A 102,239-nucleotide genomic window follows, 5' to 3' on the forward strand; every position below is an offset into this window, starting at 1 on the left:
TTCCCATCTGGTAAAGAACGTCTAAGATCTAATAATTATAAGTGAACTAGAGACAGCGGTCAGATTCTAACCTGGGTGCGAAAGGCGATTATTTAATAGTGAATGGGACTGAAGTATCAACCACACGGCCTTTGTAATTGGATAATCCGGAAAAAAAATTGGAAAGCTGAGTTAAATGTTCCGTTAAAAGACTGTCACAGCGTATAACGTGCGTCATTACTCTGATTCTTAACCAGTAGGGGTGATTTTGGATAAAACAAATCTATTCTAAAATATCAGAAATTATTTTTTATGTATTGCCAACGTAACATGTTACTGACTTAAAATAGAATTTGATTTTTATTAGGCCTACTTTTAACTAATATTTTAATATTTTCCGTCAAATCACAATTTTTAATAAGATAATAAAATATAAAATATTTAAAATATCATTTCACTTTCCGCATCGAATGATCGATTTACAAAATTTTTAAATATTTTATATCTTATTAAAATTGTGATTTGACGGAAAATATTAAAATATTAACCTAATTTACAATATGACGCAAATATACTACCCTACTTTTAACTGTTACTTTTTAAAATTAGCGTATTTTTATTAGGCTAAGTTTGCAACAAGTTTCCTCTTTAGCCTTTAGTTTAAAAAGTATTGTGTTGGGGTCTATACGTTTATAATCGTAGATTGGTTGGTTTTTTGCTTGACTGATGATTGTTTGCTGTTCAGGGATAATATGTATTATTGACGGGAAGTTTACTAGATTTTTATATTTTATAGTCTATAAGGTAGTATATTTGCGTCATATTGTGAATTAGGTTAATATTTTAATATTTTCCGTCAAATCACAATTTTAATAAGATAATAAAACATAAAATATTTAAAATATTATTGTAATTCGAGTTTTAAATTTACCAATCTAATTTATACCTGAGGACGGTTAAATATAACCGAAACATGTCGTAAGAGACGTTCCAAATTTGTAAATCGATCATTCGATGCGGAACGTGAAATGATATTTTAAATATTTTATATTTTATTATCTTATTAAAATTGTGATTTGACGGAAAAATATTAAAATATTTATAGTCTATGTTTTGTAGAGTTAATGTTTTATGTATTACGTAACTCTAAATTGAAGTAATCCATATCAAATTAGGCATTGTGGTTATTTAAGAAAATGAAATACAAAATTCATGCATCAGAGTCTTTTAATAGGAAATTTTCAGTTGTAAAGCCAATCAATATGTTTCCTCCTTTCAGGGTACCAGAATGTTCGTTACCCTGTTCACAAGAACTCGCCAGTTTATGCTATACAGAGCCAGTTGAATCGAATCCATACCTTAAATAAATAAACAATTAAGTCTAATAATAACTTCGTAATAAAACCATTTATAAAATAGCATTTTCTGAGTAAGTAAAAGTATGTGAAAATGTTAGTATATCAGAAGTTTTCTGCTAGCGGGTTATTGTAACCTAATAATAACCGAGATTACATAAAAGCCGAGGGATTTACTGACAAACTGAGCTACTGCCAGCTTCTACAAGAAGGAATCTACTCCATAGTCAGAAATAGGGGCACAATACATAAAAACGAACAAATGCGTGGCTTCAGTCAAAAGTTTCACAGGCCACGACACATCTTCCGAGACCCTCAATCAATTGCTATTACAAAAAATCCAAAAAAGACAAGCGCATTGCTATATAACTACAATATTATAGACGAGTCCCCAAGGCGTGTAATCATAGCGACTTCAATAATTCTCGGCCCAGCCGGTAGGCGGCAGCACCTGGTGACGGGGAACTTAATGATACTACGCGGTAATATAATACACTAAGTGCTCCTGTAGTTTTTGAATACCGCCTTCTAATATGAAAGCCGTACTCTCGCCAGATCGACTGTCTTGAATTAATAGGTGGCCTCCGAAACAACTTCAGTTCGCAAATGCAGGTTCTGCTAGAAGAGAATGGTACTCCTTTACAGAGCATTCGAGCACAATTACTTTGAACAGAATAGAAAACAGATGATCACAGTAGCACGACGGATTTTGGCCGCTGTAATAATGTGATCGTTGGTTTGAATCCCACTCTGTGTCTTTGTGTGTACTGTTGTGCTGTTTAGGTAGAGGTTTCGCAAGGGGCTTATCAGCTGTCGAATGAGTTCGACCAAATGCCTCAACACTTTCATAGTTTCACAAGAAATGAATTAAAATAATGAAGATACTTCAGAATCACGGCTGATAGATACTGTGGAGTTTAGTCTGCTAGACGTTACCGACGTTTCAGAGGTGTTTATTGCCTCCGCCATCAGAGCGTAGATAATTAACAAACACACCTACAAATATTCTGTACAAAAATATTTGTTACGCGTTAACATTATAAACATGGAGACGATGCGATACTTTATCAAATCTAAAACTTCTTGACGATGGTGAAGAGTCAATTGAATAAAAATTTTCTTGGATATTATCCATCGTCTAGTAAATATAAAACGTAAAAACGACGTTTTGGAGATGGGACTCTATCTCCGTCTTCAGGTTCCTACACAGTTGGGCCCACTAGATAGAGCTAATCCCTATCTCCGGAAGACGGAGATAGAGTCCCATCTCCGAAACGTCGTTTTTACGTTTTATATTTACTAGACGATGGATAATATCCAAGGAAATTTTTATTCAATGCGATACTTTGTTGATGATATTTGCAAATTTAACGTAGTCAGAATCTGTACTTGTGGAAATTACACTCAGAAGTAGATGAGTAGATTATATAATTACCATTAACTTTTTTTATCTTCTTTTTTCACGAGATGTTTTTCCTTTGTTCATTTGCTCTAAGAGCTAATCTTATCTGAGTGCTTACCTCTCCTAAGCGTTGCGAAGAGCCCATTTAAATGGCATTATACATCAGGGAGACATTTGCGTAAACATGCAGAAGCCTTCATCATAACCATTCGCTACAGCAGCGCTCACTGCGGAGGAACTGACTTTGCTTCAGTCACAACTCCAACACAAACTTCGACCCCAAGGTCCAAGTCTTACAACTGGAAGCGATCTTAAGATAATTTTCATGCGCCCTGCCCCAGCTTTACAATCTACCTGCTTTCCTAAGATATATACTCTCATCTCCTTCTGTGTCTTCCAAGTGGCGTTTACCAAGAGATTTCCTCGACAATATTCTGTTTGAATTCGTTGCGTCTTTACGAGTTTCAGAATGCAGAATAAGGAAATATACGTAAAATAAATCCTACTTTTCTTAGACAAAAATTATTTTGATCGAATAACTAGTTTTTGCTCACCTGTAATATTCCAAAGCCCCTACGTAACGAGTCTCACAGTTAAGAAAGGGACTTCATTGTACGTACTGAAGGAATCAGATATTGTTCAGCGTGGATTCAGAAACATTACCGTTCTAAACATCGCACTTGAATGTCTTCATAAAACTTAAAGCAGACTTTTTACTTCGTATCACTAAATCAAGAACATTCATTTTGAGAAGGTATATGAACCAAAAACACAGTGCTCAGTGTACATTTCTGTATTAATCTGTACACCTGGTAATAATAGCTACCACACATTATTATTTGGTACTTACTAATTTGTATAAAAACGGTTTCCTAATGTATTTTTTGTTGTGAAAGTATTGAAACATTCAACTCTGTGTTTATTGTGTGATGTACAATCTCAGCAGTTCTCCGTAAAACGTAATTCTGAATCCTATCTATAATACTAGGATTCTACTCTTCGGATTAATTTTAATGTCACAAGATTAGCAGAAATTTTGGGGCTCACAATGTGTTTTATTTTAAAAACCTTTCAGCAGCTTAGAATATATGACGTCAAATGATGAAATGATTATTGAATAATGACGCAGAAAGGATGTGGAAGGAAGCGGTCATAGTCTATTTTAAACGTTTTATCGCGAAATTTGCTCTGGAGGGACAAAATCCTCAGTTAGGAAAACCAGTCTCCGAATCAAAAACAGAGACCGGGAACTCCCGATTACGAAGCAGAGTGCTAACCACTCGGCCATGATCTTTGATGAAATAATCGGCTGAACATCATTTAGTTCGCTGATTGGTTGATTGATTCACAGACAAGCTATTTTGCTAGTCATGTGACATACTATTCAAGACATAATACCTTAAAAATTAAACTTTAAACTTTAAAATTGTAGTACATTTGCTGTCTGTTCCTAAGCCAGCGGTGCTGAGTCACAGGACTGATGCTTGGTCTTTATGAAGTGAAATAATGTATTTCTAACACCACAGCTGGTTCAGGAAAGATGCATAAGGTTTATCAGAACCACTGAAATGCTACACGGTTAGTACAATAATATTTATGGTTGGATTTTTTTATTTTTACCAGTGTATGGTTAGGAGGAAACGTGTTAAGTCTCAACTTATATCTTAATTGCATCATGCTTGTGTTTCAATACAATACTTTTATTTTCCGTCGTTTACACAAGCTTATTGTTAAAATCATATAAAATTTCACATAAAATTGTTACATTTTAAAATTGACGACATGTTTCGATATACAATCTTATCATCGTCAGGTCTATCAAAATTAAAATTAAAATCTGGTGTATCTGTTGCTCTGCTTATATTGCTTATACAGTCCATTGACCCAACCCCCTAAACAACTTTCACCCAATATATATAGCCATACACGATATTCACAACTCAGTTACTGTCTGCCATTCAATAACAACGGACACGCACCTCATACACAACCCGATATAGGCACCCAGGCGCGTCTCCAAAAATAAAATCGAAGAAGCCTGGAGATGTAATAAAAACGAGTAAAAACAAAAGCAATATAAGCAGAGCAACAGATACACCAGATTTTAATTTTAATTTTGATAGACCTGACGATGATAAGATTGTATATCGAAACATGTCGTCAATTTTAAAATGTAACAATTTTATGTGAAATTTTATATGATTTTAACAATAAGCTTGTGTAAACGACGGAAAATAAAAGTATTGTGTTAAGTCTCTTTGATATGGAGAAAATCAGTTCATAAATCGTCATATTAATGCACATGAGTTAAATAAGACGCTTAGAATACTGTCTGGGACACGTAGGTGCCTTGTTAAAGCTCTCTGATCACTGTTCGTCCTTTTTCCGACATGTCGCTGTCTCCCAGTTAAATACACTAACAAGATGGCTGTGGAATAAAATTGACATCGATAGGAGGTTTGGTGGTAGAAAGAGGAGCCCAGGGATGACAAAATAGGGGATACGAGAGAGAGAGGTTATTCACATTACCGTGTATTGTTCAGATAAAAGCCGTGTCTCCACATGTTTTACACAAAAATACATTATGTGGAGGTTATATCCAGGGAGTAAGTTTATAACTGTATTGGGACACGACAGAGTCGCCTAATTGAATTGCTTTCCAATTTTCCCCCCTTTCTCTTCTCTCTCCCCCCCCCCCCCCCCAATATACATACCCTCACCAGCATTGACCAGAATCCCTTGGGACCATGGTTGGATCATCACTCTTTGTGCCTATGTGAAATACAGTCTGTTACGGACGCAGGACTGACAAAAACAAAAAACTGTATCACGAATATTTAGAACCGACATTTTAATTTTCAAAAATGAAATATTAGACAGAGATTAGCCGAATTATCTTTTCATCTACAAACAGGCATACGAAGCTTATCTTTAATTTATCTCCCGTTTTAACTTTTCAGTACACAATACTCAAATCCTGAGCTGGGATTCCATTTCTTAATTTCCGGGTAAATGGTATGCTTACACGTATGCTTCTCCGTGGCATTCACACACAGAAGAAGGCAATGGCAAACCACTTCTGGATCATCTGCCAAGAACGTATATGAACAGGTCCCAGTCCGAGAAAAGGATGGAAGGATCCTGTTCATATGGACCTGTCGTCAGACAGAACACTAAATAAATAATAATAACCTATTATTGTTAGGACAATTCAGCCACGATAAATACACGAAACAGAATTGAACGTTGACTCGGAAACTTTGGGGGGAGGGGGGGGGGAATATATGGAAGGATTGTATTAAAATGAATATTCTAGAAGAAGGTTGTGAAAGTGTGGAGAGAGGATTTAAGAAAGACTCTGGAGCTCTACAGTTTGCCATTTGAAACTAAATTAATACTACACGAATAGGCCTACAACCCACTAGGAAGACCTAGACGTAGATGGGAGGATAATATCAAGCGGGATCTGTGGAGGGCTTTGGTTACTTCGGTGATGAACCTCCACGTTCCCTAAGCCAGCTAGTTAGTTATAAGCCTACAAAAAGAAGTGTTCTTTCGTTTCTGACACAATAGTATTACACAGTGACGAAGACGATTAAAGCAATTTAAAATTCTTGTCACTTCCAAATATCTGTTCCTTAATGAATTACTACGAGAGTGTGAAGAGTTTAAAAGTTATACGATGGAAAATGATGAATTCTTTTTGGGTGTAATGTGTTACATAAACTTCGATGTCTTTTCCGATTAGAAACTTTAGTGCGCCCTTTTGCCACTAGATGGCAGCACAAGGCGGACACCGTTCTCAACACGACATCTTCCTGCGGCTTCTTGAATTATATGACATTATGTTTATTTACGTTGTCTTCGCTACGTACGTGCTGCCAAGGTTGTCTAAGAAGAGTCTGGATCTTAGGTTATTTAACGTTGCACTATCATTACCTAAACTGTTTGGCGTTGATGAGATCAGATTACACTAAAGCGTGATAAAATTAGTTTGAATGGGTGGCTTAGAATATAATAGAATAGGATTTTACATTCCATAGACCTTTTACTGGCCCTAGTCAAGGATGTAGAATGTCTTAGCACAGTATTTGCTTCTGATACAAATATAAATTACATAGTTACGACAGTTAACTGCAGTAGTACTACAAAAATAATTACACACGAAAGCATACATTTATGTATATTTCCTGAGAAGTTATAGCTGAGGTAAATTTTATATGGAGTGATGTAAGTTTCAGTGCTGGATTTGAACTTTATAAAGTTGTTTAGTCGTTTTATGGTGGGGGGATGATTACTGAATAGCTTTATTCCATTATAATGAACTTTTTGTTTGTTTGTTGAGGTTAGTTTTTGGTACATGAAAGTTATATCTGTATTTATATTGTGGATATCTGAATTTGTTTGAAATTTTACTGTCGTCCACTACATATGATAATAATGAGAGCAAGAATTCGCTGGCTTGTGGAAGATTATTAAATTTCTTAAACAATTTCGTGTATGAAGCTCTCACTTTAGTGCCTGCCATTTATTCTAATGAGTTTGTTTTGAATGTGAAATACATTTTTGCTGTCTTTTGAGTTTATCCAGAAAATAATCCCATATGACATGATTGAAAGGTAGTAAACAAAGTTTTAGAAGTTTTTATTTTCATTAGTGATGTGACAGTTCATAGCAGAGCTTGTGCTTGTTTTGGGGATAATATATTGATCGTGTGTTTTCAAATTAAATTCTTGTTGGTTTGTAGGCCAAGAAATTTACTTGTATCTTCTTCTTTAGTTGTTTTATTCTCATACTCTATACCTAACTTAATATAATTTTATGAAAGTATTTTGTCAGCATTTAATATGAGTTTATTGGCCTTAATCCATTTGTTGAAGCTAGCAAAAAAAATAATTCATGCAGATTTCTTGATAAGAAATATTATTATTAGTATTATCTGCAAATGTATGGGTTTAGACTGAGAGTTAGGTTAGGTTTGGTGGTAAATCATTTTGTTACATATATAGAGATAAGTTGCGGATCATTTGACATTTGAGTACTCTGTCAGTAGATGCTGTACAGATAATTAAAACACTCATAAAATGTTACAGGTGTGGAGTTATCAAAGAAGCTGGATCTTCTGCAGTCACATACTAAGGTTCTGAAAGAGTCGACGATGCGTGAGATTGGAGAAGCTGTACATTCCAAGAAATTAAATGCTGATGTACAAAAGCAGAATTTGGAACCTTTAATGCGGTAAGCCATTTTTATTAATTGTGCTTCTTTGAAATTAATGTAACTGTATTTATTAAATTCTGAGGAAGTAGCAAAAGTGTCTTCTGTTCCTCAGATATGATGAATTTTTCTGCAAGACATTTGTAGATTTCTAGTGGGGCATGTTCCACGTCTTATATATTGAGGGCTGGAGCATTTGCACTCTCGTAATTCTTTAAGCATAATGAAAGTAAGAGACTAGAAACACCTTTTCAGATTCCTCAGCATTAAAATGCCGCAGTTTGTTCCCGGAGTTGCCGTTTTGTGAAATGAGTGTCTACTGCACAGTGTGTGCACTGAAAAGTTTAGCGTTTGTTTATTTTATGATGCTCAAATGAATAGAATTGAACAGAAAGATGATTAGTGAATCGTAAATTTGTTATTGACCTAATTTAAGGTACTCTTCCAGCTTTTGGCTGGAGGGACTGAGAAAACCATAAAAACCTGTGACGATGGCTGATTTCTGAGTCGGTAGATTCGATGGTAATCTACTCGACTCGGACCACGTATCACGACTTATTATTGGATTTATGTTTAATGTCGATCCTTCCAAGTAAATTAGTAGACGCTGAGTATGATTTGAGGTGAGCCTGAAGATTTCTGTCTTCTGGGTTGTTGCGCCATGTAGTATGGTAGATTTTAACCATACTACATGGCGCGACAACCCAGAAGACAGTGATCTTAGTAGATGCCGGTTTAAAATGTGTCACAGCACGTCCGTCCCAAATCGCCTTTGATCTTGTGCTGTGCTCTTTAGTTTACAAAATGTCACTTTAGATTAGTAATTTGTAACAGTAGACTTTATTTAATTTCTTCACTATTTTTTTACATTTTATGTTATAATGACAGTATCGCTGGGCTCGTAATACTGGGGTCCCAGGTGCTCACATTTACAACTTGTGTTGGGCAAGGCCGTGGTCCGGGCATCACGGAGTTTTCCTCGAACCCGAGACCCCAGGATTACAAGGCCAGCGTTCTAACCGCTAGACCATCGTGGCAGTAGAAATACATAAATAGAGATAAATGTGCAGATTACAATATAATACAGAACTGTGTTTTTATTTGGGTCCCACATAACCTGCAATTCAGTTTATACTGCACTTAGTTCAGTGTTATCATTGGACAAGACTATAACAGGTCTGGACTATATGCGTGCTCAGTTTAGGCATGTGCTGTTTTAGTTAATTAACACTTTAAAGCCCAATCGTAATTATATATCCTACCTGCTTTAACAATTTTTGTTCTTACGTGGCTCTACGACCCGGTGTGGGTGTTGGCCGCCTCTAGGGAGGTTTGTAAGTCTTTGAAGCGTGCATTTATGAGTAGTGAGTGACCAGCCCACGGACTCTGTGCAATTCCTACTCCATCCTGATTTGACTGCCAGAGCCATCTAGCAAGCAATCAGGAAACTATTTGCGCGGAGGAATGGCCGCTGACTTCTGCTCCGTGAAATTTATTATCGATTATAGTGAACGTAAATTGCGTACATGAAACAGGTCAGGTGAATAGGCAACTTAGGACTTGAAACGTGTACCCGATAACTCAAACTTTTCTTTTGAAGATTATCTGACCTGTAGTTAAGTGCAATTCTTCAACCTCACGGACCAAGTCAGCATGCAGACGACAGCTAATCGAACTCAACATTTATTCTTGGTTTAGAATCAATTTAAAGACAACATTTCGGTTTATGAGATCGAATGAAAGCGGCCATTTGGAAAACCAAGAAGGATTTTGGAGGAAAGACTGTTTTAAAGTTAGTTTTGAATTTAATATTTTACCGATACGGCCAAAGACTACTGTCTGTCCGTCTATCAAATCGATTCAACTCGAGAACCACTGGAAGGATTTTGATGAAATTTGGTGTAGAGATTGTGCTATTTTGCACGTACGATATAGACATGTTGAGTCTTCTCGGTAATCATACGAGTATTGGTTCGTATTATGTTTTATAATTCTGTTTCAGCTGTGTAAGTTATATAACGTCGAATTGACGGATGAGAGGGGTAAATATACTTTAAAGGATATGATTGTGAAATATTTGAGCAATGATTGTAAAGGAATTTGCCCGGAGAGACTGAGGAAAACCGTGGGAAAACTCCTGGTTACCTCCCGAATATAAGTTCAGGTCGTTATTAGGTGAAATAGGCTACTTATAGCCTTCATGTAAAGGCGTATAAACTGGGAAAATCGTGAGATTTATTCCGAAAATAGAGCTTCAATTTGAGTTTACACCTGAGAATTCACCTTAGTCGCCTGTAAGTTACAGATTTTGATGTTCATCGTTATGCATTTTTCTACATCTATATTTCTAAGTATTTTACCAGTTAAATTTTAAAGGGTAATGATATAACCTAAAAATTTAGTGATACCAATTGTTTTATCTGTTGATTAAGTCGTCTTAATTAAACATTTAGGCGATGGTGAAGACTTAAAGAGAAATACAAACATTATGTCCCACAATGATCGGAAAATTTTATTCCGAATGTAAATGGACTCACAGGTTGGACACAATATTGGCACGAAATAGTTTCACTGTTAGTTAATTTTACATTAACTTAATCATAGGTTGAATTTGCTACAGATTACAGATGCCAGGCCTCAAAAACGGCTAGTATATTAAATTGTATTTTGTATACGTATTAGGCATACTTTGCAAAACACGAACGCTTCTAAAAGTATTTTTTCATTGTTTTTTTGCAAATAAAATTGTTTGTTTTTCAGTCAGATTCGAACACGGAAACAACAAATTACGAAAAAATAAAATGAATAGTGTTATATGCTAGTGATTTGCCTACGAGAGAATATGCCTGACACCCCAAATTACTACGTACAGATCTGTTTTCGTGAGAGTTCGTTCCGCAATTTGTAAAAGTCGTCGACATTAATTTGCATTTTTACTTCAAACTAGGCAGACATATTTGTGTGCTTGCCGAAAAGACAATTGACGTAAATTATTGTAGGAAAGCCACAGGAGATCGCGAATGATTGGAATTATGACGTCATCTGTATGCGCACGTCATTTCCGGTTTGGGACAGAAAGTTTCGAGTGCTTGGTTTTTTGTTGGGCTGAGTGTGCAGTTGGACGGGGGACTCCTCTAATTCTTTCCGACGAGTTGGGACACGGTTTCTTTGGTGTGCTCTGCCCCTTAACCCCTTGAAGCCGAAGATCGTCTGAATATTATGAATTCAGTCCGTACCGCGAAGAAAACACTACACCTCACCATTACGAAAATCAGCTGGTTAACCCTTTGAAGCCGAAGCTCGTCTTCATAATATTTACGAATCCAGACCGTACCGCGAAGAAAACACTACACCTCACCATTACGAAAATCAGCTGGTTAACCCTTTGAAGCCGAAGCTCGTCTTCATAATATTTACGAATCCAGACCGTACCGCGAAGAAAACACTTCACTTAACCATTAGAAGTCGAATCAGGCGGTACCACATAAGATTTAACAAAAGAACATCCCGATCAAAGCCTTAACTGACTACACGTGTGCGAGATGCATCTTCAAGTTGCCTTCTCATCCGTCTACAGCTCTTTTCTTAGAATGACGGACAGAACAACAGGTAAATTGTTTTCAGTAACAGATGGTCGCTTTGTGTCTGTCTACTTCACCGCCTTTAAGGACTCGCTCCGAGTTTCTACCGCCTACTTTTATTTATTGTTTAGTTTTGAGATTGATGTTGATCGTTGTATTATTTTTTTAAGGTTTTGAGGCTACGTAAGTCTTTTGTGAGTTTCAAACGTGGACAAACGTGCTAGTTCATGATGACTTTTGCCACACAAATGTTTTCATCTCTATACGTATGACAAATGATTTTGTCCAAGTCACTATTGAATGGAACTTGCTGTACATCTGGGTCAGTTCTTTCTGTAACATAAATAATTGCGTGTTCCATCATCCGTTACTTTGTTGTCTCCGGTCCAGTGGTTGCGATCCACAGACTCCTTGTAGTCCGAAGAACATCTTCTTTATACCACGTCGAAGAAGATGGTTAAAAAGGCATATTTACTCTTTGTAGCACGTCACCACCATAATTAACGTTAATATAACCCTGGTCGAACATCCACATCGATTTGTCGTGTAAGCTTCAAGTTTAACATTTTAGTTATTTTTGTTTCATGGAAAATATAAATTTCCGTTCTCGCCTTTACAAGAACCGCTTTAATATTATGCGTCCGTCTACACCTAGGTCTCTATAGGTCTTCCTACAAAATGTTTGATAATTTTTTTTATCTTTCTGATACGTGGAAAATTGTATACGAGAACTTTTATAATTTATAATGTTCATCTGGTATGGTTATAATAACTAAAGCACGATTTACAGTAACAAGAAATATACACAAATTTTGTTGTGGTAAACAATCCAAAGAAACCCCATTAAAGAAATAGAAGTAGATGGATAGATTGCTAATATTGAAACCAGATTTAAGTAAATCTGTTTTGAAGATGAGAATTCGATTAAATTCCTTAGGTACGTGATCACGTGGAGGGATTTTGAAATAAAGACGTTGGAACTTCGGGTTCTACAGTAAAAGGAAATTTCTTGATTTGGTGAAAACTGTCAGCTGTTTTAGTAGGACTGTAGATTATTTTAATTCTGTTATTGAAGATTAATTTTTTTGTTAGCTTTTGTTGCCAATTCCTGTTGGGCTCTTGGCCTAGATAGGCGTCGTTTCTGTTATCCAATTTTCCACTGTGAAAGTTTAATGTGATGCATGAATTATATTACATGCGAGTATTTTATGAAAAGCACAATTATGACGCAGCATTTGTAAGAAATAGCTAAACAATACTGAATCAGAGCTGACAGCACAGAACTTAACGTAGTGGTCTCATTAATGTATTGGACTCAACACCGTTCTACTTAACATAGCCAATTATTTTTAACGTGGAGGCGAGCTTAAAGTTTCTGCTTTATTTTATGATTATATACAGAACGGTAACATTTGTTGTTTTGTTATGATCTTACTTAGAAATTACGTGTTTACAAATTAATATTGGCTGAGGGACAAATGTAATCTCTTACCTCATTAATTGTCACAGATTGCTGAAGATGAGTTATGTATAGCTGTGATTGATTTAGATCGTTATTTTTAGTACAAACAGCAGTATTGTTAAGAACCGAAAACAGCATCCGATATTCTACATAGCGTCATATTTTTTTTAAAAAAAACAGTTATATTACTTCACCGATGCATTGAATTTAGGTAAATATACACCATATACAGAAATTCCAATTAAAACTTGTATATATTATTGGAATACTAACTTATATTTTATGTCTTCTAACAATTTATATTACGATTAGCAATTTTCTAAGAAATTTTATAAACTTTACAAAATTCGATTGTCCATTCTCTGAATTATATTTGACTAAAATCCTTCTATTCCCCCCCCCCCCCCCCTTACTTCCTTAATTTTCTGCTCTATGATTGTCTGTAGGTATATTTCATGAAAAAATACATTTATAACAAGCGATGTTTCGTCACAAGCCAGCATTATGCTATAAATACATAAAGGGGATTGTACAGTGACGTTTCGGGAGTTGACTGTGTTCCCATCTTTATTCAACACGTTATTGTTACACTGCTGAACGGAAAAGCTACTTGTTTACATCACGATTGGCACAAATATCGGGAATAAGGAATTAAAGCCATCGTATCCCACAGACAGTGGGAAATGCCATGCAATGTAATAACCGGATCATTGTCACAAAGTGTTGGAGAATTAATAATGCTATTAACAAAAGATCCAGAGGGATCACAGTAGATAAAGTTTATAAATTATAACAATATAAATTATTAACTTAATATGACTCTTCGCTGTCTCAGTTAACTCAGACTCCGTGACACGTTAATTCTATGAAGGAATTTATTAACGACTGTGCCATAATTTGCGTCTTAACCCGTCGAACCTGCTTGGACACTGATCGTTTGTCAAGACGTTTCTAAACAGAGAAATTTGAGCGTTACGATACTTAACAGATAATTTAACTCACTTTTAAAATGTTATTGTCCGTGTAAATAAAGAATAAATTAAAATTCAACATTTTGTTATATGCCTGTGTCCCCTGAGCTTAGCTGTTCACCTTCAAAAACTTAAGTTCTTGAAGAGAATGTCTTCGCCCGTGGTTCTTCATTGAGTTTGTCACAGAACTGTCCAGCACTCGTAACAACTTAATCAGTTTCTTGCCTCGTACCCACTAATGTTCAAGTCTTCAACTCTGAAAAATAAAAAAAATAAATCAAAGAACTCAGCTCAAGAATTAATTGCCGTGACAGAACACAAAAGATAGTAACACATTATGAAGGCGTATTTTGTACGTACACAGACAGAAAGAATCGCGCGCATTCTATATCGCGGCTCCAGATGTAGGTTATTCGTCAGCTTCGCGTTCCGGCGACTTTACCCGCAAAAAAACAGGCCCTCGTTACATATATGGTACGAAGATAAATCTCTGCACATGTCAGGAATCGAACCATGGGAGTCCAGTATGAATCCAGTCACGTTAGTGACAGAGGCGTTTTGAACACTGTTCAATAAAGTAAATAATGCATTTTAAATCTTAGTACTAGATGGGATTAAGTTGACTCCAGAACTTGCCATGACGTGACGAAGGTAAAAATTCTTTTTATTTTGGGAACCGACACATATGAGGGGGTGGGAGGGGGTTTACACTATGTTTCAGTCCGAAAACCTGCAAGGATTACCGAAGTGTGGAATTGGGGGTAATTTTAGAAGGGGTCTTAAAGCAGTGGAGTATGAGAATGTGGACTGTATTTCTGTAGCTCACAACAACAGGATGCTGTGAACACGACATTGAATTTTCGGGTACCTTAAAAGCCTTGGAAATTCTTGACTTCCTGGCGGTATATCCCCTTCCGAAGGACTCTTCATCGTGGAATTACAGAATGGAAAAGGTTTTGACATCAGTATCTTCAAAAGAAAATATTAAACTAATATAACTGTTATTGGAGAGCCACGGTGATCTAGCGGTTAGAACGCTGGCCTTGTAATCCTGGGGGTCTCGGGTTCGATTCCCGGCGGTGCCCGAATTTATAACTTGTGTTGGGCAAGGCCGTGGTCTAGGCAACACGGAGTTTTCCTCCGGGGGCTTCCCCGGTTTCTCCGTGGCATCCCAACAATTACTCCATTCACACACAGAAGAAGGCAATGGCAAACCACTTCTGGATCATCTGCCAAGAACGTATATGAACAGGTCCCAGTCCGAGAAAAGGATGGAAGGATCCTGTTCATATGGACCTGTCGTCACACAGAACACTAACTAATAATATAAAACTGTTATTAAATATTTTTGAAGAAAGATAAATTGATCATTAAAGAGGCGACCTGACGACCTGGTGCATTCACCATGAAATTACGTGTATAAATTATTTACAGTTGAACTTTATGTGACTGTTAGAAGAGATGAAGACATATACTACAGTTATAATTTATTGATAGTTTACGTTGTAGTTACGTGTATTATGAGGTTAGCAACCGATTCATTGCGTTCTATAAATTAAACTATCCAGTTACGTACGTGTTCTGCTTGGCAAACCAAGCTGGCTCTCCGATTGCGGGAACGAAACATGAAAACTGCGATATTGTGTCACGGTGCCCCATTAGTAAGCTACAGTTACCGTAAATATAACAACGTTTTGTGTTTTACTGTCATATATTTATAACAGAAATGAATGCGGTACGTAGCTAGGAGTACACGCATTTCCAAAATGCATTCTTTGCGAGTCTGCATACATCATTGGCCATGATGTTTATTTCAGACTAGCGAAAATACATATCCTTAAACCAAGGTTCTTAAAAATAAACTCTAATAAAATAATTCAGTTACTTGTGTCTAATGTCACACAACTTCAATAAAAATACGTCTGTCTTCTGGGTTGTAACGCCGTGCAGTCTGGTAGAAATTTAAGTCCTTGCTGCCTTAATCAGGGCGATGATGGAGGCAGCAAGGACTTCTGAAACGTTCATAAATCTCTACCAGACTGCACGGCGTTACAACCCAGAAGATATCTTTGTACTCACCGCCGTGGGAGCTTCAAATCTTACATATTTAATGAACTTTTATTTAATTATTGTTAGTGTTTACAGACCTAGTCTGGTACATGTACCTATAATTTCGTAAGAGACACCGTAACGGATACTTTAATGGTAGTTTACTCCCACAAATACTGATTTGTTTTTCTGTTTAGTAAGTTTTGTCGTAAAAGTGATGCGATAAATATATTTTCATTTATTCAGTGCTCTGTCCCAGGCTGGTGATAATTCTTGTAAATACCAAACTGATTTATGAATTAAACCGCGTATGGTTTCTTAACAGCGGAACAGCTGATAACTTTGTGCGTTATATAGGCATGCATTGCGTGGTCTACTAGCAGCTGGAGCGAGTGGAGAGCACTCGTGGGTCTGTAGGATTTTATATTACAGATACAACAAATGTATTGTTGCAAAGCTTATAGGGTTGTAGTCCTGGGTGATAATGTGCAGAGCCAGAAATTACTTTGTGAGATTTTAGGTTGTCACGGTGGCGATAATCGCCCTGGACACGACAAGCACTTCTGAAACGTCCGTAAACTTCTACCAGGCTATACGGCGCAACGACCCAGAAGATAGAAAACTTCAGAAAATGTTTTCTGCGAATTTAGTTTAAATATCCAAAAATGGCTCGAGTTAAAAATCGTATAAGCGTATCTTTATAAGATCTGTATTTTATGTTACTCAAAAACTTTTGGACGTTTTAACACAGATAAGAATGTGCATAAACTTCTAATTCAGTTTCATATGAAGAAGTTAATTTTGGACCGACATGAATTCCTCATTATATGTTAATCGTATTAATGTGTGCATAAGTAACTCGTAAAACATCGAAGGACGAAGATGACTCAAACCTCTGTGAATACAAGGAATTCTCAAAGAGATGGAAGAAATCAATTTTTAAGGATTCTGGACTGTTGGGAACTTACGTAACAAAAGAGTTAAGAGCATATGAACATGGGGGAAACAGTAAGAAAGTGAGATGTCAGATTCTCAGGGTGACGAGTATGAAGTTGGCTGTCCTGTGGGATGTTACGACATATATGGTAGTTATTGACCGACTTTCAAAGGAGTTTACTGCTAGCATCTACCAGACTACACGGCGCAACATCCCATCTACAGACAGCGATAATTCTCAGAGATTGTCCTAAATGCGTTTTATTCATACCTGCATCTCTATGTTATACGCCGGTGTGCTCCTCGTTAGTTCTATGATATCCTCGATAAGCCACAGACTGGGGGTCCCACCTGCCAGTTCTGCGACCGTGATATTCTCCGTGGTACGGGCCTGGGTGGCCATAGCCCGAGCTGAATTCGGAGGAGACATCTGGTCCAGAACTCCAACCGGAGTGGCTGTGTCCCTGATGGGGCTTGCAGAGTTTCAGGAGACTAAGTAAACTTGGAAGCAAGATGGCAGCCAGGATCAGCAGTTTCTTGATGAAGAGGACACCAAGTAGGATTGGGATGAGCAGCGCCTTCAGCTTCACGAAGAACAGCAGGGGTAGCCACAAAGCCAATTTCTTCTTCTTTCCACGGCCCTCTGCAACAGAACGTAAACCGTGATCCGGTGCAGTTCAACACTCGTAAAGCACGGGGCGTGCTTCACAGTTTGTGTTTGTCATAATTAGAATAATTATCGTTAAAAAAAACCAGAGGAAAAACTCTTGTGTTTTAAATACTAAACCATGGTAAACAGTTTACTGTATTGTCGACTGTGAGCTGTGATGCGGTATGATCTTGTAGGTTGTTTCGGAGGTACGTATCGCCTCCATCTTCAGGGTAAGGAATTCAAACTAAAGGCAAGCACAACCCAGAAGACCGAGGTCAACATTTTGACCGCTTAACCTCAATACGCCACGGTGGTCTAGCGGTTAGAACGCTGGCCTTGTAATCCTGGGGGTCTCGGGTTCGATTCCCGGCGGTGCCCGAATTTATAACTTGTGTTGGGCAAGGCCGTGGTCTAGGCAACACGGAGTTTTCCTCCGTGGCATCCCAACAATTACTCCATTCACACACAGAAGAAGGCAATGGCAAACCACTTCTGGATCATCTGCCAAGAACGTATATGAACAGGTCCCAGTCCGAGAAAAGGATGGAAGGATCCTGTTCATATGGACCTGTCGCCAGACAGAACACTAAATAAAAAAAATAGCTTGTGAAGAAAGCTACTAAATTTTGCTGAAAAATAATTGTTTTAATCCGAATTACAGTCGATCTTAGTGACCGCGTGGTTAGGACATGGGTCTTGGACGTTCGGATTCTGGGATTGCGTGTTCCAATCCTGCTCAAAAGGATGAAAGTTTGTCCTCGTATTTCAGCGCTGTGCAGATCTATGTAGGCGTCGGGCTAACCACCCCTCCAACGCGTAAGGATTCCTACCGAATGTATAAAATCGGATTCATTATTTATGAAGCAGTTCTGAATTTCAAGAGGCCACAAGGCCTAGTCCCTAAGGATTGGTGATGATGAATGATGAAAAGCAGCTTCAGTTAATTTCATTTAGTTTTGTTAATTTTGTACGTACAAAAACTAGGCACATTACCAGATATATAACTTAGATCAGTAAAATGTCTATATATCTTATTTGAAAACATTAAGATAACTTTGTGGAGCAAAACCGTTCTTGAGAAACTGATAGTCGCTCATCTGGTTTTCTTGAACCGTGTTCACAATAGCCTGACACCTAGTGGGAGGCCGCGCTTAACACTTTGTAACATGCTGTCTTTTACGGCCAGGGGGGTGTTAGTCTTGCCGCCCAACCCCCAACCTGGAGGACCACTCCTTGTCATCTATCCCAGACTGTTTATTCAGTACATTCAGAGCTACACTCTATATATCGGGGCCTTCTCGACCCGGTAACTGAGGATGTACCATGCTGTGGTTAACTGACTAAAATATAGAAGGTACAGTTTCCTTTTTATATTTCTTGCTCTAGTATACAAGCAGAAAATGTGATGAAAATCTTAAAACAACGATATGACATCAAAAAGAGTACAACCTACTCCAATAGCGCAGACCTTAGGTACAATTTGCGGACCCCCGGTTGAGAAACACTCTTCAGTTCAATCTGTCATCTATCCTCGTGACGATAGACTTGTATCTGCATTAATGCTTTGTGAACGGATGTGTGTTTGTGGAGTAGCAAAGCGTGAAATTCATAAATCGTTTCAGGCCCACTTCTTTGCTTAAGACCTGAGCAATAACCCTTCAACATCACGCACGTCAAAGATTCTCTTCATGTAGACAGTCGGAAGCGATACGTATCGACCAAACAACATATAATTTTTCCATGAAATTTTCTCGGGCGGCCAGCCGTGTACGTATGAAATCTACCCTGATGACGGAGGTTAAGACAACCTTTGAAACGTTGGATTGTAACTCAATGCTTATACAGCTGATCGTCATAATATTCAGCCCCATGAAAGTTTCAATTGTAACATCTTGAAGTCTGTTCCTGCCTAAGACGTGATCTTTAAATTGAATCTGGTGACACGCGAAATATGTATTTAAAAATCTGGCTCCGGAAATGGAGGTGGGTTGGATTAGGTAGGCTGTCCTAATGGTCCTCGACCAGTGCTCATCGGCTTCCTTTATAATCGATTGGTTCTTCCCCTTACTGACTGGACAGCACTGGGGGTTTTCTTACATTTTAAATTAGCTATTTCTGATGCCCTCATAATGAATGTCCAGTGAAGGTGTGATAATGTCGCTTTGATTTAACATCATATAAAGACGTCGCTTTTACGAATATAAATAATAAGCACATTTAGGGATGGTAGCAATGATATATCTGTTGTTCTATGTGACCGTGGTTCGATACTTGGCATAAGCACCAGCTGAGGGACCTACCCAAAGGCATTTGGAGTGTGCTCTGGTGCTTAATTTACGAATACGTGAAGCTTTAACTCCTATCCTCCATATGACCCATGGTGTGCTGGTTAAGAGTAGAGACAAATGTACGTTTACGAAAACGTCATGCCTACCTGTTAAGGTGTTATCGTCTTGTAGGTCCTTCTGCGGATTGTCTTCGTCCACAATCCTAGGACCCTCCGCTGCATCCATGCCCCTGTTTGTAGCTGATTCTGTGGGTATCCTCAGGGCCAGAGCGTGGGTCCTCACAAATCTTTCCGCCTGGCGTAACGTAAACTTATAGAGTCGCTCCAATTCGGAATCTGAAGATCTGGGTTGTGAATCAGGGAAGAGTGTTTTGACATATTCCTCGGAGGCTGCCATGCTTTCTGGAATGCCGACTAAGTGTATCATGCCTCCAGCCATTCTCAGTTCTTCCGAATCAGACGCCAGAGTATTTTCAACCGAAGGCGAAGCTAATTTATGCAGATAACGAAGTGCTTTGTATTTGAAACACGAAAAAACTCTTTTTGTGTTTAAACACGAAGTTTGAGCTTCGTCTAAGTAGTTATCTCCGGAATAGGCCCTTCCATATCTGCTGCTGGAATTTACGAGTTCTGTTAATGTAAATTTTTCGATCACTTTGTCTGCTGAGATATCGTGATGCCTCGGGGTTATCTCTAAAGCACCAGTGAACACGAAAAGCACTGTCAAGTACCCTACCAATGATACGTTCTTCATAGTTACTGTAATGATATTCACCGCACTTGCCTGAGGTCGAACGCACTAGAAGACACTTGAACGAATGTGAAACTATGACAACTCCATCTTTATATGAGAACATTCAGAAGAAGGTCAACTTCGAGATTATTAAGGGCATCCCTTAAAGTAAACCTCTGTCTTGGAGGGATACTGATCAAGGGGATAGGAGTGTGGAGTTATCTCAGCGGTAGGGAGGAAAATATCTCAGGGCGCTAAGTTTGAATGAACGCTTCTGCTTTGCGGAACAGAGAGATGAGAGAAGTGTTTGTGTCTTCTTCACGTGAGGAGATGATGCTGACCAATAGCAGCGCCTCGTCTCGCTGATGATTCTACCAATCAAAAGGGTTGTTGTCACTGCGAAGCTCTGACCATGTCCTGACGGTTAAGTATCCGGGTCGCTACGCCAAAGTTTACATGAAATGTTGACACCTTGAAGTACTTTCAGTTAAGTCTCTACATATCTATATTAAGGAGACCACTGTTGAGTAGTTTTATCACGGACCTATTTGGTTTTGAATGACCTTGAATACATGCACGACTGGACAAAATACGTGCTAAGTCTTTGCGAGTTTTTCAAAAAGTTTGCAATTTCAAAATATATACATAAAATAGTGTATTCATCCATATCTTAGTTCTTACGCGTAGTAACACTCGGATTGGTAAAGAAGTTGATTCTAGCGTTGGACACGACTGTAAAAACAAGTTGGAAGTCTGAACTTCATACGAACGACTGTAATTTACAAATACTACATTTTATATTTTTAACTTAAGATAGAACAGATTGCATACCAAGTTCTGCCTAAATGTTTAACTTGCTACCTAACGAAAGAGGCTTTATGCCTTTCTAGAGAATTTGATTCTTAGTTGCTTAAGAAACTTTTCACCTTTTAGGGGACCAGAAGGTTCATGACAGTGTCAGCAAAAGCTTTAAATTTATTTCTGTCCTGAGTCACCTTAATTCAGCCCACATTCTCACACACTATTTCTCTACTATCCAAATTACGCCTGCATTTCGCAGATGGTGTCATCTCAAATTTTGGTACTAAATGCACGTATTTCTTATTTCTTTATACTTTTCGCCATATTCATTTTGTCCTTTAGTTTTTACACCATAACAATATTTTATGAAGGGCACAAATTATGAATTTTATCAGTGTGTATTTTCTTTTTCGTTATGTTGTTAAGTCCTCTTTCCTACGTTCATATATTCTTCTCAACACACTGAAGATGTCCAACAGCTACGCTCTGGTCTAGTGGTACCTGACTCGAATATCGGTCAACTTACCGACTGTTTTTGTCCTCAGCTTTTCCAGGCTCAAATTGCGATAGTACTTTGAAGAACACCACAGTCGCTCACTTCTCAGTTCTTAATAAACATGATTATCTTACCATTAATAACGTATGAAGAACTGTCATTCTACTCGGTCTTCAAAGTCTCATCTTCCCAGAACAAATTTTCACAAGAATTCTGCATGCCATTACGTAAACTGTCTTGTTACCCCCACCGTAGTTAGACTCTGCATCACATCTTCCTTGATTTGACTATCCTGTCTATAGACGTGTTGCATAACGTATGGAATTTCACTTTATACACAGTTTTCATCTATAGACATTATATCGTATTATGGAAATATAAACTAATGAAGGCAATTACTGTTAGGATATTCTATTGAAAATAAGGCAGAACTCTCGTGGTAACAGAAGCAGCATGTTTCATCTGTCAGTGTTGGTATTCAGGGTCGTAACGCTGTGTGAACTTGTAGTAGACACCAACGTTCCGGATGAAAATACTATCGCCATCTTCAGGGCTGAAAATATGCTTCTCCAAAACGTCGGTATCTACGAGTAAGTCCGCTCAGTCTCACAACCCAGAGGATCGACTGCTGACTTCTAGGCATCCGACTGTCAGCAGGCATGCAAAAGGTTGTACAATGTTCTTCTGGCAGAGTAGATGAAATTATTAATCGTCAGTAACAGTGGACCTGAACGATAGTAAAACGCTGTATGAAGATTTGTCTTTGGAAAATTGTCATTGGTTATAGAAACTGCACTGATATGGCTCAGAACACTGTCGAATGGCAAGTCTTTCTTAACTTAGTGTCAACATGTGAGTCTCATCAGCCGAAGGAACATCTGTACTTGTAATGGCAACTCTGTGTAATAAAGTTAATTTGTTATCTGTTATTCGGTGAGTCAGTCGAGTAATTAGTTACTATTTATTTCATTTTGTAGCTTAAATGCGTCATGTTTGTGTTGACTAAATATATATTTATTTTCACAGTCTATACACAAACGTTGTAATTAAATGATGTTGTTAAAATTATATAATATTAAAACATTATGTAGTATAAAATATTATATTTTGTAAAATCGTATTTACGATAAAAAGCGCCAAAATATAATATTTTATACTACATAATGTTTTAATATTATATAATTTTAACATCATTTAATTACAACGTTTGTGTATAGACTGTGAAAATAAATATATACTATTTATTTCGTTTATTTTATTATTTATGTAGCGAATTAGAACAACCCAAGGATAAAAGCAAAAAAAAAAAGACAGTTTAAACCAGCTCTTAATTTAAACATTTCTACTGACCACTTTTGCATGCGACCCTGCGTTGTTTAAAATTCTCCCTGAAGTAGACGGAATTTATAAATGAGTTTACCGTTTGCTTTCCTATGCGATTTTCGACGAAGAAAGTTTCCGCAACCAAGGACATACACCATCTCCCCTCGTTATGCACTTCGTGCTTAAAAATTCAGAAATGCAAACGCAAAAACTTATTTTTTTAGCGTAATTAAATTAAAATTAAATTATTTGGTTATTCCGTCAAATCACAATGTATTTAAAATAAGATAATTAAAATAATTAAAATATCATTGTGTTCCATATCGAATAATTGATTTACAATTCGATATGGAACACAGAATGATATTTTAATTATTTTAATTATCTTATTTTAAATACATTGTGATTTGACGGAATAACCAAATAATTTAATTTTAATTTAATAAATCACAATATGACGCAACTACACTATCTTAGCGTAATTAAGTATGCAGCTAAAAATGTGTCTGGTGTCACCAGACAGTATTAATGGCTGGATCGACCCATTATGAACTTATCAGTCCCGGTCTTTGAACTGGGTCGTAGATTTCTCTTTCCCTGGGCGTTTAAGATGCTTCAACGTGTAGCTAACCATCTAGTATGGACGTTGAGAATTTCCAGAATTGAATAACCCCTTCTGCCATAATAATGAATTGTATCGGCGAGAGATGATGGCACAGATTTGTTCCGTGTCTGATGACCGCAAAGAGGCCTACTGCCCAAGGCAGTCTTAAACGGATTTCCATCTTTGTGTGAGCCAGTGTTTTTGATCCATGCTTCGGGTCGAATTGAATTATTTTACGCCCCGGGTAACAAAATGCAATTTAAAATTTTCAAAGAACTTGCGTTTCAATTTGGATGTGTCGTCTACTGGTCGCTGTGCGCCCTTGTTTTACGATTCTGATGTAATGGTCTAGCGAAGTAGAAAGCTTGGTTAGAAATGAGCCGACTATTTTAACACCACTTACCAGTCGCCGCCTAAATACAAATTCAGAGGCCAGTAGTAGGCTATGTGTACCAGTTGTCTTTCAGTTACTGGGTATGTCACTGACAGAGTACGGCTCGCTGTGTCTAAATAAACAAAATTTCTCATAAATGCGGTGTATTTTCTTGGGGGTAAGAACCGATTTTTAAAACAATATTTAGACGAGCGATCGTTTAGGCACGTAATTTTCATTGTAGCCTATCAAAGAAATTTGGATTAAATTAAGAGCCTATAAAACAATGGAATTACGCGTGTAAGCAGTCAAGACACGATTATTTAATGAATAGTTCGAACTGCAAAATAATGAACAAAAAATATAGCAAAGAAATTTCTAACACAGATATTTATCCATCGATATAGCCTACTAGTCTTATCTCTATGTATAATGTTATAATCTTCTATCAAGAACTAGGCTGTTTCATGTTCGTTTTCTCAATCTGTTTATCGGTTCTACTGGAACTCTTACATTTTTTTGTTGATAGGCCTAATTGAGTGATTCTTTTCTGGCTGATAACTCGTTCTCTTACTCTTTATAAATCTTTCATTTATTCCCTCTATATTTTATTCATGATTTCTTAATTTTTAATTCTAATTACTCAAAATCTTTTTCATCCCTGTAGTTTAAATTTTATTAATTTGTCTTTTCGATGTAAAAGTGTTTTTGTTTCCTCGCATTAACCCCTTTGTGTTGTTTTCACACACAGATTAAAATAGACGTATCTTGGAACAGTAATCCAAATTCACGTTAAAGTATAGGACCAATTTGGAACAAACTTGGGGAAATATTACATTTTTCAATGCCCGGTAACTGGCTATATGTTGTTACGCATCCGAAAAGCTATGCAGCCGTCCATTTGGACCGTTACCTTTGTCTTCTAAACAAATGTTGAGGTTAGGTTTGTTTATTTTCAGTATTGACACAAACGAGGCGAAAATACAGACGTATGTAAAGTAGCTTCTGTAAGACAAGGTTAAGGCATCGGAACACGTGTGGTAAAGGTAAGTTTAGTGAAAGTTGCAGACAACGTTCAATCGACATTTCATGGGTGAAGTGAGGAGAGGTGCAGACGATTTTAAACCCGCTTTGCCTGAGGAAGAAAAATATGAAATGATGTTCCATCTTTTATAATTTGAAGGATGTTGTAGATGCAGATACAAGGAAGATTGTTTATGACATATCAAGAAGCTAATAGAAAAACGAGGACAAGGTATAAAAATGTCTGAGAAAAATGGAATAATGGACTTATGAACTCATAGAATATTAAGATATTGTAGATGCGTCATATTGTGATTTATATAGTATTAAAAATATATTAAAATTAGCCGTCAATCACAATATAATATTATTAAAAGATTAAAATATCATTTTACGTTCCCTATCGAGTACTCGATTTACATGTGGAACATACACTACATGTTTCGGCTATATATAGCCATCATCAGGTGTTATGTATTTAAACTTTTCACTGAATTACTGATTTTTTACTGATTTTTAATGATAATTTTTGATGATGGCTATATATAGCCGAAACATGTAGTGTATGTTCCACATGTAAATCGAGTACTCGATAGGGAACGTAAAATTATATTTTAATCTTTTAATAATATTATATTGTGATTGACGGCTAATTTTAATATATTTTTTATATCATAGAATATTATTTAAGAAAAGTAATTTCACATACCTGACAATTTGCAAGGAGTTATGAATGTCTTAGGAAACCCAAGTAAACTACAAAAAAAAGTTTAAAATAATTGACTTCTATTACTCCGTGTCGTGTATTTATGTGTATAAAAGGTTTATCACTGTTTACAAGTTATGTTACACCTCTCACCTGTGTCAATAGCAGCAGAGGATTTAACCACCTAGTCACCTCCGCGCAGGAAGGCACGTATAGAACTTTTATTTCTATGTGATCGTAACCGAAATTGAAATGTGTGGAGTAATTAGATACAAAACCTCCCCAGTATCGCATTTTATGAAATTCCGTTAAGCCATTCTCGATAGAAGGACGGACGAGCAGAGCTATTTTAATAGGCGCTCCGCTGGAATTATGACGCGAAAAAATATAAATTATGGCGTGTAAACAATCTTCCCGTAGTTCCATGGCAGTCTCCAAAAAACTATATAACCCGACGATTTCCCACTGGTGATCAGCAGGATGCTATATCAGAGGTTCTCAAACTTTTATACCTTGCTCCCCCTTTAAAACATTTAATAAATTTCAATGCCCCCCCCCCCCGCCTTCCAGAACAAGTGCAAACAAATAGATTTGACATAAAATTTAGCTATGAGTATACATTTTTTTATAATTTAGTATATATTATGCAATGCATTTAATTTAAAAAAAAACTGTAATAAAATATATGGCCTGAATTCTACAGCACTGTAAGACAACTAAACTGCCTCAACCAAGGAAAGGATGTTAAAAATGTTTCTCTATTTTTCGTTAAAAAAAGTTTTTCATAAAAACAACACGCCCCCCCTCAGGGGGAAGATTTCCCTATAATCAGACAGCTGTGAGGAAGAAACCACAAGTTTCAATCTCGCGACAGGTTTTTTAAGCTCAGTCTGCCCTCTATTTGGGCGATAAACTTTCAAACCCCGGTAATATAAATGTGCTGTTTTGTTTACAGATTTAACTTTGCAACTCATCACTGAGCATACAGTTTATTTATCTACTTCCTGAATAATTTGTTATCCTCTAAAGCAGTGGTATTCAACAATTTTTTGTTCGCGTACCCCCAGATATAATTTCTCTTAAACTTTGTACCCCCAAAGTTGTTGGTGTATAATTCAAGTTATACATAGTATATAATCTACATCTAAAGTAAATTAAATAAATTACATTACTGATTATTCAGTGTTTATCATAAAATAATATATTTTTTTAAATTTCACGTACCTCCTAAGATGTCTTCGCGTACTCCCGGGGGTACGCGTACCCCAGGTTGAAAACCAATGCTGTAAAGTATTTAATGGAATTAAAAGATCATAAAATGTGCGCTGTTATGAACCATACTTTTAAGTGGGATTTGCCCCACATTTTACAACTCTATAAGTAGTCTAGTGATCTAATCGTGCCTTTTTAACATCACCACTAGATGACCATTGGAGGTAGTGCCAGTGGTCTTCGGGTTCTATCAACAGAGAATTAGTTAGATATTAGAAGGTTAAGTTGTCTGGATGGGAGGCGAATGGAACTTAGAGTCATGTCCATTAGCGTGTTTTGGTATTAGTATTTTGTCTGAAAGATAGGAGAAAAATGTCAACTGGAGAATGTCGTCTTCTGCGTTGTTGCTGTGTATTCTGGTAGTTTACCGACGTTTCAGAGGTGCTTGCTGCCTCCATCGTCGCAATTTTTTCATACTCGCTGCCGTGATATCCTCAACAAACCACGAAGCAGTTTCAGGGTTAGACTTAATTGAAAGTCTGCTTACCAAAAGAAGAAAATATATATCGGGGACTTGAATTACTAAACTACACACACTTAATTTTCCTGTCACGATGATTGACGGTGTAAAAAGGATTGAATGCAGTTCACAGTCGCTTCCCTTTATTATTGTTCTCAATGACGAGAAAGTGCACTTTGAAGTTGGGTCATGTTAAACTCTACCGATTATGGTGTTGACGTATTGTGTTAACGGGCAGTTTGTTTTTAAAACTGGGACAGTGAAACGGCGTTGAACAGAAAGTCTTGGCCATGTGCTCGTTTTAATGTATTCTGTGGACCTACATACGTTTTCTCCAGACCCATTCTTATTCTAAAATAGCAAAGTGGGAATCAAATCTGCATTGAATTTGGGAGGTCACGGATTTAAATCTTGTTCTGGAGATCAGCTATTCTGAGATTTCTCGTGAGTTTCCAATTCTGTATTTATTATTAATCCTACGAATGTAAATCTAAGATGCAGAGACCTTGAATGAAATAATTTAACGAGAATATTAATATCAAATCTAAAACTTCTTGACGATGGTGAAGAGTCAATTGAATAAAAATTTACTTGGATATTATCCATCGTCTAGTAAATATAAAACGTAAAAACGACGTTTCGGAGATGGGACTCTATCTCCGTCTTCAGGTTCCTACACAGTTGGGCCCACTAGATAGAGTTGGGCCCAACTGAGTAGGAACCTGAAGACGGAGATAGAGCCCCATCTCCGAAACGTCGTTTTACGTTTTTTACGTTTTATTACTAGACGATGGATAATATCCAAGTAAATTTTTATTCAATTGAGAATATTAATTGTAATAAATTCTTCTCGGGTGACCAACCGTATCAGGTGGTTTAAAAGCGGAAAAACGTGCTACGTGTTTCGACTAAATTTAAATCCTTGGTAAAGGGTACATGGCTTTTGTATTCTTGTTCAGTGACTGAGTAATTTTGTTGTAATGTTATTGCTATCCATTATGCTAACTTCCAACCAGATCAACTAGAATTTATAAATTTGACTCGCAAAATGGTCCAGCTAAACCTGACTGCTCGTTGGTCCGGGCAAATAATTTTTAATTGAAAGTGTTTTAATGGTGTGAATTTTTAGATGCATTTTAATTTGATGTGTTGTGCTTTTGAAAACATGTGAAGTAACATTCCAAAAAAAAATTACGTACTTCCACACCTATTTTTTTTTTTATTATTATTATTATTTGTGTGTTTTGTGTAAGTGGTCTTTCATATTTTCACCTCAATTCTGACGTATCTCAGATGTCATTTATCAAGAAGTGGTAATTTGTCAGTAATGACATGACGTTTGAGGCACGCAGAGAATAATTTTCATTACAAAGAGTTGTAACTTCAGCATGCAAGTCATGGCAGTTACAGAACTTTCTTTACATTTAAATTATAATGCAAAGAAATACTTTTGCATTTTTAAACTTCTGATATCAGACCATAAGCCTAGAAACCTACTTATAGAATCGTCCCTGGTACTAACAAATTATCGTGTAGTACAACCGAAGGTTCAACGCCGTTGAAGACCACAATTGGATGCAATCTGAGCCAGTTCATTTGGCAGGAATCAAAATTGTTTCGCTAATTAGGCCAAACTATACAATTCTAAGGGACAGCCATCTGCAAGTATGTTCAAGCTCCGACCTAGTATGTAGAGCCAATAGCGAATATTAACCAGAGTGTTGAAGTGGAAAACGACATTAGAGGCCGACGACTTCCTCATCCATGGTGAATAAATTATTTTATTTACAGGGTGTTCCTTAAACAGTAAATAATTTAAATTTCTGCTTATGTAACCTAAAATTTCGTCATCGATACTATGAAAACCCGGTATCATGAATTTGGTTACGTGTAATTTGTTGGTTGGTTAATTAGTTTAGACATCAAACAATATTGGAAAGAACAGGTTGCTTAAGCGGCAAATCAACCGAGGAACAGAGGTTCCTGATTTAAAACTCGGACTGTGCACGGGCTGTCTACTGAGGTTTTCCTCTGATATCCTGGATTAACACAGTGGTGGCCTAGTGCCCCATTTAATCATAGATTACTATCCAGTCACCTGTTTAGACGTAGTACAGATTATTGACCTATATACATAAATAAATACTCTGTGTTGTTCTAACAGTAAGACAGAAGCATTCTGTAAGAAACGTTTGTGGGTTTATTAACCGAATACCCGGCATGCATATTATTTTAAAATTACAGTTTGTTTATCCATCATCTAGTTCTGAAATACAATACAGCTGTGGTTTACTTTCATGCAGTTTTAAGTATTTCTAGATACAATTCTCATGTTCTAATACGCCGTGTCTGTTTTGTCTTTAAATGTAGTGACCCTTTTCATGCTGATTTAAATTCGAAAAAACTCTTCGCTAGTATAGGTAATTTCCTTGAAAATAAAATACTTAAAACTAATGTATTTTTTTTTAAAAAAACACGTATTAGTGTCAGTGATAGCACGTGTTTGTTTAACAGCTCTTCTAGAACACCAGATACATCTAGACCAAAATATGCAGTGCTTTCAAGAGCGGTATTTTACGTGGCCAGCACGGCACGGACTGAAAACGAAAAAGAATTTTCCAGTGACTGAATCGAAAGTGTTTTTACTTACACATGTTCATATATAAATATTTGCGCGTACATGTACAAAACACATAAGAGTACGTAAACATTTTTATATATTCGTAATATAAGTGCCTCGCTTCTGACTCGAGAGAAACACGGATCGAATCTCAGCCGGGTTACCAGCAAATCGTTGTCTTTCTGGTTGAATATTGGGATAGTGTTTCTTCCTTAAAGAGGAATAAAGGGAGATGCCTGAAAACTATGATTCTGATTCACGCGAGGGAATGTTCGTGTCATAGGCTTCAAGGCCGAGAGGGTTCATCAACAGGCAAAGAATGTGTCACTGGTTGGCTGAGAGGACTCGATAAGGGAGGAACGTAGCAGAACTTATCCTGGTGGCACGTCGCAATGGTGATTTATTAGAAGCAGACATAATGGTTGTGTTTGTAGCACGTGTTGCCCGATATGTCCATAATTGGAAGCGCATCTGTCTTCCAAAACTCGCTATGATTTTAATATACAGGGTTATTCATAATTCCCTGACACATTACAGAAATTCGCTAGACTTCAATGGTGCAATGGATGGTAACATAGGACGTGCCGATAGAAAGAGAAACTCTCCAAGTTTATTTTACGTTCCTCATAAATGTTCTATGTGTCCGCCCTTCGTGACGCGGCAGACGTCAAGCCTATAATCCATTTCCGTCCATACGCGCTGCAGCACGTCACGATCGATTTGTGAGATGACAGCGATGATTTGTCTCCGCAGCTCAGGCAGATCCCGTAGCAGAGGTGGTACAAAGACCTGGTCCTTAACGTACCCCCATAAGAAGAAATGACATGGCGTCAAGTCAGGTGATCGGGGTGGCCAACGACGCAGCGCGTGGTTATTGAGCATTTATGAGGAATGTAAAATAAACTTGGAGAGTTTATCTTTCTATCGGCATGTCCTATGTTACCATCCATTGCACCATTGAAGAATAGCGATATTTTGTAATGTGTCAGGGAATTATGAATAACCCTGTACTTATGTCTTAAAGCAAATAAATAATTTCACTCCAGTACGTCCCGTATGCCAGTCATGTAATAATGAACTCCTGCTAAGTGACTGATTCCATGAAACGGAGTTGCTCAGCCAGTCAATAAATTATCCGACTCTTTCCTTTTGTTTATTTTCATCTGTCTCTCTTTTATTTATTTATTTATCTGTGGTTTATTTAATGACGCTGTCAGTAGACCAGACTGAAAAGCGTTGAATTTCAGGATGTTGAACGAATAATGAATTGTAAAGGATATTGAAGGAAACTGTTGTGGTCTCATTCAAGAAATTACCTGGTGTTTACCTTGAGGGACTGAGAAGATTTTCAGTCAGGATAGCCTATCTTCGAGCCCAAGGCACATTACCGGGACTTCCTCGAATGCGAAGGAAGACTGGTGATCAGTCATATTTTACATCGATGTTCTTATTGGTTTTTCTTTGTCAACTGTCAGGTAAATTCCAGTGTTTTGCGGGGGGGGGGGGGAAATACTATGTCAAAGTTTAAAAGCAATGCTGATAAAGCATCTCCTTGTTTTGGCAAATTTAGAATAGGAAACGTGACTTTACTGTAGGTTTTATTTAAACACATTTTAATAATTTATATCTTAATTGCGTCATGTTTGTGTTTTATTGATACAATATTTTATTTTCCGTCTATACACAAACTTAAAATAACGTTGTTTAAAATTACTTAAAATTATAACATTCTCAGTAGATACTGCAAATACAATACAATACAAAAAATATAACAAGATGCAGTATCTACTGAGAATGTTATAATTTTAAGTAATTTTAAACAACGTTATTTTAAGTTTGTGTATAGACGGAAAATAAAATATTGTAACATTTTAATAAGTCTTGTACTCCAATTTTTTTTTTCTCATTAGAATGTTATGAATTCAAAAAATCTGATGAGTAGTAGAACTCTCACTTATATCCGCGATAATTTTTGTTGTTTCACTTATCCGACTGACCAGGTCATTAGGTCATTGCCACTCTTTCCGATGAACACTAATTTCATTAGTTCACATCTGGTTTTCTTATTACGCCTGAAAGGCCGTACACTGCCTCTCGACATGAGAAAAATGCACGAGACGGTTAAGAAGGGTGAAATTGTGCAACCCCGTCACACGCTTGACGAGACGTAAAATACATGCAAAATTTTAATCGGAAAAACGGAACTGTACAGACTACTAGGAAAACATTGAAAATTATTGTAAAATAAATTTTGCGTTGGCTGAAGATGTTCTCTAATGGCAGGTTTTGGGGTCAGTAAAAATAGAGTGAGGTCACAGTGGCCGCGCTGTCTGAGACGTGGGCCTTGTGCCGCTTGGTCGCTGGGACCGTGGGTTCGAATCCCACTCAAGCCATGGATGTTCGTCCAAGTTTTTCTGTGTTGTGCTGTCCTGTGTACAGAGGTCTTGCGACGGGTCGATCCCTCATCCAAGGAGTCCTACCGAAAGTCTAGGTCAAAGGTGACGATAAAGTTTGGACCCGCAGTGCTCAGGCACTTGAAGAACGGGTCGTTCCCAGTATCCAAGTAAAGATAGAGTATTCCTTTATCGGAGCTAAATAAATACAAATTTTTATTGAGATTCTGAACTATGGGTCCGTTATTTACAATAGAGGATAAGACTTATACAGAGGCCAGTCTTTTGCTTACATCGAAATAAATAATAAAATTCTGACTTTCCGGCAGATAAATCTGAAATGAGTTAGGAATGCGTTTTATTTGTTATGGTTTGTTTAACAACGCATACTATATAGCATCGAATGATATAATAATTAATAAATAATGAACTGGAAATTATATGGAAGGAAGTGGTCGTGTCATAATTTAATGTACTATTACGGAAAATTATGAAACTTATTGCCTGCCTCCCTATCCATTTCCAGAACCAGTCAAATTCCTGTACTGTGGATTGATGTCTCATCCAATAAGGATTAAGAATTCAATTAAGCGATCTATTGTATGTATCCCGGAGTACTTAGGAATCTGAAGAGCTTTAAATAATTCATAACAGCGTGTCCTAAAGCTGGTAATTTCATACTAATAGCATACTAATGAATATAGGTACGTGTAGCCTCTATGTAATGCAGAGGTATTACCTTATTTGAATGTACGGTAAAGGAATGCAGTTAAACATGTTCGAATTACACTCTTGTTTAACTTTCCGAAGGCTGGAAGCCAAGTGGATAATGCAGTAATCCGTTACTTTGATAAAACAAGGATATATCAGTGGGCACTGAACTTACCAGGTGAACGAGTTATATTTGAGATTTTTATTTTGTCTGTCTTGAGGTTCAATGTTTCTTGTTCCGGGTTATAATGCCGTATCACCTTGTAGGAGTAAACGACCTTCATGTTTGTATGATTTGAGGTTTTCACGGCGGTGAGTTCGAAGATGATTATCTTCTGGGTTGCAGCGCCGTGTAGTCTGGTAGAAGACTCATTGAATCGAGTCTCCCTGATGATGGAGGGAGCTAAGATCTCCGAAGCGTTGGTAAACTAGACTACACGACGCTACAATCCAGAAGATAGCTACCTACATTCATCTGTTTCTTCTTCCAACACGTGTTTCTTGATTTTAACATAATTCTAATATATTTTCTAAAAATGGTGACAGTGGCCTAAAGTTGGAATCAAAGCAGACGACAGGCGAGTGGCGACATTTCTCTTGGATTTGGACGTTGTAATGTTATGAGTTTTTGTATAAACGGTTGTGTTATTAATTCTCAGTGAATATTTTATTATCTTTGTTACATTATTTATTAACCTACCATGTATTTATTATAGATTTTACTGGCTGTGAGATTATTTAATTAGACCTCGGCCACAAGGTTCCGCGCAGACTTCAAAACGCCCAATCACATGGTACAGTATATATTCATTTTATTATGGCCCACGAAATCTTGAAGGAAATATGGAGAAACTAATTCATGCCCTTATGCAACGCTATGTCTCTGCTATACTCATTGTTTGGTTTGTTAATAGCGAGGCCTATTCCGTATCTGATTCTCAGATGAGCCCGTCAGATAAAGGTCTCTACTCAGAGTAAGCATCATTTATACGACGATACGTTTTTGAGAAAATCTGTAAAGTTATATTTAGGTTTCACGCAAAAGTGGGGATTATATACAACTTGTGTGAAATAAAATTCAAGTCGCCCCGGACATTACTAAACTTGTTGGAAATTCGTTTCGTACTTTTGATGTATATACTGCATCCAAACCACGCCCTGTCGTGAATGCGTTCTGTTTGTGTGTCTTGTTCAAAGAACGCGTAATATAATACGCAAATTGTGGGCGGTTTATTTATTATTAGTGTTCTGTCTGACGACAGGTCCATACGAACAGGATCCTTCCATCCTTTTCTCGGACTGGGACCTGTTCATATACGTTCTTGGCAGATGATCCAGAAGTGGTTTGCCATTGCCTTCTTCTGTGTGTGAATGGAGTAATTGTTGGGACGCCACGGAGGAAAACTCCGTGATGCCTAGACCACGGCCTTGTCCAGCACAAGTTATAAATTCGGGCACCGCCGGGAATCGAACCCGAGACCCCAGGATTACAAGGCCAGCGTTCTAACCGCTAGACCACCTCATCTTATTATTATTTAGTGTTCTGTCTGACGACAGGTCCATATGAACAGGATCCTTCCATCCTTTTCTCGGACTGGGACCTGTTCATATACGTTCTTGGCAGATGATCCAGAAGTGGTTTGCCATTGCCTTCTTCTGTGTGTGAATGGAGTAATTGTTGGGATGCCACGGAGGAAATCTCCGTGTTGCCTAGACCACGGCCTTGCCCAACACAAGTTATAAATTCGGGCAAAATAACTAAAAATTTCTTCGCCATTTGACATTGATTCAAGAATAACAGGATCCATTAGCCTTAAAGTGTTTTTATTTTTATTTAATTAAACACGATAATGATCTTATTCGTAAGAAGTAAGTTAAACCGAATGTTCTCCCTGTAGGATACGAAAGATCTACTTCATGACGTCACAGTTTAAATCTCTTTAACATCCTCAGTAGAATAACAATTGGATTTGAGAAAGAAAATAAAATAATTATAATTTGACAAAATGAATTTAGATATAAACACTGGCATTTGTAGTACGACTTTGGGTGGTATGTATTATGTCCTCTACCAAGGACGAAAGTTGTACAATAAGAAAACATTATTCGTTCAACAGATCTAGTTGCTAGGCGACGTCACTCTTCCTTATATTAATTAATCTGAGACTTCAGCGACCTTACCGGGTTTGCCCGCCATAACCCCATTAAGTAGTTAAGAAAACTGCTGTGCATGGTGATTCGTGCCGCGCTCACTGGAGGCTCTGGTGTCTGACATTGATTATCTGGTTGTTATACGATTGTACCGCTGCTGTCCTTAGCGCTGCGGTCAAGAATGAGTAGGAGTAATGCCTCCCCAACAGCCCAAGGGCGTCCTTAGGGCGTAGCAAGAATTTTTTCTTTTATTAGTCCACTTTAAGGAACAGGACAACAGATGGAAATATAATATACTAATAATTTGAAAGACAGATCGTGTTTTTATGTTCTGCGTCACCTTTTGACTGCCATTAAGCCATTGTAAATACAGTGCAGTGGAGTTCGACCTTCCAGTAGGGAATAATTGCAATTGACGTAATGACTGAAATTGGTGTGTGACAGGAAGTGGGCGATAGGTGGAAAAACTAGAGCGATCCCATAATTACGAACGTCAATGCACTTTTTAATCGTGACATTTTTATTTTGGTTTGTATGCAACTGTTTTTGTCGTTCCCTAATTAATATCTGTGGGCAAAATAATCTTGACTTTTATATCTGAGTTTTATGGGCCTCCCCGATCCAAGGCCAGTGGTTACTCTGGGATACGGAAATGTTCATTCAGCAAAACGTATTGGTATTGAGTATGAAGATTTCTGTCTTCTGTGTTGTTCCGCCGTGTAGTATGGTAGACGTTTATCGACGTTTCAGAGGTCATACTGCCTCCATCATCAGGGCGATGAGTATGAAGATTTCTGTCTTCTGGGTTGTTGCGCTGTGTAGTCTGGTAGATGTTTACCAACGTTTCAGAGGTCATACTGCCTCCGTCATCAGGGCGATGAGTATGAAGATTTCTGTCTTCTGGGTTGTTGCGCCGTGTAGTCTGGTCGATGTTTACCAACGTTTCAGAGGTCATACTGCCTCCGTCATCAGGGCGATGAATATGAAGATTTCTGTCTTCTGGGTTGTTGCGCTGTGTAGACTGGTAGACGTTTACCAATGTTTCAGAGGTCCTTGCTGCCTCCATCATCAGGGCGACATGTTGGAGTCAACACGGACCTGTAAAACGTCGATAAACTTCTACCAGACTACAGGCGCAACAACCCAGAAGACAGCCTTCTTCACAATTCAACACCCTCACGTTTGGATATACCACTGACTGACATATTTGATATCTAAAGTTAAACGCCATGTTACGTAAAGTTCAGCCTTATGAGGACGTATGGGAAATTAAGATAATGCTTTATACATTCTTAACATCGGTATTATACATTTGTGAGGTTACAGCTTCACGTCGGGCCCCCCTTGTCCCGGAGGTAAGAAATGTAGGCCGACAGTAAGCTAGGTAGGAGGTCACAGAATCTATCTGGACTTCTGACAAAAAAAGATAATCTCTACCTTGTAGGGAATCCAAACCCGGTCTTTGAAATCGTATCCAGTCAATCAATTGACTGAGTTATTCCGTCCCCCACGTTCAGGTCCATTATGCCGTTTTTGCAAAGGATGCATAGTCTAAGAGATTTTAAACGAGAAATCCTTCGGTGATAAAGACCTCCGAATCTAAATATCAACAGACTGGGCTTCCAAGAAACGCATTTTACGAGTTTTCTGTCTGTAAAGAAAGCCTATACTGTAACGCTGTGTAATATGTATTCCTGTAGTCGATAAAAAACCGTATTAGTTGTGGTCAAAAACCCAACGTTTCATAGACGACTCCTCCATCATCAGGGGAATGATGTGGAAGTTGACCTGATGATGGAGGTTGAGATGGTCTCCGAAACGACGGGCTTTTGCCCATAACTGACACGGGTTGTTGCCCGAGACGATTTTATCGAGTGCAGTCGCCGTGTAAGTTTCAAGTCTTGTGATATTTCTGTAGCTTCAGAATTTGTAATCTTCAGTAATGAATAGTCTATCAGGATGATTTATCAGGGAGGATGAACGTGAAGGGACTTGTATGGTACTAGGGAAGATGAGAATTATTTTAATCTGACAGAAAGACAGAGGAAGAGACCATTTGGTAGACCTACACATCGACGGTATGGTAAATTTTAAGTGTGTCTTAAAATGGTGTGAGAGTTTCTACTCGAGACGCTCTAATGAAACTTCAGATTTCATAAAAACAAATCATTTATTGACTGTCTGGTCAACTATCAGCTTTTTATGACAAACGCTGCATCATGAAGTTAGTGACATAGTTTGTTGTTGTTGTGCTGATTAAAACGATCACGAACTTCGGTACGTGATCCCTTATTGCACTAAGCTGTGACTGCCCTTAAGCTGAAATTCTTTCGCGAATACCGAGTAGGTCTGCTGTGACGTCCAATGAGCAGTCATCATCTGTCTGTAGACTACCTGATTGAAATAAGAAGTGACAAGCTGGTCAGACCACATTCCGAGCGAGACCACTGAGAAATAAGTTTTGAATCTCCTTATTTTGTTCTTCAGAATCCATAAGCAACGATTAACGGTGTATTTTCATCAAAACTGCATTCAATAATTTGCCGGCATCTGTCAAAATAACCATGAACATCAACAACAAAAAATAAATTCGTTTTATTTTAAAAGTTAAATAATAGATTTAAATCACTTATTATTCAATCATGAATTATAAATGAAGCTACATTATCTGTACGATTAAATAAAGGTGTCTAATGTATAAGGGTCTGATATAAAATTTCACATTCCGTCAACTAAATACATATACTAATTCTATAATAATTAGAAAAAAATTAACAAGTAAATAAATTATTATTATGTTAAATAAGATTAAATCCAATATGACATGCTATACAGTAACATTTGATCTCACTCTTAATAATTACGTAAAACCCAGTAACTAACAGCACTTGACAGACTTGTGGAGTTGAATTAGCATTAATGCTAGATAGATGCTTGTCTGACATGTCGAATTTAAATTATTTATTGATTAGAAATAATTTATTTAGTCATCTGATACACACAAAAACACCAGCAACTTTAATACACACCAATTTTTCCCAAATGATTGATCACTAATTTGAAATAAAAGCTGTTGTCATAAATTACTATCAGTAATTAGTGTCAGATTAGTGTTAAATAAGAGCTTAGTAGAAAACGGTTCTCAGGGCGGAAAGTATGAATGTGGTTGTCTTCTGGGTTGTAACGCCATGCAGTCTGGTAGAAATTTACTTCTGTGTGTATTTTGAATAAATACTCAAATTGAAGATGAACTCGGCTAGCTCAGTCTGTTTTGTCTGACTGCGGGCTGGAAGTCGGGGATTTTATTTCTGGCAGGGGCGAAGAATTCTTTGTCTGCCCTCTGCGTCTAGACGAACAGAAACTAGTTTACAAGATCGCAAATCGTCTTTCCACATGCGAAATAAATTAAAATACTCTATATTACGTTTTGGGCGAATTGCATTTCTGTAAATACAGAAAAAAGAACTAGGCAATACCTACACAGAACAAACTGAACATAATCCAGGCTTGGAGTAGAATTCACTGCTACTGTTCCATAGTTTAAATTGTCCAAATTTATCCGCTCCAAGTGTTTTTGTATTTCTACAAGTAACACGCCTGTTTCAGGTAATGCATGAGTCTTGAATTCTTTTTGTGGACTTAATATTACCTTTATGAACGACCAGAAACTCAGTATCTGCGCCAATAATTCTTGGAGTCATATGATACGTAAGCTAATGCAATCAGGGAAGGAAATAAGTTGATATGACGCAACAGAGAAAATACTTTATTGTTCTTTTATAATTTATAATCATTCGTGCTCATTACAGACAACACTGAAATACATTACGTAATATAATTTAGCATAACTCAATATTAATAGCTATAAAGAATTTACATTAAAATACCTGTACTTCGCTTACTGTAGTCGGGGGCGAATCTGTACGTTTTGCCTACGACACTATCTTTAGAGTAGAAGGAAAATAAACACATAAACTGTGCGAAATGCAAAGTATTGTCACTGAGAAATATTGTCTCCTGCTTGCACAGTTTCTTCATTCTTATCTGTTACTCCTACCGCCTTTTTGATCCTCTTGTCTTCTTATTCCAACGGATTTGGAGCGCACATATTCGCCCCGACTACAGTACTTTCGGAACTGCAAAAGTTTTTTTTTCTTTAATGACGCTGTCAGAAGATACAGTGAGTTAAACATAAAGAACGCCACTTAAAACATTTGGACCTGTTTCTGTTTTGTGACAGAAAAGTTCCTCCGTCCCCCCCCCCCAAATTATGTTTTTATGTATATGTTGGGTAAACTATCACAGACGCTTACTATGGACAGATCAATACGTGGATTGGATACCGATGTCCATCGTTTCAGGTGGCGGCATTATATTGTTTACATTCATTTTATTTTTACGTGAACATTAATCTTAGACTGTTAAAGTGAAAAGTTTCATGGAAAATGTTGTAGCTCCAAAATATGTGAAAATATTCCTTTCTTACACCGCGTAGAATGATCCAGCACATCCAGGACATCCAGTGATTTATATCAACAAGTTCCGACTCGTGTATATAGATTTTAATACATAATGGGTTTCTTTTTGTTTTATTATATGTTCTCCCCATTGACTTCATGATACATGGACCTTTCAAATACTTTCGAAATTGGCTATGAAATGCCAAGATTATCTTTATTAATTCTCCACCATCGCTGGATCATACCGTAAGCTAGTTTAGTTTAGTCCACACATGTTTATATAAATGCTTTTTTAATATTATCAGTCCATTTGCATTTGTTTCTCAATTGGATTCTTCCATTCAGGTTTTCTGACTAAATTTTGTAGACTACGCGTTTTCAGCTCCCCTCGACGAATTACGTGGCCCATCAATTTTTTTTTATTAATCACCGTCATAGTTTATAGGCGAGATTAATAATTATGAACTTGCCATATGTTGACAAGAATGGAGCCATATCCTTTCATATTAAAACTCTGCAATCTTTAATATAACTATAATAGAAAATACGTTTTGTCATATGTACTGTTGTCCCAACTGAAGCAAATTGGTATATGAGAATAAGCTGAACAAATTCAAAAGAACGTGTTAGTGCGACCTCAGCATTCCTTCTAATAGCCTGTGACTTCAGCGCCCTCGAAAGCTAGAAAGCCAGTGACCGTTTTGAAGATATAGTACCGTATTACAAATAAAGCAGACGCCCGATAATCTGCGGGCGGAATAACCGGTTTGATGATTATCCGGGGTCTATCTGATTTGAACGAAAATCAGAAATTAATTTAGGAAACTTTGTTGTAAGTTAGAACGTTTGAAAAGAAATGAACATTATTTAACGTATTAACATGAATGATTTTTTGTTAAAACCTGAAGTTTGCGACAATAGAACGTTGTTTCTATCCGTTAGAATATTTTTAATAGTTATGTATACTGTACTAAAATTTATGTAAAATTCTCTCTAATATTAGCAAAATCTTTAAAATGTTAAGTAGTGTATGTCTGTAAATAAAATAACGGACTTGTAAAATTTCCGTATTTTTCTTTAATTTCTTGCGGATTATCCAGGGTTTCGATATTTCTGGAAAATATATTTCTCAACCAACCCGGATAATCGGGAGTCTCTTACTGCCGTATCTTATATGAAATTATATGTATTGTTCTCTGTCGGTACGTTTTGACTGTAGAGACCTGAGATCCATTAGCAACAGACTCACCGAGTCCATCATGTATGGAGCTCACGGTCAGTCATCTGACTTCACAATAAAACACAAACAAATCTTAAAACTCCACGCGTGTAGATTGCTTCTTGTTATCCGTGATATGTAATCCTATTAAACCTGTGCAGTCCATGTATTATTTGCTCAAAAAGTATTTTATTTGTATGTATATAGAGTAAATCAGATTTGATGTCCATTGATAAACTAAGTAACCAACTCCCTGGTAGCAAAACCCGCAGATCCAATACCGACAACACCAAAGCACCAAAGCCCGCCACCAGACATGATCCTGATCCAACTCCATCCATTTGTCATCCTCACAGCCCACCTTCCTAAGATCCATCTTGATATAATCCTCCCATATCCTTCCTGGTCTGCCCAGTGGTTGTTTTCCAGAAGGATTCCATACCAAAATTCCCTGTGCACCCCTTGCATCTCCCCCATGCGTGCCACATATTCGGCCCATCGGTGCCTCCTAGATTTCACTGACCTCACTATAGATGACCTGTACAATTCACGCAGTTCTTTGTTATGTAATAGTCTTAAGTTCCCTCACTTATTTTATCCTTCATAGGTTCAAATATCTCCCTGAGCAAACACTTGTAATTTACGTTCTTCCTTCAAGGTAAGATACTATGTTTCACAACCACACACGACAACAGATAAAATTATTGTTTTATATTTCCTGATCTTTAATGTTAAGGATAGCAAACGAGATAACAGTTTTTGAATTGAACGAAAATAACCATTACCAGAATGTATTCTACTCTTAATTTCACCATGGACCTCATTTCTACTTGTTATTGTTGTTCCCAGATACGTAAATTTTTAAACATTTTCAAATGATGTGTTACTTATAATTATGTTTCGCAGTTGTTGCTGATGTTAATCTTATATTATGCCCATGTATTTAGTCTTGTCTACATTTACTTCTAGGCCTATTTCCTTGCTAGCCTCTAGGAGAGTTTCTGCATTCTAGGTTATGGTACCCACACCATCCCCCAGAAAATTAACCTCCTCAGCATAGGCAAGTACCTGGTGCAGACCATTCAATTTGAGTCCTTCCTAATTCCTTCTGACCTTCGCGATGACATGTTCTAGGGCAAAATTAAAAAAACATGCCCATCGATTAGATTATAAAATTAGAAAACTTGAATTGTAAAGGAGATGATAGAAGTACAATATTTATCGACACACCTTCCCCTTAAAATACCCCCCCCCCCAAAAAAAAAATCAACCTGTTTATTTTACGAAGATGGCTGTCTTCTGGGTTGTAGCGCCGTGAAGTCTGGTAGAAGTTTACCAACGTTTCAAAGGTTTATGAATGATTTATGTCAATCTCTGACATTGTCAGCGATGTCTCTTTGATCGCGTCATGGCCACTGTCTGTTCTCGAGATGAAATGATCTTTGTTCTGATCACATTTCTGTTTATCTTTCTTCTGTACTCTCTGACGATTGTTCTGAAGCTGCATTTTAGTGGAGGACGATCGAGAGTTAGCAATTGTCGGTTTCTCTAGAGGAACCTCTTCAGCAGAAGTGGTTTCTGCATCATTCTGTTCTTTTTCCGTTACCACAGACGAAGAAAATGTCTCATATTTCCTACCCTGTGGCAAAATATTGCTATTATCTTTAAACTCTGTCAAGAATATATCTCCAAGATGTTTTCTGATGTCACTTGTGTAATGATCGGACGTCGGAACACCATGATCATTCCCCCATTGAAACAGGTTCCTTGGCGAATTTATTGACCGTTGATATTTATTCCATTCTGTACCTAATCCCTTTGACTGATCATTTCTCCAGCTTTGTCTGAAGGAATCACCATCCAAGCTCCTTTTTATGTCTTGGTACTGTGGCGGTACGTCATTGTGCCAGATGTGAGTCATCGATGGTAAGTAGTATATGCCCTTACTGCTCTCCTCGACTTCATGCGGAGTTTCCACCAATGTTGGGTCTCGATTCCTATCAATCAGTTCATCATAGGAGTGCCCACGTTTGGTCTGTTGTATTACCCGGTGAGGCAGGTACTTTTTCAGTATTCCACTGCCCCAGTCTTCTCTAATTTCGTCTTCTCTGAGTGTGTGCAGAGCGGGAACTTCTTCGGGAGTCACTACCATGGAAGGCCTCAGATTGAAATCCAACCACACTTGTTTAAGATGACCCTGTGGCCGGGGATTGTACCGCGATCTCCGGGTTTCTTCCGGGTAGTGTTTGTTTTCTGTCCAGTCGTCTTCTGTTCCGTGGGTCTCGTACAATTCTGCGTGCATAAGTAACAGGCACACAGTAAGGAATCTATGTTACCTTTGTCACTGGGACTTGAGCTTTTAATTAGGAGTACGGCATTTTGACTCAGACATAAAGCTGGTAAATGATACGCAAGTTTTGAAACCAAACATAATAATCTGACTCAATTAAAAGTCGCCATGCCAGTTCGCACTATCGAGACACGCGTAATAAAGCGGTGTCCTCCAGTTTGTTTCAAACTTTCTTCTTGTGAACGGTGCGTATAACTGAGACAATTTTCGCCTTCAATTACAATCATGTTTTAATCACAGTATGTGACTTGAGTCTTGTGTTTGAGTTGTTTGTGAATATTTGTGCAGGTCGCCCTAGAGTAGAGTATCCCAATGTAGAAACATAGAAGGAATCACGAACTGTGTTCAGGTTCCTGACATAAGAGTAAGCACCGAGCTGGAAGGTTCTGGAACCAGTTAGAGAAAGCTAATTAATAGGTACTCCGAAGAACATGTCAAAAGCTTGTGTTTTCAGAATTGGAGAATAACATGTTTTAGAAATAAGTTATGATCTATGGTCATGATCTTTCGTGATTTACTTTTTTTTGCAACATTTTAAATTTTGATTTTGTTTAAATAATCCTGAACACACTCTGCCCCCCTCCGGAATTCATTGCCCACACATTAGAATTACTAATTTAACTTATTTATTGTTATGTTTTATTTATTAATTAGTTATTATTACTATTTGTTTTCCTGTTATCGTGTCTAGATAAACACCTTTCACTTGAAAATAAATAATTTTGGTTGTCCTTGATTCTTCTCACCTCTCGTGTGATTTACGGATGTTCGATTTTTGTGTCTGTATTTATAGTAACTGACTGAATGAAAAACACATTTACAATAACGTTATTAGTGCTTAAATTTATTTCGACACCTGTTATAATCCGCCAATTGCTTGAATATTCCTGACATAGTCTACATCGTGTACTGACTTAATCATTAAAGTCATCGTCTTTATAAGAAGTTGTAGAATTATATATAAAAACTAATGCGTCGACACTTAACAAATTGGATATTCTTTCCTGCCGTAGTAAGTGTATAATTATTTCTTTAAATATAAATTTCCACAATCTTCCGCGTTAACGCTTAAACTTACTGTTATTTTCAAATTCCCTTGCTGTTGATTTTAAGAACTTAACCAACGCAGTCAGTAATTTACTGGTTTAATTATTAACCCACTGTTATAAATTTTGCGATAGACACACATCGAAAGTTGTTTACAGAACTCATCCTGTCTCGATACAACGAACTGGCCGAAAATGGCACACTGGCGCTGTCTGTATAAAATAATAACTAATGAACTATCTTTGGAAAGTAAATTCATCTTAACATGTTCGCCTTTGGATTTCTCAAAAACAGCAATGCTAAGAATGTTAGAAAGAGGCTGCACTGGGTGTATGTTACTTAAGAGTAAATCCGTTTTATCTGTACTGTCTTTATCTTAATTGTTGTTAACATTCTAAGAATAAGGGACTGGAGATGTAATGATACATTGTGCGTGGAACTTTGACCGACAAAATACTCTTTAAATAAATAAATAAATACTTAAATGCTCTTTATGCCGCTAAATATATATTTAGTCTATGTTACAAGTTTGATAAATTGGTGGCATATCACCATTGAGTTTCAAACTGTATTAACGTAAGAGAAAAAAGTAACCTGCTGTAAACATATATTTCGCAATTTTTTGTTTGTTTGTTTACATATGGACATTGTATGGTCCTTGTAACTCGACAAACTCTGGGATACAAATTTATGTTTTGGGCAGATGAACATATTCTGTTCATGTACACACTGATCAAAATATTAATACTATTTCCCTTGTGGGGAGAGAAGCTATAGGCCTGTACAGGACAGATTCCTGTATGTGCAAAATATAATTTTTAGAACTAAAAGTAAATATAGGCGTTCTTTTTGCGTTGACTGCCATTCCATTTCGTAAGGTTTATCTCAGTAAGATTTGTCATTTCTGTAGGCCTGATACGCCATGGCCTGCCCGATCTCCCTACTTCTCCGTCGGCTCGCGTACTCCTTACCATAGTGAGGAAAGTACTCTGAGTGGTATTCGGCGTGAGGTTCGTGCTCCGGGTACCACGGCGTGTGTTGGTGGTGCATTGGCTTGCACCATTTTACGAGTGATAGTAAGCTCGGCAGAAAGATAATTGCTAGGATCAGCACCTTCTTGATGAACAGGACCGCCAGAAGTATTGGAACTAGAAGTGCTTTCAGGTGGAAGAAGGAGATCAGGGGTAGCAGATACATCATCGTCTTCTTCTTTCCTCGGCCTGCCACTGAAACCAAATGATACACAAGTTAACATGGGTGTAGGAAGACGTAAATGACTTTGGTGGGGAAAGTTCGTAGCGTGTAGATTATTTGAATGCTGAACAGGTACTGGGAAGGTGGTATTGGTATCTTCAACCGTGATAATTATTGTAATAAATGGACTTAACAAGGCATTCTCGGTCAGACATATTCTGACGCAAGGAAAATTAATTTCTAGTCCAGTATCGGCACTAATTTTATACGATAAAATATTTAATATATGTGATCAAGCTCTTAAGGACGAAGTCTAAAGGCATGTCATCCCGCACCCTCCTTATTCGCCGTGTGACTTCTTCCTCTTCCCAAAGATGAAAATTCAGCTAAAGGGAAGGAGATTTGAGACGATAGAAGAGATTCAGGCAGAATCGCAGATGGTGCTTGACAGGCTGACAAAGAAAGATTTCCAGGGATGCTTCCAGGCTTGGCAGCGGGGCTGGGATCGTTGTGTTCACTCCCAGGGGAACTACTTCGAGGGTGATGGATGAATTTAATACCTGAGATAAGTGTACGGGTTTTTATAGGCGCAGTCTAGAAACTTTCCGATCGCACCTCGTAGTATTATAATGTTCTTGTGTGTGTGTCTGCTTTTGTTAGTAAAGCATTGCCCTGAAAGTTTCTGTCGTGCCATATTGTCGAGTAAGGTGTAACTTTTATTTTAAGAGAATATTTTTAAGAATGTAAAATATGAACGTCGCGCCAAAGTCTGATTTGACGTTATGTTTGAATGCAATAATCATTGAACAATTACGATTAGTTATGTGAGGTTTTTGACGAAGTTCCAGTCTAATAAGCAAAACTAAAATATTATTTTAGTGCTAAAAAAAATTCGAATATGATACCTCTGTATAAATTCGAAATCCGTCAGCTAGTCAATATTTTCACAATCTGTTTCTTTAATTTTAGTTATTTAATGGACGATTTTAATGTGCAGATAATGTTACTTCTTTCTCAATGTGCTGTGTCTGTGTTACATAAATTGAAAGCACACATTAATTTCTAACCTAACCTAACCTAACCTAACGTAAACTAACCTAACCTAACCTAACGTAAACTAATCTAACCTAACCTAACCTAACGTAAACTAATCTAACTTAACCTAACCTAACCTAACGTAAACTAATCTAACCTAACCTAACCTAACGTAAACTAACCTAACCTAACGTAAACTAATCTAACCTAACGTAAACTAATCTAACCTAACCTAACCTAACGTAAATTAACCTAACCTAACCTAACGTAAACTAATCTAACCTAACGTAAACTAATCTAACCTAACCTAACCTAACCTAACCTAACGTAAACTAATCTAACCTAACCTAACCTAACGTAAACTAACCTAACCTAACCTAACGTAAACTAATCTAACCTAACCTAACGTAAACTAATCTAACCTAACCTAACCTAACGTAAACTAACCTAACCTAACCTAACGTAAACTAATCTAACCTAACCTAACCTAACGTAAACTAATCTAACCTAACCTAACGTAAACTAATCTAACCTAACCTAACCTAACGTAAACTAACCTAACCTAACCTAACCTAACCTAACCTAACCTAACGTAAACTAATCTAACCTAACCTAACGTAAACTAATCTAACCTAACCTAACCTAACGTAAACTAACCTAACCTAACCTAACGTCAACTAATCTAACCTAACCTAACCTAACGTAAACTAACCTAACCTAACCTAACCTAACGTAACCTAACCTAACCTAACGTAAACTAATCTAACCTAACCTAACCTAACGTAAACTAACCGAACCTAACCTAACGTAAACTAATCTAACCTAACCTAACGTAAACTAATCTAACCTAACCTAACCTAACGTAAACTAACCTAACCTAACCTAACGTAAACTAATCTAACCTAACCTAACCTAACGTAAACTAATCTAACCTAACCTAACGTAAACTAATCTAACCTAACCTAACCTAACGTAAACTAACCTAACCTAACCTAACCTAACGTAAACTAATCTAACCTAACCTAACGTAAACTAATCTAACCTAACCTAACCTAACGTAAACTAACCTAACCTAACCTAACGTCAACTAATCTAACCTAACCTAACCTAACAAATTATTCGCTACATTTTACTGCTAATTGTATTTATGAAATAACAATAAGTAGTTGTTAGGTTATTTATATCATCGTCTGTGTGTTTCTCACGTATGGAAGAAAATATGGTTGAAGAGAGGATAAGGCCTTACAGACAATGGTAAGACAGGTCCCGGAAGACAACATGGAATTATGAATTTGCAGATCGAAAGGTAAAGGAACACCAAAGTGGCGCTTGAAAGGGAAACTTGAGGCTGGGACAAGAGGGAAGTTGCCTAAACTGTTAAGACAAAATGAAGGCTATCTAACAATGTTCTGTCAACTGCAGTGGAAACAAGGTTAAATAGAGTATGAAGTGATTACGAATTACGGGAAATTAGGTTTTTTTTAATGTATATACTCCTTATTTTAAGTTTACTTTGCGACTCTGGTAGTAGAATAATAGAGTGACTAATACATAATAATTGGAAAAAGACATAGAAGTTAGCGGTCGTGTCTTAATTTAAGGTAATATCCCGGAATTTTCATGAACGGACTGAGGAAAATCGTGAAAATCCTCAATCAGGATAGCCGATCTCCGGCCTCGATTCAGGGCAGATCTGAAGAGAGTTCTGTCAGTTATGGTTTATCGACTAATTGTTGAGTCTGTTGATAGGAACTATCAGCTTTACTTTTATCGATACTCTTACCTCCTTTTAAACTGCTACTGAAGAAATCGTCATCAATGATCCTCGGTGTCTCGAAGTCCTCTGCACCTCCATCTGAAGACAATCTTGTCGGGACGTTAATAGCGAGAGAATATGCTCTGACGAATCTCTCCACCTGCCTCAGGGTAAACCGGAACAATCTCATGAGCTCGGAATCAGTGGACCGTGGGCTCGAATCTGAGAACATTTGCTGAACTTTTGTCGGTTCTTCACTTGGTGGTAATGCTATAAGCTTTAAAGGTCCCCATAAGTTGAGCTCTGATCGTCTCGAAGTACCATTATCGCTCGATCCTTTAAATGGTGAAGTCACCTCATGAATATATTTTAGAGCCTCATATTTGACACACGTGGACATATCTCTAGCTATCACGCAGCCAAAATAAGCTTCATCTAAATATGAATCGCCTGTAGAATAATCCATGCTGCTGTTTGTCTTGTTGACTGTGACAACGTTTTCCGGCGATGTGATGTTTGAAGATTTGTCAATATTTGAAACTGGCGTACAATCAGTTCTTAAAATAGTAAGGACGAACACTAATAACGCCATTTCCAATACACGATGGACCCTGAGGCTGCTGTTGGTATCCATAGCGACAATTCACTAAGAACTTCTGACGTTTTCCACTTGTTACTCTTGAACGGACATCCAGTTGTTAACACCGCACCCAAATCAGCAAGAAACCATTTTATATCAGTAATAAAATTGAGGTCAGTTAACATGATGCCTTCCAGAACGCCCCTATGAAACTGGCTCATCACGTTTAATTGGAGGGGTACAACAGTTAAGGCTTTAAGGGGAATTTTAAGAAAAAATATTTGTAGGAGAGGTAGAGGTTAGCAGATCTGTATTCTCTTAAGTCTTCGTAAAAAGTTGTTTTCCGCTGTGGAATGAAGACAGATAGATGGTTGCGATAATCATTCCCTAGGCGGAGACTGAATAAAGATTGGCCAATCACGGGATGGTACTAGTGTTTCTGTGCTGTCCGAATTGGAGGTATAAGTTCAGTTTCTCAAACACATCACTTCATGTCGTCTTTTGTAAATGGTGGGAGCTTTGAAGTAATGAGAGGGGTATCACAACAGCATGGAGTTAATACCTTAAATTGTACTAGAAACACAAAGTGGCAATACTGTTATTTTATATTATTTATATATTGTGCTTGGCTGTTAATGAGTATGAGTGTGTGTGTAAATGAATGAATGAATTAACCTACCAGGTTCATGTAGCAATAAGCTACATTTATTTATTTTTCTGGTGAGATACCTGTTTCGAATTACAGTCGGACTACTCTGCCTGAGCTTTTTCGTAGTTCTCAGTCTCCTCAAGCGAATGCTAGGATAGTATGATGTATAAAGTGAAGCTGATGAAGGACTCTCGGACAACAAGCCGTGTCAGGTGGCTGAATGGTGAATGAACCATTTTTTCTGACAGCGTTTCGAGAGCCATTTCTGCTCTCATCCTCAGGACCAGTTTCGTTTCGCAGCTGCCCTGCCTATCTAACTGTGATTGTGTGAGTATCCGGAATGAGGCGGCGGTGGTCGTGGCCTATTTGATGTTTTTATCCACCTTCATTTGCATAGACGTAGGAGAACCGTTAGAAAACTGAGCCAGAATATCCGGTAACGTGATCGGGATTCGACCCGGCTAGACTTACATCCCAAACAGGAGTTTAGACCTCTGCCACTATATTAATGTTCGATATCGGTTTTACAGAATCTAAGCTGTGTATCGATATTTTTGAATTTTATTAAGTGTACACTACAACGTGAAATTTTTCAGGAAGAGCCCAAAGTCTTCCTCGTTGAGGTACGAGGTAGTGCCTCAGTTTATACAATTATCCTCGTTTGAGAAATTTAACGAAGTTATAATTCGACTTTTTGTAGAGTAGGAGTTGTTTTCATTTATACGCATTACATTTATGTAAAGATTTTTTTATAAACATTCCATATAAAATCGTATCGATATCCATTAAATGGTCAGGAGTCTGAAATATAATCTCTAAGGCATACGAGATCCCTGTTTTGTTTCATCCCTATGTGTGTGTGTGTGTGTATAGACAGAAGAATAATTTACTGCAGTGGGAATAGAATTTATACGAGGCTCGTCCACAAAGTAAGTTTCCCTGGGGCCGTTTACAGAAAGAAAACACAATTTCATGGAAATATTTATTGCAACAGATACAGCAAGTGTCCAGCTATTTTTCAACATATTCGCCACCGGAATTGAGACATTTGTCATACCGTGGGACGAACTTTTGAATACCTGTGTCGTAGAAGTTTGCCGCCTGGGATTGGAACCACTGTGTGACAACCATCTCCGCCTCTCTGTCATTCTCAAAACGCTGACGCTGACCGGACAGGAATTTCTTGAGGTGTAGGAAAAGATGGAAATCACTGGGAGCGAGGTCCGGGCTGTAGGGTGAATGATTAAACACCTCCCAGCTGAACTCCTGCAGGAGACTTGCTGTCCGTCGAGCCGTGTGCGGCCTAGCGTTATCACTGACCGCACTTCACAGTCGGCGGGAGCTGGAATAAGAACCTCCATCTTCAACAGCTGCAACGATGCTACTGTGAGAACGCGGGAAGTACCGTTAGTGCATGCGCCATGCTACGTCATTGCTCTATCACGCACGCACAGTCGCTTCGCGCAATATAAGGTTTGCTAGCCGTGGGACGAGTGGGAAACTTACTTTGTGGACGCGCCTCGTATCTGCAGTTAATTGACATCAAGCCCGACATAATAATTAGGTGCAGTCGCTGTAATCACAAATAACCTACTACTCCTTTTTTAAAAATTTAGGTTATTCGGTAATGTTATTTTACTGTTTAATGTTGAAATGAGGTTACATTCGGACACTTGTTTCATATAAAAATTGTAAATAGTTGTCACGCCCATAAATGTGACGCTGTTATCTGCCTTATTCCTTAGTAGGCGTACGTGAAGTAGCCATTTTTGTTAGATGTTGTTCTGTTTAATTGGAATACAACCAACTGTAAAGACTGGATGTTGTAGTGGTTTAAAGAGTGAAATGTTAAGTCAGCTTATTTATGTTTAACGGATCACTTTCAAGACATGCAGCCGCCCTTAAAAAAACGAGAAGTTAAAAGTATTTGGCCGCAAGTCAGTTATTTGTCTAGAATGATTCAGTCAAAGAAAATGTGATAGGTAAGCTATGTACCGCACATAGGAAACAATAAATTCATAATAAATTTGGCTTAAAACTTTAAAGTGAAAATGTTTTGGATAAGATTGATCACACTAGCATATCATAAACATGTTTACAAATGGGGTTTGGAAGGTATGTGACGATAGTATTTTACTATAAGAAAAATTGTCTTTGAATATATGTTATCGACAAAACAATAAATAATTAAGTTATATAATTTTTCGGAGTATGGGTTGTCTCTGTCTCTTGTAGATTGAAGGGTGGGGTACCTACTTAATGAAGGTCACATGAAAACTATTAATGTTGATTCTGATTAAATAAATTCTGTCGCAATAAAGATGAAAGACAGACACGAAATCCTTAGTATGCGTTCATAGTATACACTTTGAGGAAATAATTCGTAAAAAGTCAGAAATGTGTTCGTAGCGTAAGAATTCTGGGGCATCGCTACGTTATTGCATTGAGGCTGTCTTAGGACGTGCGGGGATGAGCCCTCCAAAATAGAACTTGATAAAAATCAGCTCAAATTTTTTTGTGTTATAAAATTCCTCATGTTTAGTTACCTAGAAGAATGTTTAGCTTGTGGTAAAATTGTATTAGGTGTAAGATGTATTTTTCCTTACAGCTTATGTTCAAAATATTTTTCACATTAATAAATACGTAGTTCATTACGAATGATATACTCTTAAGTAAGTCCTCATGTAAAACATGTTATTTAGTCTGATCTTAATAAAAATTAGAATGTGTTGGTACATCTATTGAAAATTTTCATTATCAAAATTAATGATAAACCTTTCAGTTGTTCAGGAGTTACATGCTGGCAGATGGACGAAGATATGAGACGATTGTAAGAAGTGAATTTCTGGGAATGTTCAAACCGTGGGCTGTGTTTACGTGACAAACACACTATAGAATGTGGTCCGACATTAAACTTGAGTATTCAGTAAAGTAATATCGATTCCTCTGTTCGCTTTATATTAATATTATCTGCGGTAATCATACAAACCAGCCGTCAAATTTCATCAGCAATCGGTAGTTTCCCCAGCAGGACAGAAGAGCCCTTGTCCACTCTGTGTTACAACTTTCATATTTTATTATTCGTTTTGTATACTTTGTTGGGCGACAAGGAATATCTGGCCTTGTTAGCAGAAATAATCATCGACGGAGCATAAGAGTAGCAATTTATTTCCCCAGGGACACGTTCAAAAATCTGCCCTCTTCGCCTTTACCAAATTTTAGAATCAAAAATCAAGATTATCACCGCACATATAATGGAATTCATGTTCTTATTTGAAATTCGTCGTCCTCTTCAGTGATTGCTTTAAAAACATTTCCAGCTTGTGTTCAATTCTTTTTATGCTGCTATTAATCCTCCAGAGGCTGATCATGTATTTTATCCGTCAAGTACAGACTGAGAGCTTTAGCTGTTTGTTTTAAAGGCTTCTAATACAGATCCAAAGGCCTATTCAGGTCGTTGTGTTATTTTATAAACACGTGTTTAACCTTGTCGCTTGAAGTAGAGCATGACCGCTACTTAACGTACAGTCTACACAAATAAAAATAATACTACGTGTCAGGGTCACGCAAGTATATACAGAATGTTTATAAATTATATTTATCAATATATTCATGAATGAAACCTTTACGAAATGTCATAGACACGCTGTTTGATCGTCATCAGCGAGAGAAGCTCTCAAAGTTTGTTCTGAACATTAAAAGCATTCAACAGGGGCACCATTTGTCACACGTACAATGTCCAAACGATATTCAGGCCCCATTCATGTACTTTGCATCATGTCAGTGTCAACTGGTTGCAATAACAACTGAAATTACAGTCCGCGACTGTAATCTTGAGACTTGCGGGGTGAGGAAGTAGGGGTGAAGGAGGACATATCGTCTGCATTCAACGCTTAGGACTTCCTGCATTCCTTTCAAGTCTCAAGATTACAGTCGTGGACTGTATGTACTTCAAATGGGACAAGAGATGTGCACCGGGTACTGGTTGGGAAACCTGAAGGGAAGAGACCTCTGGGGAGACCTAGACGTAGATGGGAGGATAATCTCAGGCGGGATCTATGGGAGATAGGAGTTGAAGGAGACTGGATTTTGTTGGCCCAGGACAGGGTCCGGTGGAGGGCTTTGGTTAATTCGGTGATGAACCTTCGGGTTCTGTAAGCCATCTGGTTGGTTGGGTCCACTATTTGGGAAGCCTGAGGGGAAGAGACCGTTGGGGAGACCTAGACGTAGATGGGAGGATAATATCAGGCGGGATCTATGGGAGATAGGAGTTGAAGGAGACTGGATTTTGTTGGTCCGGTGGAGGGCTTTGGTTAATTCGGTGATGAACCTTCGGGTTCTGTAAGCCATCTAGTTGGTTGGGTCCACTATTTGGGAAGCCTGAGGGGAAGAGACCTCTGGGGAGACCTAGACGTAGATGGAGGATAATGTCAAGAGGGATCTATGGGAGTTAGGAGTTGAAGGAGACTGGATTTTATTGGCCCAGGACAGGGTCCGGTGGAGGGCTTTGGTTAATTCGGTGATGAACCTTCGGGTTCTGTAAGCCATCTAGTTGGTTGGGTCCACTATTTGGGAAGCCTGAGGGGAAGAGACCTCTGGGGAGACCTAGACGTAGATGGGAGGATAATCTCAGGCGGGATCTGTGGGAGATAGGAGTTGAAGGAGACTGGATTTTGTTGGCCCAGGACAGGGTCCGGTGGAGGGCATTTGAACCTTCGGGTTCCCTAAGACAGCTTGTTTGTTAGTTAGTTAGTATTTTATAAGAAACTTAATTAAACATGGTTTCTGGTACACAATAAAACATTTCCTGTTTAGTTTTTTATTGAACAGAATATAAAAACACGCACATTTGTTCTGTTTTTCCCACTCACGTTATAATAAATATTTCTTGTCAACATATTTTTAGAGCCCACTAGTAAAAGACATATAAATATATTTAGAAGTGTACATAAGACTGGAAAGTCATTCCCAAGATTGTTAATTGAAACAGACTAATAAATATCAATGTCAATGGAGTAAGGGTGTCTTTGGGAATTAAACGTTTTCTTGTATTTGTGAAAGACCAGCCGAAAGTAAACATTTTGTACTATTTTATCTCTCGCGGTTATATTATACCGTTCTGTGTGATCATAATTTTAGGCATCGTGTGATTGAGGTTACAACATCTCCAACAATCTGCAAATAGTTTATGAAACAGGCAAATAAAAACAAATGTTCCCATTCTCTTTGATATTTCTCTCAGACTTAAAATTCTCTCGCACATATTTTTCAAATTCCTCTGTTTCAAACTGGACAATGACTTTCCTGGAACAGTTAAAGAAGACACGTTTTGTTTTATTTTATTTTTATTTACCTCTTATGGAGCGGAAAATTTATACCAATTGTCAGAAAATACAGCGGGATTTATAGATTTGTATTAATCAATTTCCTTTCTTTACAAAGACAATTAATTAGAAAGGCGTTAATTTGGTCTTCTAGGTTCGAAATTTTGGGTTCCATGCCATCTTTTTATCATCCTTGTATTTTCCTGAAGGGAATGAGAAAAATCACGGAAAAATCCGTTCTAGATAGCCGGCCTCGGGGTCGATATTTGAACCAGGGACTTACGAAGCAGGAATCTTAACGTTTCAGAGGTCATACTGCCTCCGTCATCAGGGCGATTCATCATAAACATCGACCAGACTACACAGCGCAACAACCCAGAAGACAGAAATCTTCATACCCATCGCCCTGATGACGGAGGCAGTATGACCTCTGAAACGTTGGTAAACATCGACCAGACTACACAGCGCAACAACCCAGAAGACAGAAATCTTCATACTCATCGCCCTGATGATGGAGGCAGTATGACCTCCGAAACGTTGGTAAACATCGACCAGACTACACAGCGCAACAACCCAGAAGACAGAAATCTTCATACTCTGATGACGGAGGCAGTATGACCTCTGAAACGTTGGTTAACATCGACCAGACTACACAGCGCAACAACCCAGAAGACAGAAATCTTCATACTCACCGCCCTGATGACGGAGGCAGTATGACCTCCGAAACTTTGGTTAACATCTACCAGACTACACAGCGCAACAACCCAGAAGACAGAAATCTTCATACTCATCGCCCTGATGATGGAGGCAGTATGACCTCTGAAACGTTGGTAAACATCGACCAGACTACACAGCGCAACAACCCAGAAGACAGAAATCTTCATACTCATCGCCCTGATGATGGAGGCAGTATGACCTCCGAAACGTTGGTAAACATCGACCAGACTACACAGCGCAACAACCCAGAAGACAGAAATCTTCATACCCATCGCCCTGATGACGGAGGCAGTATGACCTCTGAAACGTTGGTAAACATCGACCAGACTACACAGCGCAACAACCCAGAAGACAGAAATCTTCATACTCATCGCCCTGATGATGGAGGCAGTATGACCTCCGAAACGTTGGTTAACATCGACCAGACTACACAGCGCAATAACCCAGAAGACAGAAATCTTCATACTCACCGCTGTGAAAACCTTAAATCTTACAAAGAAAGACATATTTGCACTTCGAATTCTGAGAGATGGTGACGGATTTCCGCGAACAGGTTACGACATGACGTGACCAGCATCGATTATTGTGTATTTATTAATGCAATCGAATTATATTGAACTGCAAACATAAATAAATATTTTAGAATGCTTTGCGTGACTGTTAGATAGCTTCGTAGGACGGTCGCATCGCTTAATGCTAAATTGGTGTTTTGTGCAGACGGTCACAAAATGTGCCTAGCAGACCGAATGCAATGTAAATGTAACAACTGGTGTAAGACATTCCTAGGTCGCGATTTTTCATTTGATGTAACATGCAACAAACTTGGTTGCGACATTTACCCACTATACCATTAGTCGTTAAGTATCTTAACAACCGGACATGATTCAGTTTCAGTAGTTAATTTTTGTTCTTTATGCGATGTCAGATGAACTGTACCAAGTGAAAATTAATTATTTTTCTTGCCTGTTCTTGTGAGCTGCACTGAAGGCTACTCACTAATATTCCTGTTTATGAAACAGAAAAAGACAAGAAGTTCAAGAAAGAACTTATACGAACGACGCCATTTTTCGTCAGACACATCATTGCGTATGATGCACGGAACTATAAATTAACAGTTACTCACGTTAATGATACACAGGAGAGCCTTTTCATGTTTATAGTTCTTGTCGAGTCCTCTGACCTCTTGTCTTAAGCCCCTATCTCCGAATTGGACATTTGTAAAGCAGTTCGTCGTCTAAGACCGTCTAAATCTGTCGTACTTGATGACATCCCTAGGTTTGTTATAAAGGACTGTTTAAGAGATCTTAAATCTAACTCTAACAGAACATTATTTTCCTATTCTATGGAAACATGCAGCAATAGTTCATGTTTTTTTAAAGGTAACTCTGCCACTGTTAGTAACTATCGACCCATTTGTGTACCTGATACTTTTTCCAAATTATTTGAAGTTGTCATTCATAATCTTGTCTCACATTACGTAAAGTCTGAATTAAATCCTTGTCAGCATGGTTTTACTAAATCAAAATCTACAGTAACTAATCTCGTAACCTATCTAGATTTTATTAACCCAATAGTTGGCTCCCAGGGTCAAGCTGATGCTGTTTATTTTGATCTTAACAGTGCATTTGATCTTGTCCCTCACAATCTATTACTCAACAAGCTCAGTGCTTTTGGACTCTCTGATGGTTATGTACACTGGTTTCGTAGGTACTGAACTAACAGACAATCCCAGGTTCGTGTCTCTGGAACTCTTTCGTCTCCTTTTGTGGTCATCTCTGGAGTTCCACAGGGATCTGTGTTGGGTCCTCTACTTTTCAACTTGTTTATTAATGACATATGCCAAGTAATTAATCATTCTAAATGCCTTCTTTTCGCTGATGATATCAAAATTTTTCGTGCCATTAAATCTCCCAACGACTGCAATCAACTTCAAACTGACATTGACTCTGTACAAGGTTGGTGCACTGTTAACTTCATGAATATCAATATTAGTAAAACTACAGTAATTTCCTTCTCCAGGAAAACCACTACTTTGATCTTTGATTACAAACTTTTTCAGTCCTCTATAACACGTACCGACACTATTAAAGACCTGGGAATATTTTTCGACTCCAAGCTCCTATTTCACAACCATGTTGACCACATATTTTCACATTGTATTAAGTTGCTGGGTCTTGTTCGCACATTAACCGTTTCAATCTCTCCTCTCGATTGCCTGTATATCTTATATATAACCTTAGTTAGATCCAAGCTTGAGTACGTCTCGGTCGTTTGGAATTCTATTACGACTACTGATGCCAACAAACTGGAACGTATTCAGCAGAAGTTTGCAGCCCTTTGCTACTATCGTCTCCTCCCCCAAGTGCATTACAGCTACGCTGATGCTTTAGAGTATTTAAAACTGCAGACTGTTAGTAAGAGAAGGCATTGTAGTGATGCACTGTTCCTTGCACAGGTTTACCGCGGTTTTAAATGCTGTCCTTCCCTTCTGGAAGCTGTCGGTCTCCGCATTCCTGCTCGGAATCTGAGAGATTTTTCTATGTTCAGTTTTAGCCCTTTGATCAAAAACAGTCCTTCTGCTAGATGAGCATCAGCTGCTAATGTTGTCTGCAGGGATTTGGATATATTCGAGACGAAAATTGTCACACTTCTTCACATTCTATAATAGTACAATTTACTTAATTGATTTAAATTATTTTTACAAATATCCTAATATATTTAGTTTCAATTTTCTTATGTATTTATGTCCTCCGTATTAATGTATTTTATATATTGCTTGTTTTACCTTTTATGTTCTTATTGTGTTCGTGTGTTCCTCTCTTGTGCTGTATCTGTAATTGGCTTTCTGGCTGTTGATAAATCACACTAATAACAAAGAATTGAATTGAAAGAAAAGTTCTAAACACAATTTATATGCACTTTTAAAATCACTATCCATACTAAACATCATATTCCAAGGATAGTAATTCGTTATCGTCATCAACTTCTTTATCAAATATCCCGGTAAGTATCAGGTCGAAGGTTAATCTCCAACTGAGCATCGAGGTTGTCATAACGTGATGGCTGACCTGGAATGGAATTTTGGTGTAATTATGATTTGCACTCGGAACTAAGGAACATTGAAAATCTGATAATAGACCGTCATAGGTACGGCCATATTTAACTTTACAAGTACTTTAGGCATAGTTCAATATCGTAGGTATAAGCCGTGAAGTTGTTTAAATTTTTCTGTCCAGATTTCGTGTAAATAAATAAGCCTTTTTATCGAAACTGTCAGTGTTTAGGGACAGTTAATTACTGTGTACTTGTTTTAAAATATTTTAAACGGGGTGTTTAATTATTTTATACGTTTAGATAATTATCATAATTGCTTCCAATGAATGTGTAAGTACGATATAAATTAATGCTTGTCATTTCATACAACTTAAAGGCGAGATAATTAATTGCTAATAATAAAGTTGAAAAACATTGCAGTATGAATATCCGGTTACAGAGAAATCCTTTTCAGATCGTCCCTACTGTTTTAAATTTTAAATAGATTGGTAAGTTATGTTTAATTACATTTAACAAGTCATAAATAAACATTAGTTGTAAGTCGACGAGAAGTCCTGCGCTTAAAAAATTTGTTGAACTTTGTTTCAGTGATGTATCACGTAATGCGCATTTCTTGCACAGTACTTACGTTACTAAGGATTGAAAACTGAAAGATACAGTCTGGTTAAATAATGAACGTGGCAATCACCCTGCGTTGAAAACGTCCACTGTTGGAATACGAGATTGCCCAAAAATGATCTCGAATCCCATTAATGTAACAAAGGCCAACGTGATGTGGAATCTTGTTTCAAGAATGACTTATCTTACAAAGAATTTGTAAATATTTAAATAGTCCCTGTCAACACGAAATACGTAATAAGAATCAGGAAACAGATTAGAACTGAAAATAGTGTCATTAAGCCAAGTTTCCATAATGCAATAAATTTTGAACTTGTTAGCATAAACATTGTCAAAAAAATTGCAACATTTAGTCCGCAAACCTCTAACATTTTGATAAAAAATATAAAAATCACATTAGTCCAGAGCCATAATCACTGGGGAACAGAGCCTTCCTTAGGCACAATAGGTATATTACCATCAGACGAAGCCCCTACTGTAATAGATTTACCATAAAAGGGGGCAATGAGACACCCATTCGGCCACACACCAGTGTTATTAATTGATGGAAAGTCATCTTCGATGATTTTCATATCTCATACTGTATTGCAAAGAATGATAAATGATAGAATGATTATTGTGCCTGGAAGGACTGAGAAAACACAAATTTCACAAAAACCACTGTCCAGATAAACGACCTGTATGCTCAAGTTTGAATCCGGGACGTCCCACATACAAAGCATGAATGTTAACCACTTAGAAATGGCATTTTCCTTCGTCTTGTTACCAGAAGCAATGTTAATTTGGTGTGCTGTTCTCTGCAGCGTAGATTCTTTCCATCTGTAACACCGTAATTGCTGCTTGTTGTACTAGAATCGAGGTTATGAAAAAGAAGAGAGGAGAAGCATTACTGTTTGTCAGTGTAGCCTCCCCTCGATGGCAGTAGAAAACCGAATTGTCATTTGCCATAATATAACTCACCAGACGACTTGCTGTTTAAATAAAGAAGAAGTATTATAACAATCCATAAATACAAAATGGAGCGTTACTGATTTTTGAATCAGGTGGTACGTATAGCTAATGTTCATACCTGGCATTAGTATCATGTTCAATATACAGGACGAGTCAAAAGTATGTTTATAAACTTTATGTGCGTGTTTCAGGATAAAAAATAAGAAATAATGTTTCCATGAACATGGGGTCGCAAATGTTTCATTTTCGAAATAATAGCCAAAAATAAGTTTCATTGAACTTACTTTGTATCAAAGTGAATCCAGCTTCAGCAAAGATTTTCAATTAACGTTTTGGCAGAAATTGTTGGCGACATGCTCACTGGTCCACACATGCTTCCATCGCGTCTAAGAGGACCTTCACATCGGTGATTCTTAAGAAGACACTTGCCACGTCTCCTTGAAGATGTACCACTGAATACAAGAAGACAAATGTGGTTTGTGCACGACGGAGCCCCAGAACACTTCTCCCATCGCGTCAGAGATCATCTCAATGAACAGTGGTGGCCCAGTAGCATGGCCACCGAGGTCACCGGACCTGACTCTATTGGACTTTTATCTGCGGGGTCACTTGAAGTCCGTCGTTTATGCAACACCCACAAACAATGAAGACGACCTGTGGGAACGTGTGCAGAATGCATGTCAGATGACTCGAGGAAACCCTGGAGTGTACGAAGGAATTCGTCAGTCGTGTGTACGTCGTGCTCGTGCATGTGTGGAAAATGGAGGAACAACTTTTGAGCGTCTGTTATAAAGAAACATCCCTCTCTTTATACTTGGCAATAAACTCCTACATTGAAAATTATTTTTGGCTATTATTTCGAAAATAAAACATTTGCGACCCCATGTTCATAGGAACATTTCTTCTTACTTTTGATCCTGGAATACGCACTAGAAGATTGTAAACATACTTTTGACTCACCCTGTATACTAGCTGCTTTCTTCATCATAATTGGTGAGGGAATGCAAAACTTTTTGTAAATGGTAAATTATATAAAAGCAACAAAACACAACGTCATTTTGCAGTCATAGACTCGGAAGTTTCTTGTTCATTAGGGGGAATCTCAGTACTTGAACTGCTCCATTGCAAAATGACCTTCACTGGGCACTTTGCTCTACAATGTCAACTACTACACTGACAAACTTGGCCTTTGAACAACAAACCTTGCGTGCGCTACTGGAAATACTAATTTTATAAACTGTTACTTGTATATACACACTGTTCCAGGAAAAGATGAGCCCTCGTTGAATACATTCAAACAGAGCTATTAATTCATTTAACAAGTGGATACACGCGGAAAGCATATACAAATCCGGAAAAGTATATTTCTAAACATATTAAGAGGTGGAAGTATGTCTGTATCATTCTTAATTTTGGAACTAGATATGGGTAAGTGGTGCCCCGGACAATTTAACCCCGAATAAAGATCCCCGGGACCCGTTTAATAAGCAGCTGGGAGGACCCAGGAGTTGTGTTCGAGGTTGTGCCCGTTCCGAGAATCGAACCCGAGTTTTCGAACCTTGTTACTATACCGAATGAGCTATTTTGACTTCCGCTATTGCCGATAGGTTACTTTCAGTTTCGCTAACATGTCAAACCAGTGAGAATTTGCATGTCGAACAGAATGTCTAAAGAAGGGATTAACTTACGATGTAATTACTATACATTCATCTCTATCCGGTTTTTGTTTTCATTTATTTATTGTTATTGTGTTACGCTTGAATGGTCAACTTAAATGTAACATGAAGATTTATATTTTTAAAATTAGTAGTAACATCACTACCACGTGGGTATGTTAATGAGCGCCTTAAAACATTTTTTGTTGTTAGGCGACGTAAGTCAACATTAGTAAACATTTCCATAAATTTCATCTGTTGGTTGGGAAATATATCTTCCTGGATAATCCAAACCTCGAATAATTCGCAATCATGAAAGAAAAACACTCAAAATATACTACATATGTAAGTTTATTTACATATACAGGATGATTCAAAAGGTTAGGACCAAACTGAAGGAACGTGTAGATGGACTCAGAGAGAATAACTTTCGAATTGGAATCCATGTCCTCCGAAGTTATCCTGAGTCAGTTATCAGACTTCCCTATCTTCAATGGCCTTGACTGACTCAGAATAACTTCGGAGGACATGGATTCCTGTTCGAAAGTTGTTCTCTCTGAGGCCATCTATGCGCTCGTTCAGTTTGGCCCTAACCTTTTGAATCACTACTTGAATTTTTAAGGATTTAATAATAACAGAAAGGATTTCATTTCAAAATTAATAAAGTAGATACCAACTATTAAAAAACTATTGTTTTTACATTACTACGTTAAGTAATGTCATTGTTGTATTTATTCGTTTCTTTTGCACGTTATATTGTTGTAAATTTCAGGTTAATAGCAGCAATTGATTTACGTCAATACGTTAAATGACGTCATTGTTGTATTTGTTTGTTTTTAAACGCTCTAACTTCACAACAGACTTTCTCAACTAATTTTTAATTTTTGTTTAAACCAGAGACTGTGTTTACTGAGCTCGAGATAATCGAGAGTCAACTGTTTTCTTAGTTTTATTTGTGTTTACTTCTAGTGTTGGTTGTTGTTGGTTGTTGTTGGTGTTGGTGTCTATGACAACAAACCAAAATAAGATTTGTTATGTTGCCATGAGAACGTTGTGTAAAGAAGGTATTGGATTAGTTGCAAGTCCGACTTAACTGTGGCAAGAAGGAATTGTTTTGCACGTTTAAATATTCATAGATGCCCCGAAATAGGGTAAGTAAAACACTTTGGTGTCACTCAATTTGCTTAACTTCGTGTAGTGACCATTTCTGCTACGCTTATAGCAACAGCATCAGAATTTATTGAGGTGGTATTGATGGACAAAAAAGTTTTGTTTTGATTCCATACGTGTTTATTGATTAGAATTTCAGCTGGCAGCTTGACCGTGCTGCTTTAAAGCCATCTCTTAACTGTGAATTGAAAATTGATTATTAGATTAACATCGTTGTTTTAACTCCACAGGTTATGTGGTGTCTACTGTGTCGTGGCCTATTTCAACATTCTATTCTGGCATTTTGTCGAAGACATAAAGTTTCTTGTTTATTTTGTTCTGTTTTCTAGAAGACATCTGCTGTGTCAACATGTACGGAGTCGAAGTCGATGTCGGAGTCGAAGTCTACACCTGCCAAATCGACACGTGCAAAGAATACACCTGCAAAGTCGAAACCCGCCGAGTCGACACGTGCAAAATCAACGCGTTCAAAATCAACGCGTTCAAAGTCGATACCTGCTGAGTCTACACGTTCATATTTGACACCTACTGAGTCGATCAGTACAAAGACGGCACCTTCCAAGTCGACACGTGCAAAATCACCGCTTTCAAAGTCGACTCCTGCCGAGTCAACACCTGCCGAATCGACACGTGCAAAGAATACACCTGCAAAGTCGAAACCCGCCGAGTCGACACGTGCAAAATCAACGCGTTCAAAGTCGATACCTGCTGAGTCTACACGTTCATATTTGACACCTACTGAGTCGATCAGTACAAAGACGACACCTTCCAAGTCGACTCCTGCCGAGTCAACACCTGCCGAATCGACACGTTCAGAGTTGACACTTACGGAGTCGACATCTACTGGGTCAACGCTTGCGAAGTCGACACCTGCCGAATCTACGGATGCAAATTTGACACCTGTCGAGTGTATAGGTACAAAGTCGACACGCGCAAAGCCAGCTCATACTGAGTCGACACGTGCAAAATCAACGCGTTCAAAGTCGACTCCTGCCGAGTCTACACGTGTAGATTTGAATCCTGTCGAGTCGACAAGCGCAGAATCGATACCTACTGAGTCGACATGTACGATTTCAACACCTGCTGAGTCGACACATGCGAAATCAATATCTTCCAGGCATCCAGTAAGGTATGCGAACTGCACTGTGGTACATACCAGTTCTCGTATCAAATTCTGACTTACGTATCTGAGTTTCATGTAACTGCGAAGGTAAATTCTGTTGATAATTTTAACTGAATTAAAAGTTTGAAGCCAAATGTTAATGTGTGGAGCACTCGATATGCACTCGTTAAATTCACACGCCACCTGCTTGCCTACCCAAGCCTCCACCAATATATAGAAGTGAAATTTAGGGTTGGCTCGAATTATTTAATTTGAACCGTACGCCCTGATTGGTCGCTGCAGATTCCATCCTCATGGCACACGGTATCAAACGAAGAGTACGTTCAAATAATGTTAGCTGCCGGTCACTACGCTACTAGATCTCGACGAAATTTTGACACGTGTTTTGGATTAGAAAACTTTTTCTTTTTCTTGAACTGGTATTAATTAAGCTTAGTATGCCTGTGATTATTATTTCGTTTTATCACTGGTTGGTATATAAGTGCTGGTTTTGGTAGTCTGTAATCTTGCATCCTTTCGACGTGCTCTTTACAATTCTTCTGGTATATCTAAATTTTTTCTCATATGCTTTGTACGATTTATCTTCTCTCCCTCATATCAAAATTCTGTTTACGTCACATTTGCTAAGCTTTATATCCCAAGACGACAGAAAGGCGGCCTCAACAAATTTTAATGAAGCAAAATATTAATTTAGATCTAGAAGACCTTAGCAGCGTGTCTTGGGATCGAACCCCAAGACACGCAGTTTCTTTATGTGTGTCTTTAAGATCCGTAAGAAGTTTTGCAGGAAGTATTGGAGTGGTAGTGTCACTGCGTTGTCTGTGGATAATTGTATTTCTTGCTCAGAATAGATTTTTGGTGGGGAGTTGTGGACATAGTAACGACATTTCTTTTATTCCATAAAAGGCTTGGAATTTCTCCGTTTAATATTTACGACAGCTTCGCGTTTCCCTTTAGATAGTGGACTTTTTTGGGGGGGGGAATTTTATGTTATATAGTGTCATGCTAATAATCAGAGTTAAAAGATTGTTTATTAGAACTGATGGTGTGTGAAGTAAAAAATAAATAAATTATAATACAACATTCTCTATGGTATGTGCCCTAAGTCTGCAAATATATGTCAGCAGAAAAGTATTGGTCTTAAAAATAAAATTACATATTTTTTTTTCTGTGGGATAGTTGGAATGCGGGGTAAGAGATAACAGACAAATGACAGAAGATAATAACTTGATCAGTTTTGAGTGTATTTATACTATTTATGAAATTACACGTGCAGTTCAGATGAAGATGGTTCAGAGTATATATGAAGCTGTGATCGATCATTAGCACGTTGAATTACTTCCAGTAACATAAATGCACACTTATCACAGATGTGTTAAACATCTAATAACAGGTTATTTATCATTTGTAAAGTACACGGTGGTGTAGCGGTTAGAACGCTGGCCTTGTAATCCTGGGGGTCTCGGGTTCGATTCCCGGCGGTGCCCGAATTTATAACTTGTGTTGGGCAAGGCCGTGGTCTAGGCAACACGGAGTTTTCCTCCGGGGGCTTCCCCGGTTTCTCCGTGGCATCCCAACAATTACTCCATTCACACACAGAAGAAGGCAATGGCAAACCACTTCTGGATCATCTGCCAAGAACGTATATGAACAGGTCCCAGTCCGAGAAAAGGATGGAAGGATCCTGTTCATATGGACCTGTCGTCAAACAGAACACTAAATAATAATAAGATGAGGTGGTCTAGCGGTTAGAACGCTGGCCTTGTAATCCTGGGGTCTCGGGTTCGATTCCCGGCGGTGCCCGAATTTATAGCTTGTGTTGGGCAAGGCCGTGGTCTAGGCAACACGGAGTTTTCCTCCGTGGCATCCCAACAATTACTCCATTCACACACAGAAGAAGGCAATGGCAAACCACTTCTGGATCATCTGCCAAGAACGTATATGAACAGGTCCCAGTCCGAGAAAAGGATGGAAGGATCCTGTTCATATGGACCTGTCGTCAGACAGAACACTAAATAAATAAAATAAAGTACAGAGAGAAATTTAAAGGATGCATTACCTTTGTTTGCTGGTCTTATATTTCTTAAGTTTTCCTGTCAAAATATTATTTTAAAGTATACTGCAAGACGTTTTTGGGCAAGTGAATTATTTCGTGAATTTTGGTAATGGATTTCATATTGGGATTCCTGGTGATGTAGAAGCTGATCCTTTTGCACAGATAATAAAATCTACATATCTTTCCCTCAGATGTTCTCTGCGATCACAGAATTCACGTTCCGAAGACCTTCAGAGTGTTACAGAAGGGGAGGTGCCTTCGCAGCCAGAAGTTCAGAATTTTGTCACCTTTAATGACATCGTCAAGGTAACTATTGTCTATGCATAGTGAACGTAAGTCTACAGAGCTATCAGGTCCTGAGATGTGACTTCGACAGTAGATACCCATCGCTATCCTTAGTCCGTCAAATAGAATGCGAGTTCACCTTATTTCCCATCTCACGGTTATGAATTCTGTCTTTAACACCAAATAAATTCAAATTTGTCAGAGTTTCACATTTCATACAGTCGACCCTTCTTAAGAGGTCTTCCGAGGGGCTCGGCAACGTAATCTTTCGAAGCGAGGAAACAATTTAAAGAGCCGGACTTCAAAATATTTACAGGATTAGTTTTATGGCCTGTTCAGAACTTATCAAATGATCAGTTTTGTTTTATTGAACGCGTTACTAACCGGAAAATTAAATTTGAATTGTTTATTTAAAAGAACAGATTATTACTGTAAATGTATGTACAAACCTGTAGTATTTTGATGAAAATCTGTATCATTCCATACACTCCATTACATCAAACAAGGCAACAGCTTTACATTGAGTAATTGGTTAAAGATGTTAACTAACTGCACGAGCTTTCAGGTAAACAATACGTGCACATACTTACTTACTTAGGATACTTAGACGACCCGTTCTTCAAGTGCATGAGCACTGCGGGTCCCAACTTTTCGTTGGATTGATCTATTAGACATTCGGTAGGACTCCTTGGATGAGGGATCGGCCCTTCTCAAGGCCTCTACCTGTACACAGGAGAGCACAACACAGAAAACCATCGATGGCTTGAGTGGGATTCGAACCCACGGTCCCAGCGACCGAGAGGCACAAGGCCGACGCCTCAGACCGCGCGGCCACTGCGACGATATACTGTCTTGGTTAAAAACAATATTCTCTTCTGAAATGTTGAAGAATATATCCAGTCTTTGTTTCACTTCTCTTTTAAGTAGATTTGAAACATAACTTTTATATTAAAAATATATTAAAATTGGCCGTCAATCACAATATAAGATAATTAAAAGATTAAAATATCATTTTACGTTCCTTATCGAGTACTCGATTTACATGTGGAACATTTACGACATGTTTCGGCTATATATAGCCGTCATCAGGTGTTATATTATAAACTTTTTAACTGAATTACTGATTTTTACTGATATTTAATGATTTTTAGTTTTCATTTTTCTTATCATGTTCTCGTCCTTCATATTGTATCTTCATCCGTTGTTGTGTCGCATGTCATTAATATGATTGTATTTCGTAGTGATGATATTTAATAAATCACAATATGACGCACCTACAATATCATATAATTTTTATAGTTGCCACAAAATTTTGGATGACTTAACTGTGGCATGTTGTGAACACCATTTATCTGTGGCAGTAGATTTTCCAGTTGCTCCAGACACAGTTGCCTCTTCATCATCAGTTTTTGTATTCTTTTCTTTTGATCCAGAAGTCATTGGTTTGATTGCATAGGGTGGATGACTGTCATCAGCCAGATTCTGCAAATGTGACCATACATTCATTTCTCCCTTCAGATGTCTTCATATGACTGTACTTCCTTCTGATTCATGTTCTTCATGATTGTGTTCTTATCTTCCAGAAACACTTTGTAATTGTGTTCAGATTGACAGCATTCCATTTATGCAGCTAAGGTGTTGAAGCTCTAATTTTTCCCTCTGACTATTTGCCCACAGAGGAAGTGAGGTTATGTGTCAAACTAAAAATCTACTTGCTCATAACCTCAAATGACAGATCCGTGTCTTTCACACTGATACACATTCTGAGGAATCAATCAAAATTTCCAGTAGTATAACTTCAATGAAACAATTATTTTTTAAGGGTTATTATATTCCAGACTGGCAGGCATGGGGAGATGATAAATATATACAAACTTTTGGTTAAGAAGTGCTCAAGAAGAGACCAATTGAGACACTTCAGCGTAGATGGGAGAATAATATCAAAATTATTATTATTGTTATTCCATCTATTCACCATTTTACAGGGTATTTACACTTCTATGTCTTTCGAATGACGTACGGTGTTCTTAGAATGGCAGTTTTCTGAAGTTCCCTAATGTTGTGTTCGCCGAGTATGTTTGCTAAAAATTATTATTATTATGGAAACAAAGTTAGAAATTCATCACGTTTTGACACAGGTTAAAATTTACCAGTTGCTCTCAAAATAGTTTCAATTTCATTTTAAAAGTGTTGGTGAATGATGTAGTTCAGTTCCTTGTAAAACTCAGGATTTAGTTGTTTTTTTTCCATTTCTTGCCTGATTCTAACAATCAGACCTGTTTTCTTTCATCATTCTTGGAGTCCAGAGCAGCTCGTGTTCATTCATGGTTTGGTATATACACCTCAGAAATTTTTATTTAACTTTTACCAGACTGCATGGGACAACAGCCTGCAAAGACAGTTATCATACCCCCACCATGAAACCACAGAATTAAACAAATATGATACTGAACTACAGAGCCTTGAGTATTTGCATAAATTTCATGTAATCTAGGTATAACCCTAACTAACTGGCTATATTAACTAACCTAACCTCAAATCTTACAACTATAACCCTAGTTACTGACATGTAGTTAACCTGTTAGTGTATGGTGAGGGGAAGTGGAATAAGGCTGTACTGTCTTTGCATTTTTCCACAGATCGACGGTGTTCGATATTACCGAAGTAATAGATGACACTGCAGTGAAACTCAGATATACTGTACATGTTTTAGAAATATGCCAGATTTTAGCTTTACATTTGCTCTTTGTATGACGCTCTTGATGCAACCTGTATACAAAGACCAGCCTCACAATAGGGCGACCAGAACACAGTCTCCTTGCAGTATTTTGTATAAAATTAATTTCATTACATGGCTTACAGGAGTTCATTTCTTGCAGGTTCGATTGTTATTGGCCGATGAAAATGACGATGAAGTTGAATATACTTATTATGTACAATGTGACCAACCGTCTGTTATTTCACATGATGAGAGAAACGAGAGCGATGAATTTCCACAAGTTATGGAGAATTTGGACCTGAATTAACAAGCGAAGAATATACTGAGTGATATTACAGGTAACATAAGAGGCAATTCTGTTTTAGAGCCAGAGAGGAAATATTGAAGTCATTCATAATACTGCAGTATGTGCTATGTTGTCATTCTCATTGTATATTATTTCAGCCTGTTTGAATAATGACATCCATTCCAGTTTTGGCATTCGGAAGTATCATCTTTCATACAAGAACAGGTACAAGTACAAAGTAATTCCACTAGGGGCTGTATAGATTTGTTTACCGAGTGACACGTAATTGCTATAATATTCGTGGGACTGAGCTTTAACCTTGCAAAGGGATTGGACTTTCAATTAAAGACTAATGCTCAGGACAGAGGGACTTAAAATGTGAATAGGTTTTGATCTGAAGAATGGATAAGTTTGAAATATTTTTGGAAACATACCTTAAATGCATGCACATTTTAAGTACGTATCTAAAAATAATATAAGGTTGTTTATTACTTCAGTAACTGAGCTTCTGTAGTATGATTAAAAGTAGTCCTCCAAACTGCTCACACTTATCCAGAAGTACATTTACATAGAGACCTCTCCCATTGTCCGCCACACGTCTCACATCCATGGACGCAAACACAAGCCTCTGTGGTGAGAAACCAGGTCCACATACAACCATGTAATTAATGTTTAAAATGGTCTCCGTAGCAGCCAACAAACTGTTTTCTCATATGCGGATGGTGCGTCAATGTTTATTAGAGTTCTGTCTATACAGGACACAACTTAAATTTCTGTTATACCAAAGTTAACACGATTTTAAGGGGAGTCCAATGGCTGTAGAGTACACATTTATTGACTGTCCCGACATGCACAGTGGCAGTGAGACAATACGTGGAAAAGTATCCCAAATTCTACTGTACTAAACAGCGAATTAATTAAATAAAGGTCGATGTTAGTTATCCATGGAGTGTCTGTATGCCACCTTCGGAAGAAAATATTTTGGATGTCCTGGGATGAGATCCAGATAAAATGTCAAACAGTATTTGCACAACTTGTATTTATTTAAAACATTGCATAAACTTGTCTCTCATTTTTGTCTTATAAATTAATCACATTATTCTTTGTGTTTATAAATATCTTATCATGTTGATGATAGTCTTCCGAGCTGGCACTATTTTGTGAACTTGTGAATGGGTTCCATCTTCCACATGGATGAATAATGTTCATACCCGCCTGTGAGTCCACATGGTATCACAGTCCAACCGCCACGGTCTAGCGGTTAGAACGCTGGGCTTGTAATCCTGGGGTCCCGGGTTCGATTCCCGGCGGTGCTCAGATTTATAACTTGTGTTGGGCAAGGCCGTGGTCTAGACATCATGGAGTTTTCCTCCAGGGGCTTCCCCGGTTTCTCCGTGGCATCCCAACAGTTACTCCACTTTCATCATCATCTCGTAAAAAGGGGGTCACAGCTAAATGTCGCTGTCCCGGTCGAACCCATGTACTGATGGGTCGTGAATCCTGCTAACCACCAATGCACGCCGTGCCGAATGGCGCGTACTGGACACGAAAAAAATCACAGACTACCATCAGAACATTTATTGTCATTGTGCCAGTGAATCACACATTTCAGATGTGAAATTGTTCCGCGCATTACGGACACTGGAACCTTTCGCATCTTGCGTTCATGCCTTGTGCATGTTTTGTCAAATGCTACTCATTCTTTGTCGACTTTGTGTTTTTATTCAGATGCATTATGGTAAATGAGACTTCAGGCCAGGAAAATTTAAGATTGTTAGAATGAATTTCTTAAAAACTATTTTATTCGCAGATTCACCGGATTGGCCACCTTGGCCTTGTTACAGATCTGAGGTTATATGGCGTCATACCGGGCCCACAGCAAGAAGTAGAACGGGTTCACCACAGGGCCTGGAAACTGGCAGCAGCAGCCATCCTTATCACACCCTGATCACAGTCTGCGAGCGATGCATCATTGAGATGGTTGCCACACGTATGCTGGCACTGCTGCTAACTTTCCAGCACCTGAGTGTTTCTGTTCTTCAGTTTTATTTCTCTCGCCGTGGGCCCAGGATGACACCGTCTGTCCTGTGGTCTGGGTCAGCCTCCGTGTTACGATGCTTGGTATCTGTTCGAGTCAGGAGCGATGTCCGAGTACTAGTCTGCACCCTGGAGATCGTAATACAAGGCCACTGACCAGCCTGGTTAGTGAGGTGGAGCCAGTGTGCCGGAAGATACAGTGACTACGATGTGTTTTTTATTCATAAATCATATTCTTGCTACTGCTTACTTCTTCAAATATATCATGATATAGTGTACAATGAAACACCTGTTTTGACCACATTTGGTCATCTTCAGGCAAATAACTTAATAATAATAATGACAGCAGCAGAATTAATCATTGTTCTTTTTGTTGTTGATGTTGCAGTATTACTGGTTACGAAAACAAAAACTTCAACGCTACGCTTTGCCCGTGACGTCTTAATTTGCAAAAGTTTAAAGTTTCTTTGACATTCTGTATTTTGAATTTGAATTTTTAAAAATGATTACGTAGTGCTGAGTAACGTTGAAACATGTTGTGTTTCGTGAACAGAATATTAGAGGACTTTCAAAGAAAGTTGATGAATTATTAATGCCCATTATCAGTACATAGATGCCATATGAACATTCGGTTTAAGAAAAGTATTTCAACTGATAAAGCCCATTAGTTGATACCTTCCCAACAGATCGTGTGGCAATTCACTTCATCTTTACATTAGTTCAAACCCTCGTCAATATATGGCGCGGCAGTTCACTTATCTTTACATTAGTTCATGCCCTCTCCAATACAGGCAACTCTCAGTTTATGAACGATTTCCGTTCGAAGACGTTATTCGTTATGTGTATCTTGCATTCCTGAGCTTTTACGATACGTAATGTGTACTTGATGTTCGGGCTTGGCTCCCGTGCGTCCATATTAGTGGAAACAAAGGAATTTTACCACCAGATTCTTCTTCAGCCTGCAGGATTTGAAGGGTGGCTAAAGTTGTTATCAACTAAGCGCCAGAGTGTTTTTACAGTAGTTGTACTGCAGATGTCAACAGATGGCAGAGTAATATATCAGTGACGTCATAGACTAGTATTGCCATATTGTAACATTTAGTTATCGATTTGTTTGTGTTGTAATCTGTGTTCAGTACTACTCTTCATAATCTGTGGTTGTATATTCTCTATGGGTTGTACCCCTCACCAATCCTTCCAAACAGTGGCATTGTGTGCTTTGTAGTGAAATTGAGTGATATGGTTGGTTTTCAAAGTCTTTAATTAGTTAAGGCATTCACAGTTACAAGCGGAGAAATTTCGAAAGACTTCTTTTTGTGAACGTGCGTAAATAAAGACGTCAAAATTTGTCGAAAGAAAGCAGAAAAGGCCATGCCTATGGTAAGTGAATAATACATATTTTACCTACATTAATGTTTTATATTACGATTAAATATGAACACTAGTTTGTATCAAAATATGGCCATACGGTGAAGTTGTATAGAATTGTGACTTGAAAATCTGTATTATTGAAGTTGCAGTAAATTTTATAATTTGATTTTAGTGTTTATTTCTATTCCAGAACCACACAAACACAACTCCACTGGAAGATATGGCAGCTGGACGAGCAGTCAACTCCAGTAATCAGTGTTTGAAAGTGTTTGTGCAACGAGATTATAGTGAAGGAACATTAGTAAAGTTCCAGACTCGTTTCCCAACAGAACTGGAGGACAGGGTGGGTAATAGCAGAGGGAATTTAGAGGTTAAAAGTGCTACCGTATTTTTGGTACAATTTTTCACTTTCACATAACTGTTATTTTCGATTTATTTAGCGATACTTTCTGCATAGTGCCGAGAGGATGATTTGTGAATTGGAAAGGATGTGGAAGGAAGTGGTCATAAACTAGTTTAAGGTACTATTCTGGCATTTGCCTGCAGAGACTGAGGAAAATGATAAAACTAGTCAGTCATGGTAGCTGGTCTCAAGGCTGAGGTTTGAGCTTGGGATCTGTCAGATATAAAGCAGATGTACTAACCATTCAACCATGACATTTAGTAGTAATTAGTGTTGGTATCATTACCTCATGTTGAATAATTTGTGTTTTTTGAACATAATTGTGTTTAGTATAACTTAATTTTTTAATGACGTTGGTTTTTAACAAATAGTGGAAGGCACGATAACTTATTTAATCAAAACTGAACAACCATCCAAGTTGATAATTTTTCAGTGTCCTCCAGCGATGCCTGGCAAATTCTGGAATAGTTCCAAGCACTTGTTATTATAGGTTGTGTATTATTATGAGTATTATTTAGTGTCTCAACCTAAAATAAACCAGTATAATCTGTCTGGCCCTCCTAGTAATGTCACTGAGTTCTCAAAGTATGTTTCTTGGCTCACAGGCAGAACTCCTCAATTTCTGTCTTCAGTTTGCCGGTCCGTTGATTGCGTGTTTTGATGACGATAAAGATAATTTGACGGGTGCTTGGCTAATGCTATCAGAGGATGGATAGGTTGTGTCTTGTATGTCAGGGTTCAACATGGAAGTCTCCTTTGAAGATAATATTAAAGAAATAGTTTGAATGTGGACAATTGTGAAATTTTGTTATACATTTGCTGTTGACAAGTGCAAAAAGTACAAGACTGATTTCTGATGTGTGGGTGGGGCCCAAGAAAATTGGTGTAATTTATTTCTGTAGACATTCCTCCTTGTGGCCTTATAAATTTAAATTTTGTTGGGTTATAACTTAATGATTCTTGAAATTCTGACAGTGGTCCTGCCCCATTGGAGCATGGGGATATCTGTCATTCCTACGTGACGTTTCAGACATTAGCTTAATGTTTTTCTCTGGACCCCCGCTTTGATACAGTAATGCAGTGGCACGTGATTTGCTTTGTTCCCCGTGCAATTGTAAGTTGCGCGCGCAGGGTTCAGTATCTCTTCGTTCGTCATCCGTGGGGCTTGATCCGCGAATCAAGCCGCACAGATGACAAATTGTACCGTTTACTCCAGTATTGTATGTGTAAGGATGGTTTTTGTTGTCTTTCTGAATTTGCAGATAGAACGCCAGGCATTTGAGTATACGGTTAATCAGTTGAATGCAATTTACGCAGAGGCAGAAAAGGCTGGCTGCAGTACGTACTGCGAAGGCTGCATGGCTTGTCTCACAGCGTATCTTATTTATATATGCACAGAGACGCATTATGAGAAGGTAACTATATTTATTTTAATCCTCCATTCATTCATTTTGGGATCTTTCCCCCCGAGGGATTAAAGTGGCTGGAACGTGATGTTGTTAGTACCGAAGTTAGAGATGTGGAGTTTTACATCATGTACATGTTGTTTGTTTTATTTATTTCTTATTTATAGTTATTTATAGAAGACTAATCGAAAACCTGTACATGCAGCAAAAAGTCAAAGTGAGACTGGACTCAGGAGACACCAACAGCGTTGAGATAGGTAGAGGTGTAAGAAAGGGATGCTGCTTATCACCAATTCTTTTTAATCTGTACGGGGAATGGCTTGCCAAGGAAGCTCTGGAGGGAACAGGAGACTTCAAAATTGGAGGAAGAGTGATAAAGACTGTAAAGTATGCAGACGACTTAGTAGTATTGGCGAAGGAAGAGGAGGAATTACAGAACATGATGGACAAGTTAGTGGAGACAGGTAGAGAGTATGGAATGGAAATCAACATTGAAAAATCAAAGGTAATGAGGATAGCACCGAGAGCAGAACCATTGAACGTTGTAATTGGAAACCAACAGATGGAGAATGTGGAGCATTTCAAGTACTTGGGAAGCATAGTCACGACGGACGCCCTATGCACCAAGGAAGTAAAAGCAAGGATAGCCATGGCCAAGGCAGCTTTCGTCAAGAAGAGGATACTTCTCACTAGCAAGTTGGGCTTGGAGATGAAGAAGGAACTAGTGAAGTAATGCGTATGAAGTGTCGCGCTGTATGGAGCAGAGACTTGGACACTCAGGAAGAAGGAACAGAAATACCTGGAGAGTTTTGAAACGTGGTGTTGGTGAAGAATAGAGAAGATCAGGTGGACGGATCAAGTGACCAACGAAGAAGTATTGAGGAGAGTCAACGAGCAAAGAAACATTCTGCAGGCGATTACACGAAGGAAAGCTAACTGGCTGGGACATATTATGAGAAGGAATGGATTAATGAGTGATATCACCGAAGGCCAGGTTGAAGGAAAGAGAGGACAAGGAAGAAGACTGATACAGCTAACCGACGACCTTAAACAAGGAAAGAAGATGACGTTCCAGGAATTAAAGCGAGAAGCCGAGAATAGGGACAACTGGAGAGCTCTTTTTGGGCAGAGCAATGGACCTGTCGTAAGACAGAACACTTAATAATAGTTATTTAATGATACTTTTTAGTAGCTCGGATTATATAACGCAGAATGAGAGAATGATCGTGAATAATGAATTTTAAAGGATGTAGAAGGAAATTTTCATGGCCTAATTTAAGGTAATAACCTGGCATTTGTCTGAAGGAATTGAGAAAAACAAGGAAAAAACCCAGTCAGGATAGTTGGTCTCTGGGCTGAGATTTGAACCCAGACCGTGTCATCTTGATGCGTATGCACTGAAACAACTTTACACATGAAGTGTTGCGTAGGTAATGGAGTGAGGTTTTCAGACTCACGCCCAACCCTCATCAATCCTGAGGGAGCGATGTTTTTCTGTCGGACTTCTCTCCCCCCCCCCCCCTTTCCCCCCCCCCCCCTGGAACTTTTGATTTTATAAATAAGACAGCATCACTCGTACCCATCTCGTGGTCATGTAGCGGCCTATAAGTGAAGTTATTTGAGTTTAATTGTCTGTTATTTTAAACTTGATCAGACTTTGAATTTTTACAGTGCCTGCGGAAGGTAGCGAAGTTCATAGTGGAACAGAACGAGCGAGTATATGCACCCAGAGGACTCCTCATCACAGATCCAACTGAGAGAGGCCTTAGAGTCGTATCCTTAACTGCAGTTCAGTCGCTTTAGTATTTTTATTAGACACGGGCCTGATGATAAAGACCATCTCGCTCTATCCGCTGAGTAGGTAACCCTCGAACCATCTTATAAGTTGTGTATAATTAATTGTTTATCTGTTGTCTATTTGTTTTTAAACCACAATGTTTAAGACACTAGTTCTGCTTCCTTTTCATGCGACTAATGGGAGGACAAAAGCTAACTGTGGTCGAACTAGTCAACCTCATTTGATGGAAGACGGAAGTAGAATTGGCTTCTGAACTTAGAGGATCATACCTTCAAATATTCTCCTTCCGATCCCTCATGTGTTTATGATTCATGACCGTCCTACCATCACTGGTGATCGTCCGTCATTGTACTGACTGTTCTTGGTGTTAGCGGCAGTGGTTGGGATCAAACCCGGACGTCTCTGATTAGACGTTCCTTGCCTTTACATTGTACGCGACTTAATGCGAGTACTGGAATCAAAATCCTTAGTCTTTATCTTACACCTTACCTCGTAAATTATAATTCCGTGACGTCTTCATCCACCTGTCTTTAGCCATTCCATTTCCGTCCCTTCATACGCTGTTAAGCTATATTATGTATTTATATATTTCATTATTTATAAGATATTGTAGATGCGTCATATTGTGATTTATTTAAATAGTATTAAAAATATATTAAAATTGGCAGTCAATCACAATATAAGATAATTAAAAGATTAAAATATCATTTTACGTTCCTTATCGAGTACTCGATTTACATGTGGAACATTTACGACATGTTTCGGCTATATATAGCCGTCATCAGGTGTTATGTTATAAACTTTTTAACTGAATTACTGATTTTTAATGATTTTTAGTTTTCATAATAAAAACATAATAAACATAATAAGAAAAATGAAAACTAAAAATCATTAAAAATCAGTAATTCAGTTAAAAAGTTTATAACATAACACCTGATGACGGCTATATATAGCCGAAACATGTCGTAAATGTTCCACATGTAAATCGAGTACTCGATAAGGAACGTAAAATGATATTTTAATCTTTTAATTATCTTATATTGTGATTGACGGCCAATTTTAATATATTTTTAATACTATTCATTATTTATGTTTAATCGTGTGTGTCCAGCTGAGGGTCTTAAACCTTTCAGGTGGTCACTGATTACTTTGTGTGGTTAAAAATGGCCGTATTTATTATCCTGTTAATATTGAAGTGCTCTGTTCATGCTTACAGAAAACCTGATATTTATCTTAATTCTTATACAGATAGAAATTTCAATATTAAATGAACCCGCTGCTACTCGGACGTGACTCTCTCTTTCAGAGTCAACAGAAGAATTTTTCATGTGAACCGCGTGTCCTATACCTCCTACACTAACAACAAAGACATGACAATATTGTTTAATATTGGAGTTTCCTTCTATACAAGAAACTTGAGACTGCTGTCATGTGTTTTTTTTATAAAAAGTATTAAATGTACAATTCCCTAATTTATAAAAAAAATGTTTTATTCAAATGGAAGCTTTTTCTAAAGAAATCGGGACCTTCAGTCGAGGTTTTGAACGGTAATGGCTGAATGATACTTAATGTAAACAAATAAATTGGGGAAAAAGTTTTGATAATTTTTCCCTGTAGAAATTCTCATATGTACATATAAATTGTGTGACTGTTCATGTAACATTAAAAAAAAATTACTGCCTCTCAGTTTTAATGGATATGGCATTTTTAATATAAAGAATACATTTATTTGCCAGTGTAAAATGCGTTTGTCGAAGTTTCTGCGGACAATGATAAATGCGTGGTTAAAAAGTTTATGTCCTTTGATGTGTATCGTAACATTGTAGTTTGTCTCGTTAATGTCTCTCCTTAACACTTTACATATAAAATGTTTAACAAAAAGCACAACTTCTCTTAGTTTACCTCACGTTAACATTTAGTTTCTGTTGCTGAAAGTCGCTAATAGTTACTGGCCGTCTTCTGGTTCGTAGCGCCATGTAGTCTGGTAGATGCGTACCGACATTTCAGAGGTCCTTGCTGCTTCATCATCTCCTACTTCACCCTGATGATTGAGGAAGCAAGGACCTCTGAAATGTCGGTACGCTACTACCAGACTACGTGGCGCTACGAACCAGAAGAACGCCGTCTTCGTACTTACTGCCGAAAGAGCCTCAAATCCTGCTCGGAGACTGTTAGTTAACTAGCTACATGGAACAGAGACCTTTTGGGGAAGCTGAAAGTAGGCTCAGGTGGTCCAATTCCGTACCTTTTATGTAATACGCGGATTCATTACCGTGCTCACAAGAGCCTATCGCGCCGTCCTGAGACACGAGTTCAGTCCGCACCGTCCATTCTGTTTTTCTTTAATTAATGTCCAAGGCCAAAGAGCTTCCGTTGCACTGATTTTGTCCAAAACCAGATACATTTAGAACGAACAGTTTATTTCTAAAATATATATCGTGTGTGGTCCAGAAAGGGTTAAATCGGATTGATAGGGAACGAGAGTGCAGTGCTGATATTACTTCTCTCTTTAGTCTTATACCACCATTCCACAATGGCATCCGTAACGTTCACTCTGATAACATGTGTTTGAAAAGAAGGTGCTCGGGAAGATATTTTGACCCTGGAAGGACGAAATAATTGGGGAATTCCATAACGAGGAGGTGTATGAATTGTACGGATCACCTAGCCTAGTGAAGATAATGAAATCTAGGAGACTCAGATGGTCTGGACGTATAGCACGCATACAGAATTTTGTTAAGGTATCCTCCTGGAAAACGATCACTGGCCAGACCAAAAAGTAAATGAGAGAATAATATCAAGTTGGACCTACAGGTTCTGCTACCAGGGAGTTAGTTAGTTAGTTAGTTAGGAGCATTTAATTTGTTGCCGAAATCTTTAGGCCTACAGTTTAAGTTTCGTGTAGGATACTGGACCAATAAAAGTTACATTTAAACTCATCCATGTTGTAACTTTGCCGTCATGTATTGTTTTCAATTACGCGACAGTGATTACATAATTTTATCGGCTACGTGTTGTGTCATTACACAATTTCCACTTCTGTTACTTGGTATAATTTCACAGGCATGTTGTCAAATGGATTCACTTTTTACATTGTGTTTTGGAAACCAATTTTCAAAATTTTGTTTGTTCCTATTGTTAAAGGGACAGATATTGAATTTTCACTGTGGTGAAACACAAGTTAAAAATCAGGTTATCAATTAAAACGTATTTTTATTAGTTTATGACTAAAGCGTGTCATTAAAATGATGTACACTTTTCTTCGCCAATTAATTAAAAAATACAATTTTAAGACATAAGACGTTTCGGAATTTTGTTATGCTTACGACAACGGGTAAAAACATACAACCTAGTCAGAGGGGGACAGTTAAAATCCCGGGGCCTAAGATTAGAGCTGTTGAATGGACCCGACTGATTACTTAGTACGGTTTCAACTAATGACGAAACGTCGCGTGTTTTCTTTAAATCGATAGACAAAAGCAAAATGTCCCAAGATTATGCACCAGTATAATTTGTCGTGCTATTATGTGCCGCTGTAAGTAACGTAACTCACATTTATTTACCAATAAGAATTTTAAGGATGCCATGGGGTAAAATATAAGACACACGGTCAATTATCAGTCCTTTGTGCCACTAAGCGTTGCAAATTCACGTTTGTTCATCAGCAAGTTCGCCGTGTTCCGCTGTTCGTTGTTTTGTGTGTTCTATTTAACGTTGATATGCCGCAGTCTTTATATCCAAAAGCTCGTATTTGCTTTCGAATTGCGTTAGATGTATCTTTTTTAACGTTTTGTTCTGTACCTGCTGTTATTTGCTTATGATCGTAGTTGGACTTTGGTTGTCTTCCTTTGATGCTTTGTGTTTCGTCCTGTGTACTGTGAGCTAGAATCGGGAACGTTCAGTGTAGAAATCAATATAACAAATCTGGTCGAATTCCGCTCATGAGTGCTATATATAACAGCTTTATAGGTTGACATTTACTTCCCCATAACAACCATTATTTTGTACATTTATTTCAAATAAATACTTACTTCAAATATATATTTATTATTCAAGTCTATACACAAACTTTTAAAATTGTTGGTGTTAAAATTTAAAATTAATATTAATATTTTGCGCCATTCATCGTTATCTCGATGTTACAATATTGCGAGATATCGAGATAACGATGAATGGCGCAAAATATTAATATTAATTTTAAATTTTAACACCAACAATTTTAAAAGTTTGTGTATAGACTTGAATAATAAATATATATTTGAATTTTAAACACAAACATAAAACGCATCTAAACTATAAAAATACTTACTTATAAAATTCTAAATTAGATATTAAATAAATAATACCAGTAACTTCAAATTACGTCATGAAACACACACATTTATATGAACGATTAAAAATTGTTTTAGCGTTATTTTAACTCTTTGAACAAATAAAACATAACTCGTCTCTATTACTGAGATCATTTGGTTATAACTGCTATGAAAAATATATAAATACACTCTGTAAGCAAATTGTAGAGTTACTGAATGTAATATAAAGACTGTAATTACCGCTGTGTTCTAACGGGTTTAAAGAGTAACTCTTAATATTCTTCATCTTAAAACCTAACCTATCTGGTTACAGTTCATTAGTCTTAATCTTGTCATTGTCATTAGAGTTAAACGAACTAAAGTAAACGTGATGCGAAAACAGGCAAAAAGGTAAACATTTGCTGGTCCTGAGGAACTTCTGTGGAAAAGAGAGAGTCTGTCCTCGCCTACTTCATTAAAAACACTGTTGCTCAGAGTATGCATACAAAATGTACGCTAAGAGAAGTTGATGATAGTGTCAGTAGTCAGAATGTTCAGTGCCCATCACAGACAGGGATTTATCTTGTTAATCATGACACGCAGAAACATTGATATCCACCCAATCACTTGTAGACTATAGATTCTTTCATCGTGGGTATTTACATTTTTCCACTCGTGATATAGACGGGCCAGCAGATTCTTTGACTTCTGTGGTACATGTAAACAAAACAAGAAATGTGATTGAAAAATACATTTTCTGTGTAGAAGGAACTTCATAATTGATTCAATTTCTTTTATGTATTCTAGCAGAGACATTTTAATCATGCCCCCTCAAAAATCTAATCATACTTGTAGATTTCAATGAAACGTGTAATTTATGACACGCAACAAGTTTGTTGGTCTGATTTAATAACAGATAAGTTCACTCCAAATGAAGCGAGGATTATTTTGGACATCTGATATCGCCCAACGATTTATAGCCTACGTTTAATGAGAGCAACAGAAATATTTTCAGTGGTTTCAAACACGAAACATGAGGAAATACACTGCTTGTCCAATATGCGGCCATCTTGAGTTATTATTCCTCATTACATCGGTAAGTATCGAAAAAAAAAAACTGAATATGCATGATTTTCACTGCGTAGGGGTACTTAAATGTTATGAAGCGAGGTAACCATAGGAGAAAATATAATTCGTATATATCCGAATGGGAAAATACCTGGGCCTGGGATAAATTAAAGCGATCTGTTTGGCATTTTGCGTAACGATGACCATCATAACTTGAGCAGGATATTAAAACAAGGGTGATTATGGTGGATTGGAAATGCAGAAGACAAGTTGCCATTGGCGTTTAACGGGAAAGCGTTCGTTTCGATGGCCGAAATAGAGTCAGGATAATAACATACATTATAATATTTCTTACGGAGAAATTTGCGAGAATATATAAGTGGTTTAAAATGGCTCAGATTGGATCGAACTCTGCTGTCAGAGATGTAACTCGCCAGTAGGCTACGTCAATCAAACTAAGAAACCTGAGAATGTAGACGCTCTGTGACGTTGCTGAGTAAATCATCTTTACGAGTGAAAATCTTTGCATCTGCTAAACAAGACTGAGTAAATCGTCTTTACGAGTGAAACTCTTTGCATCAGCTAAACAAGGCTTTTTATTTCCCTGCCTTAGATACGAAGCAGGCAAGGTTAGATCAAGAACGTTTAAGACAAAACTGTACTTTTTTTAGTAAGTTGTCACGTGTATGGATGATAGTTTAACTACGTGGACCTAATATACACGCATTTGCTTTATTATCAGCTTTATAAGTTGTACTTGTGTTAGAAAGCGTAAAATCCCTGTGTCAAATGGCGAACTGTCACGTGAGTCGGTCTTGCTGTGTGCCTCAATGTTCAGGATCTAAAAATATTTCAGCCAAGAGTCCCAAAAACGTGAGCTACTTGTGTGGATTGTGAGAGAAGTGTCCATAGACATCCAAGTCTTTAAATTTGAAGGTGTGACGCACTTATGATGGTTTCTTGGGTGTTGTTTCCACGTGTGCTGTCTCCTGCAAACTGGACGTGTGTTGTGGAGAAAGTTAAACTAGTTACAAATCGCTATTTTAGCAGAACATCTGCTGTTTCGATGAATCTATCAGGAATCTTTCCTCCCATCCCTACACCTTTCAATGAAGATGAAAGCATCGCTTTCGACAAATTGGCAAGCAACTTTCAGCACTGGGAGAAGGTACCATTTCAAGGTTAGTTCATCAAAGCTCTTGAGGCCACAAAGTACATTCACTTTACTCGACGTAACTTTGTCAACTCACGTTCCATGACGTAGTAACCTTGTGTTTTGGTTCACTCGCGATACGATGCGAATATTTGCGAGTGACCTATTTTCTTACGTGCTTGGCCAAACGTACATCCACAGGTCAAGACAGTTATTTGCGCCTGGTTTAATACGCAACTGCGAGGAACGTGGACTACTTTGAGCTCCAGGACACTGGTGTCTTTGAGCCGATCGGTAAAGAAGGAGGGTGTGGTTTTAAATTCCTTTAGTGCAGCGTTTCTCACTGGTCTTCGTGTCATTTGTCTGATACTGGAGTGTGAAGGTTCAGATGCGTCTGTCACAGGGCTTGTAGCTAGTAACTTCTCCTGGCGAGAGAAACATGTACTACGCATTGCAAGTCAGAAAATCTTATCAGCGACGATCTTGTAGTTGGGGGAAAGTTTATGTCAGGTTTTACTCGCTAAAACTGAACATTCATTCATTACCACAAACGCTTTAAAGAATAAACCTGCCTTATTCGTCACTGAAGATGATATTTTAACTGTCCATGGAGCAGCTAATAGTTGCTTACCTAGCCAATTAATATTCTACCGTTTATGGAACCATACTTTTCATTGTATTAATTTATGTTGATGTATTTTGACACCGTAAGCAGGAAGGAATTTAAAATATATACCTCTAAGATTGAAAAGTAGGACTGCGCTACAAAGGACCAGATTTGTTACCCAACAGCCATGAAAGTTTGGGTAATTTATTTTATTGGGCGATTGTCAACTTCTCACGAAAGATTGTTCCATGGAGATGCATTCCGTGGTTATAATGAGTTTTAATTATAAGGGAATGCAATATAATCTGACCGACCCTTGTCTTCTACCTGCGTGTCAGAGGCTGGATCACGCGAACGTCTCAGTGGGATTCTGACGTATCTGTAATTACCAGAGCACTGCAGAATTGATGTTGTACCAGAATGCTGGTAATACATCAATACGTACAGAGTGCGACACAGAACTGTGACCTGTCCTTGTATCAGAGGTTACGTAACGTAAAATTAAATTTAAAGGATCGAGAAGGAAACGCTCTACTGTGAGGTGTCTGGTAGAAGTTTGCTACGTCCATCATCAGATAATTTTTGTTGCAAGTCAGTTACAGATAAGGAGACTGCGAATAGAGGCGTATTTAAGTAATTGGAATTTTTACTAGTGGAAGTTTCGCTCAGACATTTTTTACTAAGCTTATAATTAGGTGTTTTATTTTGGGCTATTGTAACAACGTCATCAGGGGTGGAGAGTAAACTTTGACTGTGTTAGCCCGGCTAACACTTTGGAAAAGTCTTGTGTCTTATTTTCGTGGTTCAGTAATTTACCATTCGTTGGAACAAAGTAGAACCGATCTAATACAACGCAGGCAGCCAGGCGTTGTTACATTTGTTACCCGTAGTTTATGGACTAAACCAGTGGTATTCAACCTTTTTTGTTCGCGTACCCCCAGATATAATTTACCTTCAACTTTGTACCCCCCCAAAGTTGTTGGTGTGTAATTCAAGTTATACTTATTATATAATCTACATTTAAAATAAATTAAATAAATGACATTACTGATTATTCAGTGTTTATCATAAAATAATATATTTTTTAAATTTCACGTACCCCCTAAGATGTCTTCGCGTACCCCCAGATATAATTTCTCTTCAACTTTGTACCCCCAAAGTTGTTGGTGTGTAATTCAAGTTATACATATTATATAATCTACATTTAAAATAAATTAAATAAATGACATTACTGATTATTCAGTGTTTATCATAAAATAATATATTTTTTAAATTTCACGTACCCCCTAAGATGTCTTCGCGTACCCCCAGATATAATTTCTCTTCAACTTTGTACCCCCAAAGTTGTTGGTGTATAATTCAAGTTATACATATTATATAATCTACATCTAAAATAAATTAAATAAATTACATTACTGATTATTCAGTGTTTATCATAAAATAATATGTATTTTTTTAAATTTCACGTACCCACTAAGATGTCTTCGCGTACCCCCGGGGGTACGCGTACCCCAGGTTGAAAACCACTGGACTAAACCACGGAAGTAAGACGTATTTTTTTTATTTTGTAAGTGTTAGCCGGTATGACACGGTTAACATGAACTGCTCGTCATATATATTTAAGTATTTGAAGAAATAAGCTAAGAACATTTCTGACAGTTCAAATCAGTATAACATTAATTAATTGTTAAATCTTATGCAGAACAATGCTGATACTTAAGATCCTTTAAGTCTCTTCTTGGGTTCTCTATACAAAGATATCATCTTAAAATAGTCCACAGCCACTTCATTATAAACCTATATCTACTTTTTCATTTATTATAACATTCCTATCTTGTTCAACGATAAATACCGTTTGGAACTGAAACACCGTCGTTAAATAGCCATCGGTTAAATCAGATGATGTTAGGCAACTTTTGCTTTTATACACTTTTTATAACGCGTAGTTACGTGATACTTATAATCTCTACAGTTGAAAGAGCTTCATTAACCTTAGGTTCAGTGAAACCACAAACCAGAAACCAAATGTTGCTGATTGGCGTTTGGAGTCGAGAGAATTGATGGAGCTGAGTCAGGAGATTCCTGAGAAGTCGCCGCTTGAAATGTGCATTATTCAAACAGACGGCGTTGAGGAAGACCTGCATAAATCTCCCCAGGAACCTGGACTACGTTTTGTAATTAAATTCCGTGAATCAATAAATTCTTAGAGAAGAGAGGTTATACATGAGGGTGTTGTCGGTGTTGGACCTACGAGTTCTGCCACCAAGGAGTGTTGGTCATAATGTTCCTTCCCAATTCCTCTGTCTGTTGTACAAAACCATTACGAAAGAAACTATTATTATGTCTTCTATCAAAATGTATATTATATTTTCAAAATGTGTTCTTTAAGGCTTTGACCGGGATGTTCTTTTGTTAAATCTTATGTGGTACCGCCTGATTCGACTTCTAATGGTTAAGTGAAGTGTTTTCTTCGCGGTACGGTCTGGATTCGTAAATAATATTCAGACGATCTTCGGCTTCAAAGGGTTAAGACGATATTGACGATAATTTATTTCCGATACACATTTTTGTTTGCTCTGTTGGTAGTCACACTGGGTTTATCACACTCAGAAAATATCGATAGTGGTTTTCTCGATTGTGACGATACTAATATTTGAGAGGAACGTATTACCTCCAGCTTCAGTGTTCTGCCACAATCTACGTCAGAACCTAAAATCTGAGACAGAAAATATTTTTATTTTTTGTTTAATGTTAAGTGAATATTGTATGAACTTCAATGTATATATTTATCTGAAGCACCGAAATTACGTAAAGAAAAGCCCGTTTAACCTTGTTGGTTAAAGACCATCTACGCTGTGGCTATTGTACTAGACGCAAGGATGTTTTGTTTGTGTATACGCAGGGTATGTTGTTCAGGGGTCTAATGGCGAGTACCCACTTCTAACAACCCAGGAGAGGGTTGGAATGGTTAGCCAGGTGAGGCATCTCATCCCGTCAGACAAATTGCTTATCGCTGGATCCGCTTGTGAATGTAAGTAAAATTATTATGTTAAGGGCTGACCAGATGATGATGTATTATAATATAGAGGCATCAGACAGTGTCATTTAAGCTGGCTTCTAATAGAGGCAGGAATATGACGGGTTACGGTGAATACCTGCTTTAAACTTGCGGGATTTGTAAATATTTGTATTTTTTTAATTTTATATTTTGTGAAATAAGCCGAATGGAAACTTTAGCAGTTTAACAGCCGTGGGATACTAATTATTCACCGCTGATTTAAACGAGAAGTAACGAAAATGAAAGGTATTTGATGAAACTTGAGGGTTTTTTTCATAAAACTAAGTTGTTCTAAGTGTCGATTGCCTCGTTTTGAGCACTCCGCGTTATCTTTTATTAAAATAATTATTTATAACGAAATACACATGCTCTGAATATTTGTTGAACCATATGTACGTGTTATAATTTATCAATTACTCGTCGTGTTTGGGCAGCACTTCAATCAGCTTTGTAAATTAACATATTTCTAGTCAAATAATATTGTAATTGTGTTTTATGGAACAGTATATTGGCTCTAAAATTATGCATGAGTAGGAAATGTTTAGCTGCTGTTATGCCACTTTTGAGCGAATCGCAGTCAGAGAGAGAGTGTGTACTCTCAAGCGAATAAATTTATCTGGAAATGACAGCAGATTTCATGTTTCTTGTTTGTTTTTCGTTTGGTTTACGTTTTAACGGTCGATTGCATTACACGCAATTGTTTTATTAAAATAAACATTACGCACATTACAAATTTTGCTTGCATCATTCGTATCTGGGAATTAAATGTTAGTTCTGTATTTGTAAATAGGCAGAGAAAATGTTTAAAGTAACATATATTTTCAGTTATAGAGACACATGTATCAGTTTGTTCTGAATGCGTATACACTCGTGAATGTATTGTTGTCATTTCTGAAACTCCAGACCGTGCGTAAGAGAAGACTTTCTAGTGGTGTACCGTTCCTTGCGCTTGTGTTTCGTGGTTTTAAATAACATCCTTCCCTTCTGGAAGCTGTCGGTCTCCGCATTCCTGCTCGGAATCTGATAGACTTTTTTGTGTTTAATCAAAAACTGGCATAATTAAATTAAATTCTTTATTATTGGTGTCCTGAATCAACAGGCCAATTACAAATACAGCACAAGAGATGAGAAAAATACATGAGTGCAGAGGATGTTAATACATAAGGAAAAATTACTTCTTAATATCTGTAATGATAATTTAAATAAATGAAGTTATTTTATTTAAATAATAATATTAAAATGACAATACATAATTGATTTTTTTTAAATTTAGTTTATTTAACGACGTCTCTGCAGTAGCCTGTATAGCTTCGAATGAGAGGATGCTAGTAAATTTGAAATGATGTGGAAGGAAGACGTCGTGGTCCAGGTATTTGTCTTATCACGATATTTTTTTGTTGGTACTTTGAGATGCCATATTCTTTCCAATCTCATTACAACAGAAATCTGACGGGAAGAGATCCAGGGCCAGATTAGAAGGTAATATTGAAATGTCTTAAGAAAATAGTTTTTGTTGTAATGAATATCATTTAACTGGCTTATGGTAGGGTGTAATGGAGAATTATAATTATATTAGTGATTAATTTTATGGTTCCATAAAAAATTAATTCGGATCATTATAATGCATCTTGCTGAAGGTGATGTTTTTAACACATACGTTTATGGTAGCTGTAAGTTTTATCTCAAAGAAATAACCTGCTTTGAAACCTTAACACTTCTGGAGAAAAGAAAAATACTCAGACTGAATTTTATTTTCAGCAACGCGGGGCACGATTGAGCTCAGCAATAAAATGGCGGCAGCTGGAGCCAATGCCGTGTTGGTCGTGAATCCCAGTTACTTTAAGAACAGCATGACGGTGGGTCGAGAAGCCCTATGGCGTTCTGTTTGCTTATTTAACTAAGTTTACTCAACTGCATAAATGAAGATGGCTGTCTTCTGGGCTCTTTCGCCGTGTTGTCTGGTAGAGGCCAAGCGAGAATTGGTGGAACATGCGCAAAGGACTGATTGTGGTCGTATGAGATGGACCCGTCCGAAGCACGCGCTAGAGGGGTGTCAGCGTCAGTTGGTCTGTAGCTCTAGCTGTGTTTAGTTCGGTGCGTCACCGCAGCTGAGTCTGTGCGACCCCCACTACTAATGAACTCCCCTCTCTCGGCTTACACAACGAGCATTTAGGTGCCACCATTACTCGCGCGACCTCTAGAAGGTTATTGACTTTTCGGAGGTGAATGCTGCCTCCACTGTTAGGGCGATGAATAAGCCTCCGGTTGCTTACTTATCGCCCTGGTGAGGGAGGCAGTAATGACGCCTGAAACGCCGGTAAGTATCTAAGAGACTACAAAGCGCCAAACCCCGGAAGACAGCCATCGCCCTTCCAGCGAGAACCTCAAATGCATAGATCCTCAATTTGAGTAAATGTCACATCGATAACCCAACTATTATTACGCTTTTAAGTGCGATGCCTATTAGGTTAAACAGCTTAAGTAAAATCATATATTTGTGCATTAAATAAATAAAAATTAAGCAGGAATGTTTTCACGGTGAGATATTAATTTTTGTAGATTAAATTCCTTTGAGTGATAGGATAAATTGGAGAATTTCTTGAAGGACGTGGTTATTTTTCTTTTAAACGCCAGGAAAATCGTTTTATCTGGACAAAAAATGTGACACAGGTGCCCCTTAATTTTAAGTACGAGTGCCATCCTATTCGTTTCCTCTTCCTATGAAATAGAATGAAAATAAAAAATATTCCAACGTCGTTTACTTAAAAAATTACTGGCTAAACCCCACAACTAAACTAAAAAGGAGGTCTCTTTCTGAACTGCAAAGAAAATTTAAACGTGTAGGAACGGATATTAGGGAGATGTGGTGTGTATGATTTGACGAAGGGTTGAAATTGATCAGGATCGTGTCCAGTGTCGCTTTTGTATTAGCGGTGTTGAACCTTTGAGTTCTGCCACCAGAGTTTGTTAGCTTGAATCTTATTTATATTTTTCTAGAAACTTGTTTGGTCTGATTCGGTTCAGTTCCTCCACTTCTGTACTTGTAATTTCTGTCGATGTACAGGCCAGAGCGTTAGTAAGGCACTATGAGACCGTGGCGGATCGGAGTTCGGTTCCCGTCATCATATACAATATGCCGGCCAACACAGGCATTGACCTGACAGCAGATGTCATCAGCCAACTCGCTCCACACCCAAACATCATCGGGCTCAAAGACAGCGGTGGAGACGTAAGTGTTTCTGAATTAACCTTTCTCTCTGCTCTCTTGAGATTTCAGGTTTGCAGGGCAGAAGTGTTGATCGTGGTGTACGATTTGAAGTTTTCACGGCGGTGAGTCTGAAGATGGCTGTCTTCCGGGTCGTAACTCCATGTAGTCTGGTAGAATTTTACTGACGTTTCAGAGGTCATACTGCCTCCGTCATCAGAGTATGAAGATTTCTGTCTTCCGGGTCGTAACTCCATGTAGTCTGGTAGAATTTTACTGACGTTTCAGAGGTCATACTGCCTCCGTCATCAGAGTATGAAGATTTCTGTCTTCCGGGTCGTAACTCCGTGTAGTCTGGTAGAATTTTACTAACGTTTCAGAGGTCATACTGCCTCCGTCATCAGAGTATGAAGATTTCTGTCTTCCGGGTCGTAACTCCATGTAGTCTGGCAGAATTTTACTGACGTTTCAGAGGTCATACTGCCTCCGTCATCAGAGTATGAAGATTTCTGTCTTCTGGGTCGTAACTCCATGTAGTCTGGTAGAATTTTACTGACGTTTCAGAGGTCATACTGCCTCCGTCATCAGAGTATGAAGATTTCTGTCTTCCGGGTCGTAACTCCATGTAGTCTGGTAGAATTTTACTGACGTTTCAGTGGTCATACTGCCTCCGTCATCAGAGTATGAAGATGGCTGTCTTCTGGGTCGTAACTCCGTGTAGTCTGGTAGAATTTTACTGACGTTTCGGAGGTCATACTGCCTCCGTCATCAGGGCGGTGAGTGAAGACAGCCATCTTCTGTTGACTGTGGTCTTCAGGCTTCTGACACCACGTGGTCTTGAGTAACAGCGGCTTTCCTCCATATTTTGGTTGTGACGCCGTGTAGGCCACGACCGACATCTTTTAGTTCGATTTGACTGTGTTTTATAATTTTGTGGATTAAGCCAACGTTCTTTTTCCAGTTCAGAATTAACTTAATAGGTAGAACGTAAGTGGCTAATGGGACTCGAATGTTCGTCATCTTCTTCAACAAATACCAGCCAATGGGCCAGATTAATCAAGTCCACCCCTTTAAATAGGCAATTTCTTTCTGATTTCATCCACACGTGTTGCATGTCCCACCAATCTCATTCCTTTGCTCTGACCGTCCTAACTTTATTAGTTTACGTGTTCAAATCATAAACTTTCTTAACACCCAGTTTCCTCATAGTTCTCAGTTACTTCCACACGTCATCATAGACACATTTTTTCCTCTAAATATCCCTGATTTATACTCCAGAACTTGTTGGAGTTAGATACCAACCTTGGTACTAAAAATTAATAATAATATTAATTATAGTTTTGTGTTTTCTTTTTACGGGGACGGGAAGACAGATCTTAACTGAGTTTTAGCGACATTCCACGAATTTAAAATTTAGTTATGAGCCTTTAGTTAGTATTTGAACTTTTCCATGTTTCTAAGGGAATTATTAGTTTGAATCGTGATATCATGTAGATTGTTACCATCTACAAGACTGCACGATGCCATAATCCAAATTGTTACCGCCATGAAAACGTTTAAACTCAGATTTATCGAGTTTAATTATAACTTCGTTTTGTATTCTCTTGACGAGACACAGCCTGTTTTTATCTGTAAATCAGCACTTATTTGTGTCTAATATAATTTATTTATTTCTTGAGATATTACATTTTTTCCAATGATGCAACATATTATCCACGCATCTCTGCGTAATTCAATTAGCCATACGTAACCCATAATCAAATTTTCAGTTTTAAAACTTCTATATTCTTAACTCGCTGTACCATCTGTAGAGCTGTTTGCAGCTTAATTGTTTTCTCAATTCCCATTTTATATCTCGGAGAATCCGCTGGCTTCCACAAACGATTTCTAACTTCGTTTCAATAAAACCCATTCATCCGATACCCGAACGACGAAACCACCGCACGCCTGTTCAGTTTGTAGTCGTGACACATGAACCCAAAATTCTACATAAAAGCGAATACCAAGGTCTACTTGCTTCGACATTCCTCCTCAGCTCGGTTAGTATCCACAGCCTCATTTCGCGGGCTGGTTTGAAAATTCAGTTAACTACATTTTAAAGGCGTCTAGAACTGACATTTCCAAACGCTAATTTGCATCTTATTGCCGTAACGTTTAGTTTTTCGTGACATAAATGAACGTGTTGGTTTATTTAGCCAAAAGCATTTCGTGATGAATTATTCTGCCACAAAAATAGAGACCTGGTGGAACACCAACGACCCTTTTGTTGACAAAGGTAATTAATTGTAGACGGAAACTTGTATTTAATTAAACATTTCAGACCAACGACACGAGGATTGTAGAAGGCAATTATTATTATTATTAGTGTTCTGTCTGAGGACAGGTCCATATGAACAGGATCCTTCCATCCTTTTCTCTGACTGGGACCTGTTCATATACGTTCTTGGCAGATGATCCAGAAGTGGTTTGCCATTGCCTTCTTCTGTGTGTGAATGGAGTAATTGTTGGGATGCCACGGAGGAAAACTCCGTGTTGCCTAGACCACGGCCTTGCCCAACACAAGTTATAAATTCGGGCACCGCCGGGAATCGAACCCGAGACCCCAGGATTACAAGGCCAGCGTTCTAACCGCTAGACCACCTCATCTTATTATTATTTAGTGTTCTGTCTGACGACAGGTCCATATGAACAGGTTCCTTCCATCCTTTTCTCGGACTGGGACCTGTTCATATACGTTCTTGGCAGATGATCCAGAAGTGGTTTGCCATTGCCTTCTTCTGTGTGTGAATGGAGTAATTGTTGGGATGCCACGGAGGAAAACTCCGTGTTGCCTAGACCACGGCCTTGCCCAACACAAGTTATAAATTCGGGCACCGTCGGGAATCGAACCCGAGACAGTATTATTAGTTATTTTGTCTTCTTCAGATGATATTGAAGTCTTGTAGTAGAAATAAACGCTAAATATATAGTAAAATTATTTATCTGTTTATCTTCTTTTCGTTTCTCTTTCATTACTTTCTTCTTTCCTTTTGCATTTCTTTTTCCGTTATTTACTTTTAAACCTATACGTAGTCATCCACAGTCCCCACCTTCCTGCATTGCTACGGGATCACTCTGTTACCTATTACAGTTGTGAGTCTGCAAGATTACTTTCTATCGGAAGACTTCTGAGAAGTTCATATGTCACTTGAAACAGCAACACATTCAGATGTCGGATCATTTCCTTTGCGTTGTTTCACAAAATATATAACTTTATATCGCTCGTAGGAATTCTGTGTAATATAAAAGTTTCTTCCAATTTCCGCCAAAATAAATATAATACTACTGTAAAGTAAGTATCGAAATCCCTTGGACGACTACAGGACGATCAGTTGCTGCCAGCTGTGCCTGGAAGCCATCGGTGGTCAGTTTGAACACGTACATTAGATTATCTGATCCAACAAGTGGTATTCGTGACGTATGCAATGGTTTAGTTTTTAAAATGTACTTATTTCATCGAATAAATATGTGTAAATGTCTTTTTGGGACACCTGTATTACCGATTTATTTTTGTTTTGAACTCTGTTATTGACAATTTTAATGTTTTCATACAGTTCACAATTCTGTACTTAGTAATGTTACTCAGCTGACGCCAGAAGTTACGAGTCGCCCCCAAATCTTTCCAGAACCTTCGGGATTTTCCGGTTACGTTCGGGACCACTATCTAAAATTACTGGAACATCGTGCGAATAGCTTGACCCTTGCAATTGAGTGTTCAACTTCTGGAAACAATTTTAATCATAATTGATGTCTTCTTGGTTGTTGCGCCGTGCAGTCTGGCATTAGTTTACCGACGTTTCAGAAGCGTTTGCTGTCACTATCATCATCGTCCTGATGATGGAGGTAGCAAGGACCTCTGAAACGTCGGTAATCTTATGCCAGACTGCACGGCGCAACAACCCAGAAGACAGAAATCTTCATACTCATCACCCTGATGATGGAGGCAGTAAGGACCTCTGAAACGTCGGTAATCTTATGCCAGACTGCACGGCGCAACAACCCAGAAGACAGAAATCTTCATACTCATCACCCTGATGATGGAGGCAGTAAGGACCTCTGAAACGTCGGTAAACTTATGCCAGACTGCACGGCGCAACAACCCAGAAGACAGAAATATTCATACTCATCGCCCTGATGATGGAGGCAGTAAGGACCTCTGAAACGTCGGTAATCTTATGCCAGACTGCACGGCGCAACAACCCAGAAGACAGAAATCTTCATACTCATCACCCTGATGATGGAGGCAGTAAGGACCTCTGAAACGTCGGTAATCTTATGCCAGACTGCACGGCGCAACAACCCAGAAGACATCCATCTTCATACTCATCACCCTGATGATGGAGGCAGTAAGGACCTCTGAAACGTCGGTAATCTTATGCCAGACTGCACGGCGCAACAACCCAGAAGACATCCATCTTCATATTCGTCGCCGTGACAACCAGATGTTTCACGATATAAATTAATGTTTTGTGACGAGCTATTTGTATACCTGGTGTTGATTAACGACGTGTGTAAGCCCATTTCTCCCAGCGTATTTTGCTCTTTAGGTGTCTGTTTCGTCTGGCTTCTAGATCGCGAAGATTGCAAGAGTTGTATCTCTTACACGACACCACAAATTCCAAGTTCTGGCGGGTTCAACAGGATTTCTCCTACCAAGCCTTCTTGTCGGTAAGCATACGATCTTTTGCAAATTACTTTTAATTGTGTTCGTTTTCCCGTCCGTTTTGAAGGAACAGCACCGAAACTACTTAAAGTACTGCATATTATGGGCCACTTTATTTAAAAATCCAGTTACTTGAAACGTGTTGTGCGACATTTCTGTTAAGTCCGTATTTTCATGTGGAAATTGTATCTCGTAATTTGGTTAATTTTAAAATCTGCTGTATTTAAGTACCTGGCGAAATTTCCGGCCTCCTTGCTACTTTGATTTCCTAAACGTTCGATATTAAATTGCTTTCTCTATTAAATGACTGCAAATTTATGGGCCAAAATAAAAATTATTTCGACCCTCTAAATTCTCAGTGCCTTCTTTTGTGTATTTAAATCGACGTAAAACACAAGTTGTTAGATTCTTATAGCAAGAGACAGCAGAAGGGTTTGTTTTTATTTATTTTACGAAACGCCGTATTTATTCGATGAAAACGAACTATCTTGTTCATAATATGGAAACGGTTAACGCCTTTTACATTTGTAAATTTTCCCGTTAACGCTTAGATTTCATGAGTCTCGTTGAAGGTGCTTACCAATTTCATTTTCCGTAAAATATTTTCTAGTTTTTTATTGTTTTTTAGTAATAATGAATTTAATTATTATATTAAGCATATTATTTAGCCCATTTACTTGTGAATTATCACTCACTAAATAAATTAAATTGAATTATTATTAATATGGTACATTTATATATTTAGTTTTATTTGTTGGATTTCGTATTTGTAATGTTTTATTATTATTGTTATCTAAATGAATGTAATTACTATCGTTCAGTGTGTGACTGTTATTGGACTTATCTGGCTGTTGTCAAGAGCTTAAATGAATTAATTACTTTTTTCAAGGATGGGTTCTAATTATGTTATGCTTCGGTCCACAGTTCCTGAAAACAATATTTAATCTTATATTTTCTATAATTCTTTTTAAATGCGCTTGTCGTGTTCCTTTACAAGTATTTGCTAATTATTAAAGCAAATATATGTAAATATACGTTTTATCGTCATTTTTAATTCTACTGAAGCGAGCATATTTCTTAAAATTTTCGTCTCAGTAGAATCAGTCTCTTTTGTCATTTTGTTAAACCCCACGCTTAACGACCATCTACGGACTAATACTAAAGCAGAGACAATGTGCTTACGTTTCGATTTCCTTCCTTCCTTCCTTCCTTCCTTCCTTCCTTTGTATTTAGATTCTTTTTAACACTTCACATTTTTAAATGAATATAACATATTTTGTCTTGTTTTTATTTATGTAAACTTGACTTTACCTGTAATAAGTAAAATATTTGTTCTAATGTATAGTTTTCGGGGAAACTGAATGCGCCCTAATGGAATTTAAATAAGATTATTTATTTTATATTTATTCTACGAAACTGTAAGAATCTCAGACTGTATATCGTCGAATAATACAATAATTAAAGAATAATTAATTAAAAAGTGTGTGGAAAGAAACGATCTTGGCCTCATTTAATTCATTATCACACAATTTGCCTGGAAGAATTGAAAATCATGGATTTCAGTGAGGATAGACAATTTCAGAACCTAGATTTGATATCAGGATTTACCGAATACGAAACGTGTGCCAATAACGTGATGACGACGTTAGTTTAAAATAAAAATGCAATTGATTTACAGGTTTTTTAAGTGCCAGAATTCAAGCAGAAATAATCGCTCAAAAAGTTTAGCATCACAATTATTCTGAGAAATAACAACTATTTTTCAAAATAACACAGTACTTAAGATAAATCTCGGTAACAACTGAGAATCGCTCGAGTTCCAAGACTGCAGTAATTAAAATGCGCACTGAATAATTAATCATTTTTACGTGTTCCTTGCGTGAAGTTCTTCGGCGTAGATCTAATTCAGACGGCACGAGAGATCCAGACCGACTTTGCTTTGCAAGTTTTTATCTATATATTTCAGGATGTGTTGGGGGAATCAATGGTCTTGCTAACATTCTAGGTGATGAAGTGTGTACTATTTACAACCTATTCACCAAGTCCAAACTTCAAGAAGCGGTGGAGTTACACCTCCGGCTTGTCACTCCAAACGCCACGGTAAGGAATAATCTGCAAAGGGCAATTGTATCTGTCTTTTTCTTAAGGTTTTCGCGGCTGAGTATCAGTGAACAACTTTAGCTTTCGGGGTGAGCTACGTCGAATGTTGAACGTCATCAAACCTTTCGACAAGTATTTCAGTTGCCATCTTCAGGGTGAGTGCGTTAAGTTTGGGCGTTCTTGGCACGCTTAAAAGGGCAGGTATTAGGTGGTGAGTTTGATTTAATGACATCGCGAGCTCCAGCCGCGAAAACCGAAGTACGAGAATGAGCCAAGAAATTATCTTCATGTGCTCCATATCTTATCACGGCATGCTTCAGTTGTTTAAGCAGATAATCGTACCTATTAAAAAAAATCTGGACGTAGTTTAGACGGCGATGAAGTCAAATTTATTTAATTATGTAAATTTAGTGCCTTATTTCAAGAAACGAGATACATATTTTAAAACAAATTTGGTATGCATGATCTGAATCTTTCACGGCGACTAAGTATAATGAATTCTTCTCGGGCTATCAGCCTCGTAAGGTGTTTTATCATTAAACCACCTTAAACTGCCGGTAGACGGAGAAGAATTAATTAAATTTGTTATATTTAATTTGTTTAGTGTGTGTATTGACAGTGAACAGTGAAGCGTAGTATTCTAATTGTTTATTACTTAATGAGTTTTCGTCAATTTTAATAAATGTTAACTAACAATGAATAATCGCACGTGAATTTAATGTTTGTTTATAACAAGGGAAAATTCAATCGTAGTCATGATTATCCAGTTAGTGGAGAGTCTATTATCCATGGGTCATTACGAAATGCCAGTTTAGATTTGTTTATGTTATGTATTTTACAATTTCTTCTTTCAAAAGCACGCTGAAAATTTCTACAGACGTGTGTACTTTTGAATTTGGTTTTACTGATTTAAATTTTGGCTGTTGTTTCTTCCTATTTTAATTTTTGGTTTGTATTTGAGGAACGACCGCTACGGTGGTCTAGCGGTTAGAACGCTGGCTTGTAATCCTGGGGTCTCGGGTTCGATTCCCGGCGGTGCCCGAATTTATAACTTGTGTTGGGCAAGGCCGTGGTCTAGGCAACACGGAGTTTTCCTCCGTGGCATCCCAACAATTACTCCATTCACACACAGAAGAAGGCAATGGCAAACCACTTCTGGATCATCTGCCAAGAACGTATATGAACAGGTCCCAGTCCGAGAAAAGGATGGAAGGATCCTGTTCATATGGACCTGTCGTCAGACAGAACACTAGAATAAATTATAAGATGAGGTGGTCTAGCGGTTAGAACGCTGGCCTTGTAATCCTGGGGTCTCGGGTTCGATTCCCGGCGGTGCCCGAATTTATAACTTGTGTTGGGCAAGGCCGTGGTCTAGGCAACACGGAGTTTTCCTCCGTGGCATCCCAACAATTACTCCATTCACACACAGAAGACGGCAATGGCAAACCACTTCTGGATCATCTGCCAAGAACGTATATGAACAGGTCCCAGTCCGAGAAAAGGATGGAAGGATCCTGTTCATATGGACCTGTCGTCAGACAGAACACTAAATAATAATAAGATGAGGTGGTCTAGCGGTTAGAACGCTTGCCTTGTAATCCTGGGGTCTCGGGTTCGATTCCCGGCGGCGCCCTAATTTATAACTTGTGTTGGGCAAGGCCGTGGTCTAGGCAACACGGAGTTTTCCTCCGTGGCATCCCAACAATTACTCCATTCACACACAGAAGAAGGCAATGGCAAACCACTTCTGGATCATCTGCCAAGAACGTATATGAACAGGTCCCAGTCCGAGAAAAGGATGGAAGGATCCTGTTCATATGGACCTGTCGTCAGACAGAACACTAGAATAAATTATAAGATGAGGTGGTCTAGCGGTTAGAACGCTGGCCTTGCAATCCTGGGGTCTCGAGTTCGATTCCCGGCGGTGCCCGAATTTATAACTTGTGTTGGGCAAGGCCGTGGTCTAGGCAACACGGAGTTTTCCTCCGTGGCATCCCAACAATTACTCCATTCACACACAGAAGACGGCAATGGCAAACCACTTCTGGATCATCTGCCAAGAACGTATATGAACAGGTCCCAGTCCGAGAAAAGGATGGAAGGATCCTGTTCATATGGACCTGTCGTCAGACAGAACACTAAATAATAATAAGATGAGGTGGTCTAGCGGTTAGAACGCTTGCCTTGTAATCCTGGGGTCTCGGGTTCGATTCCCGGCGGCGCCCTAATTTATAACTTGTGTTGGGCAAGGCCGTGGTCTAGGCAACACGGAGTTTTCCTCCGTGGCATCCCAACAATTACTCCATTCACACACAGAAGAAGGCAATGGCAAAACACTTCTGGATCATCTGCCAAGAACGTATATGAACAGGTCCCAGTCCGAGAAAAGGATGGAAGGATCCTGTTCATATGGACCTGTCGTCAGACAGAACACTAAATAATAATAATAATTTGAGGAACCTTTACCTGCCGGCACGTTACCTTTATAACATATCACGTGATTTACATTTCCGATAAACTACGACTGTAGGACTTTTCTGTTTTACTTTACCCAGGGACCAGATTAGTCACATGACAGCAATGTTTCTAAACGAGATATTTCGAGCATAACATGGAAACGATTGTCATTTAATCTGAAATGATACAAATAAAAATTTGGCGACAAATAAATATTTCTTTGTAAATTATTTCACTGTATGGGATTTTAACATTTGTTTATCTGAAGTTGTAAAATGCTACAAATAAGGATACTGTGGTCGCCATATCTCTCTTCGTATGAGATTAAACGATTGGGTGTTGTAATAACCTTGGATGCATGTTACTTGGACATAAATTTCTCACGTTGCCTTGTACGGATATCCAAGAGATTGATCCATAAATTCACGATCCTCGATCCACAAGGAGTCTGAACACCTGGAAACAGTTTTCAGAACGGTATAATTAAGTACTGCAGTTGAGTACATATATTTTATAAGTGCGATTATTTCGTATTTGATATTTCTCAGTGTTTCCAGTGCTCATTAATTACAGGTACAAATATATTTATACAGAAGTCTTCACACCCTTAAAAAAAATCCTCGTTTTTTCTTAATATTTACTGTATCGAAATAGGTAAAACATAAATTGTATAATATTTATGTTTTTGAAATTTTCTGCACGAAACGTTATTTTTTTTAGAAAATATATAAGTTTACAGCTAAGCTTCTCCTAACTTAAGATTTTTGACTCTGAAAGAAATATCGTGCTAGTATGTAAACCTTCGTTGCATGTTCGAAGAAAGGGTTCAGTGGCGGACTGTTATGAACACTGTAATGAACTTTCTGATTCATAAAAGGCGAAGAATTTTTTTGAGTTATATAAAGTTCAGTTTGATGTTATTAATCTACATGAAATCTGGGTGACAGAAAGTTCTCTCTCTGTATCTGCTGATGTGCGTTTAGTTACTTAAAATGAAACATCCACTGGATTTATGTATCTGTTTTATCAGCCACACGACTATAACAGCTTTTATTAATTCTCTCTTCTCTCCTCGTCGCTTTCATATGGAGTTCGCTTGCTTTGCGTAGTCATCATCTAAATACGCCCCATTTAAATCCCTTATGGAACGATTCAACAAAATGAATGCGGAGAGCTCATGCTAATTTGTGCTCTCTCACTCACTCCTTGGAACTGCGTAATTTATAAGGACGTTCAAAACTGTCGTCAGTCCCTCCCTGCGTAAGTGAGCGTAGGGAATTGGGACAAGAAGTGATGAAGCCATTAACAAATGTACAAGAAATGACGTAAATTAATTAAGAACGAAGAAAACAAGACGATTGGAAATAAACAAAGAAAAATAAATAGGAAAGGAATGATAAGAAATATACAGCTAAGGAATAAAGAAAGACGAAAATAGGACATAAAGAAAGAGAGAAAGAAATTAGTATCTGCATGTGTGTAAATACGAGGCGCGTCCACAAAGTAAGTTTCCCACTCGTCCCACAGCTAGCAAACCTTATATTGCGCGAAGCGACTGTGCGTACGTGATAGAGCAATGACGTAGCATGGCGCATGCACTAACGGTACTTCCCGCGTTCTCACAGTAGCATCGTTGCAGCTGTTGAAGATGGAGGTTCTTATTCCAGCTCCCGCCGACTGTGAGGTGCGGTCAGTGATAACGCTAGGCCGCACACGGCTCGACGGACAGCAAGTCTCCTGCAGGAGTTCAGCTGGGAGGTGTTTAATCATTCACCCTACAGCCCGGACCTCGCTCCCAGTGATTTCCATCTTTTCCTACACCTCAAGAAATTCCTGTCCGGTCAGCGTCAGCGTTTTGAGAATGACAGAGAGGCGGAGATGGTTGTCACACAGTGGTTCCAATCCCAGGCGGCAGACTTCTACGACACAGGTATTCAAAAGTTCGTCCCACGGTATGACAAATGTCTCAATTCCGGTGGCGAATATGTTGAAAAATAGCTGGACACTTGCTGTATCTGTTGCAATAAATATTTCCATGAAATTGTGTTTTGTTTCTGTAAACGGCCCCAGGGAAACTTACTTTGTGGACGAGCCTCGTACACCGTTCATCTCATCCTCCTATTCAGAAAACTGTACCATGACAAAGGCTTCTTATGAAAGTATTATGTGTTTGGTGTCCAGGTGACGAGAGAACTTGGCGTACCTGCAATGAAGGAGGCCATGGATATGATGGGTCTGTACGGAGGACCTTGCAGACAGCCTCTGCAGCCTCTAACAGATTCTGACAGGCAGCTGGTTCGAGATGCTTTCTCAAGAAATGGCTTTCTTCCGAAGTGTTAAGCACACAGACGATGACCCTAGAGTCTGATAGTAAGTTTATACACCTGATTCCACAAAGTTAATAAAATATCTAATACATGTAACGTATTGAGTTATCCTTTGTCTAAGCGTCATGGATTTGTGTTGGGTACGTGGTTGTAAATCTCCACGCATTCTAGTGTTGGCGACGAGAAACGTCTCTGCTCTTATCAGGATTCTTCCAGCCCAGGATTCTCCAGTTTCAGTAATTCCATTTTGTCTCCTTGGTTTTTCATAACAAACCTTTACCAGTTTAATGATAAATCTATTATAACAGGTCCTTGCTCAGCCAGAGGAACTATTTTGTTCGGAAATGCATCAGTAATGCTGCCCCTTCGCAGGTCTACGGCGCCAGCTCGGACCCGAGAAAGTAACATAAGTTAAACGAGAGTCTTGAAGCTTTACTGAGGACCTTGTCT

General features: G+C 38.0%; 5 protein-coding genes across 14 annotated transcripts; 3 read left to right on the forward strand and 2 right to left on the reverse strand.

Annotated features, from left to right (window-relative positions):
- The first annotated feature begins 6,581 nt into the window (after positions 1 to 6,581).
- On the forward strand, positions 6,582 to 72,200 carry LOC110831453 (uncharacterized). 8 transcript variants are annotated; one of them, XM_087350623.1, is made up of 6 exons: positions 6,582 to 6,649; positions 7,830 to 7,974; positions 63,666 to 64,465; positions 66,707 to 66,821; positions 69,680 to 69,857; positions 71,616 to 72,200. In XM_087350623.1, exons 3-5 carry the CDS (start codon positions 63,705 to 63,707, stop codon positions 69,824 to 69,826), a joined length of 1,023 nt encoding a protein of 340 aa, XP_087206749.1. In that variant the 5' UTR covers positions 6,582 to 6,649; positions 7,830 to 7,974; positions 63,666 to 63,704; the 3' UTR covers positions 69,827 to 69,857; positions 71,616 to 72,200. The 8 variants fall into 8 exon arrangements, 6 of the variants coding, with proteins under 6 accessions (XP_087206749.1, XP_087206750.1, XP_087206751.1 ...); XM_087350624.1 differs by lacking the exon at positions 6,582 to 6,649 and adding an exon at positions 6,687 to 6,966; XM_087350625.1 differs by lacking the exon at positions 6,582 to 6,649 and adding an exon at positions 6,687 to 6,945.
- LOC110831454 (uncharacterized) lies at positions 8,775 to 20,904 on the reverse strand. The gene is made up of 3 exons (XM_022067466.2): positions 20,039 to 20,904; positions 17,224 to 17,595; positions 8,775 to 14,223 (listed from the first exon to the last, which is right to left on the reverse strand). Exons 1-2 carry the CDS (start codon positions 20,643 to 20,645, stop codon positions 17,237 to 17,239), a joined length of 966 nt encoding a protein of 321 aa, XP_021923158.2. The 5' UTR covers positions 20,646 to 20,904; the 3' UTR covers positions 8,775 to 14,223; positions 17,224 to 17,236.
- LOC110831452 (uncharacterized) lies at positions 39,303 to 49,381 on the reverse strand. Its single transcript, XM_022067462.2, has 3 exons — positions 48,646 to 49,381; positions 45,605 to 45,859; positions 39,303 to 43,528 (listed from the first exon to the last, which is right to left on the reverse strand). Exons 1-3 carry the CDS (start codon positions 49,250 to 49,252, stop codon positions 42,588 to 42,590), a joined length of 1,803 nt encoding a protein of 600 aa, XP_021923154.2. The 5' UTR covers positions 49,253 to 49,381; the 3' UTR covers positions 39,303 to 42,587.
- Positions 72,201 to 72,944: 744 nt separating the features above from the next.
- On the forward strand, positions 72,945 to 78,517 carry LOC110831451 (golgin subfamily A member 7). Its single transcript, XM_022067461.2, has 5 exons — positions 72,945 to 73,222; positions 73,404 to 73,556; positions 74,879 to 75,031; positions 76,694 to 76,795; positions 78,069 to 78,517. Exons 1-5 carry the CDS (start codon positions 73,214 to 73,216, stop codon positions 78,111 to 78,113), a joined length of 462 nt encoding a protein of 153 aa, XP_021923153.1. The 5' UTR covers positions 72,945 to 73,213; the 3' UTR covers positions 78,114 to 78,517.
- A 4,223-nt stretch (positions 78,518 to 82,740) lies between these two features.
- LOC110831450 (4-hydroxy-2-oxoglutarate aldolase, mitochondrial) lies at positions 82,741 to 101,885 on the forward strand. 3 transcript variants are annotated; one of them, XM_022067459.2, is made up of 7 exons: positions 82,741 to 83,361; positions 86,843 to 86,971; positions 88,757 to 88,854; positions 90,063 to 90,227; positions 94,814 to 94,910; positions 96,911 to 97,005; positions 101,644 to 101,885. In XM_022067459.2, the coding sequence occupies exons 1-7, from the start codon at positions 83,130 to 83,132 to the stop codon at positions 101,800 to 101,802; spliced, it is 975 nt and encodes a 324-aa protein (XP_021923151.2). In that variant the 5' UTR covers positions 82,741 to 83,129; the 3' UTR covers positions 101,803 to 101,885. The 3 variants fall into 3 exon arrangements, with proteins under 3 accessions (XP_021923151.2, XP_021923152.2, XP_021923150.2); XM_022067458.2 differs by having other exon boundaries at positions 82,742 to 83,361; positions 96,872 to 97,005; XM_022067460.2 differs by lacking the exon at positions 96,911 to 97,005.
- The last annotated feature ends 354 nt before the right edge of the window (positions 101,886 to 102,239 follow it).

This window comes from Zootermopsis nevadensis, unplaced genomic scaffold (assembly GCF_977971745.1).
Source record: "Zootermopsis nevadensis isolate Lab colony 2312 unplaced genomic scaffold, Znev_1.0 Znev_ptg000017l, whole genome shotgun sequence".
NCBI lineage: Eukaryota > Metazoa > Arthropoda > Insecta > Blattodea > Termopsidae > Zootermopsis > Zootermopsis nevadensis.

Coding starts and splice junctions, on each gene's coding strand:
- LOC110831454 (XM_022067466.2), bottom strand. CDS start 20,645: ATGAAGAACGTATCATTGGTAGGGTACTTGACAGTGCTTTTCGTGTTC. Junction 17,596..20,038: donor AGACGATAACACCTTAACAG/GTAGGCATGACG, acceptor GTTCTGTTGCAG/AGGGCCGTGGAAAGAAGAAG.
- LOC110831452 (XM_022067462.2), bottom strand. CDS start 49,252: ATGGATACCAACAGCAGCCTCAGGGTCCATCGTGTATTGGAAATGGCG. Junction 45,860..48,645: donor CAGTAGCAGTTTAAAAGGAG/GTAAGAGTATCG, acceptor ATTTGGTTTCAG/TGGCAGGCCGAGGAAAGAAG. Junction 43,529..45,604: donor AGAGTACTTTCCTCACTATG/GTAAGGAGTACG, acceptor TTATGCACGCAG/AATTGTACGAGACCCACGGA.
- LOC110831453 (XM_022067463.2), top strand. Junction 64,466..66,706: donor TCTTCCAGGCATCCAGTAAG/GTATGCGAACTG, acceptor TCTTTCCCTCAG/ATGTTCTCTGCGATCACAGA. Junction 66,822..69,679: donor CCTTTAATGACATCGTCAAG/GTAACTATTGTC, acceptor CATTTCTTGCAG/GTTCGATTGTTATTGGCCGA.
- LOC110831451 (XM_022067461.2), top strand. Junction 73,557..74,878: donor CAACAGAACTGGAGGACAGG/GTGGGTAATAGC, acceptor CTGAATTTGCAG/ATAGAACGCCAGGCATTTGA. Junction 75,032..76,693: donor CAGAGACGCATTATGAGAAG/GTAACTATATTT, acceptor GAATTTTTACAG/TGCCTGCGGAAGGTAGCGAA.
- LOC110831450 (XM_022067458.2), top strand. CDS start 83,130: ATGATGGTTTCTTGGGTGTTGTTTCCACGTGTGCTGTCTCCTGCAAAC. Junction 83,362..86,842: donor GGAGAAGGTACCATTTCAAG/GTTAGTTCATCA, acceptor GTGTATACGCAG/GGTATGTTGTTCAGGGGTCT. Junction 86,972..88,756: donor CGCTGGATCCGCTTGTGAAT/GTAAGTAAAATT, acceptor TTTTATTTTCAG/CAACGCGGGGCACGATTGAG.